General features: G+C 59.7%; 12 protein-coding genes, 1 long non-coding RNA gene and 1 pseudogene across 39 annotated transcripts in view; 8 read left to right on the top strand and 6 right to left on the bottom strand.

Moving 5' to 3' along the window:
- Positions 1–31,895: 31,895 nt before the first annotated feature.
- Positions 31,896–34,442, bottom strand: SIT1 (signaling threshold regulating transmembrane adaptor 1). Its single transcript, XM_090029294.1, has 6 exons — positions 34,306–34,442; positions 33,931–34,050; positions 33,623–33,659; positions 33,307–33,365; positions 32,876–32,934; positions 31,896–32,294 (listed from the first exon to the last, which is right to left on the bottom strand). The coding sequence occupies exons 1-6, from the start codon at positions 34,355–34,357 to the stop codon at positions 31,992–31,994; spliced, it is 630 nt and encodes a 209-aa protein (XP_089885420.1). The 5' UTR covers positions 34,358–34,442; the 3' UTR covers positions 31,896–31,991.
- A 167-nt stretch (positions 34,443–34,609) lies between these two features.
- Positions 34,610–39,793, bottom strand: LOC149852978 (uncharacterized). Of its 8 annotated transcripts, XM_090029291.1 has the most exons (8): positions 39,239–39,790; positions 38,945–39,161; positions 38,137–38,243; positions 37,655–37,798; positions 37,480–37,560; positions 37,003–37,215; positions 34,970–35,088; positions 34,610–34,816 (listed from the first exon to the last, which is right to left on the bottom strand). In XM_090029291.1, exons 1-8 carry the CDS (start codon positions 39,368–39,370, stop codon positions 34,615–34,617), a joined length of 1,215 nt encoding a protein of 404 aa, XP_089885417.1. In that variant the 5' UTR covers positions 39,371–39,790; the 3' UTR covers positions 34,610–34,614. The 8 variants fall into 8 exon arrangements, with proteins under 8 accessions (XP_089885417.1, XP_089885418.1, XP_089885410.1 ...); XM_090029292.1 differs by lacking the exon at positions 37,480–37,560 and having other exon boundaries at positions 39,239–39,793; XM_090029284.1 differs by having other exon boundaries at positions 37,003–37,560; positions 39,239–39,792.
- A 365-nt stretch (positions 39,794–40,158) lies between these two features.
- ZBTB9 (zinc finger and BTB domain containing 9) lies at positions 40,159–41,877 on the bottom strand. Its single transcript, XM_090029293.1, has one exon. The coding sequence runs from the start codon at positions 41,746–41,748 to the stop codon at positions 40,309–40,311; it is 1,440 nt and encodes a 479-aa protein (XP_089885419.1). The 5' UTR covers positions 41,749–41,877; the 3' UTR covers positions 40,159–40,308.
- Positions 41,878–44,490: 2,613 nt separating this feature from the next.
- SYNGAP1 (synaptic Ras GTPase activating protein 1) lies at positions 44,491–71,813 on the bottom strand. 10 transcript variants are annotated; one of them, XR_016439288.1, is made up of 21 exons: positions 71,663–71,813; positions 68,458–68,579; positions 68,153–68,258; positions 61,472–61,569; positions 60,797–60,918; positions 56,805–56,958; positions 56,419–56,517; positions 55,334–55,888; positions 54,650–54,794; positions 53,871–54,015; positions 52,905–53,141; positions 52,430–52,631; positions 51,960–52,138; positions 51,806–51,847; positions 50,235–51,108; positions 49,880–50,053; positions 49,208–49,419; positions 48,654–48,754; positions 47,183–47,265; positions 46,400–46,601; positions 44,513–44,650 (listed from the first exon to the last, which is right to left on the bottom strand). XR_016439288.1 is itself a non-coding variant. In XM_090028715.1 (20 exons), exons 1-20 carry the CDS (start codon positions 71,682–71,684, stop codon positions 44,492–44,494), a joined length of 3,831 nt encoding a protein of 1,276 aa, XP_089884841.1. In that variant the 5' UTR covers positions 71,685–71,813; the 3' UTR covers position 44,491. The 10 variants fall into 10 exon arrangements, 7 of the variants coding, with proteins under 7 accessions (XP_089884841.1, XP_089884842.1, XP_089884843.1 ...); XM_090028715.1 differs by lacking the exon at positions 46,400–46,601 and having other exon boundaries at positions 44,491–44,650; XM_090028716.1 differs by lacking the exon at positions 46,400–46,601 and having other exon boundaries at positions 44,491–44,650; positions 49,208–49,413.
- A 1,910-nt stretch (positions 71,814–73,723) lies between these two features.
- On the top strand, positions 73,724–75,117 carry CUTA (cutA divalent cation tolerance homolog). 2 transcript variants are annotated; one of them, XM_090028249.1, is made up of 7 exons: positions 73,737–73,761; positions 73,945–74,002; positions 74,116–74,264; positions 74,412–74,471; positions 74,586–74,631; positions 74,716–74,765; positions 74,931–75,117. In XM_090028249.1, the coding sequence occupies exons 2-7, from the start codon at positions 73,985–73,987 to the stop codon at positions 75,031–75,033; spliced, it is 426 nt and encodes a 141-aa protein (XP_089884375.1). In that variant the 5' UTR covers positions 73,737–73,761; positions 73,945–73,984; the 3' UTR covers positions 75,034–75,117. The 2 variants fall into 2 exon arrangements, with proteins under 2 accessions (XP_089884376.1, XP_089884375.1); XM_090028250.1 differs by lacking the exon at positions 73,945–74,002 and having other exon boundaries at positions 73,724–73,761.
- A 161-nt stretch (positions 75,118–75,278) lies between these two features.
- Positions 75,279–80,704, bottom strand: PHF1 (PHD finger protein 1). Of its 3 annotated transcripts, none has more exons than XM_090028247.1 (15): positions 80,454–80,704; positions 79,468–79,680; positions 79,310–79,391; positions 79,034–79,129; positions 78,848–78,957; positions 78,615–78,763; positions 78,054–78,149; positions 77,743–77,811; positions 77,542–77,665; positions 77,360–77,427; positions 77,034–77,180; positions 76,676–76,811; positions 76,506–76,600; positions 76,340–76,399; positions 75,279–76,176 (listed from the first exon to the last, which is right to left on the bottom strand). In XM_090028247.1, the coding sequence occupies exons 2-15, from the start codon at positions 79,660–79,662 to the stop codon at positions 75,855–75,857; spliced, it is 1,749 nt and encodes a 582-aa protein (XP_089884373.1). In that variant the 5' UTR covers positions 79,663–79,680; positions 80,454–80,704; the 3' UTR covers positions 75,279–75,854. The 3 variants fall into 3 exon arrangements, with proteins under 3 accessions (XP_089884373.1, XP_089884374.1, XP_089884370.1); XM_090028248.1 differs by having other exon boundaries at positions 79,468–79,677; XM_090028244.1 differs by lacking the exon at positions 80,454–80,704 and having other exon boundaries at positions 79,468–80,440.
- Positions 80,705–81,435: 731 nt separating this feature from the next.
- On the top strand, positions 81,436–86,142 carry LOC149852973 (carboxy-terminal kinesin 2-like). Its single transcript, XM_090028243.1, has 15 exons — positions 81,436–81,637; positions 81,706–81,853; positions 81,945–81,995; positions 82,296–82,488; positions 82,564–82,762; positions 83,356–83,502; positions 83,577–83,705; positions 84,099–84,215; positions 84,305–84,478; positions 84,565–84,732; positions 85,097–85,235; positions 85,327–85,463; positions 85,654–85,727; positions 85,869–85,944; positions 86,035–86,142. Exons 1-15 carry the CDS (start codon positions 81,560–81,562, stop codon positions 86,140–86,142), a joined length of 1,938 nt encoding a protein of 645 aa, XP_089884369.1. The 5' UTR covers positions 81,436–81,559.
- A 5,211-nt stretch (positions 86,143–91,353) lies between these two features.
- Positions 91,354–104,501, top strand: LOC149852971 (uncharacterized). The gene is made up of 2 exons (XR_016439240.1): positions 91,354–91,495; positions 103,497–104,501. It is a non-coding gene; the product is annotated as an uncharacterized LOC149852971 (long non-coding RNA).
- On the top strand, positions 91,785–104,501 carry LOC149852972 (uncharacterized). The gene is made up of 4 exons (XM_090029518.1): positions 91,785–91,903; positions 95,110–95,233; positions 95,625–95,771; positions 95,846–104,501. The coding sequence occupies exons 1-4, from the start codon at positions 91,785–91,787 to the stop codon at positions 96,110–96,112; spliced, it is 657 nt and encodes a 218-aa protein (XP_089885644.1). The 3' UTR covers positions 96,113–104,501.
- A 6,211-nt stretch (positions 104,502–110,712) lies between these two features.
- The window catches only part of LOC149852950 (DLA class II histocompatibility antigen, DR-1 beta chain-like), a 298,803-nt pseudogene continuing 277,617 nt past the window's right edge, over positions 110,713–131,898 (bottom strand). Inside the window, exons 5-6 of the transcript XR_016439268.1 lie at positions 111,489–111,750; positions 110,713–111,315 (exon numbers count right to left, since the gene is read on the bottom strand). The product of XR_016439268.1 is annotated as a DLA class II histocompatibility antigen, DR-1 beta chain-like (transcript). The remainder of the gene's footprint in view (positions 111,316–111,488; positions 111,751–131,898) is intronic.
- On the top strand, positions 113,793–119,671 carry DAXX (death domain associated protein). Of its 6 annotated transcripts, none has more exons than XM_090028997.1 (8): positions 113,793–115,158; positions 115,763–116,078; positions 116,498–117,356; positions 117,609–117,832; positions 118,013–118,196; positions 118,429–119,089; positions 119,255–119,462; positions 119,543–119,671. In XM_090028997.1, exons 1-8 carry the CDS (start codon positions 114,545–114,547, stop codon positions 119,600–119,602), a joined length of 3,126 nt encoding a protein of 1,041 aa, XP_089885123.1. In that variant the 5' UTR covers positions 113,793–114,544; the 3' UTR covers positions 119,603–119,671. The 6 variants fall into 6 exon arrangements, with proteins under 6 accessions (XP_089885123.1, XP_089885124.1, XP_089885122.1 ...); XM_090028998.1 differs by having other exon boundaries at positions 113,799–115,158; positions 117,609–117,763; positions 119,252–119,462; XM_090028996.1 differs by having other exon boundaries at positions 113,803–115,158; positions 119,252–119,462.
- ZBTB22 (zinc finger and BTB domain containing 22) lies at positions 119,968–122,028 on the top strand. 2 transcript variants are annotated; one of them, XM_090029012.1, is made up of 2 exons: positions 119,968–119,979; positions 120,454–122,028. In XM_090029012.1, exon 2 carries the CDS (start codon positions 120,459–120,461, stop codon positions 122,022–122,024), a length of 1,566 nt encoding a protein of 521 aa, XP_089885138.1. In that variant the 5' UTR covers positions 119,968–119,979; positions 120,454–120,458; the 3' UTR covers positions 122,025–122,028. The 2 variants fall into 2 exon arrangements, with proteins under 2 accessions (XP_089885138.1, XP_089885137.1); XM_090029011.1 differs by lacking the exon at positions 119,968–119,979 and adding an exon at positions 120,002–120,137.
- TAPBP (TAP binding protein) lies at positions 122,870–127,244 on the top strand. Its single transcript, XM_090029013.1, has 8 exons — positions 122,870–123,011; positions 123,120–123,308; positions 123,623–123,910; positions 124,076–124,420; positions 125,748–126,074; positions 126,175–126,264; positions 126,439–126,464; positions 126,825–127,244. Exons 1-8 carry the CDS (start codon positions 122,975–122,977, stop codon positions 126,834–126,836), a joined length of 1,314 nt encoding a protein of 437 aa, XP_089885139.1. The 5' UTR covers positions 122,870–122,974; the 3' UTR covers positions 126,837–127,244.
- RGL2 (ral guanine nucleotide dissociation stimulator like 2) overlaps positions 127,710–131,898 on the top strand; it is a 6,399-nt gene continuing 2,210 nt past the window's right edge. Inside the window, exons 1-14 of the mRNA XM_090029002.1 lie at positions 127,710–128,080; positions 128,351–128,416; positions 128,499–128,689; positions 128,766–128,828; positions 128,912–129,084; positions 129,195–129,307; positions 129,418–129,633; positions 130,342–130,445; positions 130,537–130,621; positions 131,133–131,210; positions 131,304–131,378; positions 131,534–131,566; positions 131,655–131,776; positions 131,859–131,898. The exon at positions 131,859–131,898 is cut by the window's right edge and continues 53 nt beyond it. Coding sequence (XP_089885128.1) covers positions 127,970–128,080; positions 128,351–128,416; positions 128,499–128,689; positions 128,766–128,828; positions 128,912–129,084; positions 129,195–129,307; positions 129,418–129,633; positions 130,342–130,445; positions 130,537–130,621; positions 131,133–131,210; positions 131,304–131,378; positions 131,534–131,566; positions 131,655–131,776; positions 131,859–131,898 — 1,470 coding nt within the window. The 5' untranslated portion in view covers positions 127,710–127,969. The remainder of the gene's footprint in view (positions 128,081–128,350; positions 128,417–128,498; positions 128,690–128,765; positions 128,829–128,911; positions 129,085–129,194; positions 129,308–129,417; positions 129,634–130,341; positions 130,446–130,536; positions 130,622–131,132; positions 131,211–131,303; positions 131,379–131,533; positions 131,567–131,654; positions 131,777–131,858) is intronic.

Raw genomic sequence — 131,898 nt, 5'->3', positions numbered from 1 at the left:
AGTCAGCCAAATCAATTCCAATTCCATAAGCCAGTCAAGAACCATAAGTGGCCATACTACCGTCAAACATCCTCCACCCCACCTGGGGTTTCAGATATTTCCAAATCCTTTGGCAGGCATCCTACGGGCAGGCCCAAGCCCAGAGACTTGGGATCTGCATGCCCTCGAGTTTCAGTTGCCCTCAGCCATAAGGCAGCAGGAACAAGCTAGGGAGGAGTCTCCCATTTCCATAAAGTGGGCATAAAGCCAAGATCTTCCCACTGGAAGTGAAAGTGGGAGGTTAAGTATAAGTTACCTCTGTGGGTACTACCCCGTGCCAGGACAGCGGTTTTCCCCGGGTACACCTAGGAAAACCACCTCGGACATCACAGTGACAGTCTCAGCAAGGAACAGGGAGGAATGGGCAGTAGGGGCCCATCATTTTGTTTCGATGTCCATTTCGCCTTTTTAAAGGGACAATGTTTCTTTTTGTCATTTCACCGCATTTCGTTTTGAAGCACTGTTCCATTTCATTTCCTGAAAACTGTTTCACTGTTTTGACATGTTTCACCTATAGGCTATAATGGGAAATCATGAAAATGCCTAAAACTTTGTCATTTCTTGCCTGATTCAGATGAGAATTGCAGGGATGGTAGTCCTTTTGGAGGGCATGAAACCTGCCATGTTTCAAGGACATAGGTGCAGAGATTTCTCAGAAACAGCACCTCAAACTGCAAAAAGCAAAACTCGTGACATTTTCCAGCAGTGGCAGCTAGGCCTGTGCAAGTTGGCAGTGATCCAATCTGGGTTCGGATCCAGCCACTTCGGATGGCTGTGATCCAGTCCAGAGCTCTGGACTGGGTTTCTGCCTCGATCCAGTTGAAGCGACTCTGAAGCGTCGGAGCCATCTCGAAAATCTGGCTATAGGGTGTAATGGGGGAATCAATTAAATATCTATAACTTTGTTAATTTGGATGACACTTTCAGAGATCGTAGCCTCTGCTGAGATCATAAAATCTGCCACGTTTCAAGAGTATTGGTGCAGGGGTTTGAGGGGAACTGTACCCCAAATTCTTGAATGCCAAACTCATGTCACAGCTGTATGTTACACCACAGGGGGGTGAAAACTGCAGAGGTGGTGGCCCCTGGTGAGGCCAAAGTCTACCAAGTTTCCAGGAGATGGGTGCAGGGATTTGGGGGAAACTGCCCCTCAAGCTGTGGATAAGCAAAACTCATGCCATGGGTGACACTGTGTGTTAAGATGCAACAGGTGACAGCTGCAGGGATAGTGGCTCCTGCTGTGGCCGCGACACCTGCCAGCTGTTGAAGAGATCGGTGCAGGGGGTCCTGGGGCCCTGCACCTTTAGCTATGGACAGACAAAACTCGTGCCATGGGCACTTGTGGGACTGACTATGTCCATCTTGAGGCAGTTGATTGTCTGTATTGATTATTTCCGCTCCTTAGTCTGGTTTTGTAGGTGCTAATTGATGGTAATTAACTGGCTACATTAACTAGGTCCTGTGTATTGAGCTGGTCCCTGAGTGAATCATGATTGATTGGTAACTGGTAACACCGTAGCTTAGCAGCCAGGCATGCAGTAGTGTCTCCCACCCCCAAGATAGGGGAATACTGTATGTTCAATAGAGGATGCCTCCAACAGTCATATTCTATGGCTGTTTCACAGGGCGCAGGGTCCTAGGGGTGGCCGTGAATTCCCCTAGCACTTCCTACCGTGTCAAGGTGGTATTAAAAGCACCCTCACAATCTCGCCTGCCACGTCTTTGATGTTAATAATGTTTAAGGGAAGCTGCCCTTAGTACTCTCTGACACGGTGCCCTGATGTCTCCCAGTCTGTGTTCTTATGCGCTATGCGTGGCTGCAACCACCCCTGTAGCACGCCCCAAGCCCCACAGATGTACCGAACGTTGTCTGGTCAACTCCACACTCCGCACACCATGGGCACTCTCTGGCTTGTCTCACAGCCTGCACCCACGGGTGCTCTCTGGCTTGTCTCGCAACTGCCTGCACTGGGGCTTCTCGCAACTGCCCGCATTGGGGCTGGGTTCAATGCACCCCAAATGCGGTGCCCTCTCTGGCACCGGGGCCCCCACGCTACCGTGGAGCCCTTATGAGGCTTTCTCCAACCCCTTATAGCCTCACCTGGTCCTCCAGTCTAACAACAACAACAACAAACAGTAACACAAGCCCCCGAGCTATAACATAAAACTAAACCGTCCAGTCAGAACAACATTCAATCCCTACCGGGAAATACTCCAACCCATGGCAGCGACCAGGGGATGCTCATGCAGTCAGGCATCTCCTCTCTCTCTACACTGGCCAAGCTCCCCCTTCCTTGGCCACCAGAGGGGAACTGCTCTCCTGGCCTCATGCCTGGGCTTAAGAAGGGCCAAGCCCTGCCCCTTCCTGTCAGCTAGTTTTCACTGGTTGTCCTAGCAACCAGCACCTGTGCCGCCCTGGTGACTGGCAGCTGAGCCTCCCCCTTCTCGCCACTAGGGGTCTCTCCTGAGCCGTTTCTGCTTTCAGGCGCAGGACACCTCAGTGCTCTGCGACAGGCTGCTAGAAAAAGGGGGCTATTGGGCACTGGGCTGTCCTAATAGTCCAGAGATGGATGGTGAAGTTCCAGCTTTACCCCTGGTTCAAAGCGAGCTAACTGTTATAATAACTCTACAGTATGCAGACCATCTATCTCTTCTCCTTTTCCATATTTAATAAGTTGGCACCAGATTTGCTCTCTCCGGGATTCTGACTTTCTGTTAACTTACTGAGAGCTTTCCTTTTTTTCTCCCTTTTTTTGTCCCCTTTGGGCCATAATTACTAGAGGTGATGGCTGAGACTTTTCTTTCCCTTTCTAATAAACTTCGTTACTGCACTGCATACGCAGCACTGCATTATGAATGGTCTCCCAGTCTGACCCTGAGTCATACAGCAGTGAGAGCTTGCTTTTCATTTCCCTGTTGAGTACTCCAAGCACAGGTTTGCTGCCGGTAGCTCTTGCTTGACCAATCTCATTTTCTTCTACGACCAGGTGACCTATCACCTGGACAAGGCAGAAGAGATAGATGTCATATATCTTGACTTCAAAAAAGCCTTCAGTCTGGTATCCCATGATCACCTCTTGGCCAAACTGGCTAATTGTGGCCTTGGATCCACCACAACCTGCCCCCTGGGAAATTGGCTCCATGGCCAGACCTGGAGGGTAGTAATTGATGGAAGTCAATCATCGTGGTGCCCTGTGACCAGTGGGATCCCCCAAGGCTCTGTCTTTGGACCCATATTGTTCAACCTCTTCATTAATGATGTGGACATTGGAGTCAGGAGCGGACTGGCCAAGCTCACCAATGATACCAAACTTGGGGCAAAGCATCCACGCCAGAAGACAGGTGGGTGATCCAGGCTGACCTGGACAGGCTCAGCAAATGGGTTGACAAGAACCTGATGGTGTTTAACACCGAAAAATGCAAGGCTCTCTTCCTTGGGAAGAAAAACCTGCAGCACCCTTATAGTCTCGGCAGTGCTATGCTGGCTAGCACCATGGAAGAAAGACACTAGAGGGTCATTATTGACCACAAGATGAACATGAGCCTGCAATGCGATGCTGCAGCTAGTAAAGTGACCAAAATGCTGGCTTGAATCCATAGATGCTTCTCGAGCAAATCCCGGGACATCATTCTCCCTTTGTACTCGGCTTTGGTGAGGCCACAGTTGGAGTACTGCATCCAGTTTTGGGCTCCACAATTCAAAAAGGATGTGGAGAAGCTTGAGAGAGTCCAGAGGAGAGCCACGTGCATGATCAGAGGTCAGGAGAACAGACCTTACGACGACAGGCTGAGAGCAATGGGGCTCTTTAGCCTGGAAAAGCGCAGGCTCAGGGGTGATCTGATGGCCACCTACAAGTTTATCGGGGTGACCACCAGGATCTGGGGGAACGTCTGTTCACCAGAGCGCCCCAAGGGATGACGAGGTCGAATGGTCACAAACTCCTGCAAAATCATTTCAGGCTGGACATAAGGAAGAATTTCTTTACTGTCCGAGCCCCCAAGGTCTGGAACAGCCTGCCATTGGAGGTGGTTCAAGCAGCTATATTGAACACCTTCAAGAGCAAATTGGATGCTTATCTTGCTGGGATCCTATGACCCCAGCTGGCTTCCTGCCCTTCGGGTGGGGGGCTGGACTCAATGATCTTCCGAGGTCCCCTCCAGCCCTAATGTCTGTGAATCTGTAAAGGTGTTTGAACAATGAGTTAGCATCCCTCATATCTTGTGCCTGATGGGATGTGGTTAAATTGACCCTCCAGCTGAAAGGCCAGCCACAACTTAGTTCTAAATATCACTGCATTTTCACCTGGATACTGCACATGCCTGACCACCATGGACAGCATCCCATCATTTCCCAGAAATATTCTTGTAACATCCCTCAGGATGGCTGTTACACTTTCTTTTCACCCTTAAAAACCTTTTCAGACAGTAAGGTATTATGTTCTCTTAAGGCCACCTTTATTATTTTTATCACATTTCTTGCTGTCAGATGATTTAGGGAATATAACCAGTTCCAAAAAGTATGCCCATTTAAGGGTCCCAATTTTTTAGAATTAACAATTGCCTCCTGTTCAGATATGAGTTAGGTAATAAGGGTGGACTTTGGACAAGAGGCCTTTTCAACAATAAGATCCTTGACAAACATCATTTAACACTTGCAAATCTCTTGTTAAGAAGGCATACAGGGAGGGGGAGTTTCACCCCAACAATCATTTTCATAATCATGATGGGGAGAATTTGAGCCTGGGCTGTTGTCATCCCACTCCTCCAGTTCATTCTCACTAGACATGCCCTTCTCTAGGCATCCTCTTTGTATTGCTGTCCCTATTCCTCCTGACACTTTCAAGCTAGCTTCTATCTGCCATATCTTCTGGCTACAACCTGGATACCTATCTTCTGGTGGCATTGATTATGATCAGACCCAAATCTATTTTGATAATCTTTTTAAACTGCCCGCACTGCACTTTGGGCATCCAGTGCTTTCTGTTTCCACAATGCCATTTTTGTTATTTGCTTCCTCCACTTGGTCTTTTAATTTTTTCACCTGCTTTTCTAATTTTGCCATCTCCACTGTATCCTTTAAAGATGTCCCATGCAAGCTTTTATTTGATCCTGGAGAGAACTGCATCCTATTGCAGCTTCTCAGATTCTCCTTTCAATATCATTAAATATCAGCTGATCATTAAATATCAGATTCTCGGATTCTCCTTTCAATATCTTTTATTTATCCAGAGTTTATGCCCAGAGAGGATATGACAGGACCACTGATCACAACATTTTACAAACCCATCTGGTCCACAGAATATATCCTCACTCCAAAAACCTGGAGCTATTGTTCTTATCACCCGCTTTTCCAGCTCTGATAGCGCTTCTCTCACGAAGCCTCTCATATCAAGTCAAGGCAAAAGTGGGAAAGCTCCTGAATTCCAATGAATTTGAAATTAATCTGTACTCCCTGCCTTGCAAAACCAGTTTAGCAAGTTTAAGAGACTGAGCCTCCAAACTCCTGGAACAGATTTCACCGTCCTCAAAAGCTCTACATTCAAGCAGCCTCCAAATTCTAAGTACACTATTCAACAACATTTCCAAGTGCTGTGCAAAATAGTCCCTTAGTCCAAGCAAATTCAATAGTCCCACCCAGGGATACCAAAATCTGTTACCACATTTAATATTATATTTTAGGCATTGGCACTGAATTCATAAATGTTTGAACAAGAATAGTCCATTGTCTGAAGAGAGAATTTATGGAGTACAACAATTCTCAACTTCAAGCTTACAACAAAGAACAACAGAAAACTTCACCTAAGCTAAGAGACAGTCCAGGAAGTCACAGTGACAATACACACACTTGCCTCCCCTTCTCAGAGGCATTTGTGCTGGTGCATGAATCCCAGCCCTGGAGCATTCACAGCAGCAGCTGCCAACAGCGCCCGGGGAGGGTCCGAGCCCAAAAGGTGACAGTCCCAACATGAATCAAAGGGGGCAAGAGTTCTCATAAGCCCCCCTGGCTCACCAAAGGCATTCAGGAATGTCTGAAAGCTAAAAAGGAGGTGTACATCCAGTGGAAAGAAGGAGCTATCACCAAGAAGAATTATACCTCCATTGTTTGGGACTGTAGTGGGGCTGTTAGGAAGGCCAAGGTGGAGACGGAACTAGGATTAGTGACCAAGATCAAAGATAACAAGAAATACTTTTTTAAATACATAGGGAGTAAAAAGAAGGCACTGGGTAATGTGAGGCGCCTGCAGGACATGCTTGGCAATCTGGTGGTTGCACCAGATGAGAAAGCAGACCTCTTTTACAAATTCTTTGCCTCCATTTCTCTGAGCAGGGACCAGGACATCCCCCCACTGGGATTCCAGATGGACTTGGGAGAGGCACCACCACGTCTAGGGTCAGGGAGGAACTAATTAGGGAACTTCTGGGGCTGGACGTGTTTAAATTAGCAGATCCTGATGATCTCCACCCCAGAGTGCTGAGGGAATTGGCAGGGGTCATTGCAGGACCCCTAGCATGCCTTTACAAGCACTTGTGGTGCTCTGGCCAGATGTCAGAGGACTGGAAAAAGGCCAATGTGGTCCCCATTTTCAAAAAAGGGAGGAAGGAGGACAAAGATAACTATAGGCCCATTAGTCTTACCTCAGTCCTGGGGAAGCTCTTTGAGAAAATTATCCAGGAGCACATCTGCAAGGGACCAGCAGTGGAGATTATTCTCAGGGGCAACCAACATGGGTTCATTAGGAGCAGATCCTGTCAAACCAACCTGGCTGCATTTTATGATCAGGTCACAAAATCCCTGGATGCAGGTGTCGCAGTGGACATAGTCTTTCTGGAACTTAGGAAGGCCTTTGACACTGTTTCTAACCCCATTCTCATTAAAAAATTAGGCAACTGTGGCACTGATACCTACACAGTCAGATGGGTCACAAATTGGCTAGAGGGCTGCACCCAGAGAGTGGTGGTGGATGGGTCTTTTTTGACCTGGAGGAATGTGGGTGGTGGAGTCCCCCAGGGTTCGGTCTTTGGGCCCATACTATTCAACATCTTTATCAGCGACGTGGACAAGGGGGTGAAAAGCACCTTGTTCAAATTCATGGATGACACTAAGGTGTGGGGAGAAGTGGGCACGCTAGAAGGGAGGGACAGGCTACAACTAGATCTGGACAGGTTACAGCGGTGGGCAGATGAGAATAAGATGGAATTCAATACTGACAAGTGCAAGGTACTTCACCTAGGGAGAAAACAGCAGCACCATGCCCTGCCCCAGACTGCCTGCCCCTGGTGGCACAGCTGTAGAGCAGGAGGGGCAAGAGAAGCAGGCTCCAAACCCATGACCTGGTGTCACAGGTCCTACTGGGAAGAGTGGGGTGAGGGAGGTCAGGCAATAAGGCTGGATGTGATGGGGCTGGAAGGTCTGGGGGCTGGGAAACAGCAAGGAAGCAGAGGGGCCCAAAGAGCAGGCTGCCCTAGGAGAAGGGGGGGCAGGGAAGAGCACAGAGGGCAGGGCCCAGGGGTCTCTGCTCTAGGATCTGGTTTGCTTGGTTTACTGCTAACAGCAGATTGGTGCCTTCACCCTCCCCATCCCAGGCTGGGCTGCTCTGCTCCCCAGACTTATGGAAACAGACCTGCAGCCAGGAAAGCCCCACAGCCAGCTCCTCCCTTCACAGAGCCCAGCCGAGGGAAGGGACGTGCATCAGGCCTCGGCTCACTGGGTGGGGGAGGGAAGGGGAAAGGGCAGTGGGGAGCACTGACAAGGAGAACTAAGCATGGGAGAACAGGGACCATTGCTAATGAATCTGAGGCCACTGATGGGGGAGGGGGCATTTTCCCACTCATTGCTATCTCCCTCCGGGCTCAGCTGCACCAAAGACGAGTCCCAGGTACACCCTGCTTTAGGGTCTGCACTAGAGAAACTGCATAGGGCTAACAACACCCTGTGCAGACAGGGCCTGGGACACTGCTAGGACTGGGGCCCTCTGCCCCACAGAGTACTGCATAATCCCATGCCCATGGGCCCCGGTTGCTGCACAGTCCAGTCTCCAATTTGCCAGATGCTGCACATATAGATGGGAGTTTTGAAACACATCTGAGTGATTTAGGAGCCCCAATGGCTTCCAATAGGATGTGAGCTCCTGAGCCACTTGGGGCCTTTTGAAACCCAGCCCTAGGAAACAGCAGGAAACTCCCCCCAGCACTTGTGGAAGAGCAGGCTGGGGAGGATGAGCAGCCTGGGAGGGCAGAGCTGTTCAGAGCACCAATGTGAACAAATCTTCCCCTCTGTTCTGTGCTCCAAACCTGCTGTGGCATTTGCCCACTAGAGGAAATCGGCTTCTGCTCCCACCCAACAACCAGGCTGAAAAACAGAGACAACTCCAGCCTGAGCTGTCTTCCCAGATTTGTCCCCTAATGTGAGCTGCACAGACCCCTACAGCAATGTGCAGACACCCCCAACATATACACTGGCTGACATTCCCAGGGAGGATGTATGATCTCCACCACTCCTGACTTTCAACAACCTGCCAAAGGCAGAACCAGATCAAGGCTGGGGTATCCCAGCAGGGTAAGAGATCTCAGTCTCCAATCTGCTACAGACTGGCCCAGGGCAGGCCCTCCCTATGGTGAGCCTGGATCCAGGCTCAACTGACCCACATGGGGTGGTGACAGCTCTGCTTGGCTGAGTGTGTGCATGCACGTAAGGACTGGGACATGCTAGGTTTCCCTGCAGGGCCTCTTCCATTCATGACAGTAACAGTCCTCCTCCATGCAACAGAGCTGACCTGGGCCACCAAAGTCCCTGTAAGATCTGTGGCACTGACCCTCCCAAACCTAGGCACATGTCTCTCAGTCCCAAGTGAAAGCAGCTGCTTGACCTCAGCTCTGCATGGGCCAGGATGGGACTGCACCATCCTAGGCACAGAACAGCTGCAGGGACCCAGTCATTCTGGGTCACATAGGTGACACATAGGGAGGGGCACAGGGGTCGCACATGCCCCCCTGAGATTGGCTACTGCTGCCACCGCCGACATCTACAGGCATTCCCTGCTTGCCATTCGCCACCCCCACCTCCACTGCTGCCACTGCCTCTGCCACTTGTAACAGGTCGCCCTTCCTAGTACTCTGCACCTTACATGGGCAACCTTGGATCCTCCTTTGGGGTGCTTATGTCCTGCCCTATACTTTCCTGCCACGTCTTGATGGAAATTAGGATGATGTTCTTGCGAGCGGGAGGCTGCCTATTGTATTGGATATGTTGGGGCCTTTCCCCAATGTGGGACTGACCCTGATTTTCTCTAGCTAGGCCTCCCCATCTAAACCCACTAAACAAGGTTTGACTTCAAGGCTTTAGCCTCTTCCACTGTCTTGAGGCCCAGGGCCCCTTTTCCTGCTCCAATCTGGAGCCTGGTCCAGAGGGCCCAGGTGCCAACCCCACAGCTGGAGGGTCGCAAGCCCAAAACCAGGGGATGACCCTGAGCCTGCCGCCTCCCAGGCCACAAAAAAACCCAAGACCAGAATAACGCTGCACCACAGGCAAACCGGAGCTCCCCGGCTTTTAAGATTGCACCTTGCTGGCACTGGCAGGTTTGCACCCCCTCTCTGGGGCTTCTCGCTGCCCCCTCTCCAGGGCTGGGGTTCCCACAATGCTGAGGGTCCCCTATGAGGCTTCCTTCTGTTAGAAATATTATTAAAAATGCATTATCAATAGTGTTGTTAGAACGAACAGCACAGCTGCCAGCTCTCCCTGGTGGAAGAAGGAGGGGGTTGGAGGAGTTGGAGGAGTTGCTACTAAGGGCTCTTTGTATTAAGATATCACTCTCTCTTTGTTCTGCAAATTTACTATCTCTTTGTTACACTAAATCACACTTCCTTTCATGCCCCCTACACTTCTCAGGCAAGATAAGAGTAATTGCCATCTTGTCCTTGGGTTTGAACTTTTTGTAACCTGAAGTACTTTCTGAGCAAGCGCAATTAGCTAATACATATAAGCCTATCTGCCCCGCATACTTAAGTAGTTAATTATAATGCACATACGATGGATGACGTGACGTCATTTCGTATATGTTTGTATGAACCGGAAATGAGTTGTAAGAGTTTCTGCTTCTGTACACGTGCTCAGGAGAGAGGGGATAAAAGCCTGCTGAGAAGTGTTCCCCGCGGGCAGAGAGTGTGGTCTTTTGTCTTCTCTCTCTGACCCTATTTGCAAATATATACCTTTTGTGTTACCAACAATGTGTGCCTAAAGGATTATTATTATTCATGAGCCTCCAAAGAAACGAACCGTGATTTTTACATCACTCCAACCCCTAATAGCCTCATCCAAGCCTCCGGTTTAACAGCAAACAAAACATCAGCCCCTGGGCTATAACATAACTTCAAACCGTCCAGCTAAAATCTCATTCACGCCCCCAGGGTTGCCCCATCCCTTACCAGCCTTCCCAGCTGCTCGTATAGTTTAGGCTTCTTCCTTTTACTCACTCTGGCAGAGCTCCTTCCCCCCTTGGCTGCCAGCAGCGAACTCCCTGCCTGGACTCAGTCCTGGGGTTTAAATGAGAGCCAGGCCCTGCCCCTTCTGGTCAGCTGACCGCTAGCAGGTGTGGGTCACTGACTCCCTCCGGTTGTCCTAGCAACTGGCATCTGAGCGGTAATTCCAGCTCTACAAATAGCGGGCACCTTCATGCCCTGCTACACACCTCCCCCCTTAAGATTCAGACTCACCAGGCCAGGTCTTGATCTTTCGCCACCACACGTCCTTTGTCTCCGTTCCCTCAGGTCCGGGCTCGTGTTCTTCGACCACTCAGATACGTAGAGGCAGAGGTTTTAAGGCTCCTCCTGTTCACCTTGTCCCCACAGTGCACCGTGTGGGATTTTATGGGATTTGCCCCACCACGGGCAGTCCCTCCACACTAGCCAACGTTGGTAAACAAAGCTGCCGTCTTTCCAGAGATTGTAGTTTCCACCTTTGGGCCACTCACCAGCTTCTCTGTGGAGCTCTCGGGGGCGCTCCTTCCCCTTCTGGCCCCTTTCTTATCCTGTCGTCTGACTAGTGGGTTGGGACCCGTCTTTAACCCCTTCCACCCAGTCCTCTGGGCCCAGAAAGTTCTTGCCCTAAAGGGGCGGGTCCGCTGTCTAGTGACAGGGCTAGGGTTCCCTGTTGTACCCCCACCCCTCTACTCTTTTGTCTGGGGTATTCCTTTCTCCTATGCACCCTCCTCCTCTCCGTACTGTCTTGACAAAAAATCTGCACTTACATTTGTTTTCCCAGGACAATGCTCCACCTCAGAGCTGTAGGGTTGAAGACTGAGGGCCCGTCTCATTAACCTCGTGTTATCAGTTTTCATATTCTGTAGCCATCCTAGCGGAGTGTGGTCTGTGATTAATGTAAACTTCCGACCTAATAGATAATATTGAAGCGTTTCTATGGCCCATTTGATAGCCAAACCTTCTTTTTCTATGGTAGCATAATTTCTTTCCGGAGGGTGTAGCTTCCTACTGATATATGCTATCAGACGTTCTTCTCCTTCCACCCTTTGGGCCAATACCACCCCGATAGCCCAGTTGGATGCATCGGTCAGCACCACAAATGGTTTAGTGAAGTCTGGCGTATATAGCAGTGGCTGTGTACACAGTAGCTCCCTCACTTTTTGAAATGCCACTTTCGCTTCTGGTGTCCATCTCACTTTGTTTGGGGCCACTGCCTTTACCATTTCAGTTTACGGTACCACTAACTCTGCGAGGTGAGGGATGAATTTCCTATAATAATTTGCCATTCCCACAAAGGCCCTCACTTGCCTCTTTGTTCGTGGTGTTTGGTATTCCCTTATGGCCTCCACCTTATTCACCAACTGTCTTACTTTCCCACTTCCTACCTGGAACCTCAGGCACTGTGTCTCTTCTTTTCCAGTTGTGCACTTCTTTGGGCTGGCGGTCAACCCCACCTGCCTTAAGTCCTGCAATACCGCCCACACTGCTGTTAAGTGCCCGGGCCAATCTGCGGTATACACAATAATATCATCTATATACGCCACAGCATATCCCCTATGCAGAGGCAGGACTCTGTCCATCAGCCACTGAAATGTTGCAGCAGGCCCATGTAATCCGAATGGCATATGTCTGAAATGAAATAGGCCCCATGGGGTGGCAAATGCGGTCTTTCCTTGGTCCTCGGGTGCTAAGGGGACCTGCCAGTAGCCTTTTGTTAGATCTAACCTGGAGATATAGCTGGCTTGCCCTACGTTCTCTACCATTTCGTCTACCCTCGGCATTGAGTACACATCGAACTTGGCTACCGCATTTACTTTTCAGAAGTCGATACAGAGCCTGATTTTTCCATCTGGCTTCAGCACGGCCACAATGGCTGCGCCACTCACTTCGGGACTCTTGTATTATGCCTCTCTCTAATATCATCCTGAGTTCCTCCTTTATCTGACCTTGGAGATGATGTGGGATTCACCTCCAGTTCTCATGAATCACCTGACCTGGAGGGGTCTTTTTCCAATGCATCACGCCTACAGCCTCCTCGGGGACCTCTTGGAACACATCTCCATATTCTCTCACTAATTCCCTTGCCTGCTGTCTCTGCTCTTCTGAGAGTCGGGGAGCCACTTCCACTTCGCTTCCCCCTTCCCTCTCCCTCCAAGATGATCGTAGGTCTGGTCCATCCGGTTGGAGGGCCACATACAGGCCCTCTCGTTCTTGCCATGGCTTCAGCATGTTAACATGGTATATCTGTTTTTTCTTCTGCTTGTTTGGCTAATATACCTCATAATTTACAGGCCCTGTTTGGCATGTTATTTCATAAGGGCCTTGCCATCACGCTAGTAATTTACTCTCCTGATCTGGCAAGAGAACCAATGCATGGTCTCCCAGTTTGAACTTCCTCTCACGAGCCCCTTGATTGTAATAGGTTGCTCGCCGCTCTTGGGCCTCCCTCAGATTTCCTAAGGCTTCCCTTCATGCTGAGTCCGGGTGTTCTCTCAGTTGTATCACATATTGAACTAGGTTCTGGTCTTTACTTTGTTGCTCTTCCCAGCTTTCTTTAACCAAATCAAGAATTCCTCTTGGTTGTCATCTGTATAATAGTTTGAAGGGGCAAAAGCCAGTTGAGGCCTGGGGCACCTCTCTTATTGCAAACAACAAGGGCGGTAGCATCTGGTCCCACTTCTACCACAAACTTTTTAGCATCTGTTTCAAGGTCCTGTTAAATTGCTCTAGTCCATCAGTTTGGGGGTGATATACCGTGGCCTTTAGATGTTTGATTCCCAGTGTTTTACTCACTCCCTCGAACACCCAAGATGTAAAGTTAGTCCTTTGGTCTGTCAGCAATTATTTAGGGAGCCCCCTCTGGTGAATATTTTCAATAATTCTTCTACCACCTTGGGTGTGGACACTGTCCACATAGATACAGCCTCTGGATACTTTGTCGCATAGTCCAGGAGGACCAAAATAAACTGGTGCCCGGCCCTGCTTTTTGGCAGTGGCCCCACAATATCCACAGCCACTCACTCAAAGGGGACTTCCACCAATGGTAGTGGTACTAATGGTGCTCTTGGAAGATGACTGGGGCTTACTTTTTGGCACACGGGACAGGACATGCAGTACTTGGCTACCTCCTGTATTAACCTGGGCCAAAGAAATCTTCCCCTAATGCAAGCCTCTGTCTTGCCTTGCCCCAGATGTCCACCCATAGGGACCTCATGTGCCACTTTCAGTAGGGCCTTTCAGTATTGCCAGGGCACCAGCAATTGTACCTCTTCCTCTTCCCCATGTTTGCCTCATTCAACTCTATATAGAAGATCATTCCTCACCTCAAATCCCGGGGTGGTCTGCATCAGCTCTGGTCTCAGCACTTCCCCATTCCACTGGGCTAGGAGTTCCTGGAAGGCAAATTGAAACCCTTCCTCTCTGCTCTGTTCCAGTCTGAAATGTTCATTCTCCCACAGATGTGCCACATCCACCTCCCGTTCTGGTTCTTCCTCTGATAGATGTAGCTCAGACTCCCCAGTGAATGCCTCTATTGTAGGCTCATCCCCAAGGACCACCTCGGCCCTTGCTATCTTGTACCATCTTTTCTCGGTTCCAAGTGGTCTCCAACTGGGGCCTTCTCCTGCCCTTGCATTTTCCTCGGAGGTTTCCCCCTAGTGGGTCTAGGGTAGCATTGCATGGTACCTCCATTCTTCCTCACCCCACTCAAACTATGTGCCTGAGCGATGACTGTCAGAAGCTCTGGCCAGTCACACCCCAGAATCACGGGATGCCCATGCCTGCTATGGGACAGGGAAATCTGGGTGAGGGGGATCCCCTACCCTCCATCAATGCTGACCTCGTGAAGAAACACCTTGAGAAGCTGGATACCTTCAAGTCAGCTGGCCCTGACAACCTGCACCCCAGGGTACTCAAGAAGCTGGCGAGCATCATAGCCCAGCCCCTGGCACGGGTCTTTGAAAACTCCTGGCGCTCTGGTGTAGTGCCCAAAGACTGGAAGAAGGCCAATGTGGTGCCGATCTTCAAGAAAGGGAGGAGAGTGGATCCGGCTAACTACAGGCCCATTAGCCTGACTTCTATCCTGGGGAAGATCTTAGAAAAGTTTATTAAGGAGGCCATCCTTGAGTGACTGGCCCAGGCTAACATTCTAAGGGACAGCCAGCATGGGTTTGTTGCGGGTAGGTCTTGTTTGACCAATCTCATTTCCTTCTATGACCAGGTGACCTATCACCTGGATGAAGGAGAAGAGATTGATGTCATATATCTTGACTTCAAAAAAGGTTTTGATCTGGTATCCCATGATCACCTCTTGGCCAAACTGCCCAGTTGTGGCCTTGGCTCCACCACGATCCGCTGGCTGGGAAATTGGCTTCGTGGTCGGACCCAGAGGGTTGTGATTGATGGCAGTCACTCATCGTGGTGCCCTGTGACCAGTGGGGTCCCTCAAGGCTCTGTTCTGGGACCCATACTGTTCAACATATTCATTAATGATGTGGACATTGGAGTCAGGAGTGGACTGGCCAAGTTCGCCGATGACACCAAACTTTGGGGCAAAGCATCCACGCCAGAAGATAGGCGGGTGATCCAGGCTGACCTGGACAAGCTCAGCAAATGGGCAGACGAGACCTTCATGGTGTTTAACACTGAAAAATGCAAGGTTCTCCACCTTGGGAGGAAAAACCTGCAGCACCCTTATAGGCTCGGCAGTGCTACGTTGGTTAGCACTACAGAAGAAAAAGACTTGGGGGTCATCATTGACCACAAGATGAACATGAGCCTCCAGTGCGATGCTGCGGCTAGTAAAGTGACCAAAATGCTGGCATGCATCCATAGATGCTTCTCAAGAAAATCTCAGGACGTCATTCTCCCCTTGTACTCGGCCTTGGTGAGGCCGCAGCTGGAGTACTGCGTCCAATTTTGGGCTCCACAATTCAAAAAGGATGTGGAGAAGCTTGAGAGAGTCCAGAGGAGAGCCATGCGCATGATCAGAGGTCAGGAAAACAGATCTTACGATGACAGGCTGAGAACCATGGGACTCTTTAGCCTGGAAAAGCGCAGGCTCAGGGGTGATCTGATGGCCACCTACAAGTTTATCAGGGGTGACCACCAGGATCTGGGGGAACGTCTGTTCACCAGAGCGCCCCAAGGGATGACGAGGTCGAACAGTCACAAACTCCTGCAAGACCGTTTCAGGCTGGACATAAGGAAGAATTTCTTTACTGTCCGAGCCCCCAAGGTCTGGAACAGTCTGCCAGCGGAGGTGGTTCAAGCGCCTACATTGAACACCTTCAAGAGTAAATTGGATGCTTATCTTGCTGAGATCCTATGACCCCAGCTGACTTCCTGCCCTTTGGGCAGGGGGCTGGACTCGATGATCTCCCGAGGTCCCTTCCAGCCCTAATGTCTATGAAATCTATGAAAAATGTCTATGAAATCATCGGCTAGGGTAAGTGTTCAACCACTCCAACCAGAATTCGGCGTACTTTCTCGCCTACTTGCAGAGTGACCCGCACTCAATCTTGTCTTTGTGCCACAAGCAACATTGGATAGTGAGCTTCCCCCTCTTCTCTTGGTAAGATGTCTCTCTGCACTATCATGTGTGATGAGCCAGAATCTAAAATTGCCCATATTGTCTGTCCCTCCAGCCTAATATCTACAGTCAGTGTGGGCCATTTCTCTTCTGGCTCTAGGTAAACCCTGACACAGTACCCACAAATGCCCAAGGAAGAAGCTTGTTTGTCAGTATGTCCCTTGCCATCTTCTGTAGCCATGCCTGTTGTCTTTCTGCTTGTTGCTGCAGACCCTGGACCACTTGGCACATGAGTTCCAACCCCAGTTGTTGTGTCTTTAAATCCAAGATGTGGGTCTATCCCATCTTTCCTGTCTTCTTCCTAGACCCAAGGGTTCTTTCTTGCATTTGGGTCACCCATCGTCTCAGGGTACACATTACCCTGAGAAACTTCCCGGCCAATACACCACCATAACAGATTGCCCTTCCCAGCACCATCTTCCTAGTACTCCATGACTTGTGTGGGAGTCCTTGGATCCTTCTTTGAGGTTCTTATGTCCCGCCCTATACTCACCTGCCACATCTTGATGGAAATTAGAATGATGTTCTTGCAAGCGGGAAGTTGCCTATTGCATTGGATATGTTGGGGCCTTTCCCCTTTGTGGGACTGACCCCTGTTCTCTAGCTAGACCTCCCCATCTAAACCTACTAAACAGGGTTTGACTTTGAGGCTCTAGCCTTTTCCACTGTCTCGAGGCCTGGGGCCCCTTTTCCTGCTCCAATCTGGAGCCTGGTCCAGAGGCCTGGGTGCCAACCCCACAGCTGGAGGGCAGCAAGCCCAAAACCAGGGGATGACCCCAAGCCTGCCACCTCCCAGGCCACAAAAAAACCCAAGACCAGAATAACGCTGCACCACAGGCACACCAGAGTTCCCCAGCTTTTAAGATCGCACCTGGCTGGCGCCAGCGGGTTTCTGCCTCTCTGGGGCTTCTCACTGCCCCTTCTCTGGGGTTGGGGTTCCCACAATGCTGAGGGTCCCCTATGAGGTGATGTCAAACTAGGAGGGTGTGGGCAGTGGAGTCCCCCAGGGCTCAGTCTTCTCTGTGATGGAGCCAGAACCCTGGGAGATGAGCAAGGGCATGTAGGACTTTGGGTCCTGAGAGTGGATCCAGCTCCTCTCTCCCTTGGACAGAATCTCACAGTTCTGGTGGACAAGGTTCAGAACCTTGTTCCTCACCACAATGACCCTAGAAAGTAACCAGCTGCCCCTTGCCCTCTTCCCCCTACCTGCCACTGTATTAGATAGAGAGGGAGGATGGTGCTAACACATCATTACCAGGAGGCTGAAGAGCCACCATCCAGGGCAGATGCACCAGGATCTGTTGGTCAGTGTTTCTCCAGAGCAAATTCTCTGGGGGCTCTGGGGAATGTCCTGTCTTCTGTATGCCCAGGCAGTGACATTGTGATTCTGCCTGTTAGTGCTTGTGAGAGTGTGTGTAACAGGGAACCCTAGCCCTGTTACTAAGAGGGCTGCCCCTTTAAGGCCCCTTTAAGGCCCAGGGCTACAGGAACCAGAAGCACCAGGAGGGTAGGAGTTAATAGCCCAACGACCCAGGCTGGTCAGCTGACCAGAAGAAGGCAGGGCCCTGAGCCCATATAAGCCCCAGGGCTGGGGCTAGGGAGTCAGTTCTCTGGCAGCAGCCAGGAGGGAAGGAGCTCTGACAGAAGAAGCTAACTGGAGATGCCTGACTGCCTGCTCTGCTTCTGGTAGGAGAGGGGCTATAGGAGCTCATAGGTACTGGTGGTGGGAGGAGGCCCAGTAAATTGAGAGAGAAGCTTGTCTTCTAAAAGAGGTTAGAGTGTGGCTTATAGGACTTTTATTATGTTATACCCCAGGGGCTCGTTCATGTTATTGTTTGTCCAGTGGACTGAGCTGAGGCTATCTGGGAGGAGGCCTCAGTGGGGCACACTATTGTGCAAAGCCCCAGTGCTGGGGGGGATGCAAAAACAGGGGTGATTAGACCCCAGCACCAGGGGGGCATAGGTCAACATTTATATCATCTGTGAGGCATGGGCCACCATGTAGGGAAGGTTTGGAGCAGTGGATAGTGACCCCTAGCATTGGGGTATTAAATGGGCAGCCTCCCACCTGAATAACATCATAATTATTATTCCATCAAGGCATGGCAGATGAGATAGGTGGGCAGGCAGCCCGGAGACAGAGGGTCAGGCCTCTGTTAGACAGGCACAGGGATGGACCCTTGTCAGTGTGTTGGGGCAGAGCAGGAAGCAAATGTACCTGAGAAGACAGGACCAGGAATCTCTGAGGAAGCATCAGCTGCATGTCACTGGGCTCTGGCAAGTCCTGAAATAACCGGAAACCAGAGGTCGCACAATCCACAGGGCACTTCAGTGAACAAAACATTGCATAACTTACCCTGTTCTGCCAAGGGTCCCGGGAAAAAAAGGTGGAGAGAGAAAATGAAGAGATGAATAAGAAGAGAGAAGTGGAACTGAGGACGGTGACAGCGACAGCAGCAGCGGGTCCTCCAGTGGGAGCTGGAGCAATAGTAACGTGGATGGGGGATGAACTATGTGACCCCGCAAGCAGGGTGGGGATGAAAGGGTTGCCTGGTCCACAAGACCAGAAATTGCTCGTGTGTGTAGCATGCAATGCGGATATTGTAATGGGTTCAGATGGCCGGCAGGCCTTCATGCGAGTGCGGTTTTTGTAATGGGTGAAGACTTTCTTTGTGGAGTGATACTTGGAGTGTGTGTACAAAAAAGAAATAAATCTACCAGCATCCCATAATATGGGGGGGAGGGGGGAACAGTCCATAAAACCTGTGAAACTTGAGTCCTCCACAAATAATTGAGCAACAATGAGCTTGATAGAGAGGCAGAGCACAGCAGTGTTGCAGAAGGCCACCTCTGTTTCTCCCCAAAAACTCTGCTGTGTGCCAATTTGGTTAGGATGGGCCCAGCTTTACCCGGTCTCTTTAGGTAACCTGAGCTGGATACATTCCTGAGGGAGAGGGGAAACCTGTTCCCTCTGCCTACGTGACTGGCATCACACCCCTGCGTGACGGGCTTGAGCTCCCTGGGGAGCTAGGATCTGCCAGTCTGCCCAGCAACCAGTGATGAATTTCAAATTGGTTGGCTGACAGCCAACAGGTGCTGGCCTCCATTGGACCAGGTAAATGAGGTCACAAGGGCTATAGAAGTTAAGGACCTCCCAGGAGGAGGGGGTAGCAGCCATGAGGAAGACTCGGAGAGAGAGAGAAGGGCTGGACCATCTGAAACTTGATCTCTCTCTCAAAACTCCTGATCAAGGAACGGCCTGCCTCCAGAGGGAATCCCCACCTCCCTCGGGATGATACTTGAGAGCAAGCTACCTGAGATCTAACTAGATATATAGCTGGCAGTAACTCAGATGCATGATCAAAGGCTACCCAGCCAGGGGAGTTTGCTCTATGGGATTCCTCTGATATTGCTCTACCCTGTACCCTACTCCAACCCTACCCCTTGCAACCAATAAAGTTTTCTTTTGTACCTAGCAGGGGAGACTTATTGGGAGTGGGTCTAGATTATGCCTTGGGGGTCTCCTTGTTTGGCTGACTAAGGGAGACCACTACTTGTGCTTCCGACTGAAGGAAGCATCCCAAGTTCTTGAAGTGAATCAAGTACCCTCAAGGGCTACTAGGCCTGTATTTCCCTGGGTGCACAGAGCCAGAATCAAGCCCATCCCTGGGTGGTGGCAGTTTTTACCCCAGGCTAGCAGGTGTGCTCCAGGAAGGGGGTTGGCCAGACGTGAGGCACCCCCTGGGAGGTACTCACAGCCTGGAAGGTGATTGGGTGCAGTGAGATGGGTGACTCAACACAGGAACACGCCCTACTGGCCTGCCACAAGCACCACCCCCTGGTGTCTGAGCAGGAGCAGAGAACCCCGCAGGGAGCTCTTGTCAATGTTCTGGGTTCTGGAAGCTGCCTAGACCTCTCCTCCCTCCTAGCCACGTGCTGCCACTGGGTCCCTTGGGCCTTCCCCTGCCTCTAACATCCCAAAGGTACAGGGAGGGAGATAGTGTGGGTGGGGAGGTCTGTGCCAGGATGGGGGAGCAGAGCTGGTGGGGTAATCCTAGGAGATGGGCTAGGGGGTGGAGGGTAGCACTGTCTGGGCTATGGTTAGGGATGTCAGAGTATGGTGGTGAGTAAGGACCCCCTGGGCTTGTAGTACCATATGGTAATACTACGGCTGCCATCAACCAGGGTTGCCAAACAGAGGACTTTTTTTAAGTGGGGGAAAAAGAAGTCTGTGAACTTTATATAGACACCAAACTCTTACGCAATGTTTTGTGTTAATCCCCTACACTTGAGCCCCACCTTTTTCACTGCCTTCCAAGGCCTCCAGAAATCATGTAAAACATCACGTAAAACAGGTCAGTAAAAATGTGTGTCAGTAAAAAAAAAAATAGTGTGGATGTCAGTAAAATGTTTATAAATGGTTGTCTACTTGAGCTGGCAACCCTGGTCAGTAGCCACGCTCCTTACTGAAAAAGTTGCCCCCACACTGGCTTCAATGAGAAATGTTGCCTGCGTTCAGACTGCAGGATTAGGACCCCTATCCCTAGCCAAGGTTACTGCCCTTGAGGGCATCACTCAGGTGCAAGAAGACAAAAAGGGACCATTAGCGGTAAAGGTCTGGACCCTTCCCCCCAATCCAGCCCCTTATGCAGAGATGGGGCAAATGTTAGAGCTGGCCCTGCCTAGACATCCAAACACCTCTGCAATCACATTGGCCAGCTCCCTCAGCACCCTTGGATGCATCCCATCCATCTCTATGGACTTATACATGTCCAGCTTTTCTAAATAGTCCCTAACCTGTTCTTTCATCACTGAGAGGTGCTCACCTCCTCCCCAAATTGTGCTGCTCAGTGCAGTAGCCTGGCAGCTGACCTTGCCTATGGAGACTGAGGTGAAAAAAGCATTGAGCACTTCAGCCTTTGCTGCACCTTCTGTCACAAGGTTGCCTCCTCCATTCAGTAAAGAACCCACACTTTCCGTGATCTTCTTCACATTGCTGACACACTTGTTGAAACGCTTCTTGTTACCCTTCACATCCCTTACTAGCTGCAACTCCAGTTGCACTTTGGCCTTCCTGACTTCAACGCTGTATGCACAATCAATGCTCTTATACTCCTCCCTAGTTGTTTGTCCAAGCTTCCACTTCTTGTAAGCTTCCTTTTTGTGTTTAAGCTCTCCAAAGAGTTCTCTGTTAAGTCAAGCTGGTCTTCTGCCATACTTGCTAGTCTTCCTGCACATCAGGAAGGTTCATCCCTGTGTACTCAGTAAGGTTTCTTTAAAGTACAGCCAGCTTTCCTGGACTCTTTTCCCCCTCAGTCCAGCTTCCCAGGGGATCCTGCCCTGAGTGAGTTGGGGTCGACTTTTCTGAAGTCCAGGGTCCTTATTGTGCTGCTCTCCATGCTTCAGTTCCTCAGGATCCTGAACTCAATCATCTCGTCATCACTGCTGCCCAGCTGCCACCCATTTTTACATCCCCCACCAATTCTTCCTTGTTTGTGAGCAGATCAAGAAGAGCACAGCCCCTAGTTGGCTGCTCCATCACTTGCACCAGGAAGTTTCATAGATGTAGGGTCAAAAGGGACCTATGTAGATCATCAAGCCCGACCCCCTGCCCCGGGCAGAAGAGAATACTGGGCTCGTATGAACCCAGCTAGGTAACTGTCAAGCCTCCTCTTAAAGATCCCCAAGGAAGGAGCCAGCACCACTTCCCTTGGAAACTGGTTCCAGATCCTAGCTGCCCTGACTGTGAAATAGTGTCTTCTAATGTCCAGCCTGAACCTACTCTCAAACAACTTATGGCCATTATTCCTTGTTACTCCAGGAGGTGCACAGGTAAACAGGGTCTCTCCCATTCCCTGCTGGTCCCCCCTGGTAAATTTGTAAACAGCCACCAGGTCCCCTCTCAGCCTTTTCTTGTGAAGGCTAAACAGGTTCAGGTCCCACAGCCTCTCCTCGTAGGGTCTTCCCTGGTGTTCCTGGAACATACGAGTGGCCTCCTCTGGACCCTCTCCATGTTGGCCACATCCCTCCTGAAGTGCAGCGCCCAGAACTGGACGCAGTACTCCAACTGCGGCCTGATCAGTATTGCATAGAGGGAGATGATCACCTCCTTGGCCCTGCTTGTGATGCATCTGTGGATGCATGACAAGGTGTGGTTGGCTCTACTGACCACGTCCTCACACTGGCAGCCCATGTTCATCTTGGAATTGATAATGACTCCAAGATCTCTTTCTGCCACCGTGCTTTCGAGAAAGGAGTTCCCCAGCCTGTAGGTATGGTGCTGGTTCTTCCTCCTCCAGGTGCAGCATCTTTCACTTGTCAGTATTGAATCCCAACCTGTTCTCATTTGCCCACCCCTGTAACCTGTCCAGGTCCAGCTGTATCCTGTCTCTCACCCACGCTGTATCCTAGTGTGCCCACCTCACCACAATTCTTGATGTCATCAGCGAATTTGAACAGGCTGCTTTTCACCCCCTCATCCAAGTCACTAATAAAGAAATTGAACAGTGTGGGCCTGAGGAATGAGCCCTGGGGGACCCCACTGCCCACATTCCTCCATGCTGAATATGACCTATCCACCACCACTCTCTGGGTGTGGCCCTCCACCCAATTTGTGACCCATTTGACTGTGTAGGCATCAACACCACAGTCACCTAGCTTTTTAATGAGAATGGGGTGGGAGACCAGTGTCAGAGGCCTTTCTAAAGTCCAGAAAGACTACATCCAACGCAACACCTGTGTCCAAGGATTTTGTGACCTGATCGTAGAAGGCCACCACGTTGGTCTGACAGGATTTGCCCCTAATGAGCCCATGCTGGTTGCCCCTGAGCATCATTCCCCCTGCTGGCCCTTCCCAGCTGTGCTCCTGGATAATCTTCTCAAAGAGCTTCCCCAGGATTGAAGTAAGACTAATGGGCCTATAGTTGCCCGGGTCCTCCCTCCTCCCTTTTTTGAAATTGGGGACCACAATGGCCTTTTTCCAGTCATCTGGCATTTGGCCAGAGCACCACGAGTGCTTGTAAAGCCATGCCAGGGGCCCCTCACTAACCCCTGCAATTCCCTCAGCACCCTGGGGTGGAGAGCATCTGGACCTGCTGATTTGAACACGTCCAGCCCCGCCAGAAGTTCTCTAACTCAGGTCTTCCCTGACCCTAGGCCGGTTGGAGTCTCTCCTGAGTCCATCCTGAATCTGTTGGGGAGTCCCAGTCCCTGCACAAAAAAATGGAGGCAAAGAAATTGTTTAAAAGGTCTGCCTTTTCCTCTGGTGCAACCACCAGATTGCCAAGCGTATCCCACAGGGGCCCCATGTTACCTGGTGCTCTCTCCATACTCCCTATGTATTTAAAAAGGGACTTTTTGTTGTCCTTGATGCTAGCCCTAGTTCTGTGTCTGCCTTAGGTTTCCTAACAGCCCCCCTTACAAACCTGAGCGATGGAGGTATACTCCTCTTTGGTGATAGCCCCCCTTCCACTGGGTGTACGCCTTTGATGAGCCAGGGGGCTTTTAAGCACTCTTTCCCCCTTTGATTCTCATTGGGACTGTCACCCCATTGGCTTGGAGGATCGTCTCCTTAAGGAACGATCACTCATCTTGGACACCCAGTTCCCCTACCCTCCAGAACCCCAGTGCCTCTCCTACCAACCTCAAGTCATTGAAGTTGGCCCTGTTGAAATCAAGGGCTACTGCCTTGCTGCAGGCCCTTGACACCCTGCATTGGATGGTGAATCCCAGCAGGCAATGATCACTGTTACCCAGGTGGTCATGAACCTGAAGTCCCCTCACCAGATCATTGCCTGCGGCCAGGACCAGGTCCAGAAGGGCATTCCCCCTGGTGGGACTGTGCACCTCCTGGGTTAGGTGGAGGTCCTGTATCTCAGCAAGGAACTTTCGTGAGCAGTTTGACCTGGCTGACTGCTCCTCCCAGCAGATGTCCGGGTAATTTAGATCACCCATGACAACTACATCCCTTGTCTTAAATGCCTCCACAAGCTGGCCCGAGAATTCACGGTCCAGCTCTTCCCCTTGGTTGTGAGGTCTGTAGTAGACCCCCACCATTAAGTCCCTTTCCCCATGACCCCCTGTATTCTGACCCAGAGCACTTCAGCCTGCCCCTCCTCTGACCCCATCCTGTTAGTTGAGGACGTGTATTGCTCTTTGACGTAGAGCGCCACACCCCCACCTTTCCTCCGCACTCTAGCCTGCCTGTATAGTCTATAGCCCCTAATGATGACCGCCCAGTCGTGGGATGAATCCCACCAGGTTTCTGTGAGCTCTACCATGTCTGGTTTTGTACTAGCTATCCAGAGGGTGAGCTCCTCCTGCTTATTTCCTATGCTATGAGCATTAGTGTAGAGGCATTTAAGGCCTTGTATTGGTGCCTGCACCACCCCCTGATTCTTAGGACTATCCGGACCCCCATCACTTACCTGGGTACTCCTTGTTGTCCCCAACACTCTCCAAAAACTTCCTAGATGTCCTATGCACTACCATATCGCCCTCCCAACAGATGTCAAGGTGATTAAAGAACCAAGACCTGTGTTCTGAAAACTTTCCTTAGCTGTTTGAAGAAAGTCTCATCCATCTAATCCTTCTGGTCTGGTGACTTATAGCTGACACCCACCATGACATCACCTCTATTCCTCTCCCCTCTTACCTTAACCCAGAGACTTCCAACAGGCCTATCTCCAGTTTCGTACCAGAGCTGTGAGGAATCATATAGCTCTTTTGCATACAGCAAAACTACTCCTCCTCTTCTTCCCTAACTGTCTTTCCTGAATACTTTAGACCCATGCACAACAGTGCTCCAGTCTTGTGAGCTATCTCACCAAATCTGTTATTCCAATCACATCATAGGTCTTTGCAAGGACTCCATTTCTTCCTGCTTGTTTCCCAGGCTCCATGTACAGGCACCTGAACTAATTAGCCATTTGCCCTCCTTTGTCGGGAAGAATGAAAACATTTCCCCTGCTGCCCCCTCCTGCTTGTGCTTTCTCCAGGTGAACCACTTCCCCACTTACTTCAGGGCTTTGGTCTCCATTCCCCAGCAAACCTAATTTAGAGCCTTCATCACTAGGTTAGTGAATCTGTCTACGAAGATGCTCTTCCCTCTCTTTGCCAGGTCGATCCTGTCTCGTCCGAGCAATCCTTCTTCTTGGAACACCCCATGGTCAACAAAGAATAATCTCTGAATATCTAAAACATGGATAACTGGTGCCTTCTGCAACTGGGGGAGGCACCATGGTGGCAAGCCAAGGGTGGGGACCACCCACAGCCACCGCCCACACTGACAGTGGCAGCGAGTGGTGAGCAGGGACTTTCCACAGCCACTGCTAGCATTGTTGGCAGTGTGGGGGGGTGGCAAGCAGCAGGCAGCGAGCAGGGACCACCCGCAGGCACTGCCTGCACTTTTGCTGGTGGCAGCTTCGGTGGTGGCCAATCTTGGGCGGGGGGCACATGTCCCCCTGTGCCCCCCTATGCATCACCTATGATCTAAAAAGCCTGTGGACTTATTGATACTTGCCACTGAGACGTGCCACAAGTTCTGGCAAGCTAAATGCACCTGTGTATCTGCACATTGCCCTACCATGACCAGAAGAATCAACTGCAGCACTAAGCATGGAAGAACAACTTTTGTCTCTTTTGGTCAGCTAGGCAACAGCTATACAGCAGCTCCACCTGTCTGGTTTCAGTAAGCACTACAGATAAGTGACTCCTTTCTGTGATTAACAGCAGAGCAGTATCTCTTAGTCTGTTGTTTGTAAGATGCTTTTAGAGGCTTATAAGATTGAGAGGCCTAATTGAGGAGGTATGGCAATACAGTACAGCGTATTCCTCTCCTCCCTTCTCCTTTCTTTCTAGAGTGCAGCCTTAACATGCTCTCCATGCCCTCTGGAACCAACCTGCAAAGATGCTGAGCTGTGGGGGTTTCTGTGACTGGGTGTAACTTCCCTGTGTGAAATAAAGTTGTAGCAGCACTCTCTGCATAATAGTCAGGTCATCCAGTCCTACTAAATCATTCTACCTGCAAGCTTTGGGACTCTATCTGAAGGGCCCAGAGAGGTGACCTAGGGTGACTCAGGTGCTGGGGTGAGGCACTGGGGCATGGATGGGTGAGCCATGTGAGAGGGCCAGTAACCTCTCTTGACACAGCAATGCGCTGCTTAGTGGGAGTGTTTTGTACCTCAGCACAGATATACTGATGGTAGCTACGACATGCCTCCTGCATGTCACAAGTGGTGTAGCAGGTCTTGTGAGATTAGGAGCAGTCTCACTGAGAGGGAAACCCTGGTTCTCCCCCATGAAAGGAAACCCTGTTTGTGGGTGCCCTTGGAAAGCAGATTTCAACACGCCTTTTGAAGAGACACAAGAGCATCAACCCAGAGGAGAGAGCAGCGAGTGGGATGGACTAGTTTGGAGGACCATGCTACTGTGCTGGACCAAAGCTAAATGGTAGCTCTTCTCCAGGCAACAGGAAGAACAAGTTTTGTTTGCTGGGGTTTTTTTATTTGTTGAACACAAAGCCTTGGGGATGCTATTTTTGTTTTTTAATATCTCATCACCCAAACTAATCTAAATTGCTCATTGGCTGACAATGCAATCAAACAGAATCCTCCCCCCGCTACCCCTGCCTTCAGTTTGTAGCAGCAGTTCCCTGCATCTTGTGAGCTGATTGCAAGAGACCCCATTGTTTCCCCAGTGCAGATAGAGGCTCTCATGAATGTATCTTTCTCAAAGGTGCAATTTGAGGTGCTCCTGCATCTGAGTGGCCTGCAATGTGTGTCAAGTCTGCAGTCTTATGTTCTGAATCATTCTGTGGAGTCACACATGACATCCCATTGCCATAATGGAAGAGGTATGGGTGCTCCAGGGTAAAATAGAGGCATCCTTGCAGCTACCTGGGTGAATAGAATGATCCCCCTAAACATGGGTACATAACCTAGGATTTGCAGGAGGTAAGACTGTCATAACTGTGGTGTTTATGACTCCTCAGGGTCAGTGGTGGGTGGGGATATGCACCTTCATGCATGTGTGCACGCATGCGCATGTGTATATGTGCATATGAGACGCTAAAGCAGTGATTCTCAACCAGAGTGCTGTGGCATACAGGAGTGCCTGCAGATCCTTTGGGGGGTGCTGTGAGGTATGAGGAGATAAGCAGATAAGACAGGCTTGAGCTTGTCTTTGCCTAGCTAGGCATCTCTCAAATGCTGGCAAAATCTCTCAAAGAAGGCCAACATTGATGGGGAGATCCAGTATAAGATCCATGTGACAGCTCTGCCTTTGGAAGACTGTATCATTGTGCGCTCAACAATCACAGCAGCAGGACTCAAATAAAGCTCCTACTATATAAGGTTGTGGTAATCCCAACTCCTCTCTATAGCTGCAGAGCTTGGGTGACCTACAAGGATGACCTGGAAAAGCCTGGAATGACTCCACCAGCGCTACCTCTGGAAGATCCTTGGCATAAAGTGGGAGGACCATTGCACAAATGCCAGTGTCCTCACTGGCACTAATACCACCGGTATGGAAGTGTTGGTTATTCAACATCATGGCACTGTGTGCACATGCCTGATGGACATTTACCAAAACAACTGCTATACTCACTCCCAACTCATCCAAGGACAAAGGCCACGTAGGGGACAGGAGAACTGCTTCAAGGACACCCTTAAAATGAACATTAAGAAGTTTGGCACCGACATCATAAATTGGGAAAAACTAGCCTGGGACCGGACTATATGGCAACACCTTGTGAGAGAAGGTACATTTTTCTTTGAGGAAAACCATTGCAGCCTGGAGGCAGAAATGCAACAGAAATGGAAGAAAAGGAAATGAGACCAAGAAATCTGTGGCTCAACCCTCCCTTTAACCACCACCTGTGGCACCTGCCAGAGAGCCTGTGGCTCTGGGATTGGCTTTCTTAGCCATCAATGGACTCCTGTACAACCCTTTACTTGACTCATAGGAATGATCATCCTCGACTGTGAGGGATCACCGACGATGGTGAGTCCCCACCCCTACTGCCTGGCCCCTCTGCAAGAAGATAAACACTATAACATACAGTTTTTGAAGTGGGGCGCCCTCAATTCACAAAAAAAGTCACAAAGAACTGCCTTGAGTTGAATGAAAGGTGCCTCGAGTCAAATGAGGAGTGCCTTGAGTCCAAAAATGTTGAGAATGACTGAGAGTATTTGATTGAAAAACCTTCAATAGAAAGGCCTTGAGGCTATCCCTGAAGAGCTTTCTCTGCCCTCCTCTTGAGCATACACCTTGGCTGAGCTGGGAGAATTAAACTTGCTTTGGGAGTCTGGAGTTGGACATCTGGATGACATGGCTGGCCCAACACAGTCATGTTAACAAAAGACTGAACTGAAGGCTTCCCAGCCTAACACCAGGAAACAAGAACAGATGGAATAGCACCACCACCTGTCAGGAATCATAACACATACGCATAACATGGTACATAATACCCCATCTGCCATTAGATAAATAGTCCTTCAAGAATAGTCCTTAGCTGGACAATCATTTGACCTAGACAACCTTGGCTCATTTTAGCAGCTGGGGACTGCAACAGCTCTGGAACAGCTGGTGGACCTGTAATAATCGGTCCTGCTGGCAGTAAACAGTCTTCTGGATCTTTAGGTGGCACATCATGTGGTACTCAACCTTTTGATTGGCATGTCTGTGAAGGGTCTTGCCATCTGGCATCATAGTTTGGTATGATACTAGTCCTACAGCTTCCAGAACAGTTGCGTGCACCCTCTCTGGTCCAGCTGCACGGGTTTTGGACGTACTGAGCACATCCATACAAGATGTTTACTGTTCAGTAGACTAATTAGCTGCACAGTAAATGTTTTGGCATCTACATGTGCGCTCCTATTAGGCTGCAGTAAATGAATAAACTCCACCGCAGAGTACTACTTGTAAATACGAATACCATGGAATCAGAAAATCACAGACCTGCTGCAGAGTTTTTTACTCCACAGCAGTGCATGTGTAGACACTGGCAGGGCTGGCTGGGAGATGAGGGCAAAGGCAACTCATAGGAGAGGCACTGGGGGGCACATGTCCCCCCTGACAGGGCCTTCCCCACTGCTGATGCCACCGCCAGCATCTGCGGGTGCTCAACATGCCCCCCCGACGGGACCATCCCCACCACTGACACTGCTGGCAGCATCTGCAGATGCTCACCAGCTCTGTCATTGTCGCCAACAGCTTCTCCAGGTGCCCCCTCCCCCCGACTCAGGAGGCACCAATCACCCATGCATAAGGGTGCTCCAGCACAGGGGCTGCCCTGCCAGCTAGCCCCATGCTGAAACACCCTTATGCCCCAGCCAGCCCCTCTTCAGCATGCTGAGCTGGGTAGGAGCAGCCCCGGGCTGGCAGACTGACCCCCACCCCTCCACTCCCCGCTCCAGGCCTCCTGCCAGCTGGGACTGCTCCAACCCAGTTCAACTTGCTATGGTCCTGGGCACATGTGTAAATGGTGCACCCAGAGCAATAAACTCTAGTGCGATCAGCACCGGAATTTAGTGCATCTTATTAATTGCACATATAGACACGCCCACAGAGTCACTTGGTTTTAAAAAGTTTACACAAGTGAAGTGACAGATTCCGTGGACAACAGTATTTCTTACTTTATTTCTCTCTCAGCCACCAGGTCTAGGTGAAGTGAGGCATGTTTAGAAAAATACGTTCCTAGCAAAACACCTTTATAGCGTAATTTTCCTCTCTGGGGATAAGAGAAGAGAGAAAACAAGCTGTGTCTGGCAAATGGTAATCAAGTTGCTTAACACACGCTAGATGTTTGGATACCATGGTGATGAGGGGACTGTGAAAATCTACATAGGGCACATCTACACGTGCTAGTAGCATACAGCAGTGAACTCCACTGCACATCACACCAGAGTTTGTTGTTCTCAGGTGTCACGTTTGAACATGCGCCCAGGACCACAGTACATTGAGCCAGGCTGGAGCAGTCCCAGCTGGCACAGGGCCCCGTGGTGAGCCTGCCACCCCGGGCTGCTCTGACCCAGCTTAACGTGCTGAGGAGGGACACAAAGCTGCTCCAGCACAGGGCTAGCTTAGCTGGCAGGCAGCACCCACACTGAAGCACCCTCATGCTCCAGCCAGCCAGGTCAGTAAAACATGTGGTAGCAGGATAGTTCTCGTATACACGTGTAGGCTTGCACATGTAAACACCAAGACATTTACTGCACATCTCATCAGGCAACTCTGTAATAAACATCTCATGTCGACACACCTGTAGAGCGGACGAGTAGGGCTTTGGTGGTGAGCAGAGGCAGAGCCAGCCGTGGCGCTGGAGTAAGGGTACAAATGAAAAAATAATCGGCGCCACCACAGCCCCATCTCCAGCACAGCAGCCAGAAGTCACTGCTGCCTCCCTGCAGCGCTGCTGCTTCAGGCCCCAGCTGCCCTGCCCCGCTCTGGCAAGCAGGCTCCACAAGGGCAGCAAAGCAGCGGGATGGACCCCGGGCTGTCCAGCCACAACGCGCTTTGTCTTGCAGCGGGCCGTCCTCACTTCCGAGGCCTGCTCCGAGCTCTCCCGTCTTCGGCTCTTGCTCTCCAGGAAAACAGTCCTCATCTCACCACAGGAACTAGGCTTTGCGCATCAACGAAGCGCAGCCTTTAGGCACCTGGGCGTTTGGCTTCTCTTCCTCCGCGAGGAAAACAACGTACCCCAGCCAGGCAGCACGAGGAAGGCGTGACGAATTCGAGGCGCGCTTCGATAACCGTTGGTGAGTAACAAAGGCAGGCGCGCTTAGACCAGGGGCGAGCATTTTCCTTGTACGGCTCTGGGCCGGGATCAGAACATCCCTGAGCTCCCACCTTTATTTCTGTCACTTGATTACACCACGCACTTATACCGGGCTGTCCCTGGTAAACCTTCCTTTGAGGACGCTGGTACACGTGTTACTGAAACCGCGGGAAATACTGGGGGCTCTTCACTTCTTACTTCCAAGATTTACCACCGCGGAGAATTACAATCGTCTTCTACCGGAGCAAATACGTCACGAGCCGTTCCCAAGCCCCACATCCGGGGCGCCCCGCAGCACCCCCGGGCCCGGCCCCACCCCCGGGAGAAGAGGCGTGGCGCTGCGGTGACGAAGCGGGGCCGGGCCGCCCCGACTTCGCAAGCCCGCTCCCGCCCGGCCGCCCACCTGCCGGGGACTGGAGGTGCACCAATCAGCGCGCAGAGACACGAAGGCTCCGGCCAATCCGAAGGTGGAGAAGGAGGAGACCCTGCTGGACCCGCCTCCTCAGCCAGGACAGGCCTGACTCCCGCCCACGCAGCCCTTCCAGCCAATCGGGGCTCGGCCGGAGGCGGCCAATGGAAGCGCGATCGCCCCCGCGCCACGTCCGGCGAAGGCGGGAGCGGGCCGGAGAGCCGGCCACGGTGGCCCCGCCCCCGCGCAGCGCAGCACCCCGCCCACACCCCCGCCAGCGCGCGGCTGCCCCGCCCCATCTCCGCCCCCGCCCGGCTGCCGCGGGCCACAGCCCGGCCAATCAGCGCGCTCGACGCCGAAAGGGGCTCGACGCCCCGACGGCCAACCAGAAGGCGGGGAAGGGCCGGAGCCCCTGCCGGCAGCCAGTCAGAGCGAAGACGGGCCGCCACCCCCCCCCGCAGCGGCAGTGCTGGCCTATCGCCGCTCCGCTCCAGGCGGCCAATCGCGGCGCGGGTCTTCACGCCCCCTCGCTCCGAGTGCGCCGCCCGCCCCGCCCCCCGGGCGCTGCCCCCCGGCCTCGCCCGCCCGCCCCCTTCCTCCCCGGCCCGCAGGACGTCCAGCGCCCGCGGTCGCCCCCCGAGGCCTGGGCTCCGCTGCGGCCCTGCCCTACCGCGGCTGCTGGCCCCGGCCCCGGCCCCGGCTCACGGCCACGCCGGGCCGGCGGCCGGGGCGCTGTCCGGCGCCGGCACGGCGTGGTTGTTGGCGTAGTCCTGGTTCTCAAACTTGGGCAGGAAGCGGTCGGTGTGGACGGAGGCATAGAGCTCGCCCGGCGCCTGGGCGGCCTCCCGGGCCGCGGTGCCCCCTTCGACCCAGACCTCCAGCTCCGGGCCCCGGGGCCCGGCCAGGACCACGTCCGTGTACTGGATTTCGGTGCTCCCCGCGGCCGCCTCAGGCAGCAGCCGGCCCGGGCTCTTCAGCTTGAGGTTTGCGTAGCAGCTCGGCTTCTAGGGCCGGAGGCAGACGCAGGGCTGGGGTCCAGGGCGCAGGCCCTGGCTCGGGCGCCTCGCCCCCTGGAAGGGCTGGGCTCAGGGAGAGGACCCCACCGCCCTCCCTCCACGTACCGCTCCGGGGGGGCCCATGCCTGCTCCCCAGGGCTGCAGCCGCAGCCACCCCAGCACTGGGGGCCAGACAGCCACCCAGGCGGCCCCACAGCTGCCGTGGGATGCCCTCTGCCAGCACGGGCAAGCCCAAGCAAGATGGCACCGGAGGAATGGGAAAGCAGCTGCGTCCTGCAGGCACCTGCGCCCCAGCGCTGGTGGCAGTGCTGCAGGGCACCGCAGCGGAGGCCGGAAGAGGGGGAGGGGAGGGAAAGGCTGGGTGCAGAGATGCTTGTGCTGATACCCCACCGCTTCCTGCCACTGCACGGTGCAGCTGCTGCTCAGGAGCCTGCACGCACAGCATCCGCACCCCCACCCACGCATCTGCTGCCACCCCTCCTTCTGGGCCCGCAGCCCCCCAGAGCCCTGCCCCTGCCCAGCACCAGAGAGCAGCCGGGGCCCCCAGCAGTTCAAGGCCGTCAGCTCACCTTCACCCTGGGCTCCCGCTCAGACTCGGTTTTCACTGTCTCCACCCCAGAGCCACGTCCTATCAGAAAGCAAAGAGCGGAGGGGCCAGCTGAGAGTGGGCGCGGGGTCCCAGGCCGGGCCCGCTCCGCTTTACAGGCCCGGCAGTGCCCAGCTGTATGCGTGGTGCGGGGCAGGGGCAGTAGCAAGCAGGGTGCCTGAGGCACAGGCTGCCACTGCACCACCTCACCAGCCAGCATCCACAGGGCAGCAGCACCCAGGCCAGGGCCCAGCTGGGGGCAGAGAGGTCTGTGGGCGCAGAGATCCCTGCCAGTTCACGCCACCGGGATGGAGCTCAGCGTGCCAGTGAACATCTGACGGGGCACACCTTCCCGCCCTGTGCTAGGGCCCTGGCATGTCCACCCCTCTTCCCCCAGCCCCTGCCACTGCTCACCTGACTGCAGGTAGCCGATGTTGCCATAGACGGGCACCTCCTCTGCCAGGTGTGCCGCACTGTGGAGGAAGAGACGGGGGGGTCGGAGGCACCAGGGGACCATGGTGGGATGGGGAGTGAGGCAGGGGAAGTGTGCCCCTTCTCCCGGTCACAGCCGCACGGAGCTGGGCCTACAGGCACCAGGACTCCTGGGTTCCACTCTCCCCGCCTGGAGGCAGAGTCCCTGCTCTCTGGTAGAGCAGCCCTGCCGCGTCGGGGAGGGGGTGCCAGGAAGGGCTGGCTCTGGCCCGGTTTGGATGGCTTCTGCTGGACTCACCTTCCCCTGAGTCGAGTCACATGCATCCGGAGTTTATCTGCAGGCAGGGAAAGGGGACAGAGCAGGGAGGTTAGCCTGGCAGCTGGGCGGTGCCCATGGGGGCAGTATGCAGCAGTGCCCAGGGCAGCAGGTCAGGCTGCCTGCAAGAAGGGAGTGCAAGGGAAGGAGACTTCCGGGGTGACTGGGAGCTTCCCCTGTAATTGGAGGGGTGGGGGGTACAGGTCACCCTTGCCCCAAGAACAGCTGGTGGCTCAAAGCACAGGGAGATGAGCAGGCTCCGGGGTGCCTCTGCCCCCAGCAATGCCTACCTCTGGCCTTCTTGTACTTGAGGCAGCACAGCACGTTGCACACCAGGGAGAGCAGGTAGAACAGGGCCAGCGCCCCCAGGAGCCCCCACAGGGCACAGGAGCCCTGCAGCTCCTCCAGGCCTGCAGGACAGAGAAAGTGCTGGGAGCCCGCACCTAGGGCTCTTCCCCTCAGTGCGGACACCGGCCTCCATGCCTGCGCTGCCACCCCCACCCCCACGGCCTGGAAAGGGCTGGGGCCTCTCCATCGGCAAGGCCAGTTTGAGGGCGTTTCCCTGGCACAAAGACCCCCCAGCACCCGGGGGAGGGCAAGGGGGGTCACACTGAATAACCTGAGGAGACAGTGGGCCCCCGTGTAACACGGCAGCCCCCACTCACCCAGGAAGCAGCTGCCGTTACAGGTGCCACAGGGCGCAGGCGTTCTGGACATGCCACTCCCTCCAGAGATTCAGGGCTGCAGACAGGAGTCACTCCAGATCCCAGACCAATGCTGGCGCTGAGGGGAGTCACTCTGGATCCAAGCAGATGCCAGAGCTGAGGGGAGTCGCTCCGGATCCACCCCAGGGGAGTCACTCCAGACGCCCACACCAGAGGTGTCGCTTCAGATCCTGGGTAGATGCCTACATCAACGGGAGTCGCTCTGGAGCACAGGGGCCTGCAGCCACCCTGATCCCAGCAGCACCAGTCTCACTCTGGTGCCTCCGTAGCCCCAGCAGGGTTCCCACCCCGGCCCTCCCCCTCCTGCCGATACTCAGCCTCTGTGCAGCTGGGGATTTCCGGAGCCACAGACACCTGCTCCACAGCTCTGGAGCTGCTGCTGCAGCAGCGGCTGCTGGACCCAGGTTGGAGCTCCCAGCCTGGCAGGACGAGGACGAGGCCTGGGAGGCATCTGTGGGGCACGGAGAAAGGGCAGGAGGTTCCCGCAGCCAGCAGGGAAGGGTCGCCAGCTCTCAGAGAGCCCAAAACACAAGGCCCAGCCAAACCCATGGCAGGTTTTGTGACAGTCCTGCCCTGCTTCTCAAGCCCCGCTCACTGCCCAGACCTGTGGCAGGTTCTGATGACCTGTGCGGAGGCGTCCCAGCCTCCAGGGCGGCTCCAGCGAAGCCAACTTTGCCCAGCGCGCACCAGCCTCACCACAGGAGCGCTTGCCAAACCCTGCACCTGCAGCAGATGACAGGTTGGGAGTCCCGCCTAGCCAGCACTGCTCCCCCAATCCCCATCTCAGCTGCTCAGGAGGAGGGAAGGGGGCTTCCGCCCCACCCCTGCCTGGAGGAGCCACGGGGGGGGACCCTGCCCCCTCCCCTGGGCTGGGCTGGCAGCGTGGGGGGAGCAGACAGCACTCTGCCTCTCCCCAGCCCCACCCAATCACTTCTGGGGAGGAGCGGGGGCCGATTGGCTGCTATACCCCAGGAGAGCAACACGGGCAAAGGCAGCCAGTCAGAAAGGCTAGAAGCCTGTCGGTCCTGGAAAGATTTCATAGACATCGGGGCTGGAAGGGACCTTGTAAGATCATCAGGTCCAGCCCCCTGTCCCAGGGGCAGGAACTCAGCTGGGGTCAAAGGACCCCAGCAAGATAAGCATCCAAATGTGTCTTAAAAGAGTCCAGAGTAGGTGCTTGCACCACCTCTGGGGGAGTCTACTCCAGGCCTTGGGGGCTCAGACAGTAAGGAAGTTTTTCCCTTCTGTCCAGCCTAAAATGGTCTTGGAGGAATTTGTGACCGTTGGTCCTTGTCATCCTCTAGTGAACAGACGTTCCCCCAGATCCTGATGCACACCCCGATGTACTTATAGGCAGCCACCAAGTCACCCCTGAGCCTTCACTTCTCCAAGCTGGAGTCCCATAGCTCACAGCCTCTCTTCATAAGGCCTGTTGACTTGCCCTCTGATCCTGTGCGTGGCTCTCCTCTGCACTCTTCCAAGCTTCTCCACATCCTTCTTGAATTGTGGCGCCCAGTATTCCAGCTGCAGCCTCACCGAAGTCGAGTGTGGCAGGAGGATGACATCCTGGGTCTTGCTCGAGATGCACCAGTGGATGCAAGCCAGAGTTTGATTGCTTTGCCAGCTGCTATCGCATTGGTGGCTCATATTAATCTTGTGGTCAGTCATGACCCCCAAGTCTCTTTTGGCCTCTTTTACTGAGTGTAGCACTGCCAAGCCTATAAGTGTGTGGGGGGTGGGGGTCCCCAAGGTGGAGCACTTTGCATTTCTCCGTATTGAACGCTATCAGGTTTTCATCTGCCCACCTTGCAAGTCTGCTGAGGTTGCCCTGGATCCTCAAGTGTGGACACCCTTCCCCAAAGTTTGTGCAGTCAGCAAACTCGGCTAGATTGTTTTTGATACCAGTGTCCTCTCTCAGTTAGTCTATAGGCGCCTTTCTACCCTGCCCCTACTCCACCACCCCCATCCCCACCCTGTGACGCCACTGAGTCCCACCCACCATGCCCACCCTCCCTTCCCCCTCCACGCACATTCGTTTTCCATCATCTCATCCTTCCTTCCCTGGTCCCGAGCCCTGGCCGTGTGCTGCCCTGCTCCCCCCCATCCCCAGCACGGATCCCTAAGCCACTTCGCCACATGCTGCCAAGTTAGAAGTTTATTATTATCAAGAATTTGAGCTTCAAGCTCCTGCAGCAGAGGGAGCCAGGACATGAGCTCCCCAATGCTGTGCACGGGGGTGCTTCAGATCCTCGGGGATCCACAGGCCTGATGAGCGCTCACTGGGGGCACGGCTGTACCTGGAGCAGCCTGCAAGGTAGGCGGCCCCCTCGCCCTCCTCCTCCCACCGGCAGGGGCTCAGCAGAGGTCTGCGATATGCAGGTTCCCTCCCACGCCGGCCACAGCCACCACACACCCGCCACACACCACTGCCACAGCCTGCACCGGCTTGTGTGGGAGCAGGATCTGACCGAGCACCTGGGAGCACAGAGCGGGTAGCCCCAGGTCAGGCAGGCCTGAGACCCAAGCCCCCAACACCAGCCCTGCTTCCCCAAGCCCATGGAGAGTCTCAGCACACTCTGCAGAGCCCCCCGAGCTCCACTGCTGCCTGCAGGGCAAGGAGGACCAGCCCTGTCTCACCTGGTGGGTGCTGATGCGAATGACGCCAGCCCCACAGGTGCCGCTGCCCCCCGCCAGCACCGTGTCTGGGTCGCAGAACCGGGCTGCGTACAGGAACTGGCCCTGCGTGCGGCCCCCGGGGAACGGCAGGTTCTGCTGCAGCTGGGACGTCCGTAGGTCCCAGAGCTGCAGCGCGTTGCGGGGCACCCAGGAGGCCGTGAGCACGCAGTGACCCTGGGAAAGAGGAGAGGGGGGCAGATGCAGCACATCAACCCCAACATGCACCCCGAGGCCAGTGAGCACAGGCTGCCAGTGGGGAGGGGGAGCCCGGCTCAGGTGTGGGGCGCTGCCCGGTACAAAGGATGTTTCCCTGAGGGGAGCAGGTGGAGGGACCATCAGGCAACTTCTGGTCAGATCACCACAGCCCAGGCCAGGAACAGGCATGTTGCTGGCCACGTGCCCTGTGATGTCCCTCCATGAGCCCCACATCCATCTCACCCAAATGTCAAGGCCTGGGCCACAGATGTGGGGCCCGTTGATCACACGCTGAGCCTCCTTCCTTATCCGCTTGTCCCAGACCTAACACGGGAGGCAAACCGGCAGCTCCAGCAGGCCCCAGCCCCTCTCCTCCAGCAGGCCCCAGCACCCTGAGCCCTGCCCCGCAGGGCCTCACCTTGACACTGTTGTCCCAGCCGCCCGTCAGGAAGATATGATTTTCCTGTGGGTGGAAGCGGAGAGCAAAGATGCGGCGGGAGTGCCCGCTGGTCACTGCCACATCCCCCGTCATGAAGTCCGGAGCCTCCAGTGTGTGGAACAGCTGGGGGAGAAGCAGGGACAGCGGGGCTGAAGTCCTAGGGAGCGGGGTGGGCCCAGGGGCTGGGGAGAGGAGCACAGGGAGCAGGGCGAGGGATGAATGGCAGTGGAGGGGGAAGCTGGCAGCACAGTGACCCTGGGGAAGGGGAGTCAGGGGCAGAGGTGGTGCATGGCCACGCTAGACAAAGGGGGCAGGAGAAGGGCAGGGGATGAGGATCTCAGCTGGGGGAGCCGGGACCCCCTGCTCAATCTGGCTCCACACGCCGCCTCCCCATGCTGGGGCACCAGCCCCTCTGCTCCGTGCCAGCACAGCACCCATGTCATGAACCTGGCGCCACCCACCTGCATGGTGCAGCTGTCGTAGAGCCGGATGTGGCGGTCTGTGCCGGCTGTGGCAAAGACACTGCCATCCAGGCAGAAGTCCATGGCGTTGATCTCATTCTCCTTCTCTGCCAGGGCACCAGGGAGGGGCTGTGGCCGTGCAGGTGGAGGCAGGGGCCCCCACCCACCCCAGTCACCGCTGGGGTCAGGGCGTGGAGGGGGAGCCCTGCTGCTAGGATTACCATACGTCTGGGTTTTCCTAGACACAGCCCATTAGTCTCTGTCTGGGAGGGTTTTTTAAATCTGCTGAAACGCCTGAGATTTGGCTTTCCTCCTCTGCTGGAGGCAACTCGCCCTGTCTGCTCCCGTGCAGGGGGGGGTGGTCGGAGGAGCACAGCTGTACCTGCCCGCAGTTGCGGAGGTGCAGGCCTGTGTGGTGCTCCCTGATGTCTTGGATGGGGCTGTGCTAGGGCAGGGGAAGCGGGATGGAGGGGATGCCTGCTCCACGGGCCTGGGCGGGGAGCCCTCCGAGGGCAGCACGGGCGCTGCCCAGGGAAAGGGGAGGAAGGAGCCGTGGCCAGGCTGCCGGGTCCAGTGCGGCAGCCGCACCCCAGGTGCCACAACCTCTCCTCCTCTGCCCTCCGGCGCCCCTGGGGCTGGACGCTGCCCCTCTGCCTGCCTGGGCCAGAGCCGCCGCGCTCGGGCGGGCAGGACGGGGCAGCTGGGCGGGGTTGTCCGTGCTGGGCACCGGCCCCGTGACCGGCTCTTCTTCGGACCTGCACACATGGCGGCCCGGCCCGGCCCCTGCCCAGCACCTCGGCCCCGCTACCTGCGAGCACGGCGAGCGGCGCGGCCGGGGCCGGGGCCGGGCCCGGGGCGGCGGCGGGGGCTTGCTCGGTGCGGTAGAGGCTGACGAGCCCGTCGGCCGAGGCGGCGAGCAGCAGGCCGGGCCGCGCGGGGGGGAAGCCGAGCGCCGTGACCGCGTGGCGCGAGCGGTGCCCGCCGGACAGCGCCGGCCCCGGCCGCCCGGACGCCGCGTCCAGCACCTGCGGGGCAGCGCGGGGTCAGCGCCCGGCCCCCCCCGCCCCCCGGCCCGGCCCGGCCCGGCCCGCCCCCCCCGCACCTGCACGGCGCCGTTGCCGAAGCCGGCGGCCAGGCGGGCGGCGGGGCCCGCGGCCAGGCTGTAGATGCCGTGCGCGTCGGGCCGCAGCGCCACGCGAGGCCGCACCCGCACGGGGCCGGGGCCCGCCGGCATCCCCCCACCCCGGCAGCGGCGGCGCCGGTTGTCACGGCAACGCGAGGCGATGCCGGGGCAGGACCCGAGGGGGAGGGGCCGCGGCGGCGGTTGCCGGGGCGACGCGACCCCGCCCCCAGCCCGAACGCGCGCCTGGTTCAAACCTCGCCCCCCCGTGCCACGTCACTGCCGCCTCCAGCCCATTGGCTGCGCGCCTGCCTCCGCTCGCGCCCCCCCCCACCGCTCGCCTGCGATTGGCCCGCGCTGGGCAACGCCCCCCGGCCGCGTTCTTTGCCCAGGCCCTGCCGCCGCGATTGGCAGGAAGGCCCGCTTCCGCTGCGCGGCGATTGGCCGGCACCCCTCTCCGCCCTCCGCGGCCAGTCCAATCAGCCTCGGTGTCGGCCAAAGAGGCAGGGGGCGTGGCCAGTGACCCACCTCCCACCCCCGGGCGGTCGCGCATGCCGAGGGCAGGGGCAGGGGCAGTGGTCACGTGGCAGGTCACAGCCATCGGGGCTGCGGCCGCCCCTCCCCGCCCCCAGGTCGGGGCAGCCCCTGGGGGGCCGCGAGGGCAACGCAGCCCCGGCCCTGCCCCCTCCCCCCGCGGGGGACAGACGAGGCCGACAGACAGACTCCCGGGCGGCCCCGCGGCCGCTGCAACTGTTTATACAAGAACGGGTTGGCACAAGGCTGCACACGTCCCGCCCCCCCACCCCCACCCCCAGCAACCCCCCTTAGTGTTTCCGAACCGCCCCTGCACCACCTCCTGCCCCGGCCCGCGCCCGGCTCAGCTGCCCAGCATCGCAGCCCTGAAGCCGCCCGGCCCGCGTCGCCAGCTCCCACGTGCCCCAGCGCAGCCCAGCGCCAGGGCGCCGGCCGCGGGGCGGAAGCCCGAGGGCACGGGGGCGAGCGTCCAGGCAGGGCCCGGCCCGGCGGGATGGGGCGCGGGGCCTGGCCCCAGCCTATTTGTAGGTCCAGCAGGCAGTGGCCCAGCCCTGCCCCTTGCAGAGCTCCTTGTGCTTGAGGAAGCAGTTCTGGACACGGAACTTGCGCCCGCAGTCCTCGCAGGAGTACAGGTTCCCATCGTGCGTCTTCATGTGCTCGGTGAGGTGGTGCTTGAGCTTGAACTTCTTGTTGCAGACAGAGCAGCCAAAGGGGCGCAGGCTGAAGGTCAGCATGATGTGCCGGTCCCGCTTGGGCTTCACGGCGAAGCGCTTCCCACACAGGCAGCCGAACTTCTTCCCGTCAGGCGCTGCCACAATCTTGACCGGCGCGTGCACCACCTGCCCGTGCACCGTGTGCGCGATGATCTCGTTGCCGTGCAGGTCCACCGGCTTCCAGGAGCTTTGGGGGAAGCCGACTTCGTCGGAGGGCAGGGGCTGGGCCTTGATGGTGAAGCCGGGGGCGGCCAGCGAGGAGGAGGAGGAGGCGATAGCGGTGGTGGCAGCGCTGCCGGCCGCCGGGATGATGTAGCTGACCTCGCTGCCGCTGCCCGGCTGCAGGCTGGCCTGGTAGAGGCCGTGCACCTCGGCGATGCCCAGCGCCCGGCCCTGCGCCAGCGACTTGAGGAAGCAGGCTTCGCCCACGGCCCCCGCCCCACTGCCCAGCGCCGCCACTGCTGCCTCCTCGGGGTCGAAGCGCTCCTGCTTGATGTAGTAGATTTTGGGGTGGTCTCGAGGGCTGGGGAAGGGGCCATCCGGCTCAGCGGAGGCCGGCCCCTTGGAGACGCCGAGCCCGACCTCCTCGTCATCCTTCAGCACGATTTTCATGGACTTGTCCAGGGACCCGCTGCAGATCCCCGCCGGGTGCTTGTCCTCCTCCTCCTCCTCCTCCTCCTCGTGGGAGACCCGGATCTTCATCACCTCGTCGTCGGGGCAGCCCGGGACCCCGCGGGCCGCGGCCACCATGCCGCGCTCCCCGCTGCCTCCCAGCTCCCCGTCCTCCTTCACCGCAAAGTAGTTGCTGCTGCTGGGGGACTGGTTCTCGCTGGCGCGGCTGGACCAGGGCCGGTAGGGGCCGCCTTCCAGCTCCTTGAGGATGGCGGAGCACTGGTCCACCACCTGCCACATCTGCAGCCCGCTGGCCACCAGGAGGTGGCTGGGCAGCGCCTCCACCAGCAGCTTGAGGCGGCCGGAGTAGATGAGCTGCAGCAGGTTCTCGAAGGTGTCGGGCTCGATGACGCTGGGCAGCGCCAGGCAGCTGGTGTCCTGCAGCAGCAGCTTGTCGTGGAAGTAGGGCGAGGCGGCGGCCAGCACGCTCTTGTGCGCGTGGAACACGCGGCCCTGCACGTGCACCGCGATGTCGCAGAACTTGCCCTCGAGCCGGTGCTTGTTGAGCGTCTCCAGCAGCGCGGCCGCGAAGTGCGGGAACTCGATCTGCACGCTGCGCGCCGCCGCCTCCATCGCGCCGCGCCGCGCCGGGCCGGGCACGGCACGCGGGGCAGCGCCGCCACCGGAGCCCGCGCCCGCACCCGCACCGCCGCCCAGCCCCTTCCCTGTGGGCCCGCTACAGCCCACCCCGGGAAACGCCCCGCCCCTTCCTTCCCCTGCGCCGGCCGACCGGCGCCCGCCCCCTGCGGGCGGGCCGACCCGCACTCAACCCCGGGCCCCGCCCCGCCGACCGACACTCAACGCCCGCGCGGGGCGAGCCCGGGAACCGCCGCGCGCAGGCCGCGTCCACCGCCCGTGCCGCCGCCGCCGCCGGGCTCACCCCCCAGCCCCCGCGCCGGCCTCCTCCCAGCAGCGCCGCCGCGTCCGCCCCCGCCGCTCCGCGGGCGGCCAACCAGAAACTAACCACCCCCGGCCTACCAGCGGGCGGCCATTTCCTTCCGCCGGCCAACCAGCGCCGCCGCGGGAGGGTGGGGCGCCAGCTCCCAGCACCTGAGGCCTGATTGGCTGGAAAGAGCCAATCGCAGAGCTGCTCGCCGAGCCGGGCCTGGTTGGCCACGCCCCCTCCCGCGCGGCCCCGCTGACACGTGCGTGCGTGCGGCGCCCCCGGCCCGGGACCCTCGCCCCCGGCCCGGCCCGGCCCGGCTTCGCCGCGAGCGCCCCGGGGCCGAGCCCCCCCCCCCCCCAGGGCCGAGGCGGCGTAAAAGAACAATCGCTTTTTATTAAACATTTTCATTTGTTTCCGATGTTGTCACCACACACTCCAGAAAAAAAAGGAAAGAAAGAAAGAGAAAGAAAGAAAGAAAAGGGCCGGGGGGGGGGCGGAATAATAAAAAGAAAAGAAGAGAGAGGCCCGGGGGCACCAGCGGGCGCCGGGCTCACCACCTGAGCTCCCTTCCCGGGGCGGCGGCGGGGCGGGGCGGGGCGGGGCGGGGGCAGGCGGGCTATGTACAGAGAGTGAGGTCCAGAGAGGTCTATGTACAGTACAAACCCGGTGGTAATTACAGCACCCAGCCCAGGGGCGGGCGGGGGAGAGGGGCAGCGCGGCCGGGGTGGAGGGGCGGGAGCCGAGAAAATTTCACATATGTACAAACTTTTATATAATAATAATAATAATCATTAATAATAATAATAATTAATACGTATAAATATCACGGCGCCGCCCTCGTCCGGGACTGGGGGGGGAGGGCAGTGGAGGGGGGGAGGGCGGGCGTGAGGCCTTACAAAAGAAATATGGACCACAGGGAGGGGGGGCTGGGGGCCGGTGAAGGGCGAGGGTGGCCCTAGCCGGGAGTCTGAAATAGAGACACAGAAACAGCAAAGAAACACCCAGTACAATCACTGCGCTGAACACATTCACCCAGCAGGTCGGACCATAGCACGACGGCGAACAGCCACAACAGGCCCCCTCCAGTTCTCCGTGCTCAGGCCAGGGGGGTAGGACCGGCGCCCCCCCACCCCCACCCCAGGGCCCGTGCCCGCGCTGGCGGGTGGGCAGAGAAATGGCTTCTTCAAGAATTTCCCGTTGGTTGGTCGGTGGTCGCGTTCCCCTCCCTGCCCCCACGTTCGCCCCGTGGGGCAGGGCCTGGGACGTCTCGAGACCGGGAGGAAACGGAGAAAGAAAAGAAAGAAAGAACGAGAAAGCCCCTCCCGTGGTGCCCCGTCTCCCCCAGGCAGCTACAGCCCAGTGTCCATGGCTGGGGGCCGGGGGGGCCGGGGGCGCTGGCCAGGCCACGGGCGGGTGGGCGCTGAGCAGGCAAAGCCCTTTGTCAGAGTAGAGAGCACAGAAAGCAGGGCTGGGGCAGGCGGCGGCGTGGGAGACCCTCCTCCCCCCACACCAACGCCGGGCGGGGCAGGGGCGGCAGGGCGAGCCGGGGGCAGAGCCCAGCACTGCCCCCAGCAAGAGGGGAGGCTCCCCAGGGACGGGGGTCACCCTGCCTTGCAGGGAAGGGGCAGGGGCAGGTTTGCAGGGGAATCTTGGGGCAGGGGCAGGGACAGGACCCAGGGCCTCAGTGCTAGGATCCTCGGTCCAGCCACGGGCACCTGTCCCCACACTCCCCATTGCTGGGGGGGCAGGGGCAGAATCAGGACCCTCTTCCCGCCCCGTGCCCAGGGGAGCTGGAGCCAGCCAGGCCCCCCTGGCAGGTCTCGCAACCCCCCAAAGCCCACGGCTTCACCCCAGGCAGGCTCCCTGGGGCTCGGCCTGGCGCTACACTCCCCCTTGCCCCAGCAATGAGGCAGCTCGGAGGCAGTGGGGTGGGTGGGGTGTTTCCTCCCCCGGCCGAGGCACAGACACCTGGGCCCACAGGGGACAACTCAATGGGCAGTCTGCCATGGGGTAGGGGGCACTCCTGAGATAGACGAGGTGGCGGGGGGGCAAGGGGCGAGCGTCGGGGCAGGTGGTGGGGAGGGGATGTAAGATTGTCATCTGTGTCCTGCTATAAAACACCCTGAAGTTGTGTTTGAAGAGTCGCACCGTTCCCCAAGGGACGGCGTGATCGGGGGCTGGGGCTGGGGCAGGGGCAGGGGCTGGTGCGCAAAGGGGGGCAGGAGTGGGGGGCCCCTCCCCCCAGAAGAGGGCAGGTTTATTTGCTTGCTTGCTTGGTTGCGATGCGGGGGACGAGGGGGAGGGCGCCATGTCCCGGCCAGGGTCTCTGCTGCGCCCCCAGGGCCGCGGGCGGGCGTGCGGGCGGGCAGCGGCGGGCAGGGAGGGTCCGCCCGGCGCGGGGCCCGGCGCCACGTCCCGCGGGGGCAGTGGCTAGTGCTCAGCAGCGGTGTTGCGGAACTCTCCATTTTCCGTGATCTGGAGTCGCGGGGGCGGAGGCGGGGGCTGGGCGGGCAGGATCCCGTTCCAGGGCGGCCCCAGGGCGCCGCTCACACGCGAGTCTGCTGCACCCACGGCGGAAAGCTGCCTCTCCTGCAACGCAGACATGCAGAGCACGGGCTTATTTATTAACGGCACACGGGACATGGCCACGCCGCCCCCACCCGCTCTGCACTGGGCCCCGGCCGTGCCGGAGGCCCCCATCACAGGCTGCCCTGGATGGCCGTGCTCCCCTTGCCTTGCAGGGACACTCCGCAGGCCAGCCCACAGCCCACGGGGAACACCGGGGCCCTGCTCCCCGGGGGGACGCAGCAAGGCGCGGCACCTGGCAGGACTCTTCAGCAGGAACTCACGCAAGCCCTGTGCCCCGAGGAAAAGGTGCCTCATGCCAGCAGTGGGAATAAGGACCGCAGGCTCTGGGCAGGGCTGAGGACCCAGGAGACGCAGGGTCTGTTCCCCACCTGGCCCCAGAGACGAGGGCAAAATGCACGCAGCTCAGCACATGCCGCCAGAGCCTACGGACTTGAGTGTTAGCGGCCAGTGGCAAGCACCAGGCGGTGGGCCTAACGGCTGGGAGGCCAACCTGCACTGCCCCTGGCCTTGCATGCCCCGTACAGGTCACAGACCCCAGCTCTCCCAGGAGTGGCCCCCGCAGCACACGGCCCGGGTGGCCTGGGAGCACCACACCATGTTGGGCAGCCCCAGACCCCTGCGAGGGAGATGCCACACGGTGCCAACGCCAGCTCGCCCGTCTGCACTGAGGTCCCAGGTTCCACCCCCGCCTTGCGGCGCCAGGTGTTGTCTGCCTGGGCAGGGTAGGGTAGGGGCACAGATGAGGTCGAGCCATGCTGTCCCCTTCCCCCACCCAGGGCCCCCAGCCATCTCTGACACTAAGAGCTGCCCCGGCCCCCCAGCCCTCGGCCCGTCCTGCCCAGCCTGGGCACTGACCTCTCACGCCAGTCATCCAGCACCAAGGGGCCCCCCAGGGGTGCCCTCTCCGGACAGGGGACTGTGTTGCCACCGCTGGAGCCGCACAGCCCGCCAACCCCCGCCCCGTCCCGTCCCCAACACAGTCAGTCACACACTGGACAAGGTCACGCACACACATCCCATGGCATGCACCCTGCACCCCCCCAGACAGACAGACAGACAGACACCCCTCCCCAGCAACCAAGCCCTAGGGAATCGGGAACCTCCAAAAGTCGGGGGGGCAGTGGCAGAGGCACAGGGATTTCCTCCCTCTGCCTTCCAGCTGCTGCCCTGGGGAGCAGACCCCTGGGCTGGCGGCACTGCTCCCTTCCCCAGCCCACCCTTGCAGCCCTGCCCTCTGCCCTCCCGACTGCGGAGAGTTCCAGGTCCCAGTGAGATGCGGTGTGAACAGACACAAGACAGGAGGAGGACAAGACACAGGGAATGCAGGGCAACCAGCACTGAGAGAGACAAGTGGAGGCACCAGCACGACACTAACTGCCCTTGTCTGGTGAGAGACAGCTCCCCCTACCCCCACCCCGCACTGCTGAAAACCCCAGCCAGCCCCACCCCGGCCCCATTTCTGCTGCAGACTGTACCTCCACCCAGACCAGCACATCACTGGGGCCCACCCTGCCATGATGCTCAGGAGGAGGGGAGCAGCATGTGGCACAACAGCCAGGGGCCCACTGCATAGCTGCTCTGCCCTAGAACAGGGGGCACTGGGTGGGACGCAGGCAGGGGTGCCCATGGGGTGCTGGGTGAGAGAGGGGCGGCAGCCGATGGGGGGCAGCTTCCTGCCCTGAGGAAAAGAAAAAGCAGCCCAGCCCCAGATCCTCAGCCCGGTGGAAGGCTAGAGTCGGTGCTGCTTACCCCCACACAGCAGTCAGAGGTCCAAAGTCAGAACGGGCCAGTGGCCAGGGGAGTGGCTCTCTTCTTGCTCCCAAGTTCTGGGGTGTCCCCGGCCCAGAGGCTGCTGCGCTCAGTGGAGAACTCAACCAGGACCCACTCTGCTTGGGACCAAGCCTCTGGCAGCTGTGGGCAGGCACAAGAGGCCCCACCACTGGGCAGCCTGCTGTGGAGGTGGGGGACAAGGGGCAAGTCGGAGAAGTAATGGGCTGGAACTGCTGGATGCACTTGTCTGTGCCTGAACCACGGGAGAGCAGGGTCTGGGGTCTGGGTGCCATGGGACCCAGCCCTCCTGCCTCTCAGGGGTCCCAGCCTGACTGCTCAGCTGCTCCACAGGGTCCCAGAGCCTGGGTCCTGAGGCGCTGCGGGCCCAGCCTCGGGCAAGCTGCTCTGCAGCCCATTTCCTCATTCGACCCAGCCAGCCTGGGACTCCCATGGAAAGTCCCTGGCATCCCTAGGGCCAGCAGGAGCCTCCAGTCAGACCCACGGCCCCAGAGGGCAGGGTGGGAAAAGCAGGCAGTGTGCAGCACCTGCTGAACGTCCAGAATAGGCTCGTCCCCTCAGGCGGCACCAATCCCGCGATGGGCTGCAGAAGCCCACGAACCAGACAATGGAGTTAGCTGGAGCAGGGAGGGGAGGGGAAGGGTGTAGGGGTCTCTAGTCTACGGGTAAAGGGCAGTGGACAGAGGTGGAGGGCGGGGGTCGGGTGCGTGTGCGGGGGAGGAGGGGGGAGTGGAGAGGACCCACCTGGTCTGTGACCGAGCGGCGAGAGACACCCCGATCCCTCCACGTGACAAAAGCAGAGTCAGAGAGAGTTACCTGATGAGCAGCTAGGACGAAGAGGAGAGAAACAAGACGGGGTCAGGGCCCCAGCATCGGCGCCCCCCTAGGGGGCAGGGGGAAATGGACAACTCCAGCGTAGCCTCCAGCGCCCCCCCCTGAAAATGGGGGGCCCAGGCAGGGCAGGGCAGGGGAGCAGGGGGACAGAAGGAAGGGCGAGGGCCTGGGGAGTCATGGACAGAAACTGCAGCACACACCCTCACCTGGTGCACAGCCGCTCCTGGCACCACAGAGCCCTGACACCTCAGGGAGCAGGACCCAAGGGCAGAGAGCAATGTGGGGTAGGGATCAGGTATCCCTATCATCACCAAGTGCCAGGTAGCTGGTCTGCAGACCTGCACAGCCACCCCCGAATCATCAAAGCCTCCATATCCCTGGCCCAGCCCCTACTTGCTGCATGAGCTCCCTTACCTGACCCAAGCCCCAACCCATCCCCACAGTGTACTGCATGCTTCAAAGCCATCCCACGGCATCCCGAGCCTGCCCTCTGAGCCCCCAAGACCCCTCCAGAGCTTACAGAGCCCCACCCTAGCCTCAAGCCCTGTAGGTTTGAGACAGTGCTCCTCGATGCCACCCTAAACATCTCCCCAAAGAGCAGCCCCCATGGCTGGATAAAGAGGAGCTGCAAGCCCTGCCCCCACCCCTACATGAAGCCCTGCCATCCCCAGAGACCCCAAGGCAGACTACTCCATCCACAACCACTACCCCCGCAAACCCAAGGAGAGGCCCCCAGCACCTTGCCCTGTCCCACAGCCTCCCTGGATCTGCAATACCCCTGTCCCACCTCACAACCTGTCACGCCTGATGGCACAGGTGCAAGCCCAGCTGTCTCCCTTGGCACTAACCTGTATTCACCTGTCCACCTCCCCAGGCATAAGCCCCAGCCTCACTCCATCTGCCTGTCCACCCACAACATTAGTACTGCCCCCAGCAGTACTGTTCATCTGTCCATCTACTCCCTAACCCAGCACTGACCCCATCCCCGGCCCAGATCCATCTATCTGTCCACCTACATCAGAACTGACCCCCACCCCTGGTCCGTCTGTCTGTCTGTCTACCCATCTCCCCAGCACTGACCTCCCTGCCCCGCCTGGTTTTCTCCATCTGTCTGTCCTTCTTCCAACGCTGATGCCCCACCACACCCTGCACCAGCCATCACACCACTCCCAGCAGAGACTGCCACCCGTCCAGTCCACCTGTGTCTGTCCAGCTCTCCAGCTTTTGTTCCCTGCCCCCAGTCAGTCTGGTCTCTCCCAGCGCTGCCCCGCCACCTGCCCATGGGAGGAGAGAGGAGGGGAGGTGGGGAAGGGACAGACAGCAGACGAGATGGGATGGGCCATGGACACACGGAAAAGAACAATGACATTGTAATTTCCACCTGAGCGTCGAGCAGGCGTTTCCGGGACTCGGAGACGTCGTGGACGGCCGAGTGATCCCTGCGCAGCTCCTCCTCCACCAGCATCAACCTGCAGGGACAGGCTTCACTGGAGTCAACCCGAGCCCCCGCGGGGGGAGGCCACGGGTCCCTGACAGCTACTGCGGGGCACAGGGGAGGGAGGGGTGTCTCTCCAGAGGGAGGGACAGCAGGGAAGCTCCTCATGGCAGAGACGGACCGAGTCTCCCAGGTCCAAGAAGTTTCAGAGAGTGGTGGAAGGGGAGGATGCCAAGCCAGCAATGCTGCAGATCCAGCAGGACAACAGGGTCTGGGACAGGGGAGGCCTCCCCTGCCCCGAGGGCCTGTGACCCACCCCCGTGACCCGCCTGCGTGTGCCAGGGACCCTGTGCCCTCCACCTCCCCGCACTCGTGCCTGCCGCGCTGGGGACGGCATGACTCCATTGGGAGCCATGCCCCCCCTGCCCCCCTCCAGCTGTGCAGGTGATACGGTGCCCCACCCTGCCATGCAGCCCCAGGCGCGCCGATCCGCCCCTCACCTGCCAATGATGCTCTTGATCTGGGAGTCCTTCTCGGCCTGCTGCTGGCGCAGGCGCTTCTCACTCTGCTCCAGGCGTTGCTGGTACTGCAGTAGGATCTTGCTGGTCTGCTCCTCCTGCGAGAGCAGGCGCCGCTCGTACTCCTCCAACTTGCGGTTCGACATGTGCAGCCGCTCCTTCAGTGAGTGGATCTCCTCCTCATACTCCTTCACCTGTGCAGGTGGCCAGAGCCAGTGGTGTGACAGGGGGCACCTGCTGCCAGCACACTTGGGTTCTTGTACAAGGAAGGGGGCTGGTGGGCTGCACCGGGAGGGACTGGGAGCCAGGACATTGGGCTCTCCTCCAGCTCTGGAGAGGAGTGGGGTCTCATGAGTTAGAGTAGGGGGGCTGGAAGCTCAGATGCCTGCAGTCTGTCACCAGCTCTGGGGAGGCAGGGGGTAGGAGGGAGCCAAGATGCCCAGGTTCTCCTGGCAGGGGGTCTGGTTGGTCAGAAGGACAGCAGGGAGCTGAAATACCTGGATTCTGTCCTCCAGCCTTGCGAAGGGAGAAGGAACCAGTGGGTTAAACTAGAGGTGAGAGTTGGGAGCCCAGAGGCCTAAGGAGTCAGGGGAGAGGAGGAGCACCATGATGCCAGGATTCTCTGTGGGTGGGGGAAGAGGGGGGCTCCCTTACCCGGTCCAGCCGGCTCTCATCCATGGACTTGGAGTACTCTTTTAGCTTGTACTCCTCGCGCTCAATGTGGGAGCTCTCGATGTCAGCCGACAGGTGCGGCATGTTGGACACCCAGGCCACCGTCCGCTCCGAGGCTGGCATCACAGGGTTCAGTGTCGAGGGTGTGTGCGATGGCTGCCACACCGAGGGAAGAGGGAACAGAGAGCCTTAGCACACAGGGAGCCATCAAAACACCCTCTCTCTGGCCTCCCCACCACAGTACTAGGCTCTCTACCTCCCCTTTCTGCACCAGTCATCAAGAGCCAATGCCCTAAGCCTCCTCTGCACCCAGCTCTCCATCCCACTGCCCCCACACCTGCTTGGTGATGGTCGGCTTGAGGGCGGAGGAGGACGTGTCCTTTGTGACCGACTGCTGGCGGGAGCGGGCAGGCCCATAGGTGGGCTCGGGGGACTGGAGCAGGTTCCCACTGGAAGGCCGGGGCTTCTGAGCAGCACTGACAGTGAGCTGCTGTGACTTGCCACGCTGGAGTTGGGCCTGGGGCTGAGGCGGGGGCCGAGGCGGGGGTTGGGGCTGGGGCCCGATGGTGATCTGAGGCGGGGTGAGCATGTTCTGCAGGTTCTCCTGCAGGGAGAGCTGGCGTTTAGTGAACTCAGAGCCCTGGCGAGTGAACTCGTCGCTGTAGCTGTGGCTGTGAATGATGTGCTTGCTGGCCGACAGGTCCTCGCTCTTGCTGTACCCATGGAAAGGCGCGAAGGTGTCGGGGTTGCCCTCGGAGGGGCGGTGCGGGGGTGGAGCAGCTGGCCCATCCGAGGCCATGTGGAAGAGGGGGTTCTGGAAGGAGAGGGGGACCCTGAGCTGCGGGGCTGGGGCCCCGTCGGTGGTGACCCCCATCTGGCTGAGACGCAGGCCAGCAGCGATGCTGGAGCCGCTGCCCTGGGAGAGGCGGCTGGGCCGGAGCCCCATGGCAGCGGTGATGGAGGCCTGGCTGCTGTTGAGCAGGTCACCAACGCTCTGCAGGTTCGAAACGCTGTTCATGCGGCTGTCCTGCAGGTCCAGCATCGAGACGCTCTTGTTCACGCTCAGCATCTTCTGGTCGGGTTCAGTGATGTCCGAGCTGCTGGTGCAGTAGGCTGGGGAGGAACGGGCCAGGGGCGGGCGCGTCACAAAGAACACGTCTTTCCCCGCTTTCTCCTTGGTGGGCGAAGGCAACCGGGTCATATCCATGGAGCTGTGGCAGAGGGGGGCAAGGGTGAGAGCGAGGCTGCTGCTCAGGGGTGCACCCCCAGCCTAGTTCCAACCCCCACCCCAAGAGAACGCAAGAGAACAGGAAACCCCCCTCCCCACTGGAGAGACGCTGGGCTGGGACAGTGGGCTCCACCTGCCAACTGGATCAGGGGATGGGGTGGGTGCAGTGGGAGAAGCTCTGGCCCAGTGGGGCTCTTGGATCAGTGCCCCTGAGCCAGTGAGGGAGTGCGGGAGGAGGTGCCCCCACCCCGTGCCCCCAAAGAAATAAGGCAGCTGGGGATGTGAGCTCTGGAGACTGGTGGATACTGGAGCAGCTAGTCATCCTTGACCGAGTGCTGCTGGGGAGGGAGAAGTAAGAAGGACAGGGTGGGGGCAGTCAAGGGGCAGCCCAGTGCTATCCCCCTCCAAGAGGATGAGGTGTCAAAGGACCCTGGCCCCCTTGTAGCTCCTTCCAACAGAGGGCATGTCCCTGCCATCAGCAGGGCCAAGAGTGGTTGTGACCCAGATGAAGGTGCCACCCTTTCCCTACCTCACACACCCACAGCTCCTCAGAGATTGGGCAGCTCCCCATTAGAAGGAGAGTTCACAGGGAGGACAGGCCAATGGTGAGGGGTCACTGCCACAGGATTCCTGCAGAGGTGCAGTTGGGGCTGGGACTGGGGCAGAAGGGACACACTCACCTGTTGAGGCCCCGCACCATGTAGGGCTGGAGATCGACAGAGCTGCGGAGAAGCAGAGGCAAGCGTTAGCACAACGGGAGGGGGCAGGAGGTACAGAAGGAGATGCACCCTACCCCACTTAGTGGCAGTGCTTCACCATCCCCTCCCCACTCACCTGTTGAGGTCGCGCACAACATAGGGCTGGACATCAGCCGAAGGGCCCCGCAGGACCAGGGGCTTAGGTTGCAGCCGCTCACCCTGGTGACTCGGCTGCCGCTGGATGTGTGGGTTCCTGAGGGCGACGCTGATGTCGTTCAGCAGACGGGGCAGGGGGCCCAGCTTGATGAGGGCTTCCTGGGGTGGGAGGGAAAAGAGTGAGGAGCCAAATCAGGCCTCCAGACCACCGAGAACCCAGACATCTCCACTCCCAGCCCACTCCCTACTGTAACCCCACAGACCAACTCCTTTCTCAGAGCTGGGATAGAACACAGGTATCTGGGCTCCCAGCCCCCGCTGCTGCAACCTACCTGACACACACTCCTCCCAGAGCCGAGACAGAATGCAGGTGCCTCCGTTCCCTGCCCCACAGCTCTAACATATCAGACCTCCCTGTGGACCTGCGCATGGGGCCCTGCATGCCAGTACCTTGCTGAGCTGGGGCAGGACCTCCCAGAGGAGGGCATGCAGCGTGGAGAGCTCGCGACCCAAGTCGATGTAGCCCTCGAAGCTGCTGCTGTTGGTGAGCGTGTCCAGATTGGAGATCTCATACAGGAATTGCTGCATGCTGGCCCACTCCAGCTCCAGGAACTCATTCATGAATGCCATGTATTCCTCCTTGCTGCCAAACCTGACAGAGCCAAGCAGGAGGGAGGGGAAATGGGGAGTGGGGAAGGGGGAGGAGGATCAGTGGGGTAGCAGGGATGAGTGAGGCAGGCCTTCCAGCCCCAGCACCGCCTTATGCTTTCCCTGAATCACTTCCCAAGCTTCCTGCCCTGTCCCAGGATCCCTCACCCCCCACCCCCGCCACTACTGAACTCCCCTCCATATTTTCAAATGCTCCCCTGTGTCCTGCCAGCCCTACAACAGCTCGATGTTCCCAGCCCAAGTGTGTGGCACTCACTTGGTGAAGTTGGCCAGGTTCTGGATGACCTTGGCAATGAGGGTGAGAGTGCGAGACGTCTGCTCGTCGGGGTACTCCTGCATGAGTCCAAAAAGGCTGGGCGACATGACAGCTGGGCACAGGAAGCGCAGGAAGAGTGAGGCGCTGATCAGCCGGTCAGCGATGTCCTCCCGGCCCCGCTCCGCACAGCGCAGACGCCAAGAAGCAAACACTTCCTTCAGCTCCCGGGGGAATACGCTACATGGTGAGGGCGAAGAGGGGAGGGCAAGCACTGTCAGAGACTCCCAGTGGTCCCCAGTGCTCCTTGCTCCTTCTAAGTGCCTCCCATGATCTCAGGGGTGCCCCCCCCCAGCAACAGCAACACCCCCCTCCAAACTCCACAGAGTCTGAGGGCCCACTCATCCCCTCTCTGGTGCTCGGCACCCAAATATTGCCCCCAGAGACCACCCTATATGCCCCTGGGTAGGGCTTCTTGCACCCATTCAGTCCCCAGGACTCCCCATACACCTTTCACAGCCCTGTACCCTCACCCAGTACTATGGCCCTGAACCCACCACACCCACCCATGGGGCCCTGACCTCCTGCATCTCCTGTGGAAACAGACTTATGACCCCCACAGAAACTCAGGACCTTGATATGCTCCCCCAGACCCTGTGCACTGTTCTAGACCCCATGCATCCCCACACAGACACCATACACCCCCTGGGCACCACAAAGATCCTGCACACACTCTAAACCCTGCCATAGCCCAGTCCCTCACAGACTCCACACATGTCCTGACCCTCCCCCACCACAGATCTCTGGCAAGAAAGCACTGGTGGAGGATATCAGAGGAGCTCCTAGGGGCCCTCACGCCCCTCAAGGGGCAGGAACTTCCATCGATTCCTACTCTGAGGTTTCACCCCACTGCAGGCTCCTGCCCATGCCTCAGGCAGCCACCCCTGCCCTTCCCTGCCCCACACTGACCAGTGGGAGTTGACGACCTTGCAGAGGGCTAGCTCACAGCACATGCGCAGGTTGGCCTGGTGGTCAGCCAGAGTGGAGGCTGAGCACTTCATGGGGTCGACCTCGCAGTTCTCCTCAGACTCGTACAGTGCCCTAATGAACTCGCCTGGGGGAAGAAATGGCTGGACATGAGGGCAGCGCCAGACCAGCATCTGCCCCCTGGGAACCCTCACCTGCCCCTACACCCACACCCCTCCCTGAGCCCACAGCCAGAAGGGAGGCACAGTACCAGCCTGGCTGGGCAGAGCAGAATGAGGAGTCAGGTTAGGGGCTGTCCTGTCAGGAGGCAGAAACTCACTGCCCAAATCAGTAAGCTCAGAGCAGAGGGAAGTGCTCAGACCCTGGGCACAGGACATGCCTGGAGCACACCCACAACAGCACGGTACATGTGAATGCAGACACAGATGCATACCCATATCCCTTAATGGCACCTGCACACACATGCATGTATGCTCATAGCACATGTGCAGACTGACAGGAGCATGTGCCAAGGAAAGGCATGTGAGGGCACACACGCCCAGAAATGGCACACCACCAGAGGTATGTCTGTACATGTGCATATGCCCTCATCAACAGCTTGCAAGCAGGAGCCTGCACCTCTAAAGACAACAGCACGCACATGTGCACATACATACACACAGCCCACAACATGCACAGACACAGAAGTAGGCAGGCAACAATGCACAGATGAATGCGCATTCACAAAGGGCACATGCACAAAGGAACATGAACACGCTCACCGATGGCATCCTTGAGGTATTTCTGGCCGATGAGTTTCAGATACTCCTCTATGGCTTTCGTGGCGAGGGTGTTTTCCCGGAATATCAGGTGCTCCCGATCCATGAACCGGTCCACTTCCGTCATGGCCATGTCCGAAAGAAAATCCTGCAGGGAGACGCAGGGCCGGGAGGGAGCAAGGGAGGGGTCAGCAAGGTGAACCTCACACCAAGACCTCCCCTCAGTTTGCATGGCAGAAGTGTTCCTCTCAGTCACAGCCCCTTTTGAAGCCCCCATTCCCACCCAGCCTCTTCTGACACCACAAGCCCTTTCCACAGCCAGGTTGAAACTGGATCCCCAGCTCCTCCACCCACCACCACATCCACGCTCCCAGCCCCCACCCCCAATGTTCCCCCAGTTCTCCCCTAATGCCTCAGCTTCCCTGACCACTACCCTGCCCTCCCAACCCTCCACCAACATGACCTGGTACCCTCAACTCCCCTCCCAAAACCTCCCCAGCCCTCTCCCAAAGCCCAGAGCTTCTCCTCCTAGCCTCCTCCACCTGCCCTCCAAAACACACCAGAATTCCTGTGCACCCAGTCCCCTTCTCAATGTCCCTCCAATCACTGCCTGACCCCTTCCAGGCCCCTCTGGTGGCCCCCTGCCCTGTAACCCCCTTTGCCCACCCCGTCCCCATCGCCCAGCACCTTAGCTTTGCCAGTGCTCTGGAGGATGTGGACGAGGGCACAGGCCACCTCCTCCTTGCTCTTGACGCTGAGGACAGGCTCAAGGACAGCACAGAGCATGCGGTAGTTGTTGGTGACATACTCCGCGAACTCCTTGTAAAGCTCCATGGGCAGGATGCTCATGGTCTGAAAGCGGCTCTTGACCCGCAGGGCTGGGCAGCCAGCCTTGGCCTTGCTGCCACTGGGCTGGCTGAGTGGGTACCACTGCTCAGCGAAGTGGCGCCCGGTGACACTGGCAATGGGGATGCTGACCATGCCCACATAGTTGCTCTTGTCCTTCTTGCGCTTCTTGTCGGTGTCCTTGTAGACATGCAGGCGAATGGTGCGCACGGCTGGCAGGTTGTTGAACTCAAAGTGTTCCCCCCAGAAGACATTGTCAGCCCGAGGCTTGCTAGTGGTGCGGGCATAGAGCATATCATCCAGGCACAGCTCGCAGTAGTACCGCTTCTTTGGGGGAAGGTCCCGCGCCTCGATGATCCACAGCTTCAGCACGTTGTCCACCCGCCGGCTATTGTCCTGGGGGGAAGCGGGGGTTAGCGTAGAGGCACAGGAGGGGCAGGGGAAGGAACTTAGATCATTGGGGAGCAGGAAGGGAGATGTGTTGGCTGTCAATGTGGGGACAGAGGGAGATGGGCAGGGCAGGGCAGAGCAGAGCAGTGGGTGTCCTGGCTGTTGCCCTGAGGCAAAGAAGGGGTTACAACAGGGGTACAGGACTTGGAGAGGGGCCAAAGCAGGGGAACAAGGCTGATCTCCTGGGGGGCTGGAACAGATACGCCAGCTGTTGCCCAGGGTGGGGCACAGGGATAAGGGTCAGGCAGAAGTCACTGCAGTGAGGTAGGGAGAGGGCCTGGGGCCACAGGAGGGGTAGTCAGCACCACAGGGCTGAAGCAAGAAGGGGGAACACCCACAGAGCAGCCAGCAAGTCCCCCCACTGGCAGGCAAGCATGTGGCCCCGGAGCATGATTTGACCATGGCCAGCCCTGCCACCAAAGCGGCTGAGAGCAGAGCCTGCAGCTCCCCCCCCCGGCCTCTCCAGCCAGCAGCACCTTGTTGGGCTTCACAGCACGCTGCAGGTTCTCAATCCACTTGTCGCGTTCTGCAGCTGAGCGGCAGGCGAAGCACTTGGTGCCAGAGGTGGTGGTGACCTGGGCCAAGAAGAACCAGCGGCGGCTGAGCAAGAACTCCCATCTCTCCATACCTGACCCCCCTTGCCCCCCACAGCCTGACCCAGGCCCCCATCCCCCTCCCAGGCCAGGGACAGAACCCAGGCATCCAGGCCCCCAGTCCCCACAGCTCTAACCTATCAAATCCCTCTGCTTTCTCAGGACAAGGGCAGAATGCAGGCATCTGTGCTCCCAGCCCCCACAGCAATAACCTGCTGGCCTCCAAGGCCCGCTCTCTGCAGGCCCCCAGACAGTTCCCTCTGCCATACCTCAAAACAGAACTCCTGGCCAAGGATGCTGCTGTGCACGGGCTTGATGATGGAGTCCTCATCCAGGTTCAGCTCCAGGGCCTCGGCTGCACTGCTGGGGCTCAGCAGGGACTCGTGAGAGTGCGACTCCTTGAAGCTCTGCATGAGGCGGGCTCTGCAGCAGGGAGAAGCCAGTGAGGTCCTGGGGCACTGGGGGGGGGGGGGCACAGGTGTGATGCTGAAGTGAGCGCAGGGTTGCGTGGAGGCGTGTGGGGGGCATAGGCACAGGCAGTGGCAGGGCTGAGGAAGGTGAGACCAGTGCCTGTCGCCAGAAGACAAGGGGGCGGAGCGTGAGTTGGGGGGTGGGATAGCCAAGCAGAGGTGAGTTGTGCACAGAACGTGCCACAGCTGGCACCAGGGCACAGGTGAGGCCACGTGGATGCCCAAGCCCAGGATGGGGATACCTGGGAGGGGTGGGGTGGGGCACCAGCCCAGAGGGAGGGCTCTGCACTGTGGGGGCCGCCCTGGCCTGGACCACAGCACCGGCGGGCGACCATCCAAGGGAGAGAAAAAGAGAGAGAGCGTCAGAGCCAGGCACCATGCCCCACCCCGGCCCTGACTGGCAGGGACAATGGGGGGGCTGTGAGGAAGGGGCTGCAAAAGTCCCCTGGGTAAGGGATACAGCAACTGCACCTCTGTGTTCACAGGGTGTCCGAGACCCTGGGCCTCATTCAAAGGGGGAGGGGCAGGGTAAGAGGGTTGAAGGTGGCCTGTCCCCTCACGTTACAGAAGGGAAATGAGGCAGAGAGATGGGACTTACTCCCTTCCCTTCCCCCCTGCCTCCAAAAAATGCAATCACACAGTGGATCGGCCAAGAATAAAGGAGAAAACCCAAGCATCCGGGGCTCCTAGCTCCCCGCAGCTCTCACACCAGACCCCACTCTTGTAAGAGAACCTGGGATGGAGCCCAAGCATCCGGGGCTCCCCCTCCCAAGGATGATTCCCCAGGAGCGGGCGGGCGGGCAGGCAAGGATACCCAGGGCTGCTGCCCCCCTCCCCCCCCCCCCCATGGCAGGCAGCTGGCGCAGGTGAGCACCCGCCCCCGGGCAGCTATTTTTAGCGGCAGGGCTGCGTCAGCAGAGGCCGCTGCGTCGACGGGAGGCCGGGCTCGGTGCTGGCGCGGCTCGGGGCTGCCGTCACCGGAGCCGGAGTCGAGCACGGCGGACGGGGGCGGGTGCCGCTAAAAATACCCGCCTGTCCCCCCCCCTACCCCCCACTGCCCAGCCAGGCGGGGACGCGCAAGGCTAGAAGTGGGGAGCAGGAAGGAGCAGGGCAGGGGGGGACAGGCTGAGACAGGGGTGCTCAAGTTGCCCCTGGAGCTGGGAGCAGCAGAGGTGGGATGGACCCCAGGTGGCTATGGAGTGCCTCATGCCACCCGCCACCCACAGCCCTGCTCTGCCTGCACAGCCCCCTGGACACAACAAATGCAGGGAGGCTTTGTGGTGGGATGCATGGGGGCTGTTTACACAGAGACCCAGCACTGAGATGCAGGGTGAAGCATGTCAGGGGCTGGTCATACACCCAATGTGGAGTTGCAGCTGCCTTTGGCGTGGGGCACAGCTGGGGCCTTGTTCCAGGAGACCCCTTGCCCAGAACTAAAATGCAGCCATCTCTGGGGTAGGGCATGTCAGGAGCTGGTAATGCAGGGGACACTGCACCTAGCCAAGACTCAGCCACCATTAGCACCTGAGCAGCAGCTCACAGCAGGCAGGTGGGGAGCTAGAAAGAAGCATTTGAGAGAGGGGGAAATGTTCAGGGGATTCCCAGAGCAGGGAGGGGGGACAGGACCGAGGAGCTTGGTCCCCATTATCTGCAGAAGCCACTCAGGAAACTCAGGGCACCTTCCTCCAGCACAGCACTCCCACCAGCCTCCCCAGTGCCGCCTGCAGTCTGGGGCCAGTCCTACCTGGCCTGGGTGAGCTACCCCACTGCTCCAGACACGGAAACTCCACACGCCCAAGTCACTGAGACACTTCACACAGCACCAGCCTAGCCGGCCGTCATCACAGAGTAACACCCCCCAACCATGTGCAGGCACACACCCATAGGGCACATCCTTCCATGCACACCTATAACATACTTATACACCTGCACCTGGGCACACAATCCACATGCAAATACACATTTCTATGCATGCCTGTGCATGTGCACACACACACACACGCATGCACGCTACCATGCATGCCCACTTACACGTGCATCCTGCATTCATGCGCCACACACAACCCCCTACCCCCATGGAAAGAAACCACACACACAACCCCACAAACACTCACTGCACACACAGGCATGAATATATGCATGGCACCTCATGACAGACACAGACTTGTACAAACATGCTACCAGCACACCCCCAAAGCACACACTGGTGTGCATGCACACATTCACAGAGCATACCATGGCATGGACACACAGAGAGACACTGTCATGCACCCAGCACATCCCCATAGCATATATAGCTATGCATACACTCACCGCACAAGCACACATGTATACACCCCCCCAGGAACCGAAAAAGCACACACACACAACTGCATGCATACACACATATATACATACAGTCAGGCACAGGTAAGCACATACAACACCGCACACCTGGGCCCACACAGCACACTCCTGAGCGCGCACATGGTGCATACCCAAAGGCACATGTTCATGCACATGCCTGTTTCCTGGCAGGCTCCCCTCCACACAGGGTGCTCACTGGCAGGTCAGGGAGGCCTAGGTGCAGTAGGGCCAGAGAGCTGCATTGAGCCAGGTGGGTGAGGCCAGCAGGGAGGCAGCAAGAGAAGCGCCAGGCCAAGGCTGGGATCCTGCCAAGCAGCCAGATCCGGCTCCTGGCTTCCACCCACTAGATCCAGCTATAAACAGCTCTCGCACTTGCCCGGGCAGTGCCAAGCCCACTGTGGCCCCACCCCTGCCTACCCAGATCGCCCTCTGCCCAGCCCTGTCCCCAAAGGCCTGACTCTCCAAGTTCCCCATCCCTTTCCCCTGCCTCGTTAGTAGCCCCAGAGCCAATCTCTGCCCCCTTACCTTCCCCCACTGCTGGCTACTGACCCTAATCAGCAGCACCCCAGTGCCCCTTCAGTGTAGCATCACCACTGCACACACCACCTACTCCACAACAAGGAGGGGGCAATCCCAACTTTGGGAGTGATACAAGACAGCTAAAGGAGATTGAAGGGGGACGGCACAGCTTGGAGGGGATGCCTGTACCCCCTACCTGCTTTCGCAAGGCTATAAGTAATCAGGCCCCAGCCCCACTTCTGCTACCAGGTTGTCATGCTACAGAGATACAGTTACCCCCTCCCACCCCAAAACTGGGCTGAGAAGCATCAGGGGCTGATCATACAGCAGCCACTTGTCCATCCTGAGATGCAGCTGATTCTGGAGTTGCAGGGAAGAAGTTGGGGCGGGCAGCTGTTTAGACAGAGACTCCTCACACAGCAGTGAAATAAACCAGCTTCTGGAGTCAGGAAACCATCAGGGACTGTTTAGACAGGGACCCCTCAATCGGCACTGAGATGGCAGCTCGCTTTGGGGTGAGCTCCAGTGTGCAGGGGGAGGGGTGCATTAGAAGCTGGTTATACAGCAACCCCTGGTACAGCACAGGGGCAGCTGGCTCTAGGGCAGGGCACACTACGGGCTGATTACACGAGGATCCTTTGCCCAGCACTGAGATGTGGCTAGCTCTACAGTGGGATGCATCAGGAATTGGGTATATAGGTTGCTAAGAAGCCGCTGGCTCCTGGATGGGTGTCTACAAGGGGGCCCCTTGCCCAGTGCCAAAATGCATTAATACTTTGCACTGGCCCATTACAGTCCCTGCCCAGGCTCTGAGGTAGCAGGCCAGGACAGCCTGGACTGAGCTGGTCTGGGGGAGGGGGGAACTACACTGCAGGCAAGAGCCCTGGGTGGGATGGGGAAGGGGCGAGAGTCCCTTTCTCTCTCACCGGTCATGGTCAGCACTGCGGAACCGGGGCAGGATCTGACGGAAGCTGCTGGTCCGGTCAAGCTTGGGCTGGCTCTTTGTCCGCTTGATGGAGCTCTTCAGGCGCCGGCTCAGGAAGCCTTGCTGCAGCCAGCAAAGGGAAAGAAAGGAATGCCAGTGAGTGGGGGTGCATCGCTGGAGCCCAGACAACCACTGGTGCCAGGAAAGTGGAGTCCAGTGCATGGAGTTGGGAGCCCAGACATCTGGGTTCCATCCCCAGTGTTGGGAGCAAAGCGAGGCCCACTAGGATAGAGCTGGGCGGGGGGGTGGAGATAGGTTGCTGGATGCATTCCCAACTCAGAGAAAGGAGCAAGATCTGGTGGGATAAGTGGGAGAAAGTTGGGGATCAAGACACCTGGTTTTACACCTCAGCTCTTGGAGTGAGCTGGGGCTGGGGCTGATGAGGCTCCTTTCTTCTCTCTGCTCTCACCCCCTCCTACGAGATGCCCCGCAGATGTCCAGGGAGTCTGGAAGCTCCCAGGCCCCTCTGCAACAGGATGCAGTGGAGCAGGGAGTCTGCAGCAGGATGTTTAGGGCAGGGAGTCTGCCCAGGGAGGGGACTGGAGGCACATGCAGGAGTGGGCAGGGGTGCTGAAAGGAAGCAAAGGAAGTGACAAGGTGGGAGGGGATCTCTCACCGAGGGCCTGAAGGGGGGAGCAGGGGGCGCATCCATGTTGATGCTGTATTGCTTCCCTCCAGGGACACTCTTCCTCCTGGAGCGGCTCACGTGATAATCTGAAAAAGAGAGGAATTGGGGAGAGGGAAGGAGGGGCTGGTTACTATTAGCAGTGCAGGGGAGGAGGACATGCTTGACCCAACACCCCAGCCCCTGGGGTCACGGCCTGGACCCCAAGCACACCCCAAACGTGCTGGAACCATAGGCCCTGGTGCAGGGCACGGGGTAAGAGGTGCTTCCCCTTCAGGGGAGGGGGAACCAGCCACAGCTCAGCTCCAGGGCAGGGGGCAGGGTGAGGGGCTGCCACACTGGGCTGAGGGGGGAGAGCATGGGAAGGCTGGGGCAGCACATCCTCCGAGGGCCCTGGAAGCAGAGATGCCACCCGTCTACCCACAACGGGTCCTGTGCCAATGTTGCCAGGTCCCCTTCCGTAGGGCCACAATCCTGCCCCCTCTCAGCCCGGGGCTTCACCTTGCCATGTGGGCCCCCGCAAGGTGGTCCGTTGACCCTGCCCCAGAGGCCATTGGCCCTACCCCTCGCGCTGCCAGGGACTGCTGGTGCCTCACCCTGCCTCCCCTCCCACTGCCCCTCCCTCACAGCCCCTCCCAAGACTACCCTGAAGCCAGTGATATCACGCTGGCTCCGCCCCTCCTAATTGTCTGCTCTGCCAGGAGGGGAAGAGGCAGGGGGTGGGGGGGAGGCTCTGCCCCCCCTTCACTCCCTCCCCCATTGACTCACTGGCTCTTTCCTGCCCTCCAGCTACCCCTCCCCTTACATCACCTGTGTGCACATGCACACTCACGCCACAGGAGCCAGGCCCACTTCCACTGCCACGCACACGACACCCACAGAGCCACAACTGGGCTGGAGCCCCCTCCCGCAGGGAGACATGTAGGCCCAGTAGGGACCTCAGCACCCGCTCCACAGGCCCTGGTGCCCTGCAGCACCAGCCACCGAGGGCCAGCCTGGAGGTGGCCCCCCTGGCAGCACTGGGGGGCTCCCAGCCCCGCTGCTGCTCTGCAAGAGGCTGGTGGGGCCTAGGGCCTCACCTGCCTGTGTGCCAGGTGAGCAGAGGGAGGATGGGGGGCCACACCCCCACCCTGAACAAGGAGCCCCAGTCCAGCATGCACGCAAGCACCCGCACGCCCTGCCCCTGCTGCAACCTGTCCCAGCCTCAGTACCAGGAAATGGGAGTGAGGGAAGCGGCAGGGGCACCCAGCCTGGGGAAGCACTGGGCAGAGGGAGGGGTAGCAACATGGGGAAGGCTTCCCCGGCAGACACTGCCTGGAGCAGACACCCCTGCTTGCCGGCACCCAGGGGCTCAGGGGACAGTCCGGCCTTGCAGTACCTGAAAAGCAGGGTCCAGCAGGGGGTGCTGCTTTCCCTGGCAGGCAGGGCTGGCTCCAATGCACTTGGGGGTGCCAGGCTACGAGAACCTGGGCCAGGGCCCAGGTACTCCCTGCAGCCAAGCCTTGCTGCTCCCCAGGGAGCTACATGAGCTGGGCAGGGGTGGGGCCCCATGTGCTGCTGGCAATGGGCCCCACGCTGGCTGCCAGGGGCTGGGAACGCACCCGCTGAGCTGCTTCAATGCAGCCTCCCCCACTCCTGGGGGGAACTCCGGGTCCCCCCCACCCCGCCCCGCTGCTGCTGTAGCTGTGACAAGCTCTAGTTAAAAAGAGCCCCCCTCCCCCAGGCACGTCTCCAGAAGAACCATGAATGGGAAACACCCCCCACTTCCCCTCTAATGACATCTCATTAGTGGGGAGCAGCAGCAGCACTGGCTGGAGGGGGTGGTGGGCGAAGCGCTCCCGCAGCCCCCAGCACGCAGCAGCCCCTTCCTTCAGGCGGGAATGCGGCTGCCGCTGGGGTGGGGTGCATGGGGGGGCAGGAGCTGAGAGCCAGCAGGCCCTGATCTGTGCAGACACAGCCGGAGGGAGGCAGGATCGAGGAGGAGTGAGGGAGGTTGCAGGAGGACAGCAAGGCCCAGGGGTGATTCCTGGTTCCAGGCAAGTCACAGGGCCTCAGCTGCCCCAGCCTCCTGTGGAGGACTCTGCTCGGCTGCAGGGGACCAGTGGGATGGGCAGGGCTGAGCTATCCCCGCAAAGTGCTGAACTACGTAGGACAGAGGCAGCCAAGGTCATGCAACGCAGCCGACGGCAGAACCCAGGTGTCCAAGCTGCCAACAACCCCCTGCCCTGGATGAGGCCCCTCATCCTTGCCTGACCTGGGGACCCCTCGGTGGGGGCGCTGGCTGAGTCCCTGGCTCCCCCTGCCCAGTGCTGCTCAGCAGTTGGGGGCCCATGTTACTGGGCAGGCAGGCAGGCAGGCAGGGGGAAGCAGGGCAAGGACTGCCACATCCCGCGGCCCGTGTGTGGAGACGTGACGGACCCTAGCGGAAGGCAGGGCATCACCCCCAACACTCTCCTGCTCCACCCCGGCCCCAGCCCAGAAGGGCCACAGCGGCCACCAAGGACCCCAGAGCCCTTGTATCTGCCCCTGAAGATAGACTGAAGGGGCCAGGCTAGGAGCATGCACACGTGTGCATGCATGTTTGTGAGCTGAGTGGTGGGGCTGGGCAGAGGCTGCAGTCAAGATGGATGGGGGGCGGGCACAGGGTTGCTTGTCCCAGCCAGGGACAGCCAGGCTGGCACTCACTCATTGCACCTGGCACACCCGGGTGCCCGTGCCCCTGACCTTGCGAGAGTCCCTGGGAGAGGGGGAGAGGTCTGTCACGAGCCCCTCCCCCTGCCCTCCCCTGCGCTGGCTGGGATGGCGCTCTGGGCAGGCCGAGGCCAACCAAGCGTGTCCGGAGGGGGGGGAAGGGGGTTGCAGCATGTGAGCAGAATAAAAACTGGATGAAACAATTAGACCCAGGAAGATGCCCTCCCCCCCACAACCCCACACTTCAGCAGTTAACCCTTCAGCTCCCCCTGTGCTGGCGCTGAGGAGCACCTGCCTCCCCGCCACAGCGCCCGTGGGCAGAGACAGCCCCTGGCCCTTGCCAGAGTCCCTTCTCCCAGCTGCTGCCCAAGCACTCTGCCAGGCCTCTCATCCACGCCCAGCACCAGACCCCTTTTCCCCGGCCCTCCCCACAAACACTGCCTGCCCATGCACCCCAAATGCCACCCCCCTCCACTCCTCACCTCATCTGCCCTCCACCCATAGCCACGAACACCCTCCACCCACCCCTCGTCAGGACCCATCCCTCCTTCCGATATACTCTCATCCATCCATCCATCACCAGGCACCCCGCTCCCTTTCTCCACATCTGCCAGGGGGCCAGACCCTGCTCCATGTGCACCCCTATCCCTGCCAGGTGTCACTCCTGGCCCAGCCACACCACAGGCCACTCGCACCCCAGCATGGGGCTGGCTGTGGGAGAGGGAAGGGCTTGGCCTCTCCAGAAAGCCAGGAGGGCCTTCCTCCCCACTGTCCCAGTAGCCCAAGACCCACCCCCTGCCCGGCGGCTCTCAGCCCTGCAGTGCACCAGCGGCCAAGGGAAACCCCAGCGCCTGGGGTGGTCTGTACACCTGCCCTGGTCCCCTTATTCTGACCCTCAGCTCCCAGTCCCACAGACCCTGGGCCACATCACACCCCAACCCCAGCCCATCCAGTAGGTGGCAAAACCCCAGCCTGCTGGGGGGCAGGAGAGGTAGGTGGGAAGGGGCCGGACATGGTAGCAACACCCTCCCCAAACTTCCCCCTGGGCCCCAAGGGCTGTGCAGGGAGCACCACCTCGGCAGGCCCCTGCCCCTACAAAACCAGAGCCAGCCCTTAGCCCAGGGCATTAACTCTGAAGCCTAAGGTCAGCAGCAGCAGCAGCAGCAGGGCAAATACCTCACTCCCAGCACTCGGAATGACAACGCAGGCCCAGACCCCCACCCTCACCCCCCGGCGGCGCGCAGGGTCGCAGGGCCACAGACCCAGCCCAGGGGCCGCCCGCGCCCGTTCCTGCACCGCCGTGCATCCCCCAGCAGCGCCCGAGGCAGCTAGGACGAGGCCTCCCCTGCTCCAGGCGGGGGTCCCCAGGGCGCGGGCTGGCCCAGGTCCCCAGTCCCATCCCTGCCCCCCCCGCTGCCCGCGTGTGTGCCTACCAGCGATGGCAGTCCTCGCACCCTCCTCCACGCTCATCCGGCTGCCTGGCACGGACAGGAACCCCGGGTCCCGGGCGCCGCGGGCCCCCCATCCCGCGGGCGGCAGCCCCCCGCCGCCTGGGGGCACGTGGGTTGCACCCACCCCGCCCCACATCGCCTGGGTCACACGCCTTGGACGCCGGTCCCCGCCTGGGCAGGCATGGGTACACGCTCACATGGCTCTATTCACACATGCACATGCATGCACACACACACACACACACACACAACACAACTGTATGCAGCCTCCGCCCCCCACCCCGCAACACACCCTGCACAGCTATAGCCGTACAGACACACTGCCTCAACCCCAGACACAGACGCTTACACAACCACACGTATGTCCCCCCCACCACATGCAATCCTGTGCATGCTGCACATGGGCACACACACGCACGCACACACCCCACCTTGCAGGCAGGCACACATAGGCATTCACGCGCCCCTACATACTCTGCTACACACATGGAGGCATAAGCGCACACACAGGCAACCCTGCATGCCACCCCCCATCCAGACACCCAGGCAGATGCACTCGCACCACCACAGGCGCCCACACACACACACCTACATACACGCACACACGGTTACACTACCCCGTGCACCAAGACGCATCCTAAGCACATGCACTGACACACGACCGCATGCATGCACACTCACACTGCTGCATGACAGCCCCCCCCAAGGTACGCTGCACACACACACATACACATACACCCAACTGTCTCGCACACCTGCGCACGCACTCACACCAAGCAGCTGCCACTTCAGCTGGGTAAAGAGCAGAGCGGAGCAGAGCGGCCAGGGGTGAGTGGGCCTGGCACACCCGGCAGCAGCACACAGCCGGCAGGCACCGCACCACACGCATGTGCGCTCACCCACACAGGGCTGGGGGGGGCAGAGGGGGAGGGGAACATACGCACACACACGGAGCCTCCCGACATGCGATCACATATGTGCGCCACGCGTGTGCACACACAGGTCCACCTGCCACCCACGCAAGCTGCACACAGACACACGCACACGCTATCCCAGCTCACACGCTTGTGTGCTCACACTCACGCACGTGCCCCGACGTGCACGCGCCTCTCCCCCCCCCCCCGCCCCCGGCGTGCAGACACACTCACCCTTGCACAGACGCGCACGCACGCGCGCCCCCACCCGCCTCCTCACGCACCGCCCCCGGCGCTGTCACACACGCGCCCCCCGCCCGCGGGCACGCGCTTGCACACCCGGCCGCGGCGGCGCGCCCCCTCCCCCGCCTCACCTCCGCCCCGCGCGCCCGGGGGGGCGGGGCCGGGGCCGCCGGGGCCATGCCGGGCCGGGCCGGGCCGGGCCGGGCGGTGCCGGGGCCGGGGCCGGTGCCGGTGGCGGCGCCGCGCCGCCCGCCCCCCGCGCGCCGCGGCGTTGCCAGGCGACCGCTGCCGTTGCCCGGCGTCGCCAACCAGCGCGCGCGGCGCCGCCGGGGCCGGGGCGGGACGAGCCGCGGGAGCGTGCGCCCCCCCCCTCCCCCCACGCGCGCGCGACACCCCCCTCCCCCGGGCTGCGGGCGGGGGCGCGGGTCCACGCGTGTCCGGGCGGAGCGGGGGGCACACGCGGGACGCTCGCGCACGGGGCGGGGGGGGGGTCGCAGGGGCGCGCTCGTCCCCGCGCCGCGTCACGTCTTCCCTGGGCTCCGCGTTGCCATGGAAACCTTTGAAGCGGCTTCACCGGGAGCGCGGCGCGGTTTGGGCGGGGGGCTGGGTCCCGGGCGCGGCCCCACGTCCCCCCCTGGCGGCCGGGAGCGGCGCTGCCGCGGGGCCGGGCGCGCTGCCAGCGGGGTTCCCCTAGCAACCGTTGCCGGGCACCCGTGCGCCGCTACCTCTCAATGGGGCCCTATTATGGGCTGGCGCCCCTTGGCCCGGCTCCAGCCCGCGGGGGAGGGGCGCCCCCACAGGCAGCAGGGGCGGGCGCGGGACCCCCAGAGCCCGCGCGTCCGGTGCCGGCACCGCCCGGAGACCCCCCCGCCCGCCCCCAGACCGGGGCTGCGGCCTCTTCGGGGGCCGCGCGGAGCCCCCCGGACGGGCCCGCGCAGCCCCCGCACCGCCGCACCCCGGGGCCCGGCCCGCAGGGACGTGGCAGTCAGCCCGGAGCCCCCCCGGCCCCCACTCACCCCCCACCCGCCCTCCCCAAGCAGCCAAGCCCCTGCCCCCCACCCCGCTCCCGGCCCCAGCCCCCGGGGCAGGACCCCTCCCCGCTCGACGCGCCCCAGCGCCAGCCCCCTGCCCGCCCGGGACCAGGCCTCGCGCACAGGGGGGCAGTTATGACCTCCGCTGCCCCACGGTCCATGCTGTGGCGGCCTTGCAGGGGTTTATCGGGGAAACTGAGGCACGGGCTGGCAAAAGGAGCCACCAGCTGAGACGGGATAGAGGCCATGGGGGGTGGCAAGATGGGGACCCTCCCCCCAGCTCCCACCCCGGTCCAGCCCAGCCACCCCCACATGCCCCCTGTGCCCCCCCCCACCCCATACCGTGCTCAGGGTGGGGGCGCCCCTCCACAGGGACGCTGACCGTGCGGCGCAGCAGCTTGGTCCGACAGGGCTCGCTCCGCCGTTCCCGGATCAGCAGCGGATGGATCTGGGGGGGGGCAGGGGAGAAAAGCGGGGGCAGTTAGTGCTGCCTCAGGGCACTGGGCAAGGGGCTCCTCTCGTGGGGGTCCCCTCCCTCCAGGGCCCTGCCTCCAGCCCCAGCCCGCCCAGTCTTGCTGAGGCAGTCATGGGGGTGGGAGGCAGCAGGCCTCAGGCCTTGAGGCTTCCCCCATCCCTGCCCCCCTCACCTCCTCCTCGTCCAGCATGAGAAGCTGGTTGCCGGAGATGATGCAGAACCGGGGGTTCCAGGCCGGGCGCTCGTAGGGCGAGTGGGCGTAGGGCATGCGGTGCATGGGGGCCGCTCGCACATCTGGAGGGGGGGAATGGCAGGGCCATGTGAGCTGGGGGCATCCCCCCCAGTCCCACTCAGCCCGGCCGTAACCCCCACCCCGCTCCAGCCTGTGCTCATCTGACCCCAAAGGTGGGGAGGGGGGATGCCCCAAGCAGGGGGGACTCCAGCTCCCACCACGGTCCCCAGGCAGCTGTCACAGGCAGAGACCTCTCCCCATCTCTACCCTGCTCAGGCCCCAGGACACATACCCCTCAGGCTCCCCTGGTTTTACACAGGAGCTTCTCAGGCCCCGGGGCCCAACCTGACCCAGGGGGAGGGAGATGCTGTTCCCCCTGCATCCCCACCTCCCCGCTGCCAGGGGCAGGTGGGTGGGGCGGCTCAGACATTCGCGGAGCAAGAAACATGCTAGCAGTCTGTGCCCCCCCTCTATTTACATACATGCCCCAGAGTATGTTCCCACCCCTCTCCCCTGCTGGGTGGGCACTTCCCCACTCCCCACAATGAGCAGAGCAGCCTATGTCCCCCCATGTTATGTGGCCCCAGGTTTGTCCTCCAAATCCATTTATTCCCATCCCCATTTATTAGCCCCACATGTCCATGCCTACAGCGCTAGCTAGGGCAGGGCAGAGGCAGCTGCGAGGCCTAGCTCCCAACCTCCACCAGAGCCCCTGCAAAAAATCATCAGATGGGAAGTAAAGCAAGCAAGGAAGCCTGGGGGCTCCATTAATGCCCCACCACTTCAGGCACTGGGGCTTTTGGGGAGACCCCCTCCCCACCAGCCAGACTGCCTTTCACCCACCGGCGTTGCACAGGGGCTCCCCTCCACCCTGCACCTACCCTGGTACAGACCAGGCCGTGCCAGGTCTGGCCTGCGGGGACATAGCTCTCCCACAGCGCCTGCTGCCACCCAATGGACACAGCATGTCGCCACAGGTAGCTGAGCTCCCGTTACCCCCACCCGTGACCCCGCTCAGGGACCCTGTGGTCTGGGGAGTCTCCCCTATAAGTTCAGGGGGAGCGGAGGGAAGGGCACCCAGACGCCTAGCCCCACTGCCCCAAACCCCTCCCCACAGGCACAGAGCCCCGGTATCTGCCCCCCCCAGCCATCACGGCCAGCCTTGCTGATGCCTGCCCCAGCTTCTGGGGAGGAGTGTACTCCCCCCAGCAGATGACAGCCAACTACTGCTGCCCAGGGGCCAGATCCTGCCCCAGGGGCCCTGCGAGCTATCCAGGGAAGGCAGGATGTCTCCCAACCTTGGGGGTGGGGGGGTGGGAAGGATGCAGAACACGTGGGTTCAGACATGTCAGTGCAGGGAGGGGGCACAAAATGGGGCCACACAGGCCTCTGCCTGGAGCGGGACACAGGGACCTGGACCCCAACACCCCCCAGCCAGTCCCCCCACACACACTCCCAGCACCGCAGCACCCCAGGGACCTGTGCCATGCGGAAGCCCCCCCATGGGGGGGAGGGAGCATCCTGAGCTCAGAGTAACCTAGCAACCGCATCCCGCCACCTCCACACACGCGGAGCCAGCTCTGGGAACAGAGGAGGGGGGGCTCTCATCCCCAGCCCAGGGGGGCACCCAGCCCCAGCCCCCCCAGCAAGGGGCATCCGCTGCAGCCCCGCCAGGGGGCACCATGTGGGGGGAGGGGGCAGCAGGGGTGCTGCGGGGACTGTGAGCAACTGTGCAGAGATGAAGGACACCCCCCCACCATCCTCCCTCCTCCTCCCCCAGTCTGGTGGCTCTGCACATGCCCAGCAGGGGTCGCCACACAGCGGGCGGGAGGCAGGCACCCCCAGAGCAGCAGTACTGGGAGCACTGGGGGTGGCCCAGGGCTGGACTCTGTCCCCGCACATGTCTGCAAACAGGCCCCGTCCTGGTTTCCATCCTGGGCTGGCACCAGGAAAGTGGGTCGCATGGGTCTCCCGGGGACTGGCACTCCCCACACCTGGGGCAGGGCCCCCACGCAGGGCCAAGCCCTGCCACCCCCAGCACCAGAGGAGGGGGCACACCCCACAGAGCCGCCTGGCACCGCTGGGATGCTAGGCTTCCAGCAGCCCCCTGCCCCATGTCCCCAAGGCCACAGGGGACCTTGTCCCCACAGCCCAAACAGGGCCCGGCTGCTCCCAGATGCCAGCCCCCAAGCCTCTGGCAATGCCCCCACGACACCCCCCAGCCTGGTGGGCCACAGATCTCCCCAGCACAGCCTCCCCCACCCCCCACCTGCCTCCTACCCTACAGGCCCCGCACACGGGAGACCCCACAGGACTGCAGGGGTGACTAGCACCACCCTCAGCTCATGCCCCACTCCCCCCGCCAGCATCTGGGATTCAGCTTCCCGCTGCCACAGAGACCTCGGTTCTCCCTGCCCACAGGCCCATACCCACCCCCTACCCCCCTGCCCTCCTAGCATTTCCCCTCACACAGGGCCTGCTGGCCACGGAAGAGCCCCCAGCGCCCCCAGCCCAAAGGCCTCAGGCCCTGCCCCGTCAGCCACCCCAGGCCCTGGGCACCCCCAGCCCCACACACTGCAGGGTCTCCCCTTGCCAGGGCCCTGACACACTCTCTCCTGCCCCGAGGGCCACGGCAGCCCCAAAATGCCCCCCCTTCCCCATGCTCTGGGGCCCACAGGGCCAGGCCTGTCCTACCCCCCCTCTGCACAGCCCAGCCAGGCCTGTCCTGCGCCCAGCCCCAAGACAGCCCCACAGAGGCGGCGGAGCCAAGCCTACCCCACAAGGAGTGGGACCAGGGCCCTGCCCCCCACGTCAGAGCCAAGCCAGACCTTACACCTCCTGCCCCACAGAGAGGGGCAGGCCTGTCACCCCCCCTCCCACCAGGGCCAGGCCAGGCCAGGCCAGGCCTGCCCCCACCCCTGGAGCGGACCCAAGCCAGGGCTCTGCCCGCCAGAGCCAGGCCAGGTCTTAGACCCCCTGCCCCACGGAGGAGCCAGGCCCTGCCCCCGCCCCCACACCTGCCCGCCCCGCCCCGCCCCACGGAGCCCCTCCACCCCCAGCAGAGCCGGGCCGGTGGGGCGGGGTGCGGGGCTGCAGCCCCGGGCCCGGCCCGCCCCCGCCGCCCCCGCCGGCCCGCGGGCCGCACCTCGGAAGGGGACATAGGACATGGTTTCCGCCGCCGCTCCGCGCCGCTACCCCCGGGCGCCGCGCGCGGGCCGGGCCGGGCGGGGGGCGCCGCGGCTGGGTCGGCGCTGCCTGGCCGGGCCCCGCGGGGCCGCCGGGCCGGAGGATGCTGCCGCCGCTGCCGCCGCCGCTGCCGGGGGAGGCTCCAGCGCCAGCATCGCACCCGGCCGGCTGCCCACTCTTAAAGGCGGCCGCGCGGCAGCTGCAGTGGGGGTGGGCGCCGCGCCGCGCGCCGCCGACAGAAAAGCCCGCCGCCGCCTCCCCTTTAACCAGCACCCCCCACCCGCCGTCCCCCCAACACCCCGCCGGAGCGCGGCCGGACAGGGCCTGGCCACTGCCCGCGCCGCCGCCGCCGCCGCCGCCGCCGCGCACCTGCCCCGAGCACCTTCCTCCGGCCCCACCCTGGGCCCCTGCCCCAGTGCCCCGTGCACCTGCCCCCGGCCCCGGTGCACTGTGCCCCTGCTCCCAACCTGGCACCTGCCGCGTGGGTCCCACGCACCTGTCTCCCAGCCGGGGCACCTGGTCCTCTAACTGCTCCAGCCCCTGCCCCAAGTGACCCATGCGCCTACCCCGGCACCTGCCCTGTGCACCTGCCCCCAGCCCCCAGCACCGGCCTCCAGTGCCCCGGTCTGCACCCTGCCCCGGTTTCCGTGGCAGTGCCACCAGCTGCCCCACACTGCTCTTGACCCCCAGAGCTCCCTGCTCTCTATGGAGCCAGCCCCTCTCCTTCCCTCCTACCGCAGCACCCCAAGCCCTACCCCTTCTCCACCCCTAGGCCTGAGCCCCTCCATGCATCCCCCACAGCTGGCCCCTGTCCTAGACAGAGGTCGAGGGGCAACAGGGTCACTGCAGGGGGCTGTCACTGCTAGCGTGACAGCAGGCGTGCATGCTGAGGGTTGTGCAGGGTTTGTGTGCACAGGGCCAGACCCAGCGGGCCCAGGGCAGCCTCTGTGCAGTGACTGGGAACAGGATCACTAGCTTGCACACGTGTGTGTGCACCATCCGAAGTGTACAGTTACATGTGTGCAACACCACAGCAGGGGTATACATCAAGCGTGCACACCGTCCTTTGAGCACCATCATGTGTGCACAAGTGTGGTGTGTGCACCACCCCAAATGTGAGCCATCACAACTGTGCGCCATCATGTGTGCACCACTGTGGGCATGCACTATCACATGTGTGCACCACCACAAGCACATGCCATCTCATGTTCCAACTGTGTGTGCACATCACCCCCGGCTTATACCATCACATGTGCACATCATCATGTGTGCACTAGTATGTGTGCGCCACCACATGTGTGCACCATCAGAAGCCATGGAACATCAGCCGTGGGCAAGAGCGCACGGGGAACAGAGGCACTCCGGGCGTGTGGACACGGACACATGCTGGGGGCGGGGGGGCATGTGTGATGCTCACATGCACACACGCGCAGTGTGCTCACAAGGCGGCGGTGAGGACCTGGGGCTGGGCCACCGGAGGGTGCCAGGGCTGCGAGGGGGTGAATGCCTCTCCCCCGGGCAAGGGGCCGGGCACCGAGGGCGAGAACGCGGAGGCCCCGGGCCAGCGAGCGCAGGCCCCCCGGCGGGCTGTGACCCCGCCGTGCGCGGTTGTGTAACGGCTCCCGTTAGTGGGTCAGGAGAGCCGGCTCGGGGGACCGCGACGGGCGTTTCTAGGCCACCGCCGAGCTCCAGCAGGCACAGGCGTGCCTGATGCAGCGTGCGGCACGCGTGTGCAAGGGGACTCGGGCGTGCAAGGCATGGAGGCGCAGGGTAGGGCAGGCGGGGGGCGCTGGGGGGCAACTGAGAGGCGGGGACACCTGGGAGAGGAGTGGGGCGGGGCTGGGAGCCGGACCTGGGGCCTGCCCCAAGGAGCTTCCCGGGGGCCCGCACGCCGGACCGCGGACCAGAGCCGGGCGGCACCAGCTGGAGGGCGGAGGGGGCGGGGCCTGCTGGGTGACGTAGAGGGCGGGCGGGGCCAGGCGGCCACGTGGAGGCGCTGGGGTCATATGGAGGGGGACGGGGCGGGGCCGAGCCAGACCGTGCTGGAGCCGCGAGCTGGTAGGAGCGGGGCCGGGCCGGGGTTCAGCCCCCCCCTCCGCCCCCGGGCGCGGCGGGGCGGGGCTGGGGCAGTGCGGGGCGGGGGGCAGCAGGGCGCGTCCCCCCCCCCCTCCCCTCCCCTCCCGGGGGCAGTGGGGGGCACGGCCGGGCCGAGTGACCAGGCTGCGCCTCGCTGCCCCGCAGGGCAGGGCCCGGCTGCTCCCGGAGGGGACGGCGCCCCGCCATGAAGGCCGCCTGCTGCGTGAGTACTGCCCCGGCGGCGCTGGCGCGGGCTCCCCCTGCCGGCGGGGGGCGAGCCGGCGGCGCGGGGCGCGGGACCGGCCCTGACCCCGCCCTCGCCCCGCCCCGCCGCAGGTGCTGGCCGTGTCCCTGCTGATGGTGCCGCTGCTCCGGACGGTGTCTCAGCGTCTCCTCTCCATGGCCGCGGAGCCCTACGCCCCCGGCAGCCTCTCGGCCGCCTTCGTCACCTGCCCCAACGAGACCGTGGCCAAGGAGATCGCCAGGTGCCCGCTCGGGCAGGCGGGAGCCCGGACCCCGGGGTTGTGCCCCGCTCGGGGGAGGGCAGGCAGGGTCGGGGGCCGGTGGGCAGAGCGGGAGCTGGGGTGGGGCACCCGGGGGTCGGGGGCTTGACTCGTGTCCGTGTGGAGCAGGGCGGTGGTGGAGAAGCACCTGGCAGCCTGCGTCAACATCGTGCCACACATCACATCCATGTGAGTATGGAGCGGGGCATGACTTATCCAGCCCTGTGCTAAGTGAGGGCCAGGGGGTGCTGGGGCATCTCAGAGGCTGATGCTCACTGGCCCCCGCTGCTCCTGGTTTTCCAGATACGAGTGGAAGGGGAAGATAGAAGAGGACAGCGAAGTGCTGCTGGTGAGTGCCCCGTGGGTGTGGAGCCCGGGCTAGGACCAGGGCCGGGGCCCCGAGGTGCCCTCTTACCCTCCTCTCTCTCCCCAGATGATTAAAACCCGGAGCTCCCGGATCCCAGCGCTCGCTGAATATGTCCGGTAAGTGCTTTTGCTGATTTGGCAAAAGCCTGGAGCAGGAGGAAGATGCAGCTGCCCCTAGGGGTGGAGCAGTGGGATCTGAGCACCCTGCCCCGCAGAGCTGGGACACCAGATAAGGTGAGGTGCTCAGCCCTGACCCCACTCTGACCTCCCATCCCCCTGCAGGTCCGTGCACCCGTATGAGGTGGCTGAAGTGATCGCCCTTCCCATCCAGCAAGGGAATGCCCCCTACCTGCAGTGGGTGCAGGAGACTGTGCCCTCCACGTAAGACCTGCCAGGGGGCAGGGGGCTGGTCCAGCCAGAGCCGTGTGTTATGGGCAACCACAGGCAATAAACCACATGCAGACACTCATATTGGCCAGGTCAGCCCCTCTTTCATATGTAGCCTTAGTGGGGACTGCCAGGGCCCCTGGGGTCTGCTGGCTTGGGGGTAGGTAAGAACAAGGAAGGGCCGGTGAGCCCGGATGCCTGGGTTCTCGTGCAGGAGCCCCTAGTGACGAGTGTGAGTCTGGCTGCAGCAAGCTCTTTATTCTAGGTGTCCGTTTGTACAGTCAGACAGCGGCGGCAGTGGCAGCACACGGGTGGGGTGGGAGCGGAGGTCCGGGTGGCGTCTTTACAGCATGGGGGTGCAGGTGGGGGCATAGCTGTGCTGAGGAGACCCTTCTTCCTACCCTCTTTGCCAGCCCCAACCCATCCTAGTGGTGTCCCCCCTGGCCCCCAGCTCTGCTCCACTGAACCCTCTGCTGTGCCCCCCACCCCCGGCATGCCTCCTTTTAAATAGAATCTTTACAAAATAATAATAAAAAAGCAACAAGAAAATAAACCCTTTAAGTACCAGAAAGCCTCTGGCTGGTGGAGGTGGGGCCCCCAGCCCCCACTCTGGGTCCACACCAAAAGAGGTAGGACCCTCTCCTCCTCCCTCCCTGGAACACTGCCCCTGCCCCCAGCCCCAGGATAGGCAGGGTCACGTGCTTGTCTGGGGAAAGCCACCCCCATGGGGACAGCCTGTCCCAGGCACCACCATGGTCTCAGGCCAGCAGGGCAAGTGCAGGGCCATCCCAACCTGGGGCTGGGGGCAGCTCTGTGCCCCTAGAACATACCCCCATTCCCCCACTCCACCAGATACTGTACTGTGCCATCCAGTGTGACCCTGCGGGCCAGGACCCGGACAGCCTCTCCCCGTGCCAGGCACCCCATGGCCCCAAAGTAGGTGCTGCTGGTTGGGGGGGCGGTGGTGGCAGGGCACAGGGTGCCAGAGGAGGTGGGGGTGGCAGCTGGGTGCTCAGGCCGGCGCTTGCTGCTGGGGGCTGGGCGGTCCGCATGGGGCAGCAGGGCGCAGGCAGGCGGGTGTTCAGGGCTGTCACGCTCTGGGGCAGAGACCTCACGGGTGTCTGGGCCAACGACCGTGCTCCTGTACCAAGAGGCAGGGGTCAGGGTGAGCCTCCCTTACCACCTGCAGCCAGGGCACCCATCACCCCAGCCTGTCGCCACCTCGTAGGACTACAGCCCAAGGCCCGTGCATGAGGCCACTGGCTGGCCCTGCCCTGAGCTCAGACCCCAGCCTGGCCCCTCACCTCAGGCTGCGGGCAGTGTTGGCCGATGGGTGGAAGGAGGCGAACATCCTGATGGGAGCGCTGTGGGAAACAATGAGACTGAGCACCAAGTTGCCAGTTTCCCCCTAGACCCCTGCAGTTCCTGCCCCCCTGCTGGACCCCTTTGCTGGTCCTTGCCCCATCTCACCTCTCCAGGCAGCGGGCGTCAGTTCGGCGGAAGTTGTAGGAGCTTGAGGAGCCGCCGTAGGCCTGGCTAGTGCTGGCCGGGGTCTCCACCACCTCCTGTATGAAGAAGGAGAGATCAGTGGGGCTGGAAGGAGGGGACGGGGCTGGTAGGACTGCCCGGGGGCTGGATACCTGCGTGAGGGCTTTGTCCAGCCGCCACCGCTCCTTGCTGCTGCGCAGCTCCATGGTGTCGGCAGGCTCCAGTGGGACCCTGCGCCGTGCCAGCCTCCGGCGTCCTGCCCCACTGCTGCCCTGCCCTGAAAGGAAGCTGTAAGAGACCCTCCTTATCTGCACAGCACGGAGGGGCCGCGCCCGTGCCCTGGGAGGGGTCCTGCCTAGCCCCCAAGCTCCCCCTGGGCCTGCTTGGCACCTGCTGCACCTTCTTCCCCAGTCCTTTGCCTGACCCCACTTCCCTCAGCTCTGCCCCGTTTCTGTCTCCCCTACCCCTGGAAAGGGTTAGTGCGTGTGTGGGATGGGGGGACTTGCTCACCTGCTGCCTGTGAGAGGGGGCTGCCCCAGAGGCTGCTGGGACATAGGGCCCCCATGCCCCAGGGGCAGCTGGGGTGCAGGAGGTGGCACGCGTGTGTGCAGCCCAAAGAGACCCTTCCGCTTCTTGATCTCCTTTCCGGAGATGAACCTATGGGAGGGGAAAGGCCAGTCAAACCCTGGGGGACAGGTGCATGCACAGGGACCGAGCTCCAGCTGAGGGCCCTGGACAAGCCCAGGTAAGTGCCAGGCCTGGGTGGCTCTGGCTGCAGGATGCTGGTGGCCCCATGTGATCACAGGTGCTGGGCTCAGTCTGGAGGCTCGTCCCACCTGTCCTTGTGGCTGCTCAGGGCACTCAGCAGCTGGCTGTAGCGGTCCCCCTTGGGTGTGTCGGCCAGCTGCAGGGTAAAGAGCAGGGCGAGTTAGAGCAGCCCAACCCAATCCAGCCTACAGCCCCTCCTCTCCTTCCCTGCCCACACGGCACCCTCTCCTGCCCCTGCCTCTCTGCCCACCTCTCCCAGCAGCAGGTTGTCCCAGTTCTCATTAGCAAAGGGCAGAATCTCCCGCTCAAAGTCAAAGTACTTCTTCTTGCAACAGATACTGAGGTGGTAGAGGATCAGGTGAGCCACGTCCACCCTATAAGAAGCCAGGATCAGGGTTGGAGTATGGGCAGGGGCCAGGTAAGACAGGACAGAGGGGCTGGGATCACTCACCATCTCAGAGGCAGTCTGCGCACGCTCTCTGGGCCACCCGTGCAGACACAGCACTCAAACACATAGAACCTGCAAAAGACCCGCATCAGGGACCAGCATGAGCATAGCCCAGCACCTCCTGTCATGGACACCCCCACTCCACGGCGAAGGAGCAGTGTTAGCCCAACAGCTGGGACCCCAACCTGAGGAATCCTAGATACTGCACCCTACCTGCACCATCAAGCAAGGAGGTGACTGCACGCACCCCCCCCTCCTATGCCACAGGACAGAGTGAGTACTTCCGCACTGGGGAAGCTCAGCACCCCCCTTACCTGTCACCATAGAGCAGCGGCTTGCTCAGGCACTGGGTGCAGGCCTCATGGAACCACTGGGCGCAGCGGCAGCACTGCAGCATCTTCAGGTTCCACCTGTGGGAGGAAGCAGGAGGGCAGCAGGCTAAGTGCACAGGTCAGCCCTGTCCCATCTGACAGGTGTGCACAATTGCTGCCAGGACCACTGGCTCCCCCACCCCTTGCTACGCCCCAGCACCCATGCAGGAAGTCCCCAGGGCTCCCCACAATGCGGATCCTGCTCCAACCCCAAGGCAGCCCTAATTCCAAACTCTCCAGCTTCACTGCCTGCTTCTGAGCCCCATGCCACAGGCTGAGCCCATCTGGAACCACGATGCCACTCAAGGTAAGAGCTCCCAGCTCTAATACCTGCTCCAGAGCTTCAAGCCCTGCCCCGGACTCCAGTTGGAGCTGGTCTAGACTGGTGCCTGCACCACGATGGAGGCTGACCTAGAGCCTCCGGAAACCCCCCACCACCCTAGAGCCAGCTCCAGGCCCTTCTAGATCTGGGAGACTCCAGGGAGGAAGGGGAAAGACACTCACTCTCCTGGTCCACCGCAGTAGCAGTAGCACTGCTGCCGATTGGTCAGATGCACCGGGTCCCACTCCAGAGCCTTCAGCTGATATGGCAACACCATCTTCATGCTCAGCATGGCCTTGGCATAGGGGCCTTTCTTGAGGGCACCACCCCTCTGCTCAGGAGAGAGGGAGGGTGTCAGGCCAGGAGTGGGTGCAAAGGGCACAGGGGTCAGGAAGGGGGTGGGGGTCCAGCTCACCTTGGTGGCCACAGCAAAGACGCACTGCCTGCACGTCCAGGAGCCAGGTGCTCCTGCCCCATTGCCACCAGCCTCCAGCACTGTGGGCAGGTGGCATGCCTGGTGGTAGGCTGTGGGGACAAAGCATGGATGAGATGGGTGGTAGGGTAAGGGAGCCGTGGGGCAGGAGCCAGGAGCCACACTCACCATGCCCACATTTTTCGCACCGCACCAGCTGGTTCTCTGGGCTCACAGCCTCCGTATAGCACACACAGCAGGTCTGCTCCTCACCAGGCACTGCCGCTGCAAGAGGTGACAGAACCAGCCCCATGACTGCCTGGGGGACCCAGGCAGGCAAGGGTTGGGGTGGGTATTGAGGCAGGGGTGAAGGGAGGGAGTGGAAACCTGTGATGAGGCCCAGGTACCGCATAGGGTGCTGCTAAGCCAGGCCCCTGGCTGCGGTCTTGGGAGCCAGCTGCTTACCTGGGTTGATGTCCTTCCAGAGAACGAGAAACTGGGAGTTGTCCTCAAACTGCACCAGACAAACCTGCCGCGAGCTGTCCACCTGTGTGGGGAGAGTGGTGTGAGGGGGGGTGGCAGTAGGGGTCTGGTGGAGGTGGGGGCCCAGGCCCTGCACTCACCTTCTTGATGGTGCCCAGGTAGAGCAAGCCATCGGTCCAGCGAGCCAGCACATCCTGGCCCTCCCAGAAGCGGGGCCGGCTGGGAGCGGGGAGTGGGGCTGTGGAGGCAGCTGCTGGGCGCTTCCAGGGGCCGGAGGCCAGGCGTGAAGTTGTGCGTGTCACCCGGGAAGACTGGGTGGGCAGCTCGCTCGCCATCACATTGTGACCAACCTGCTGCATGCAGCGAGGGTCAGCCCCAGCTGCCGAACCTAGGAGTCTGAGGCCCCCCCCCCACCAAATCCAGTTGCCTCCCTCTCTCCTTCCTGTGGTGTGGTTCACTCCACCCCACTCAAAGGCTGCCGACCACGTGAGGGAGGACGGGCCAGGAGCACAGCAAGAGGTCTGAGCCTCCAGGCCTGGTCCTGGAGAGCTCTTACTGTGGGACTGTCTCTCAAGTGCAGGAGCTTCGCACAACCTGGAGGTTTTGCAGGGCTCCCAAGAGGTGTCCGCCTGGGGCCTCTGGCAGGCATGGGGTTTTGGGGAGGTCTCAGCCTATGCCCCCTCGGGCAAGCGTGGGGTTTGGGAGGGGGAGAGGGTCTTAAGTTCAGGTCCCCTCTGACAGGTGTGAGACTCCCTAGACCCCACATCTAGGAGGCTGGATCTGCTATTTGGGGGAGGGTCTTCCTTATGTGAGCCCCTCTCTGGGGATCCATGGGGGCAGGACCCTGGGACGTGGGGCTGTCTCTGGGGCAGGGCTGGGATTTGGAGGTGCCTCAGAGGTGGGGTCCATGGGGGGCCCTGCATGGGAGGTGGGGGAGTGTTTCAGACCAGGGACCCCCATCAGGGTTGGGAGGCAGGGGTCTGGGCTGGGAGCATCTCGGGTGCAGGAACTCCCTGAGGTCTCTGACTGACTGGGGGTGGGTCACAACCGGAGAAGGGGCGCCCCTTGCCTCTCCTTCCAGGATGGGGGAGGGGAGCTTCCTGCCCCTGGCCGCTCCCGCCCTTACCAGGTCTCGGTGTCTCCTGCAGGGGTGGGGGCTGGCACTCCCCGGTCCCCGGCCCGGGAGGGGGTATCTGCGGGCCAAGCGGCCGCGGGGCCCTCAGGGGCTAAAGAGCAGGACCCGCTGAGGCTCCATCGCAGCAGCCCGAGCCCAGTGACGCAGCAGCCGCCGCCGCCGCGGCCGCCAGAGCAGGGAGGAACGAGGGGGGATGCGGAGAGACGCCCGCGGAGGGGACCCCCCCTAACGCCCCCCTCCTGGCGCTGCCTGGGACTAGGCCCTTGGCACCCCGACCCCTCCCCAGGCCAGGCCAGGCGTGGTCTGCAGGTGCCCCCCCCTGGCGCTGGGGGCAGCCCCTTCCCCACTGCTCCTGCCCGGGGCCGGGGCCGGGGCCTCAGCTCCGTGCTCGGGACACGGGAGCCGAGCAGTCCCCTCCCCCGCTGCCCCTGCCCCACTCGCCCACCCCAGCTCCCTCCCTGCTCACAGCCCCTGCCCCAGCGTCCCCCGCCGCCGCGGCCGCCCCTCGCTTCACCCAGCACCGCCTCCCCGGCGGCCCCGCTCCGGCCCCGGCTCCTCCGGCCAGGCCCCCGAGCCTGCCCCATCCCCTCCCACCTGCCCCGTCCCCGCCCACTTCCCCCCCACACTGCCCCATCCCCTCCCAGCTGCCCCCCAAACTCCCCCGTCCCGTCCCTCGCCCTCGATCCCCTCCCACCTGCCCCAGCCCCTCCCACTTCCGCCCACCTGCCCCTCATAACTGCTCCTGCTCCCACTCCGCCCCCTCCCCCCCACCGCCCCCTGCTTCCTGCACCTGCCCCGCCCCTCCCTCTCCTTTTCCCCGCCCCGCCCCCTCCCGCCCCGCGCAGCGGCGCGTGGCGCCGGGCGCGCGCCGGGCACTTGCCTCCCTCCCCGCCTCGACCGCGCAGGCGCGCGCAGGCCGCCACAGGCAGGGCGGGGCTGGGGGGCGGGGCGAGGGGGGAGCGAACTGGCGGCGGCGCGGCGGAGGGGGCGGGGCAGGCGGGCGCGCGGGATTGGCTGCGCGCCGTGGCGGAGGCGGGGCCCTATTTCAAACGCGGAAGGCGCGCGCGCGCCCCGTCAGCACCGCCGCCGCCGCCGCCATGGAGCCGCCGCCCGCCTCCCGCTTGCCCGTGCCCAAGCGCGCGCCCGCCGCCGAGGCTGCGCCCGGCCCCGAGCAGGTAGGGACGGGGATGGGGGCGCCCGGCCCCGCGGCCGCCGCCCCGCTCACGTCTCCGTCTCGCCGCAGAAACGCGCCCGCTTGGAGCCCCCCGCCCGCGCCCGCCCGCTCCGCCGCCTCGCCAGCGCCCTCCCGCAGCGCCCCGGATCGGCGGCCCCGCCCGGCCCCGCGGGCCGCCCGCCGCCGCGCCCCGCCGCGCGCGCCGCGCCTGCCGCAGGTACAGGCGGGGGGCGGGGGCAGAGCCCTTCCCCGCGCCGCGCCCGGCAGCCTGCTCCGGGCCTCCAGCCTGCTTTGCTCCCCTTCCCCAGGGGCCGCCCCCAGGCCAGCCGTGACCGCAGCCGCAGCCGCTGCCAAGACAGGTAACCCGCCTGCCGCAGCTTCCCGGCGCCGAGGGGCTGGCGGGATGCCGCCAGCCAGGGGGGCCTGGACCACCCCGGGGCGCCTGTTCCGGCCCCTCGGCGCTGGGCTTGTAAAGAAGCTTTTCCTTATGTCTAGTCTGAAGCCGTTGTCCGCCAGCTTGTGTCCGCTATTTGTTGTCCTCTCCTGGGGGGTTCCTCCAAGCCCTGACGTACCTGCAAGTCCCCCTGTGCTGGCCTGGCCGGCTGGGCTTCCCCACCGCAATCTGCACTCTGCCCCCCGCATCTCTCTCTCTGCCTCAGGCCGTGCCTCGGAGCTGGGGGGTGGCAAGAAGAAGCGGGCACCCTGGGACCTGAAGGGCCAAGTGAGCGACTTGCAGGCAGAGCTCAGAGCCTACAAAGAAGAGGTGCAGCAGCTGCGCAAGGAGAGCCAGGAGCTGCAGGGGCAGAGGCAGGCGTTGCTGGCCCGTAACGGGGACCTGGACCGCCAGCTCCGGTAAGAGGAGGGTGAGGCGGGGGCGGGAGCAGCCCGATGCAGACGGGGAGTGACCCTGGCCCCTTGCACTTGTAGGGCCGCGAAGTCCGAGCTGCACGTGTCCCAGGAGCAGGCCCAGCAGCGCCTCGAGGAAGTGAAGGAACTGTCGGACCTGAAGCACCAACTGGAGCAGCAGCTCGGTGACACCACTAGGAGCAACAAGGAGCTCGAGGGGACCAACAAGGACCTGGAGACAGCTAAGCGGGACCTGTCAGCCCTGCTGGAAGCCAGAGAGGTGGGTGTGGAAGATGAGGGGTCCATGGAGCAGCTTGGCTCTCCTTCTGGCCCCCGAGCCTCTGATGAGGAGCTCTGCTGTCCCGTGGCTTGTGATTGTGCTCATTGCCCCGTCTCCATTGGCACGCTGGTCCCTGCTGTGCATGTGGAGACAGACAGAGCTGCAGCTTGACACGCAAGCAGTTTCTTATGGCAACATCTCAGTTAGTGAGGTTGTGGGCACCAGCTGCGATGGCAGCAGGATCTGCTCCAGCATCACATCCCCAATGTGGCATTTGTCACAGTCCCCTGCCCCAGGGGCCAGGCCAGGCCAGTGACTCTGTGTGATGCTGCCTTGCCTGGCTTCTCTCATTGCAACTGTGGCACCTCTGCCAGAGCCGGAAGTGCCCTGCCCTCATAGGCAGCACTGCCCCCACCTGTCCCCAGTAGCCCGATTGGCCATGCTGATGGCCTCTCATATCCAGTGAGCCCATGTGTCAGCACCTGACACCAATTCATCAGGTCATGATGATGCCTCGAGCTCTGGCCTCCCATGCCTGCTGTTTCAGACGGTTCTGAGCCAGGGTTAAGTGACGCTCTGGGGCTCCCTGCTAGGGGGACCTGGCTCAGAGCACGCAGGAGAACAGGGAGCTGAGAGCCCAGGTGACGACCCTGCTGCAGGCTGCAACGCACCGAGAAGAGCAGCTGCACCAGCTGGAGATGGACCGGCGGCGGCTGCACAACCTGGTGCTGGAGCTCAAGGTGGGGCTGGGCCCAGGGCAGGTGGGTGGGAGGGCACTGGGGTCCTGGGCTGGACTGATGCATCTCTTCCGCAGGGCAACATCCGCGTGTTCTGCCGTGTGCGGCCCCTGCTGCCCTCTGAACAGGAGGCGGGGAAGGGGCTGGAGCACCTGCATTTCCCCCCACAGGACAACAGAGCACTTGTGCTCTCCCGGCCGGAGGAGGTGAGCCAGGCGGGGGGGTGGGGGACAGCAACGGGCCTAGGTCACTGGTAGCACCAGCCACAGGCTGTCTGCCCTCAGTTTGGACATGCCCCTGCTCCATGCAGTGGTGGAGCCCCCAGGGCTGCTGGCAAAGTTATAATCCATTCCCTATAAAGCTGACCTGTTCCCTTGTGGACCCCTGTGGGTTGCTGCCTGTGCTCAGAAATAACTTGTCTGCAACAGGTGAGGATAGCCATAAGCTGCAGAGTGATAGCAAAGCCCGAGGTGGGGAGTGTCATGGCCGGGTGCAGCAGTGCAGGCTTCCTGCCCCGTGGGTGCTCTCTGGAGTGGGGGGAAAGAATGAGGCCCCCTGGCTGATCCCTCTTGCTCTCCCCCACTCCATACAATCTTCAGTCCCACACCGGGCGCAGCTATAAAGGCAACACGAGGTACGACTTCAGCTTCGACCGCGTGTTCCCCCCAGCCTGCTCGCAGGCGGACGTGTTTGAGGAGATTGCACAGCTAGTGCAGGTATGAGTTGGGCTGGGCCAGGCTGTGGGAGGAGGGGGCTGTGTGGGGCTGTCCTCCTCATGACCCCTCTCCCCTGCTCCCCTCTGCAGTCAGCACTGGATGGTTACCACGTTTGCATCTTTGCCTATGGACAGACGGGCAGTGGGAAGACCTACACCATGGAGGGGCCGGACGACCTGGACCAGGACACCCTGGGTATGATTCCCCGAGCCGTGCGCCAGGTCTTCCAGGGCGCACGGGAGCTGGAGCCCAAAGGCTGGGAGGTGAGTTTTTCCGTGCCTATCTCTCCTGGCCTGCTGCTCCCACAGCCCCAGCACTGGCTGATTGTGCATGTCTGTGCCCCCTGCAGTATAGCTTCTCAGCAAGCTTCCTCGAGATCTACAATGAAGGCCTGCGTGACCTATTGGTGGGGCGCTCAGACCAGGCCCCCGATCTGGAGATCAGGCGTGTCAGTCAGGCTAGTGAGGATCTCCATGTTCCCAACCTGCGCTGTGTCCCTGTGGCTTCTGAGGAGGAGGTAAGTGCTTGGGGAGCCGCAGACTATGGTGTGCCTGTCTTGGCTTGGGGCTGTGCCTGCAGCCTGGTCAGGGGCAAAAGAATCATCCCCTGAGTGAGACTGGTAGGAGCTGAAGGTGGGGAAGTTACTTCATTCCCCTGCATTAATGTCCCTGTTGCAATACCACAGCCAGCACCTGGCCACAAAAGGGCTGCAGGTCTCAGTGTGCCCTTATCAGGCCTGCTCTTCACCTGTGGTGCTTTACAGAGTGGAAAAAGCAGTGTTAAGAGGGTGGGAGGGGAACCTGCTGCTGGGCTGGGCAGGAGGTCAGGCCTGATGGCCCTGGGTCTCTCTGGGCCTCACTTCTTCCTGGAACAAACCCCAGGTGCTGAAGCTCCTGCACACAGCCAAAGCCAACCGCTCTGTGGCGAAGACTATTCAGAATGACCGCTCATCCCGGAGCCACAGCGTCTTTCAGCTGTGCATCAAGGGCCACAACGCTGGGCGGGCCCTTCGCTGTGCCTGTGAGTGTTGGGTGAGGGGTGTACTGGGGGTGCTGCAGAAGTTTGGGGGTTCCTCTGGGCAGTCCTGTGTCAGCCTCTCCCTCTGCTGCAGCTGTGCTGAGCCTGGTCGACCTGGCCGGTAGCGAACGCCTAAAGCCACAGTCAAAGACCGAGCGGCTGCGGGAGACGCAGGCCATAAATGCCAGCCTGTCTACGTTGGGCCTGGTGATCCTGGCATTGTCCAAAAAGGTAAGAGACCCCCCCCCAGCCAGAACTACCCTGTCAGGCTGGAGCTTTGCAGCATCCTGTCTGGCACAGCATGGGGCAGGAGGGCAGACAGGCTTTGCTCAGACTGCCAGCCTGGCTCACGCCCCTACACAGATGTCATCTATCCATCCAGAATGGGGCCATAACCCTTGCTGCATCTCTCTCTTTCCAGGAGCCCCATGTGCCTTATCGCAATAGCAAATTGACCCACCTCCTCCAGAACTCGCTGGGCGGCAACTCTAAAATGTGAGTGGGGTACAGGTTGAGACCTGGGCAAGGGGTGGGGCTGGTTCATGGAGGACAGGATGTGGGGGCACCTGCCACGGGGAGGACTGTACCAACCCCATGTCCTGCAGTACCAACCCTCTGCCCCTGCCCTGCCCACAGGCTCATGTTTGTAAACATAGCGCCACTGGAGGAGAACATCGGTGAGTCGCTGAACAGCCTGCGCTTTGCCAGCACGGTGAGTGCTGGGGGAGCAGGGAGGGGGCTAACCCTCCCCCCACCTGACCCTCCACTGCTGCCACCTCATCCCCTGCCTTTCCACTTCCAGGTTAATCAGTGTCACATCGGCACGGCACCAGCACACAAGAAAGGAGGAGGGGGTCTGCCACGGACTTCCGATATTGGGGTGGGTGGGAAGGGACCTGGTCCCAGCTGAGGGGTGGGGTGGGGTGGGAAGGAACAAAACACTCTTTACTCTTTTATTTCTTTTAAAAATCTTTTATATCCAATAAAGCGTCGGTGTTACTGCTTCCTGGGATCTTTCCTTGGGAGGAGGTAGCAAGCTGGACATGGAGCCAGGCCTCACTGGAAGCAATGGGAGCTGTTGGCCTTTTCTGCACTTTGCTGGTTCATATTGGCTTTATATTAGCCCTGGGTGGTGGGGAAATGGTAGTGGGTCCCATACTAGCTTGAAAAAGGCCAGAGCCTGGGTGGGGGGGCAGTGCTGCAGAAGAGGGGTTGGGGCTGGCGTGGGTATAGCAGGAGTGTTGGGGCATAACCTGACTCGTGACTAGGCCACAGCCCTGGACACTCCTTGGCCAGCCAGAGTACCCCTTGTGGGGGAACCACCCGTGACCCAGGGCCCTGAAGCACTGTAAGCAGAGCCAGGGGCTGACTGGGGCCAGAGGAGCTGAAGGGTACCCAGACTACTGGTGAAGTCGGTCCCGGCCCAGCAGAGTGGGATGGCACAGGCACTACAAAGAGGTGGACAGAGCAGCAAACCCCAGTAGCTCTGGAAAAGGCCTCAGCCTCCCACTGCTGCCAGATGGCAAAGCCCCCAGGTGCCAGCCCTGAATGAGTCTCCCTCCCCATGCCGCTGGGCTGGGCAGTAGCTTCTTGAGGTTGGCTTGCTGGTGGGTGACATGACCTGCTTCGGGTTTCTATTAATGCTTCCCATAGTTCATTGGGGGGGTTGTTTCCTTGGGGGGGTGGATTTAATGGGCCCCTACCCCATTACCAGGACGACAACAAGCATTCGATGCCTTCCCTCATTCTCCCTCTCCCCATCTCTGGGTGGTGTTAGGCAAAGCCCCTGCCTTGTTCCTGTATCAGCACCTCCATGTCTGACCTCACTGTTCACTCCCTTTTGCTCTAGCATACACAAGCATGCCCCGCCACAGCCTTGACCCTGGGCTGCAGGGAAAAGGTGTCAGAGCTCAGCCGGGAAGAGCCTACCGAGATGGATTAACAGCAACACTGCTTGGCTTTTCAGCTGTGAGCCATGCTGCACCTGAAGCCCATTGTCCTGAATCGTGGGCCCAGAGCCACTAGGCACATCTAGAGTAACAGTGGGCTGTCCAAACAAGGAGCAAATATCCGGGAGCCTGTTACGCTGGGGTGACTATCTGTAATCGATATATCCCATCAAGTCAGGGCAGGCGAGTCCAGTGACAGTGACAAGTCAGGGTTTGGAGTGAGACCAGTGTAGGAAGGCCAGAGGGTTAGCCCACAAGCCTTTGTGCTTAGGCAAGGGTGGGGTGTGTGTGAATGTGTGCACCCTTCTCCCCCTGCAGTGAACCCTATTTCAGTGGGATTTTGCTTGGTAGCTAGGTGCTCTCATGTGCCTGCTTCCCCATGTCTCTAGGTGGAGGGTTGAGCCAGACTTGAGAAGTTGGTGTGAAGTGCCTGGATTTGCAGGCAGTGGGGGCAGAGACCAGGCTGGGCTGCGCAAGGGCTGGCATCGGTCCTCTGGTTTCACAGCACAGGAGAACTGACGCAGAGACTCGCAGCCTAGCTAACAGGCTGCCCGGGAAGAAGGTGGAGACCGATGCCAGTGGCCATGATCTGTCCATGCCTGACCCCTGCCTCGGACTACCCTGCCATCATGGGTGACTCTGCCCTTGCTGAGCTGTTACACACACTCGCGCTGAACCATTAGCTTCCTGGTTAATGGAGTTTATCTGTATAGCAGGGAATGCTCTGCTCCCACCATGCATTTCCTCCTGATGGATGCAGCCAGACTCAACCAGAGCGAGGGGTTGGTTGTCCCTGTCTAGGCTTGAGGGAGGAGGAACAGCAGTGACTGACAGCCTGACAGGGAGGTGAAAGAGTCCTGGTCTTTGGCCTCTAGTGGGGGTGTGAGCCCCCTATTAGGTTACACTGGCCCTTTGGCTGTGAGGTCCTGCCTGTTGAGAGCAGCGGCAGAGCAAATGTTGGCACAGAAGGAGTTGACAGAACAGGAAGTGGGGTCCCTGGCACTGGCAACATGAATCTGCAAGGGCCCCAATGCCTTTCAGTGGGGCAGGGGGGACACCCCAAAGCCTGCAGTGCACAGCTGCACTGCAAGACTTGCTGAGGGTAGGGCAGCACAAGAACAGCAGCAGAGCCAAACTGGGTCAGACCCATGGTCCTAGCCCAGTGTCCTATCCCCAGCAATGACGAGTAGATGCTATAGAGGGGAGAGCACTGAATAGGATCTTTCGAGTGCCCTCGCCAGGCCTGCCCTCTGCCTGTGGCACTTTGTAGGGTGGAAACGTGACAGGTCCGGGCTGGATGGAAAGGGAACCTGTGACTGGGTTGGGCAGGAGTTCAGGCCTTATGGCCCTGGCTCCCTCTGGGCCTCATTCCCTCCCAGAATGAGCCCTAGTTTCTGAAGCTGCTGCGCACGGCCAAAGCCGACCGCTCGGTACTGAAGGCAGCATAGAGTGACCGCTTGTCCCGGAGCCACAGCCTCTTCCAGCTGCACATCAGGGGCTGCAAGACTAGGTGGGCCCTGCGCTGGCCCCGTGAATGTGGGGCTGGGGCAGTGCTTGGGGGGTCCTCTCTGGCAGGTCCTGTGTCAGCCCCTCCCTCTGCCGCAGCTCTGCTGAGCCTGGTAGACCCGGTGGGTAGTGGGCAAGATGCAGCCAAAGGGCAAGCATCTCAGAGACACTGGCCATCAACGCCAGCCTTTCCATGCTGGGCCTGGTAATCCTGGTGCTGTTCAAGAAGGGAAGGGAACCTCCAAGCCAGAACCACCCCGTCAGGCTGGGGCCTTGCTGTGTCCTGCCTCGTGGCAGGGGTGGGGGGCAGGGCAGGCTTGGCACAGATTGCCAGCCTGATCCATTCCTTTTAACAGATGCTGTCTGTATCTGGGGTGGTGCTAGGACCCTTGCTCCATCTCCCTCTTGCAGGAGCCCCACATGCCTTAAAAACAGCTGTTTGACCCATTTCCTCCAGAACTTGCTGGGCTGCCATTCCAACATGCATGGTAACAACGTCACTGGAGAAGAGCATCACCACGCCACTCAACAGCCTGCGTGTCACCACCGCACTGTGTGCTGGGGGAGAGCTGCCCCTATCCTACCCTCGCTTCCTGCTGCTGCCTCCTCCTCCCCTGTCTCTCACCTTTTCAGGTGAATCAGGAGTGACCTCCTAGTCAATCCCCTGCCTAGCATCCACCATGATTGAGTGAGAGATGCCAGATGAAACATGTCCTGCTGTTTTGTTCAGTAGGCATTAACAGATTGATCATGCACAAATTTATCCAGTCCCCTGTTTACCCTGACTCCTCTCTCTGCTTCCACCAACCCGTGGCAATGAATTTCACATGTTAACAGTCCTGTGTAAAAATCAATGCACTTTAAAGTCCTTCTTGTTGGTTTAAAACCCATCACCTCCTCATTGCAGCAGGCGCCCCCTGGTTCTAGTCTTCTGGGGTGTGGGTTGCTTGGTCTGCCCACTTCATGATGTTATATACCTCCATCCTCAACCTTCTTTCCAAAGGGAAGAGTCTGAGCCTTTTTTTTTGGTCTTTCCTAGCTTTGGAACAATTTGGGTGGCTCCAAGATGCCCAATGGGTATGACATGGGCTTGGCCAGCTGGAGACTTGGAGCTGGAAGACCTGTGAAGTAGAGTAGAGGCAGCTGTGGGCTGGCGCTTGGGTCCAGCACCTGCCTGGTGCACAGGACGGGGAGTCAGTGGGAGACATTGCTGATGTGATGAGTGAGATTGTCCGCTGAGTTAATCTAAAGTTACGTGGAAGGCAAGCTAAGCTCGCACCTTGTAGACTAACCAAAGTGTATATGTGTAGTTCTTCTTCACATTTAATAGAGACGTTTAGTCACATCGTGTAGATACTCACAGTTATTTACATAATATAGATATATACACACACACAGTGTGGTGTGCATGTGTGTATGGCCACACGTATAGAGACAGAGAGCACAAGCTTCTGTGAGCTGACACGTCATCCACCCCTGAGGAAGTGAGTTGAGTGTGCATGTGCGTGTGTCTGTCTTCTCTTGTTATCCTGCAAGGGGCAGATCTGCCCTGCTTTCCTTCTCCTGTGGAGAGGGCCCAGGCCCGGGGGCTTTGCTGTGATGTTCCTAAATTTAGGACCTAGACATGGGCAGGGAAGAGGGGGAAAATCCACCGGCAAGGCTCAGAGAAGGCAAGCAAACTCGCATGAAAATGCCCGTGTGGTCTGCACGTGGGCCTGGCCACTGGACTGCCATCGTCACCCCCCAGCGATCTGAAGGCTGTGACCTAATCCCCCCTCCAGACTCTGTCACGCTCGCTGTCTCTGCCTGTCCCTGCAGCTCGCGCTCCTCAGACTTTTAATCTGTTGTGTCACTGCGCGAGACTGTTTCAAATCGATCCGAAGGGCTCAAGTGTGGATCCCCGGGGTGGGCCCAGGAATCCAGGGGAGGCCGCCCCAGTGCTGGGGGGAAGCGCTGGAAGGACCCTCCGGTTCATACAGCCCTGGGGCGCTTTTCCTTCCAGCTTCTGCTCGGTGTCTGCACCCCCGCCCTGCAGCGCAGCCCCGCCAGGCCCCGCGCACCCGGGGCTCGCCTTGTGCAGCCCCAGCCCCAGCCCCTGCCCCTGCCCTCCTCCCTGCTGGAGCTCATCTCGGTGACCGAGGCCCGTTTCTCCCAGCCGGTCCAGGGCGCTCGGGATCTGCCTCGATCCTCCAGCTCGGCCGCTCTTCCGGGCGGGACCCTCCGGAAACACCGGGGGCCCCTCACCCCCGCCCCAGTGTGCGGGGCGGGGGCGGGCGTGTGGGGCAGGGCGGCCAAGCAGCCCCCGAGGTTGGAGCTCTGCCAGGCCTTTGCCCTCCTGCTCCTTCGGGGAAGGATCCAGGCCTCAAGTTTCCTCCCCGCCGCCACCCGCTCTGGGGACCCGCCAACCGCCGCCACCCCGGGCCGAGCAACGCGCCGCCGGAGCGCGCACGCGCGCCGCCCCCAGCGCCAGGCGGGGGCGGGGCGAGCTGGGGGCGGGCACGCGGATTGGCCGCGGGGTGGAGCTGGGCGAGGCAGGATTGGCTAAGTGCGCGGGAGCGGGGCGCGGCCCGGCTTTAAACGCGGGAGCGGCAGGGTTGCTGGGCTGGGAGCCCTGCCCCCTCTCCAGGTGGCGCGGGCCGTTGCCTTGGTGCCCGGCTGCGCCCTGCCCCTGCCCCTGCCCCTGCCCCTGCCCCTGCCCCTGCCCCTGCCCCTGCCCCGCAGCCGGGAGGCGGAAGCGGCGCCCGCCGGGGGGAGCCGCGGCAGGAGCTGCTGGCCCCTGGCGGGGCCCTGCACGGCCGGCCGGCTCCGGTAAGCGCAGCAGCCTGGCGCGGGCGGGGGTGGCGCTGCCTCTCGCCCGCAGGGCCGGAGCCGCACGTCTCCCCGGGTCGGCGGCGGCTCGCGAGGTCCCGGAGCCGGCGAAGCGGGCCCGGGGGCCCTGCCGGGGCCGGGGGCGGGCCCGGGAGCGGCCGGGCCCAGCGCCGTCCCGCTGCCTCGGCTCCCCTCCGCCTCCTGCGCCTTCCTCCCGGGGCGGGCGGGGCCGCGCAGGCTGCGGCGCGCTGGCTCGGAGGGAGGGCCGGGGCCCGGCGGTTACAGCGGTATGGGGCGGGTGGGCCGCGTCCCGAGCGCCGGGAGGCGCCTGCTGCCAGGAGGAGGCGGCACGCTTCAGACTCCTGAGGGAGGACTCGCTTTTGACTACTTCTTGTACCCAAGGCGCTGGTAACGTGTAGGACTCACTGCCGCAGGAGGTGATGGAGGCAGAGCAGAGCTGGGCTCGACAAGGGGCGGGAGAAACAAATGGCCACCAGCAGATCCATCGCCATTGAACAGAGCAGCTGGACATGCCGTCCCTGGCGCATCGCGCCCAGTAATGGTGGATGCTGGGGGGAGGGTTGAACAGGGGGGAGACTGTTCCTGGCTTGGTAGGGGAGGGGCCGTTCCCCCTCTGCTAGTGTTCGCTGTACTGGTGAGCAGCTCACCAATGTCCTTCTCCAGTGGCGCTGTGTCTACGAACATGAGCCTGTGGAGCAGGTGGGGGCAGGTACCCCTATGTGCTGTGCTTCATGAGCCAGCCTCTCCCTCCTGTTGAGGACCTGCCCCGTCCCCCAACTCCTGCCCCCACTTGCATGTTGGAGCTGCCCCCTAGCGTGTTCAGGAGGGGGTGGGTCAGTCTGCTGTTTTGGTAAAGCACATGGGGCTCCTGCAGAGGGAGATGAGGTGGGGGGGGTCAGGGCCCCATCCCAGACATCCATGGGCAGAAGAACAGGGTCTTTCGTTTGGGCATGGGCCAGGCTGGCAGTCTGGGCCAGGCCTCCCCCTTCCCCCACCCCATGCCGGGTAGGATGCAGCAAGGCTCCAGCCTGATGGGGTGGTTCTGCCGTGGGGGTTCCCTTGCCTTTGTGGTCACCACCAGGATGACCAGGCCTGGCATAGACAGGCTGGTGTTGATGGCCTGCCTGTCTGCTGTAACCACTTCCCCTTCAGCTGTGATATGTTCAGGTGCTTGCTGCCAGGCGAGCTGGGCTCAGTGTGGCTGTGGCAGAGGGAGGGGCTGACAGTCTCTTCCCCCCAACCAAGCTTGCCTGGCACTCCCAGCACTGCCCGAGTCCCGTGGGTTGCAGTTCTACCCTGGCTCCAGATCACGTTGCTGCCACAAGATCCTGATCCTAAAAGAGCTCCCTGCCTGGCCACACACCCTACCAGCGCTGCTGGAGCTGGTCTCCTATGCAAACCCTGGCTCCCTGCTGACACAGCCACCGCTTTTGGGGTCTTCACTGAGACCAGCTGCAGCGTACAGGGGGGGTGCTGGGAAAAGGAGTCCACCACAGGCCCAGTCTAGTACACGGGCCACACTTTGCCTGTGCCTGCTCTACGAGATCTGAGTAGCTTGTTGGCTTGGCTCCTTTGACTATTTCCCCCTTGGCTATTCAGGAAGCCATGGCAGTAACCCTTTCCTGAAGCATATGTAGTTTCTCCTATTTTTTTTGCTTTGCTTTGTCAAAATGAGCCATTCCAGCTCTCTTGGGTGCAGAAGCTGAAAGAGGTGAACACCTTGGCTCCTGAGTTTGCTGTTCTTATCCCCCTCACTGCAGGACTTGTTTCAAAGAGGGTGCTGTTGTCTTAGCGAGGTGCTAATGTGAGAGGGCCATCTCAACCTCCCACTGGAAACTTCTGTCCTCGGTCTCATCTTCTCAGAAAACAAGTGTCAATCTAATAACTGGCACTTTTTTTAAGCTCCTCTTTTGGTGTCAGATTTTTTGCCATGGTTTAAACTTGACTGAAAGCATGACCCACTTGCTTTTTTTAAGTCTCTGCCCCTCCCCTCCCTGCTAGGCTGGGGTTCTCCTTATTTGCCTGGCCCAGGCCTTCCTCTGCTCTCATTTAGCCCAAGGGTCCTTCTTATTCTTCTGGAAAATGAGTCCTTTCTTTGCACGGCTGTCCCTATCAATGCAGGCTCGTGTTCCTGGGGTGGCCACGATGCCCCCAGTGACCACCCAGCCCCTGCCCTGCTCCAGGTGTGGGGTACCCTCCCCTTCTTGCTGGGCCCCCATGCCTTGATGGGTTTCTCTTAATGGAAAAGGAGGTGACCTAAGGGTCCTAAAGCAAGCCCCAGTCCTAGCTGCCAGCAGCCTCCTCCCAGACCCTGCTGTAGTCTCAGTTCTGCCCCTCTTAGGCTAAGTGGGTCCTCCTGACTTGCTTGGGACACTTAGTCTTAAGTGGCTCTATCCACCCCTTGCACCACACCCATGCCTTGCAGAATTACTGTCAGATCAGTAATCAGTTAGTTCTTGGTCTTCTCTGGCCTCTGCCTCTTTCCTCGGGCTGCAAACTTCCAGTCCTGGCCCACGGTTTCAGGTCTGGCTTCATCCCTGTCGGTTGCTAGTACAGGCAGTCCTCTGATTTAGAACATGATCAGTTCCTGAAAATGGCTTAAGTCAAAACATAACCCCAAAACCCATTTTCTCATTAGAAACAATATTATAAATGGGGGATTGGTTCCTGAACCAAGGCCCAGTTTATCCTATTTTCACAAAGAATACCGCAGAATTTTGTGCTCAGTCAATTATAGATAAGTAATATAGCTACATTAATGTACTTGCACTGTAAATGGCAATCATTAATTTGGAAGGAGTTCTTTGAGGTGACTTAGCTGGATTTTTGTGAAGGGCTTTTGGCTGGAGTCTTCTCAGGAGTCTTTTCTGCTTTCGTAAAGAAAGTGTCCGAGGAAGCTTGGACAGATGTTCTCCAGGGAGACGAGTGACATGGCAGGCTTGCTTGCTGGCATGGCATCACATTGGATCAAGCATGGTGAAGTCAAGACTGACATCAGAAACTTGAAATGGTGTCAATTTATAAATGTTGTTGTAAGTGCAAAATGTTGTAACTCGACATGGTAAGTTGAGGACTATCTGCATTTCTCGGCCCCTGTGTCCCTTCAGGCTAGCACACTCCCTTCTTTGGGTACCTGAGCCCCAGGCCTTTTATTCTGCCTTTCTTGGGCTACAGGTCCTCTGACCCCCTTGGTCTCTGGCAGAGGTCCCTGATCTTTGGTCTTACTAGACCCTGCCCCTGCTTCTAGCTTAGTTAAGACCATGGGCCCCCTTGCCCTGCCTTGGCTCTGCTCTGGGATCTGAGCTTGTTTTGCCTCTGTTTTCTCCAAGCCCTCTAGCCTGATCTGGCTTAGACTGCAGCCAAATGCAACTCTTCCCTAAGCTGCCACCCTACAGGCTTGAGCCCCCAGCCCTTGGCAAGGCTGCAAACTCTTGTGCGTCCGGCGCAGCTGGGACCCCCATACACCCCTGCTAGTCCCAACCACGCTGCCAGTTGTAAGCCATAACAAAGTGAACCTGCTCTAGGTGTAGCCAGCAAGAGCAATAGTTCGCTGTTGCAGCAAGGCTTCTCCTGCAGTCGTGTTTCCTTGGCAGGCACCAGTGTTGTGCTGACAGCTCTGAGGTCAGCCTGGCAGCCTCCTGCAGTCTTCCTGGCTCGGAGCTGCTCATTCAGTGGCTTGTGGAGCTAGCACAAGCAGTTTCCTATGGCAACATCTCAGTTAGTGAGGTTGTGGGCACCAGCTGCGATGGCAGCAGGATCTGCTCCAGCATCACATCCCCAATGTGGCATTTGTCACAGTCCCCTGCCCCAGGGGCCAGGCCAGGCCAGTGACTCTGTGTGATGCTGCCTTGCCTGGCTTCTCTCATTGCAACTGTGGCACCTCTGCCAGAGCCGGAAGTGCCCTGCCCTCATAGGCAGCACTGCCCCCACCTGTCCCCAGTAGCCCGATTGGCCATGCTGATGGCCTCTCATATCCAGTGAGCCCATGTGTCAGCACCTGACACCAATTCATCAGGTCATGATGATGCCTCGAGCTCTGGCCTCCCATGCCTGCTGTTTCAGACGGTTCTGAGCCAGGGTTAAGTGACGCTCTGGGGCTCCCTGCTAGGGGGACCTGGCTCAGAGCACGCAGGAGAACAGGGAGCTGAGAGCCCAGGTGACGACCCTGCTGCAGGCTGCAACGCACCGAGAAGAGCAGCTGCACCAGCTGGAGATGGACCGGCGGCGGCTGCACAACCTGGTGCTGGAGCTCAAGGTGGGGCTGGGCCCAGGGCAGGTGGGTGGGAGGGCACTGGGGTCCTGGGCTGGACTGATGCATCTCTTCCGCAGGGCAACATCCGCGTGTTCTGCCGTGTGCGGCCCCTGCTGCCCTCTGAACAGGAGGCAGGGAAGGGGCTGGAGCACCTGCATTTCCCCCCACAGGACATGAGGAGGACAGCCCCCTCCTCCACAGCCTGGCCCAGCCCAACTCATACCTGCACTAGCTGTGCAATCTCCTCAAACACGTCCGCCTGGGAGCAGGCTGGGGGGGACACGCGGTCGAAGCTGAAGTCGTACCTCGTGCTGCACTTGTGCTCTCCCGGCCGGAGGAGGTGAGCCAGGGGGCCGTGTGGGGCTGTCCTCCCCATGACTCCTCTCCCCTGCTCCCCTCTGCAGTCAGCACTGGATGGTTACCACGTTTGCATCTAACTGCCCCCGCCTGGCTCTTCACCACTGCCATCTGTCCTATACTGGCTGTTGAGGGGTGTCAGCTCCCTGTTTGGTTCTCCGGTCTTTTTATGGGCTGTCCCCTCTAGTCCTCCAAGCTTTTGGTCGAGGTGGTCTCTCTTTAGCCTGCCTCATCTCTGTCTGTTCAGTCAGTGCCTCAGGCTCTCTAAGCTCCCTATGCGAGTGTCCTGGATGCCCTCGGATCCCTTTTTAGTCTATCATGTTGCTGCTTTTGCAGCCTCTAGCTCTGCTCTGGATTTGCCTCAGAATTGCCTCCACTTCCAGTGAAGAGAGATTGGTGCCAAATGCCAGAACTCTCTGCGCTTTTCTAGTTGTGCTTCTAGCGGAGATGTGCTCCCTCATCCTGGCTGTCTTGTGTAACTGTGCTCAAGCTCTCCACAGTCTCGTCTTGCAAAGACTGTGCTTTTGCTTGAGACCTTCAAAACTCCTCCTTCAGCTCCTGTTGGCTTTGTTCTCTGTGCTCTCTTCCTCTTCCACTTTCTCCTACAGTGATTTTCTTGTTTTGTTTTGTTTGTGTGTTCTTGTTTTTGGAGCCTTGCGTCCATTTTGACAAGAGGATTTTTCTGTTTGCATTGTGTTTGCAAGCAGTCCTGCACCTCTTTGGCCTCTGGCCGTTCAAGTGCTGCACCAAACGCTTCTCTGCCATCTTGTGCTTTGCCCATTGCCACATTTCCTTGCATTCTCGTAGCTGCCCCGCATAGGTTAGCTGAGAGAAGACGGTGATCCCTGGGAAAGCAGAACACGGTGCTTGTCATGTGAAGGTCTGGATTGTGCTAAGCCACTATTTTTCCTTTTTTTCTGCCTCCCTTGTCCAATGTCCTCCCAGTGGTGGTGTATGTACATACATCTATGGACTGGGCCAGGGCAGGGGGTCAGCATGGTCCATGCCCCCCACTCAAATTTTGGAGCTACTTCTCAGTAAGGTCGGGAGGAGGTGGGTCAACTGCCTGTTCCTGTAGGGCACGTGGGGCTCCTGCAGAGGGAGAGATGGAGCAGGTTAGGGCCCACCCCAGACCTGGATGGACAGAAGGACAGTGTCTGCAGGGGCACAGGCTAAGCTGACAGTCTGTGCCAAGCCTGCCCCTCTCACCCCCTGTGCCGGGCGAGATGCAACCTGATGGGGTGGTTCTGGCCTAGGGTTCCCTTACCTTCTCCGACAGCAGCAGGATCACCAGGCTGAACATGAACAGGCTGGAGCTGATGGCCTGTGTCCAGGGGAAGCCTCTCTCCAGTGCTCAGTGGAGGGGAAGAATCACTTCTCTGAATTGCAAGTGCCCCTCCTGCCACGCTTGGGAATGATGGAAGAATAAGAAGTTAATTCCCCAAAGAGAGAGTGTAGTAGATCACCCCAGAAGCAGGATAAAAGAAAACTGGTTTACCAGTAACTTCCCCACAGATTGTGGAGCACCCTGCCTGTGCTCCAGCTCATGGTCTCCCTTTTCTCCACGGCTGTGCATCCCTCTCTCACAAGCCAGTCGGCTCCACTCTGGTCCCACTCTTTCCTGCCGTACCAGTGGATCCTTTCTCTGTGGGACCTTCTCTCAGCCAGTAAGTTTCTCCTCTTTCTCACCCCCTTACTTCACTCGTCACTGTGGTTACCTGCACCCAGTCAGCCGGTCTTCTCTGCAACCTGCTCCAGCGCTGGGTCTGCTGCATCCCTGCTTAATCTCTCTGTGCTGTGCCCCAGGGGGCAAAGGAAAACCCCTTGCTGTAGGCTTAAGTAGCTGCTGGCTCCTAATCTGTTAACCTTCACCCCAGGTGCAATCCCCTTCCCAACTCTGTTTATTAAGTAATTAACTTTGCCCTGTCCCTGACCTGACTACTTGCAACTTGGTGACATCAAAGGAACAGGGTTGTCTTTGCCCTGTTACACTGTCCCTTGGCCGGTCACTTCTTGCTCTCTCTTTGTGCACATGGCTATTCCTTCCCAGGTGCACGCCTCTGCCCTTGTCCTTGCTGAATCTCATCTGAGTGATTAATTGTGGACCGTCTCTTTTTCCAGTCTATCCAGGTTATTCTGGATCTCAGCCCTGCCCTGCAGAGTGCTCACAACTCCACCCAGCTTGTCATCCACAGTTTTGTGAAGCAGGCACTTTAATACCTCCTCCCAACTAGACACTGAGCCACTGAGGACAATGATTCAACCAGTTACTATCCACCTGACAGGACTTTGAGTCTTGTCTGTAATTCCATAGCTTGGGAATGAGACTAGGAAGGCTTTGACACCCATCTCCCACTGCAAAGTCAAAGGTGCATCACATCCGCTGCTCTCCCCCATTTGCAGAGCCTGTCACCACCTGAGAAATTGGGTTGGTCAGGCATGACCTGATCTTGGTGAACGATGGCTTTCCTTGAAAATGTCTTCTCCCGGTGAGAAGACCTGCTCCACGATCATCCCAGGTCCTGAGGTCAGGCCAAATAGTTGGCAATTCCCTGGATCCTTCTCCTTCCCCCTTTTTACAGATAGGCCCTATATTAGATGACAGCTCTGACTTTACCTCAACCAATTCCTTCAACACCCTCAGGTACATCCCTTCCCCCCTCCCCCCCCAAATTGAAAGCATCCAGTGTCTCTGCATGATCCTTAAGGTGTCCTGCCATTGCTCTGGGCTGACTGCTTCTTTTCCCCATCTCTGCTGCCAGCTGCACTCATCTCCTGGTAGCTGCCCTTATTCATGAAGGGCATTAAATACATTCTTCAGCCTTTTCCACATCATCTGTAACTAGGTTGCCTGCCTTGGTCATCCTCTCCCTCTAGAATCCTCTTTATTGCCTCTCTGTTCCTTCCCAGCTGCATCTTGAGCCATGCCTTGGCCTCTCTAATGCTCTCCCTGCATGCCCGTGCAGCTCTCTTCTGACCAAACTTCTACTTCTCTGGGACTCCTTTCAGAGTTCAACTCTTTGCAGTCTGGCCAGGATAGTTTGCTCTTCCACCCTTGAAAGAGCCTCCTTTAAAGTGCAGCCAGCTCTCCTGTACCCTGTTTGCCCTCAGACCTGTCTCCTAAGGGATCTTCCCCACCAGGTTCCTGAGTTTAACTTTTTTTTGGGGGGGGGGAGGTGTTTGCTTTTCTGGTCCTTGTTTTACTCCTCTTCCTTCTGGATCCTGAACTCCTGTTATTTGGGGGTTGCTGTCACACATTTACCTTCTACCTTTTGCCTTCCCAACCAATTTCTGCCTGTATTTGAGCAGTAAAATGTCAAAGAGGGGAAAAGCTTTTCCCCATCATCTGTATTGAAAATTATCCCCAGCATGCTCTAGGAATTGGCTAGACTGCCTGGGCACTGCTCTGTTTCCTTCCCAACAAGTGTCCTGATCATGTAGACCCCCTTCCCCCCCCCCCCCCCCCCCAAGAACAGAGTCCTGTGGTTTGGAGGCTTCTGTCATGTGTTTTAAAGGAGACCACATCTGCCACCTCCTCCTAATATAAAGGCCTGTAGCAGGTGCCCACCATGAAATCCACCCCCTCCCAGTCTGTTGTCCCTGACCTCTTCCCCAGAAGCTGTCAAGAGGCCTCCCTCCTACTTCATGCTGCACCCCTAAACCTGGGGACATTGCCTTTGTATAGAGGGTGAGACCTCTCCTTTACCCTGTCCATCCTTCCTGAACAAGCTACACCTGTCTATGCATTTTATGCCATGTAACCTATCCCATAGTGTCTCTTTGTCATTCCCCAAACATCCTAAATCTGTGTTTGTCCTGAGCCACCCCCCTGCAATTCTTCCTGTTTTGTGTGCCCACTCCTCACTTCCAGTATACAGGAGACCCTCGCCTTTCGCAGGGGATACGTTCTAGAGATGCCGTCTTTTTTTTTTTTCCCCCCTCCCCCCGAGTCAACTCTTACATTTACATAGGCTGTGCCTCTTTTAATTTCTTGAATCACCCCTTCCTTGTGGAGTGCGGTACCAAAGTGTCATCACACAGCATAGGGAGAGTGTGGGTTGGCGCAGCACACCACGAATTTTCAAAACCATGAATCGCAAATCCGGGAAGGTTTTCTGTATAGAAATTTCGGAGGCCTAATGGACTGTCCTGTCCTCTTCCTGAGACCATTGCTAAGGCTTCTGCCGCTGCTTTCTTCCAAGCTTTTCACTTGGGTCCCCTGGTCGGTTATCTTCCTCGACTTTTGTCTCTAGGGTCCAACTTCAAGGGGTTGGGGGCTGCACGCCATACTGGTTCCAGGCCCTAGCCTACATGTCACGGATCCTGGGATCCCCACATGAGTCCCTGTAGAAATTTTCTAACAAGATCATAGATAACACTGTAGAAATCAACTACAAAGCAAGACTCAGCATTTCACGAACACAGCCTGATAAGACTCTGGAATGACTAAACCTTAGTCGTCTTAAAGTCTGAAGCAATCAAGGATTACTTAGCGTTTCAAAAACAAGCACGTAGCCAAAAACCAGTTTGAACCAATTAAGGATCTCTCAAACTGACCTGATATCTTGTTTTCTTTCACAGTGGAAAATTCCCACTTGCGCGCGCATCTTGTCTGTAAACTATAGATCGCCACTAACAGTTTTTTATTCGGGGCCTCTGAGTTTGCTCAGGGTGCCCAGCATGCTGAATAAATTTTGAGACAGACAGCGACTCTGTGTCTCTGGGAATAGCTCCACAAGGGGTCACAAACTCCTCAACAATTTTGGTGACCACGAAGGGACCCCTTGTGTGCTGACCCGGCTGCTCGTTGTCCGGACCAGCCTTCCCAGCTGGTATAGGTGAGTTTGTCACCATTCGGAGGGCTTGGTCTGGGCATCGGGTAAGTGGGGCCTGCCATGAGGGGTAGCTGTTCCCAGGAACTTTATAGACCAGAGTGCTTAAGTCTCGGGAGGATGGGACAATCGGCTTCAAACGCCCCACCGGGATCTCCTTTAGGGAGGCTTCTCCAGGTTTGGGGAGAAGGGAATCTGCCGGTGCAGTCTGGCCTGGGCAGGAAGCGCACTTGTATTTTGTGTACACAGGAGTGGCCTGTCTTAACTCAACAAGGTGCTCCAGATAAACGGTGGCCAGAATTTGGCTCATTTGATCAGTCTCGTTTGGCATTCCTTCGAATGGAATTGGTAGCTTTAAAACCTCAACAAATGGATTCTTGGTACCTGTGGGCTGAATTGGCTGAAAAAGCCCCAAAACCAGTTCTTTACTCTACCATTCCACCTCCTTATGATCCTCCGATTTCAGCCTCCGAGGAGTGTGAAGACGGACCTGATCCTCTCTACCCTGCTCTCCCTGTCCCCAGTCAACCCCTGCCCCCTGACGAGAGCGCTGCAGCTCCTGTGGCGTCAGTGCCGGCTCCGGGCTCCCTGCCTCCAGAGGCTTTTCTTCGGTCTGGAGCCGGGGTCCTGTGGGGGAGGCATTTCCCCCCAGCCAGGGGAAGGAGCACCCGAATGCGGTGGTTCAGGCTCCTTTGCGAACCTACCCGGTCCTGTTTGTGGATGGCAGGGACAGCTTCCAGGTTTGCCCTACTCTAATTCGTGTGCCTTTCACCCGAGGGGACCTCCTCGTTTTTGCAACAACAAACCCCCTCTTTTCGGGGGGGGAAAAAACCTGATTAAGTAGGATGGACTATTTGGTGCATAGTCCATACTTATGACCCTTCTCGGTCAGACATGCAGGAATTCATGGATACCCTGCTGACCCCAGACGAGCGGGCTAAAGTTTTAGACTGTGCCAGGGCTGTTGCCTCAGCAGCAAACAGAGATCCTTGGCCTTCTAACAAACCTAATTGGGATTACAACCCCCCACCCCCCCGGGGAAGGGCATCCCTGAGGGAAGCCCGGAATGACTTACTAGCAGGCTTTGATGAAGCGACTAAAAAGCCCGTGAACTGGAGGAAATCCCATGCATGCAAACAGGGACCCGAGGAGCATCCGGATGCCTTCTTTACCCGTTTGTGTGAGGCAGCCAAGACTTGCGTTCATCTTGATGGAGATAAACCAGAGCATGTGCCTTCGCTGGTGTCAGCCTTTGTAAACCAGAGTGCTCCTGATATCAAGGAGCATTTCTGCAGGTATACTTCAGGGTGGGAAGAAAAGAGTATGTTAGAGATAAGAAATATAGCAAGCTATGTGTTTGGGAGAAAGGAGAGGGAGGAAGATTTTAAGCTAGTAGCTGCAATGGTAGAGGGAGCGATGCACAGCGTGTCAGGAAGAGGATGGAACGGGAAGGGGCCAGGGAGGGTTTCAATGAAGGGGATTAGGTCAGAGAAACCAGGGCGAGGGGTGGTCCACAGTTCAGAGGGCCAGTGAAGCATGTTACCAGTGTAAACAACCTGGACACTTCAAACGAAAATGTCCCCAGAGGAAGGGGATGAACATCGAAGCCATCTCAGAATGGGGGGCCCCCTCCGGACCAGTGACTCCAGGAGCCGGTGTCAAAAACTACTCGCAGGAAAGAAGGACTCAGTGACCCGACTGACCACCCTCACCCAGTCTGCCCTGCGGTAACTATAAATTGCAATAAGAGCAACCCTGTTGCCTCCTTTCGGGTAGGAAAGCAACGATATGATTGTTTAATTGACACCAGCGCTACTATGTCTATGTTATCTACAACTCCTGAGCGTGCAGGTCTAATTGAGGAAGGAACGGAGAATGTGATGGGAGTGGGGGGGAATTGTTCAAAACTAGCAGAAGTGCCCCTACTGGAGTCCAAGTGGGACCCTTGTCGTGTGAACACTCCTTGTTGTTTTTTGCCCGTGCTCCTATGAATTTATTAGGATGGGACTTACTGTGTAAGCTGAGGGCCACTCTACGCTGTAGTCCGGAGGGAATAACTGTAGAATTGCCAATTGACAAACTGCCTTATTTCGCCAGGGCCTTGGCCTCGTGGGGGGGAAGAACTTTCCCGGTGGAACTACAACAATTGCCGGCCACGTTGTGGGGCTGGGAGTCCACTGATGGAGGACTGCTGAAGTCTGCCACTCCGGTTGTTATTCAAACCAAGGGGGGAGTCCTGCCTTGCATGCCTCAGTACCCACTGAATAAAGAAGCAGAAGAAAGTTTGCAGCCCCTTTATAGATGAATACATCAGGAAAGGGATCTTAGTGGAGTCTCCTTGCAATACCCCTGTGTTACCAGTCAGGAAAGGATGGCAAGCCTATTTATCATTTTGTGCGAGACTTAGGTGCTATAAATGATTATGTGATTCCCAGAGCTGCTATAGTTCCTAACCCTGCCACTACTGTTACCTCCATCCTGTGGTGGGCCACTCGATTCACAGTAATTGATTTGTGTGCTGCCTTCTTTTCAATCCCAGTTGCAGCCCAGTGTCAATACCTTTTTGCCTTCACTTGGAAGAGAAAACAACATTTAACCTGGACACAACTTCCCCAAGGATACACCGAGAGTCCTACTATCTTCAGCCAAATCCTGACGAGAGACTTACAAGGTATCACACTTACCTCGGATACAGTGCTTGTACAGTATGTAGATGACCTGCTACTAACATCACGGACTCAGGGAAGCTGCCGGACAGACACTTTTTAAGACTATTAGAAGGATTAGCTGAAAGAGGACATAAAGTATCCCCAGGAAAATTACAATATTGCCAAAAGGTTACATACCTGGGGCATGTGATCTCAGAGGGACTGCGGGAATTGTCTGATGAAAGGATAAAGGCTATAAAAGGCTTGGCAAAGCCCACCACTAAGAGGCATATGCGAGCCTTTTTAGGATGCGGCTGCCAAATCTGCTGCTCAGCAACCCCTAAGTCGCAACGCCCTTGCTCCTGTGTGGGAGACACCCAGAGCCTTGGAAGGATATGAGCAAGCCTGCAAAAGAGAAGAAGACTGGAAACGTCTCTATGGGGCTTATTCAAAAGATGGACTGTGGTACACTAGCGATGACCACCCCATCTTGCCTAAAACATTACAGCGGCCCCTGTGCCAAATAGTCCATGGGCAAGGTTGTTATGGGGCAACTGCCAGAGCTGAAACCATTCTCCGAGTTTGGTTTGCCCCTGGGATCCATGCAGTGGCTAAACAAGTGACCAGCGTCTGCCCCACTTCCCCGGGGTTCAGCTCTGGCCCAGAGAGAAAAGCCCCACTTGGGGGCCGACCTTGGGCATATCAACCATTTTGAGAGACTGCAAATAGACTTCATCGAACTTCCCTAGTGCTGAGGATACAGATATGCCTTGGTGCGAGATCAGCTCACCCACTGGGTGGAGGCGTTTCCTGCCACCCATGCCTCTCGTCAGCAAGTCGCTTGTGCACTTCTAAAGGACGTTATTCTGCGGTTTGGCATACCTCAAGTCAAATGACTCAGATCAAGGAGGTCACTTCACCTCCCAGGTCTTACAAACAATTTACACAGGTTGGGAATCACTAGGCAGCTTCACACCCCTTATTGCCCTCAGTCATCTGGAGGGGTGGAAAGGGCAAATCGGACTCTAAAAACCCTTCTAGGCAAAGTGTGTTCGGAAACTCAGCTTAAGTGGCCTGAGGCATTGCCCCTTGCACTGTTTGCTATGCGAAACGCGCCTAGAACTGATGTTAAGATATCTCCCTATGAGCTTTTGTTTGGTCATCCACCCCGCATTACCTGTGGTTTCCTTCCTCCAGCTACAGGATTGCTAGCGGGGGATGAGAATTTAACCCATTATGTGACTTCTTTGCAGAAGCAGCTTCCTTCTCTACAGTGCCGTGCTGCCGTTCAGCAACCTGTACCCTTTGATTGTGAGAGACACTCCTTCAGTCCCGGTGACTACGTGTGGGTCCGTGTTCTGTGTCAGAAAAGTTCTCTAGAGCCAATGGGGGAAGGGCCATAGCAAGTCCTACTAACCACCCACTCCGCAATCAAAATCGCCTAGCGTTAGACCTACTTCTTGCTAATCAAGGAGGGGTATGTACTTTAGTCAATGATACCTGCTGCACCTATGTAGATGAATCGGGAAAGGTATTGGAGGATATTCATAAGATCTAGAACATGGCTAGTCAATTCCATGCCATAACCACAGATAACACCTCTTGGGGTATACAAGATGCATGGGCTCTCCTAACATCCTGGTTGAACCAATTAAGGGTCTCTCAAACTGACCTGATATCTTGTTTTCTTTCACAGTGGAAAATTCCCACTTGCGCGTGCATCTTGTCTGTGAACTATAAATCGCCTCTAACAGTTTTATTTGGGGCCTCTGAGTTCACTCAGGGTGCCCAGCATGCTGAATAAATTTTGAGACAGCGATTTCTGTCTTTGGGAATAGCTCTGCAAGGGGTCATGAACTCCTCAACATCCCCAGTCCGTCTTCACACAAGGAAGCTTGAGAATAGCTAGAGCAGGGCTGTCAAACTGGTGGCCTATAATCACATAGTTAACCCATCGAGAGGCTTTTTATAGGAACAGGAGAGGGAACACAAGACCAATGGAAAGGATGGTATTGCAGCCTTGGCTTTCAGAAGGGAAGGGATATGTTTACTTGTCCTCATTTGTTAATATGCTCATGGTATATAAGCATGTAGCTGAGCCCCAGATTTATGGATGGAGCAAACGCCATGTGGCATCTTGTCCAGCTCTGCCCCGGTACTCAATTCTGCCCCTAGAAAGCGGTTTGCCAGGACCCTAAAGAACTTGTAGCAGAATACTGCAGTCGAATGACCGAGGTTAATGCTAGGTATGAAACTACTTAGACCGGGGAAAAGGGTAATTGTACTGTGCTAAGAACAGACCCAAATCCCAGCCATAGACTATCTAAAAAAGGAATGGAAAATAGAGGTCTGTGTTCTGGATTGGCCAGGTACCTTTACTGAAGTGTGCTGTCCCTGTTAACCGGGGTGGGGCTACAGCTGCCAGCTGTGTTGCAGCTAATGTCATTGGGGTAGGGATAGCAGATAAACATGAATGGTATAGGAGTGGGGAATGGTAATAGGAAAGCTAACCCTGAAGAAACAAACACCTAATAGAAGTACAGGATGGAAAATGATAATACATAGAGCAGTCAATGGTTGTAAACTGCAACTCCTTGAAGTGCCACATCTTGCACTCAAACTTTCTCAGGAAAACACTTGCCTTGATGCATGACTGTCATAAGCTAATGAAGCCTTACCTTGCCTCCTTCCATCTTCAGACATGACATGACATTACATCACATCGCAACTCCTTGTGTAACACAGTGCAAGTGCAACACTACACGGAAGGGAATGTGGCTGGGGAATTTAACATGAGTTAAGAGAGGCAAGTGTTTGTAGGATATACCTTTTTATTGGACCAGCTATATGGTGGACACGTACCCAAAATCTTGCTTATGTGCAGCATAGTGGGCCCTACATTGGTTGCAACTTCACCTGCTGCCTCTTGTGGTCACCATGCAACAAGCCAGAAGCTGTACCAATGGGACTGTTTCTGTTGGAGGCCCCTCAGGGATGCAGCTACATTACTATTGACCAGAGTTCAGTTTAAACTGGTGATTTGGAAGTTAAAAACACACAGTTTCTTTGTCAACAGTGAATATAGCAATACCAGCAAGTCTAGCTGAATTTTGGAAAAATCGCTGGAATGACTGGGTTAAAATAATGAACCAGGAGTCAAAGCCTGAAAGGAAGGATGAAGAGCAGAAGCACCAGCCAAGCATTGCGAGCAGTTGAGTACAGGTCCTGGAGCTTTAAGGGCCATGGACGTATGGGAAGTGACTCTCAGCCTCTCTAGAATTGAGGCAACTTTTATCATAGTCGCAAGCTACTTACTGGAAAGTGCCGGCACTTAGTTTTCACTCTTTCAGCTACTGAAGAATAACAGGAAGTTTACACCTGCAAAGAACTCGGACCACAACAGGGCAAAATCTTTGCGTTTACCCTGTGAATGATGTTTGTACACCTAACATTGCCCACATTGTGAAACCTTGAAAGGATCTCAAGGCACCCCAGGGAGCTGTGGCAGCTGGGTTGAGAATTGCTGACCTGGGGATCGTAAGGAAGAAGCCAAGTTGCATGGCAGTTCACAGAGCTCCAGAGTTAGCATGTTAGTAATAACATCCAAGCTAAAATGCACCATCATTGACTGACAATCCCTTGCAGTCCAGGATGATCATCTTCCATACTGGTCTTGTATGACTGGCAAGGCTTATCTGGGATCGACAGATGCTGCTGCAGCTAGGGCACATGCTTTCTTGTGGGGTGGTTGAATCTGGATTTTCAATTTGGCCCTCAACACTTTTTCTATCTCCTGTTGTTGTGGCAAGATTTCAGAGTACTGAGATCCATCCAGTGACCTCTCCCTCCCTCTGGGGCGGTCCTGGGCAATAGTCTCCCACTATGTTGCATGTTTTTTTCCAGATCAGCCTTGAGGACCTCCGTGAAGCACTCTCTCTGCCCTTCTCTTGGTCTATGCTTTGACTGAACTGGGAAAATAAAGCTGGTTTGGGGAATCTGGAGGTGGACCTCTAGAGGATAATGGCCAGTGTTCCGGTTAAAAGCAGGATTTTAAACCTAGTGCAGTTAAGGACTAACACGACACTTTGTTCGATTAACAGCAGGCAGGTGTTAATAACAATACCACAAACCAGCTATAAAACTAAATGACAGAAAAGACTCCTTCTCGATATCCAATAAATAAGCTATTACCAAAATCCAAGTAGATTTTTTTTTAGCTGCAAGAGTGTTTTCTTACCAATACAGGCCCAAAAGCAGTTTCCTTACAGCTTTGGTGTGATGTCTTGCTTTCCTTCCATTTCTCTGAATGAAACCGTCTGGTGGTGGGGCCAGTTCCTTCTGCGTTGCGAAGGGCCCTTCAGTGAGTTGATGTAGCTCTGTCGCGCTGCCGGGGGTGCCGATCTCTGCCCCTGCCTGGGTGGTGGTCAGCTACCAGCTCCTGCCCTGGACTCCCACCCCCACTCCCCACAACTACTGCCGGTGGAAGAGCCCTGGCTCTGCACCGCCTGGCCTTGGCTCTAGCCAGGTTTCCTGCATTCCCCCTCCCCTATCCAGGGGACCCAAGGGAAGGACAGCCCCGCTCCCCCCAGCCCAGGTGGCTTGAACCGTAAATAACTTTTTCTGACCTCATCACAGGGCCCCAGTCAAAAAGCCACCTCCCTGGGACACTGCTCATGCAGACCAAGGAGTGCAAAGGGGGTCACACGCCAGGATTTGGCCAGTCTCTCAACTGGTTTTGCAGCTTCTGTTGAGGAGTCTTAAGGTAACAGAGATGGGAGGTGGCCCTTCCAGTCCTCCAAGAGGCACGATGTACAACAATCCCATAGAAAACATGATCATGCTTTACAGCCAAACGGCATACACAGTGACACGAAACACACTTTCTAGTACAAAATGACTTGGACATTTTCAGTGTGCTACATTTCAAAGTACTTCTCCTCGATCATTGGTCCATTTAAAGTCCGAACATAGTAGGGAGGAATGGACAATCACATTACAATTGCCAACTGCTTGGATCTTGTTTTGGATTGGGATTGCCCAGGTGTGAGTTTGTTTTTGCAAGTTTTTGATTGGCCAAGTGGTTACACTGTAATCAAAGTAGGATGGGTCTCAATTGACTGAAAATAGGTCTTCATTGACTGAGCAGAGTACCTTGGGGCACTGATGACAGGGCAGGGTACTTTGGGTAGCTGTTTTAACAATGGGGCAGAATTTACATTTACAATAATTCACATGGTGACAATCTATGGAGGCATTTACAAAGCCACAGACAGCTATTGGATACTTGCTGTGATAAATATGCTTTAATCAAGCAGGGGAATGTGTTAACCAGGATACATTTACAGTAGCACATAGCACGCTCATGTTTGCCAGGCCCTGTCTTCAGTGCATGCCGTCTTTTACCTCTTACAGGTTGTCACTGGCCAGGGTCCCCAGGGGAAGTCATGATGCCCCTGGTAGCTCTGTGCCATGCCAGCTCCACCCCATGAGCACCGTCTGGTCTCGCCTTCCCCATCTTGATGGTGAAATAATAAATTGGGAGGCTGCGCACGGACCTTCACGTGGCCCTGCTCTGCTGAGCCTCCCAAGCACTCTGGTTCTTGGGCCGTTCGCCATACCTTGCACCAATACTGTGCCGCACAGGGCAACTGAAGCCTTATGGGCTAATTGTGTGGCTGCAAAGCCTTCCCTATACCATGCCCCATGCCTTGCAGGTGTTACACAACTGTTGTCACCTCTGGGCCCTCAGCTTACTCTGGCCCCTTGTGTGCTCTGTGCTTTGCACACACCCTCCCTTTCCAGGCTCTGTAACTACTCAAGCTGTTGTGACCTGGCCCAATGCAATTGCTTGCCCCACTGGGCACTAATGAGGCCTCTACCTCTCCTCAGAATCATCCCAAACCACCAGTTCAAACAGGAATGCAAACATCAGCCCCTGGGCTATAACATAACCATAATGATGGGGTCATGCTCTGCCCCTTTAGGAAGGCAAACTTCTCCCATAGTCTAGGATGCTACTCAGCTCAGGGTATGTTAGGAGTCCTGCAGGCAGGGAACCAGACATCTCAGGGTGGGTCTTTCATGCTGGATCTCCTTCCCCTGGCAGTTACCAGAGAACGAACCCCTGCCAGCCCCAGCCCTGGGGCTTGTATGTGCCCAGGGCCCTGCCTCCTGGTCAGCTGACTGTGTGCAGGGCCTGCCGCTCAGGAAGCTCTGCTTAGCCTGCAGGGCTCTCTGGCTGAGCTGCTTCTGCCCTGAAAGGAGCAGGCAGTCTAAGTGCCCTGCAACACAGGCTTTGCTTGTAGTCCTTTGTTTTCTTCAGTCATACTAGTTCAATTGAAATGGATCTGTAGTTTCCTGCTTTCTCTAGTTACACCAGCTTAGGCAGTCTGGGCCCCTGTTTTGCTCTTTTAGCTTTGTTATGCACATGTGATGCGTCAGGTCTCTGCCAACAACTTTCCTTTTAGAGGAACCATTGCTTTTATTGTTAGGCTTGGGTGTGGTAGAGGGTTGAGGCTTATCTAACTCAACATCTGGTGGATGGCAAGCACTAGTGGAGCAACTGTTTGTTCTTCTTGATAGTGCTCTCAACATCCCCATCCACTCTTGCCCCAGCCATTATTATGACTGTTATCAAGCTCCATTTTCTCTATGCTTAATGGGTTGCTACCATTAGCGGAGATTCGTGGTCTTAGTAGCAGTCTTGTTACCACAGTCCAGTTTTGCTCCAGCCACTGTCATTTGTGCAGAAGGTTCTCTTTCCTAGCTATTACAGCTTTCAGGTAATTCCAAACACTATGATGCTTTGGCATAATAAAACATTGGATATGTTTGCAACTAACACAGGAGATGAAATCATTTGGGATTGCATTATTTTGCATGGTTTCAGCCACTATCTTGCATTTTTGTGCAAGATGCACTGTTATTTTAATGTGGTTGTTTTGATTTTGTAACCCTTCCCCAGCACCAAGGCCAGGCGCTATACCAGATTCAGGATCCTCAGGGTGTCAGTAGTTTTGGGCTCTCATTCAGGCAGCTCGGCTGACTGAGGTGTCCCGCCAAACCGGTGTGTTCCTCACTCCCACCTTCCCAAGAATCCGCTCCAGCCTAAGTAACAGATTGGGTTCTTTATTTTAGCTATAGCGATTTACAGAAAAGAAGAATAAAGATTAATAACAAATATAATACAATTATATACATACATGCATGACATAGGTTCAACAACTTCCATTCAAACCCATAACCAAAATGTTATCCATAAACCCAACATGAGTGAACAGTCCATACTACAAGTGATCCCATGTACAACCGCCCTATTGATGTGTTTCACAGATTATAGACTTTAACCCTCAGTTGCACTAGGAATTCAGTTCACTCCAATAGAAATAAATGGCTATGAGTGGTCATCAGATAGCAGCGTGCAGGACAGGGGGATCCATCCCCAGCCCCAGGAGGTGAGAAGCCAGGAGGCACCTGCCAGACTCCACGGCAGCTCGTGCTGGGGGCTGAGAGGGAGGGGAGCCTGCAGCCAGGCCCAAAGGTCCAGCATTAAGCCCTAAGGAAGGCCCAAATCCACTGCCCTGCCCATGCCCCACTCACCTTTCTTGTTCCTCAGGTAGACGAGGAGTCCCAGCGCCAGGAAGATCAGCCCCAGCACAAAGCCCCCGACCCCCGTCAGCATCTTGCTCCTGCCTGAGTCTGACTGCGCCTCTGTGGAGACAAGAGCCGGAGGTGAAGGGCTCAGTCCGGGCTCCCACCCCCTGCTCACACCCCTGCCCCTGTGGCAAAGGGGCCTGACCCTGGACAGCCCGTGTGGGGCTGCACAAAGGGAAACCCCTCCCCTCCAAGACCTCAGGGGCTGCCCCGGGCTCCCCGTTCCTTACCCCAGAGCACGGCGACGGGGCCCGGCAGGCTGCTGTGCTCCACCTGGCAGGTGTAGACGTCCCCGCTCCGGGGGGTCATTTCCAGCATCACCAGGATCTGGAAGGTCCAGTCTCCGTTCCGCATCAGCTCCGTGGACACCACTCCGGCCGTCTGCTCCTGCCCGTTCCTCAACCATTTCACCTCGATCCCGCCGGGGTAAGACCCTGTCACGGAACAAACCAGTGTGTCTGGGTGGGCCTGCGCCCGATTTTGTTGGGGAGACTTTCACCTTGGGTTTTCCTGTGCGGGCAGGGATGGACAAAAAGCAGAGGGAGTGAGCTGGGAAAGATTGATCCCTCCCTTGAGGAAAGGCCCTATTTCCCCACCCCCAAGTCTTCTCCACCTCTAACCATTGTCACCCTAGGCAGGATCTCATCAGAAAGGTCTCAAATTGGTGTCAGGTTCTGATCATTCACAGCAAGAACAGAGACAAGGACCGTTCAACCCCCTGAGCCCAGGGAGCAGTTTTAGCCTCGGGGCAAGAAGATTATGTCTCTTTATTTGTTTTTAAATTTAAATCTGCTATTTTGACTCTAGTTTCCAATGGTCGAATATTTGCTTTCTGAAAACCAATCTTCATATTTTTTTAATTCAAAATCCATCAGGACTGATGCTTCCTAGGACTCTGAAGTTCAAAGACCAGGATCCTTTGAAGCGCTTAAATATGGAAGAGGGGCACTGAACCCAGGTGTCTGCACCTCCCAATGTGTGTGCCTTGCCCCTGCCATCTTTGTCAGTGAAGGCAGGTGTGTCTGGGCACAGGCCAGAACAATGGTGAGCAGGGGGCTGTGGTGAGTGTCAGCCTCAGTCATTGCCTGTGCCTCCCAATCTCTGTGCACACAACAAAGGTCCCAGGACTCCGGGGACTCACCACTGGGGCCAAACACATGGGCTTGCTAAGACACGCCATAGTCTTGTTGGCAGACCCTGTCCACTGCACCCTGGCTGGGAGTCCTTCAGCCCCAAACCCCTGTCTTCTGCTTCCTGTCTGATCAATGAGAACAAGTTGAGATAGGCTGAAGGAGCCAGCTCTTCAGTCCCAAGTGCCTTGGCTCCACCTGGCTCTCTCAGGTCCTTCCAGCTCTTAGCAGGAGAATTTTTGCCAGCTTAGGGAATCACACCCTTTATCTCATTTTTCCTAGAAGGGACAGATCCCCCTTTTCAAGAACAGAGGAAGCCAGATTTTTTTGCTTCAGGCAGGGGTAGAAAATGGCCTGAGTTAGCACTTGAGGGGGTGCACACTCTGAGGACATTTTTGAGGGGCTCAGGGGCTGCCCCAGGCTCACAGTCTCTTACCCAACAAGAGGGTCCAGCAACCTGATGTGCTCTGCTCAGCAGCTGATGTTCCTGCTAGGGGGGTTTGTTTCCAGCATCACCGGGACCTGGAAGGTCCCCGAGTACTTGGACCATGGTTGGCTCTGGTGGCACTGAAGAAATCATGCGTATTGTGGACATCAGGAAGATGGTGAATCCCTTTGCTCTGCTGTCCCACCATCTGTTCTTCATACCACGGGTCCTGCTTTGGGCTTCTGTCTCAGCTTGTTGGTGATTCAGTTCCGTTATTTGGAGTTGATTATGCTCTGCCAAGCACAAAAAGCCTCGCGCTTGTGGTCGATCAACTCTTGGACCTCCTGGTCATTCTCATCAATCCAGTCTTGATGTTTCCTGCTAGTGAAGCCAAACGTCTCCACACAGGTGCAGATGGCAGTGGACCTGAAGGCACCCGAAGTGTTGCTGATGTCCTCCCCATGCTGGTGATTGGAATTCTCCTGTTTTTCACGTGGGCGCAGGGGGAAGAGATCGTGCTTGACCGGGTCCTTACTGATCTGTCAGCATTGCCTCTGCTGCAGCCGTCATTTCAGAGCCAGTTTGAATGTTATAACCAAGCAGATGTGTTGATGATCAGTCCAGCAATTGTCAGGTCCTAGCATAGTTCAGGTGATGCAGACATCTTTGCAAGTCTGGAGTCTGTTGAAGGAGCCTTGAGTCTGAGATGGTTGAGAGCCACCAACCTGGAAAAAATGAAGCAGCTGTGACTCTAGCCTTCAAAAGAAGCTCAATTTTAAATTTACCATGGAATGTAGCTTTGTCAGGGGCCTAAACTCGGCATGCTGTTGCTTTGTTAATTGATTGTATAGCATGAAAACGTAAATGGACCAGGGGTGACAAAATGATACCAATGGATAGGACTCTTAAAACTCACAACAGGAAGTTCTTTTTCACGCCGCGTGCAATTCAAGTACGGACCTCCCTCCTTCTGTTCAAGGATGTGGTGAAAGCTGAGAGTTCAGCCAGGCTCGCAAAGGGACTGGACACATCCTTGGAGGAAAGGGGCATCAGTCACTATGGAGCACAAGAGCGAGGGGCACGGCTTCTGAATCAGAGCCGACTTTCTAGCCCTGAAGAGCTGGAGGCTGCAAGCGGGAGAGGAGCAGGGGGAAAGCCGCCCCCCCTCAGGACTCGTTCTCCCCCCGAGACTGGGCAGGACGGGCCTGGTCTCACCCAGGGCACGGGGGCTGTGACTCAGCTGCATGGCCCGACTAGGGCAAGAGACTGGGGACCTGCGTTGGCCCGGGCGCCTGTCCCTGTGGTGTCTGCAGGCCAAGGTCACGCTTGCCGGTGCGTGGGGGCTGAGGGAGTTGTGTAACGGGCTGGACGAGGGACCTGACAGTACGGGCCTCGGCTCTGCCACCAGGACCTGGCTTCGCTACCGAGCCTCAGGGAGCGGAGGGGCGTCCAGCCAGCGCGTCCCAAACCGGGGTAGCCGGCCGGTGCCACCATTGCCGCTGGGGTTTGACGGGCATCTTGGCACACCAGCTCTGCTGGAAACGCCTGCTGCTTTGCAGTGGGCCCGAGGCCCGAGGCAGCATCTGCTCCGGGGTTCACGTGGCGGCTGCGGGACACGTGGGGCAGTGGACAGCTCCATGCTGAAAGAGGCGGCACGGACTGCCCACCTCGGAGCCGCGGCTGCGCTTCATCCGCCCTCCGACAGCAGAGCCCCCGCAGCACCATTCAGATGCATCGTGTAACCGTAAAGCCCGACCCCAGGCAAAAGCCTCTGGGCCGCTTCCCTCCGCTGCAAACCGTGCAGCTTGACAAAGCCCCCAAAAGGGCCCTTGAGCCGCCTCTTGGACGCAATGGGGTTTTCTGGCCTTCCGCAGCCGCCGTCTCCACCCTCCTGACTGAAACTGCAGCTGCCCTGGGCGCCGCCATGTTGTTGTACGGACAGGGACAACGCATGCGCAGGACGAGCGGGCCGCCAACGGAGCTGCCCGGAGGTGCGGGTGCGCACATGCGCGCTGGGTCGCTGTCAATCCGAGGCCATCTTAGCAGCCCGCGGCGGAGCGGCGCGCGGACGGTGCTATTAATGGCTTGTCTCGTGGAGGCCGCCATCTTCTGCGGAAGCGGAGCAGGCGCAGAGCACGTGCCCCCCGCCCTGCGGGAATGGTATCGGCCAGACCCCCGCAGTGGCGCGCGCCCCCTCCTCCTACAACGGAGCGGAACGCCCCCCACCGCCCTCTCGCGGGAAGGTGGTTCGGTCCAGGTCATGCCCCGCCCGCGCCTCTTAAATGATGGGAGGGGGAAGCTGGAGTGCGGCGTGTTGATTGCTCGGGTGGTGTCACGTGAGCAGTAAGGTCACGTGGTTAGCGACACCGGGAAGTACTCTCCGCGCGGGAAAATGGCGGCGCCCCGGGGGTCGGCCGGTTTGCACCTCCCGCTGTCCCGGGGCGAAGGGGGCGGGAGGCCGGATGGGCGGGAGCCACCCGGGGGCCGCGGGGGCGGGGTTGGTGGGAGGCGCACCGCGCCGGGGCGCCGCCGCTGGCCGTGCGGCAAGATGGCGGCGCCGCGGGCCCGGCCAGGACCCGGATGCGAACGCGGGCCCTGATTGGCCCGGCGCGGCCGTACGGCGGCATGGCGGCGCCCGCACCTGACAGTGGGGCCCGCTTCCGGTCCTGCGCGTGGCCGCGGAGGGAACTCGGTGGCTCGGGCCCCGCGGAAGCGCCGGCGGCGGCGGGTGAGGGCGCGCGGGGGGCGGGCCCGGGGGGCGCGCGGGGGGCGGGCCCCGCCTGCCCCCGGCCCGGCCCGGCCCCACCCCTCCTCCCCCCTCCCGCGGGCCCGTGCTGCTGCCCCGCCCCCGCCGGGCTCCGCGGGCCCGGGGCCCGGGCCCCGCGGGGGTGGGGCTACGGGGAGGTGGGTGGGGGCCCCTGGCCGTGCTAACGCCCCTCCCCCGCAGGTCCATCCCCGCAGAGGTGCCCCCCACTCACCTGGGATGCGCCGGGCCCTCCTGCTGTGAGCCTGCGCCCATGGCGGCCGCGCCCCACGGCAGCATCATTGTCCTGGACGACGACGACTACGACTACGACGGGCATGAGGCGCCGCCCACTGCCTCCCCCCTGCCCACCAGCTGCGCCCCCCAGGATGGCCGCTTGGCCAACGCCGGCTCCCCCCCGCCCACCAGCCAGGCCCCCCTGGATGGTCCTACAACTACAGCCACGGACCCCCAGGACGGGGGCGCTTTCCAGGCTGAGAACAAGCAGTTGTTTGCCGACGTGAGTCCCCCTCGCGTGCCAGCCCTGGTTCCCTAGTTCTCTGTATCCCGTGCCCGGGACAGGTTGCACTGCACTCTGCCCAGGGCGCTGTGCCCAGTTCCCCAGGCTGCCCAGTGGGTGGAGGGGGGGCTCCCCTGTGACAGTGGGGGGAGGTGGAACAGGGCCCAGACCCCGGCTGCTCACTGCCACCCCCTCCAGCCTGCCCCTCTGCCCGCAGGCTTGGGAGTGTGTCTGGCTGACCCATGACCCCTTCCCCACCTGCCTGCTTTCTTCCCCCATAGTCTGTGGAGCACTGATACTTGCTTCTGCCTCCCTCTTCCCTTCCCCACCCCCACCCTGACCCCATTCAATTCCTGGAGCACCATGCCTGGCCGACCCCAGCCCCACCTGCCTCTCTTCTGTGCATCTGTCACCAACAGTTCCTAGCCTGCTGTGCCCAGCTGACGGAGGAGCACCCCGAGGTGGTCCCCTACCTGATGGGCCGGCACCAGAAGGCAAGTCCCGCGTTCCTGGCCTCAGCTGAGTTCCGCAACGTGCTGAGCCGCTGCCTGACGCGCGTGCAGGCCCGGCACCACAAGGTGTATGTCTACATTAATGAAGTATGCACTGTGCTCAAGGCCAACACCCAGCGCCGTAAGCTGGCCCTCAGTTCTGTCTCCGCTCCTTGCCCACCCCCTGCCACGAATCAGGAGCAGAACAACACTGGGGAGCATGAGACAGTGGACACTGAGGCGGGCAGGAGCGAGCTGGCAGCCATAGAGGCAGAGGTTGGGGCAGGGCGGCATGGGACGGGCTCTAAGCGGCAGATCCAGTACCTGGAGAACCTGCTGCACATCTACATGGGGGAGATCCGCCGGCTACAGGAGCGGGAGCTGGACCTGTCGGAGATGGACAGCGAGGACTCGACCTACCTGCAGGAGAGCCGGCTCAAGCGCCGCATGATGCGTATCTTTGAGCGCCTGTGCGAGCTGAAGCAGTGCAGCAGTCTGACGGGGCGCGTCATTGAGCAACGCATCCCCTACCGTGGCACCCGCTACCCAGAGGTCAACCGTCGCATCGAGCGCTTCATCAACCGTCCTGACATCTTTCCTGACTATTCTGACATCCTCAAGGTCATTCAGAAGGCCAGTGCCCGCCACGGCCTAGCCCTGAAGAAGCGTCAAATAGAGAGCATGGCCCAGGATGCCTTTCGGGATGTCGGCAACCGGCTCCAGGAGCGCCGCCACCTCGACCTCATCTACAACTTTGGCAGCCATCTCACCGATGATTACCGCCCTGGTGAGTGCAGGGTGTGTGGGGCTGGCATGGTCCAAGGGGCCTCTGCCTACTGCTGCTCCAGGGAGAGCTAAGCCTCTCTCCTGCTAACACAGGGTGGTAGACAGAGGACCTTGCTGATGAGCACTGAGCCTCTTCTTTACGTGCTGCGGGGTCTATGGGCTAGTCTGGTTGCGGGGATGCTAGTGCTTTTTGAGCAGGAGGTTGGGCTGGGGATGCTTAGTTTATTCCTCCCTCTCCCTTATGTGGTTGTAGGCACAGATCCTGCGCTGACGGACCCAATGCTGGCCCGGCGTCTGCGGGAGAACCAGACCACAGCCCTGAATCGGCTGGAGAGCGTCATCTCGCATTATGCGCAGCTGCAGGATGAGAGCGAGGAGGAAGAAAGGAGCCGCAGACGGGCAGGGCAGGTCCGGGGCACCCCTGGCCCTTGCCCCCCAGCACAGCCTGACCTGGGGGACAGGGACCCCAATGCAGAGGTGAAAGCGGAGGGTTGGGCCACAGGAGAACGTGACGAGCACAGAGTGGCTGGAGCCTTGGAGGCCACCTTTTTCCAAGTGGGGAGGAGCAGGGAGGGCCTGGGAGTGAGGGTGTTTTGTGAGGTGGTGGGGTTCCTGCAGGCACAGCAAGTGACCTGCCCTGTCTTGTCACCCCCCCAGGCCACCAGGAGTCCAGTGGCTGCGAGCAGTGTGGCATCACGAGCAGAGGAGGCAGAGGAAGAAGAAGAGGAGGAGGAAGACTCTGAGGAAGAAGAGGCCTTCCTGAGCACAGACACAGAGGGGGAACTGCAGCAGAGCCTGGCTGGGGAGGAAGCGGAAGGGGTAGCAGATGCTCTAGTGCAGGGTACGTGACCCCTGAGAGAGGACTGGGGTCTGAGGGGTTCTGTTGCTGCTCGGGAGCAGTGGGGAGAGCGCAGGAGCCTGGACGAGTGGGTCTTGTTCCTGCCCTGGGAAGGGAGTGGAGTCTGAGGGGTTTTGTCCTTGGATGCCTGGGATCTTGTTCCTGCTCTGGGAGGCACATGGGAAACCTGGGAGCCTGCAGGCCTGGGTTCTGATTTCTTTGGTGCCTCCCCCAGAGGATGCTGCAGTTGGCAAGGCCACAGAGGATGACCAGTGCATGGAGCTGAGTGCAGAGCTGCTGCCGTCCTTGTCAGGCATGGAAGACAGCATATCTCAGGAGACAGAACATGAAGAGGAGGAAGAGAAGCTTGCGGCCCCTACAATGAGCAAGGGACCCCTCCAGCCATGCAAGGACCCAGAGCCTGAGCCAGGTGGCACTGAGGAAGCAGAAGCAGAGGGCTCTAGCCCCAGCCCTGCGCACGAGATGTTTGTACTGGAGATTGAGGCACTGCCCCTGGAGTCCAGCGAGACGCCGCCCCCCTCTCCACAAGGCACGGGGGGCTCTGAAGCCACCCCCAAGGCTGTCCCCTCTTCCCCTGTGCCCTCCGAGGCCACTGCCATGAGCCCTCTCTCCCCCGAGGCAGTCTCCTCTCGGACTGAGCTGAGCATCTGCCCCATGGAGCCAGCCACAGTGGCCAAGGAGCTGGAAGGGGCAGATCATGAGCTCCGGACTCAGCTGCCTGCTAAGAGGCAGCAGCCACCCACCCCTGAGTGGCCCCGGGCCCCCTGGCCCCTGGAGAATGGGGCAGGAAGCCCCATCAGTTCCACCAGCTCCAATGGCAGCACTGGGCCCCCGGCCCACAAGCGGGGGCGCCACAAGCTGCCTCGCAGTAGCAGGTGAGAGGGGCTGGGTGGGGGGCACTGGGGGCAGCCCCTGCACCCCCAGCAGCATGGAGCAGGGGGAGGCTGGGGGTCAGGACAGGCCCCAAGGTGGGCAGGGGAGTCTTGCGGCTTCACCCCACCTACCTGACCCCCTCTGTCCTGCACCTTCCCTGGCAGCAGCTGCATTGAGGTTCACGGCGTGGGCTCAGAGGAGGAAGATGAGGGCTCGGGGCTGTGCCCAACCCGCCAGAGCCCCCTGCCTGACTCAACGCGCTGTGACTCCCCCTTCCAGAGCCTGGTCAGCAGCTCCCAGAGCAGCCCCCACCTGTGGGGGCACCGGCGCCGGCCCTCCCTCCTACCCCAGCGCCTCCTGGCCAAGGCCTGCAAGGTGACGGGTCGGGGTTGGTGTGGGGCGGTGCAAGGCTACCCTTGATCCCTGGCCTTTGACCCTTGCCCTCTCCCCCACAGACCAGCGTGGCGACCCAGTGTGATCCCGAGGAGATCATCGTTCTGTCCGACTCAGACTAGACCGGGGGGAGGGGAGGGGAGGGGAGGGGGGGGCAACTGGCCCCTCCCCCCAATTGGTGTTTGTACAAAAAAGAATAATAAAAAGGTTACAAAAAAAAAGCAATGGGCTGCGTCGTCATTGGGGGAGGGGGGGTGGGGCTGCCTGGGACCTGTCCCTTTAACGCGCAGCAGCCCCAGCGGAAGGGGCGCGGCACCTGGAGGGGGCGGTGCTTTAAAGGGGAAGCGTTGCTGTCGGCCCACCGCGGACCTGAGCCGGCACCATGCGGCCCGGGCTGCCCTTTTAAGGGTCGCTGCTGGCCCTGCCCCTTTCCTCCTGGCTGGAGGGTGGGGCCCCTTTAAAGGCAAGGGGCGGGGTTGGCCGACACCCGGCCTGCGGGGTGTGGGTGTGTGTGTGTGGGGGGGGGTGATCCGTGGTCCCTGCCCCTTTAAGGCGGCTGAGGGGAGGGGCCGGCGGGGAGGAGGAGGGCGAATAACAAGATGGCGGTGGCGGCGGCCTAGGGCCCGGGGGCGCGAGCGGGGCCGGGGCCGGAGCGCGGTGAGCGCGGGGCGGTGGGGCCGGGGCCGCGCGGGGCAGGGGTGGGGTCACCGGGGAGGGGGCGGGGCCTGCGTGGGCGGGGTCGAGTTAAAGGTTCGTGGGGGCGGGGCCTCCGGGGGCGGGGCGCGGCAGAGCCCCCCCCCCCCCCGCCGGGCGCTGCGGGGATCCGAGGGGGCGGGGCCCATGGGGGGTGCGGCCGGGGGCGGGGCCAGCGGGTGTGGGCGTGGCGGCGTGCAGGGCGTAGCTGGCCGGGTCCCCAGAGAAGGGTGCGGTGCTGGGGCTCATGTGCCAGCCCTGACCCCTCGTGTGCCCGCAGGAGCCATGGACGGCGGGGGCGGCGCCATCGTGCACGTGGACTTCCCCGAGGTGGCGAGCGCCCTGCTGGAGAACCTGAACCAGCAGCGGGTGGAGGGGAAGCTGTGCGACATCTCCATCCAGGTGCAGGGGCGCATCTTCCGTGCCCACCGGGCCGTGCTGGCCGCCTCCTCGCCCTACTTCCATGACCAGGTGCTGCTGAAGAACATGACGTCCGTGGTGCTGCCCAGCGTCATGGACCCTGGCGCCTTCGAGACGGTGCTCGGCGCCGCCTACACAGGCCGGCTCAGCATGGCGGCCGACGAGATCGTCAACTTCCTCACCGTGGGCAGCGTCCTGCAGATGTGGCACATTGTGGACAAGTGCACGGAGCTGCTCAAGGAGGGCCGGGCAGGCAGTGGGGGCGGCGCGGGACCATCCTCCTCCTTAGCCTCCTCCTCTTCCTCTTTCCGTGCCCACTCCAGCCGCACCAGTGAGAACCAGTCGCCCAGCAGCAGCAATTACTTCAGCCCCCGCGAGACAGGTGACGCGCCTGAGCACGGCGCCCCCAAGTACGCGGCCCGTGGCGGCAGCGCCGGGACGCTGGAGCGGGAGGGCTCGGATGGCCCCGACGAGGAGGTCATCTTCCAGGCCGAGAAGGGCCCGTCGCGCTGCCCCGAGCCCTTCTCCGGGGGCAGCAAGTTCATCCTGGAGACGGACGATGACGTGAGCGACAGCGGTGGGGACGGCGGTGGCGGCGGGGGCCGGCGCCCGGCCTACGTGCAGCCAAGCATCATGCCGCAGAAGCAGTGGGTGTACGTGAAGAAGGAGCGTTTGCAGGAAGACTTGGTGCTCACGTGCGAGGAGGACGAGGACCCCGTGGACGTGGGGCCGGCCCGCGGCGAGCCCCCACTCAGCATCAGCGATGTGCGCACGCTGACGGAGCCGCCTGGCTCCAAGCTGGAGGAGCAGGTCAACTTCTGCGAGTCCTCGGACGATTTCCCCTCGCCCTACGAGGGCCTGGAGGAGTCGCCGGGCGGGGCCGGTTTCACCCAGCGCTCCCTCCTGCCCCTGGACATGCAGGGCAACCAGATCCTGGTGTTCCCGCCCCAGGCGCCCGTGGAGCACGGGGCTGTGCAGCTGGCGGCTGGTGCCGGCGACGGCAACAAGATCTTCATGTGCCACTGCGGCAAGGCCTTCTCGCACAAGAGCATGCGCGACCGGCACGTCAACATGCACCTCAACCTGCGCCCCTTTGACTGCCCCGTCTGCAACAAGAAGTTCAAGATGAAGCACCACCTCACCGAGCACATGAAGACACACACCGGCCTCAAGCCCTACGAGTGCGATGTCTGCGCCAAGAAGTTCATGTGGCGAGACAGCTTCATGCGCCACAAGGGCCACTGCGAGCGCCGCCACCGCCTGTCGGGGGGGGCTGCCAGCCTTCCTGGGGGCCCGCCAGGGGTTACCCCCAAAAAAGAGCTTCCCACGGCTGGTGGGGCGGAGGGCGACTGGGGGGCCCTGCGGGAGGCGGCCTCTGGGCGGTCGCCTCGCAGTGAACTGGGCTTTGGCGCCAGCGGGGGCAAGATGTGAGGGGGCTTCTGCCCCCCTACCCCGTGGCACCTCTCTGCCCCCCCCATCCCAGATGCTGCCTACAGGGCTGGGGGCGCGGAGGAGCTGGGTACAGCAGTGACAATTGTACCCCCCGGGGAAGCCTCAGCTGGGGGCGGGGCTGGACAGCTAATGCCCCCCCAACCCGCGTCCCACTGCCAAGGAGGGGCCCGGACTCCGGGGTCCCCACATCTCTTAATACTAACCCCGCCTGCTGCTCTCCATGGAGCGGGGGGGGAGGGGGCGGCTGAGTCCCCCCTCCCCACAACCCTGTGCCGGGGGCCGTGTCTGTCTGTCCCTGTCCGGCTGTCTGTGACGCGCTTCTGTTTTCTCGTGCGTGTGCGTGCGTGTGTCAAGGACTGGTGCTGAGCTGGGAACCTGACGCCTCTCCCCCTCCTGCTGCCCCGTTGCCCGCCCCCCACTCTGGTGCTGCCCCGTCGCCCTGTACACGGTGCTGCTGCCCGCCCCCGCGCACGGCGCTGAGTGAGCCCGCGTCGGTACGATCCCCCGTCTCCGCAGCCCCGGGGCCGGGCAGGCTGCGGGCGGGGGTGCTCCCTGCCCCTTCTCTGCCGCCTGGGAGGCGGGCGCTGAGGGGGGGCCGGGACCCTGTCCCCTCCTCCCCGCCGCGCATGCCCCGTCCCTGCCCGCGGGGTGGGTCCTGTCCCCCTCCGGTCCCCCAGGCCCCGCTGTTGCCCCGCCGGGTTCCCGCTTGTTTGACTCTTTTGTAACTCGATTCCATTCGTGGGTTTTTTAACCGTCTCGATAAAATATTTATTGGTCTGGTCAGTGCTGGCTCCGCTCCTCTGTGCCCCGGGCCCCGCGTGCCCGTGTCCCCGGGGGTCCCCGCCCCGCCCCGCGGCGCGCCCCGCCCCGCCCCGCCCTTTCCCAGAAAATGAAAGGGAAAGCACCGCCATCCTCCTCCCGCCCTCGCCATGGCCGCCGCCGCCGTCGCCGTCCTGCTGCTGGCCGGTGAGTGCGCCCGGCCCCGGCCCCGGCCCGCCCCGCCCCGCCCCGCCCCGGCCCCGGCCCCGGCCCCGGCCCCGGCCCCGCGCTGAGCCCTCCCCCTTGCCCCCCCAGGGCTGTGCGGGGCCGGGGCCGCGGGGCCCGCCCGCCTGCGCTGCTGGTTCGTGGAGGAGGCGGGCGGCCGCGCCGGCATGATGCCCAGCGCCGTGTCGCAGCGCCCGGCCCTGCTGGCGCTGGGCCCGGCCGAGCCCGGCCTGGCGCTGCCCGCCGACGTGGAGCCCGGCCTGGCCTTCGCCGTCCTCGGTACGCGGGCGCGGGGCGGCGGGCGATGGGAGGGATCCCCAGGGGTCTCCACTCCCTCTAGTGCCGTCTTTCTCTCCCCCAGACCCGCCTCCCAGCATGGGGGGGACTTTCTTCCCTCTAGTACCATGAATCCTGCCCCCCTGACCCCATCAGGGCCCTATGGTGGGGGCTGCTCCTGGGGTGGGCGGTGGGTTGAGCCAGAATTGGGGGGGGGGTCTCTATTCCCCCCTAATGCCATGAACCCAGGCCCCATGGGGCCCCTGTGGCAGGGGTGGGGGGTCTCTGTGCCCCCTAATGCCATGTCTCCCCGCCAGACTCAGCGGGGGCTCTGCGGTCGGCGCTGCTCCTGGCTGAGGACCCCTCTGCAGCCGGAGCAAAGGCGACAGTGTCACCCTCGGCCTGCGAGGTGACCAGCTACACGCCCCAGGATGCCCACGTGCCCTGGGCTGCGGGGCTGATGCCCTGGGAGCTCTGCCCCACTGGCTTCCAAGGCCCCTGGTTCATGGCCAGCGTCCAGGCATCTGCCCACTATGGCGTCAGCAGCGTCCTGCAGGCTCAGCCACCGCTGCCCCAGCAGCCAGAGGGGGTGACTCTGGCAACCGGTAACCAGGGGATCCCCATCTCTCCTTGGCAGGGCTGATGTGGGAGGTGGGGGCCGCAGCCTCATGTCCCTCCTTGGTGGGGCTAATGTAGGGGGTGGGGGGGACCACAGCTGTGTCTCCGTGGTGTTCATAGCTTGGAGCCATGTCTATCCCGTGTCCCTGCAGCAGCGCTGTCCGTGTTCACCCGTACTCCCAAAACCTACGCTCGCCTGGGCACGGATGTGCTGCTGGACTGCGGGTTCACCGCGCCGCTGGGGCCCTCCTTCTCTGTGGAGTGGCGCTATCAGCACCGGGGCAGCGGGCGCGTGCTGCTGGCCTACGACGGGGCAGCTGCCCGCACCCACGTGGCTGAGCCAGGGGCCGAGCTCTTCCTAGGCGACACTGCTGCAGGCATGTACAATGCCTCCCTGCGGCTGCGCAACGTGGGCACCCAGCACGATGGCACCTACATCTGCACCGTCTACCAGCCGCACCTGCACGCCCAGCAGGCCATGCAGCTCAACGTCGCTGGTGAGTCGGGACCTGTGCCCCAGGGTCCCCAAGTAGTCTTTGTCCCCCCCGGGGGTGTGGAGGAGGCACTGGGCTTCACAGGGCCATATGGGACTGGGCTCCAAGCCACCTGCTCCCGAGGGTCCTCTGGGTTGTGTTGTCCCCTGACACACTTCCCTGGGGTGGGAGAGGCGGGTGCAGCTGTGTTGGACTGATTGCTGAGGCCCCCGTGCCCACCCTAGCTGCTGGAGAGGTTGCCGTGCTCCAACCCCCTTTGGCTTGGCTCTGGAGGAAGGGGGAGGTGAGCTGGGCCCTATAAGGGCTGTATTGGACTGGGGCTGACCTCTGTCTGGAGTGCCCCAGGGGTGGATCCTGGCGCTGGTTTTGTTCAGTATCTTCATCAGCAACCCGGAAGATGGGATGGCGTGCACCCTCAGCAAGCCTGCAGGTGACACCAAGCTGGTGGGAGTAGTAGATACGCTGGAGGGTAGAGCTAGGATTCAGAGTGACCTGGACAGATTGGAGGGTTGGGCCAAAGGGAATCCCCTGAGGTTCAGTAAGGACAAGTCCAAAGTCCTGCACTTCGGAGGGAACAATCCCCTGCACCGGTGCAGGCTGCGGCTGACTGGCTAAGCAGCAGCTCTGCAGAAAAGGGCCAGGGTTTCACTGAATCAGTAGTGTGTGACTGTTGTCAAGAAAGCTAACGGCATCCTGCACTGCATTAGCAGGAGTGTTGCCAGAGATGAAGAAAAGTGATTCTTCCTCTCTGTTCTGCACTGGGGAGGCCACATCTGGAGTCCTGTGTTCAGCGTTGGGGCCCCCACTACAGAAAGGATGTGGACACGTTGGAAAGAGTCTAGTGAAGAATGGTTTGGAGGCTGCGACTTATGAGGAGAGCTTATTTAGTCTGGAGAAGAGACTAAGAGGGGATTTGGCAGCAGCCTTCAGCTCCCTAGAGGGTGACTCCAAAGAGGATGGAGTTGAACTGTTTGCGGTGGTGGCAAATGACAGAGCAAGTGCAGCAAGGGAGGTTTAGGTTGGATATTGAGAGAAACTCTCACTAGGAGGGTGGTGAAGCACTGAAACAGGTAAACCAGAGAGGTTGTGGAGTCTCCATCCTTAGAGGTCTTTAAGCCCCAGCTTGATAAAGCCCTGGCTGCTCCTACTTGGAGCAGGGATTGCACTAGATGTGACCTCCTGAGGTCCCTTCAACCCTCATTTTCTCTGATGTTATGACTGCCGCTGTATGCTGCCCCCCCCCCGGTACTGTCCCTGTCCCTGTCCCTGGGGGATGGGGAAGGGGAGCTGAGCCATATGGGACCAGTCTCTAACCCCTGTTCTCCTGCAGAGCCTCCCAAGGTGGTGCTTTACCCTGACCCAGTGGTGGTGGCTCCAGGGGCGCGGGTAGAAGTGGCCTGTGAGATCTCGGGCTACTTCCCGCTGGACGTGACTGTGACGTGGGAGCGCCGGGAGCCTGGTGGGGCAGGAGCCACAGCCGTGACTGAGACATGGCAGACAGGGCACCGGCGTGTCCCCAATGGCACCTACGCGCTAACCAGCTTCGCCCATCTGCTGCCTGCTCAAGCTGGCGATCACGGCGCCACCATCACCTGCTCTGTGGCCCATGTGAGCCTGAGCACCCCCCTGCACCGCCGCACCCAGCTCCACGTGGCAGGTAGGTGCCAGCTGGGCTGAGGGCCCATAGAGATGTGGGGACTGGGGTGGGGGTCCAGGGCACTGTCTGGTAGCTTCACACTGTCCCTCCCTCCCGCCAGGCTCTTCAGGTCCCTCCCTGGAGGACGCTGTGGGACTGTTCCTGCTTGCCTTCCTGCTGTATGGCGCTGCACGTGCCGTGGGGGGACTGGGTGCGTAACCTCCCCCTCCCCCAGTACACCCACCCTGGGATCCAGCCTCCCTGCACCTTGCCACAGCTGCTGGGGAAGGGGCATATATTCTCCTCCTTGGGGCATGTGCCCCCCAGCCCGTTGTAGCCCCTCCCCAGCACAGGTCTCACACCTCTCCCCTGCTTCCTTTCCCAGGCTCCCACACTGAAGAGGAAAACAAGGTAAATCCTCCCCATAACCAGCCCCATATCCCCCTACCCTGCCCCGTGTCGTGCTGGAGCAACCAGATCTACCCTTCAGCCAAGCTCCCCCCCCGGGGGTGTGGGGATCTCCCAGTGCCCTCCCTGCAGGCAGGAGGACAGGGTGCATCTTTGAGACTAACTCAGCCGTGGCCAGGTCGGGGGTCCAGAAGCTGGAGAAAAGGGGGATGGGGTGGTATTGGGGTCTACAGAGATCAGCCCAGTGCTCCAGGTACTTCGTGCACCCCTGAGTGAGGTAATCAGTCTGCAAGGTGCACCCAGCCCGGCCCTGCTGGACTGTAGCTGACCTGCAAATATTTTGACCACTCTTTCTCCCCCTAGAAGTCAGAGTGAAGCCGGAGTGGAGCCGCACAAGGAGACTGAGGATGGGGGGGTGTGGTGCTGAGCCCCCCGGGGATGCAACTGTGAACCCAAAGAGGAAGGCGGGGAGTGGGGCTGGCAAAGTTGAGGGCTGATTGGCCAGATGGCCCTGGTACACCCCTCGGCACACTCCAGACCCCTACCAGGACCCTCCTGTGCCCCCTGCCATTATCTCTGCACTCCCATGCCCCTGCCCCTCTGCAGCTGGAAACCCCCTCCTCCTTTCTGAGACCCGATCCCCTAGCTCCCCCCAGCCAGCCTACAGTCCCCCTGCTCCCCCTCACTTTGCCCCTGGCAGGAGGGGGCCTTTGTACTACTGTATGGGAGCAGGAGCCTGAGGCCTTCCAGCGTGTAAATAAAGGCGTTTGCAGTGATGTCCCCAACCCGGTGTCTTCTTCATTTTCCAAGTCCGCATGGAGTCGCCCACACCCCCAACCTCCTGGGCTGAGGAGCAAGGGGCCTGGAGACACACGGGTAGGCTGCTGCATGCACATGCACATGCATATACAGGTGTGTGCATATATGTGTATGCACATGCATGCATGGATAGACAGGTGCTTGTATCCAGGTTTGTATGTGAGCACGTAGGTAGATGCCTGTGCAGATGAGTGCATCCAGGTGCGAGCATGTGGGTAAAAACGTATGCATGCAGGCATGTATGGGCACATGCATGCGCGAGCATAGCGGCGTGCAGGTGCAAGGCTGTAGGCACACACCTGCGCGTGCAGGTACATGCTGGGGCAGGCGGGTGCATGCAAGTGCTGAGTATGCGCGTGCAGGTGCGTGCACCGATGTACGCACACGTGGCGATGAGTGCGTGCCTGCAGGCGCCCGAGTGCGCCTCTGCGTGCGCGCGCGCCGCGCGGGGGAGGGGGGCGGAAGCGCCGCGCGGGGCCGGAAGCCGGGCCATTGTGCAGCTTCCTGCCCCGAGGCGGCGGGGCCGGGCCGGGCCGGGCGGGGCCGCGGGAAGCCCCGGCGCTGGAGCCCGCGGACTGGCCGAGGCCGCTCCGCTCCGGCCCCGCCGCCCGCGCAGCGCCGAGCCGAGCCGAGCCGAGCCGGTGCCCGAGGGGCCGGGGCGGCGCGGTGGCCGCCGGGGCGGCCCGCCCATGCTCCCGCGCTCGCGGCGCCTCCTGCTGGACGGGGCGGGCGGCGGCCGCGCGCCGGGCGTGGTGCTCAGCGCCTACCGGAGCTGCGCCGAGCCCTGCCGCCTGCCGCAGGTGAGGGGCGGGGCGGGGCGGGGCGGGGCGGGGCCGAAGGCGGAAGCACCGGGCCGAGGGGAGCCGGGGCGCGCGGGCGCTCCCGGGGGGGCCGCTTGGGCCGTGGGGCGCCATGAAGCTGTTCCTGCGGCTGGGCGGCTGCCTGGGCCCGGGGAGGCGGGAGGGGCCCCCGCTGTCCCGCACCCGCTGGTACTGCCTGCCCGCCAAGGTGAGCCGGGGGGGCTGGGGGGAGCTGGGAGACGGGCCCCGCGTGACCCCTTGCCCCCGCAGGCCCCGGTGACGCTGAGCGAGGCGGCGGAGGATGGTGCCATCTACACGGTGGCCGCGCGCCCGGCGGTGAGTGCCAGCGGACCCGCCGCGGGGGCGCCCGGGCTTGCGGGGGCGGCTTCGAGGCCGGTTCTGACCCTGTCCCCCCCAGGCCCCGGCCGCAGCGGGGAGCCCCGGCGGGGGGCAGCCGGCCCGCTCCCTGAAAGCAGGGACCCTGCCCCGGCTGGCGCGGCACCTGCTGGAGGCGCAGGCCCTGGGCGACACTGCCTACGTCCCAGCCTTCCTGGCCACCCACCGTGCCTTCGCCCGCCCCCCCGACGTCTGGCGGCTGCTGCTCGACAGGTACCAGAGGGAGCTGGTGGAGCAGGGGCGCCTGGGGAGCCGCCCCCACCTTCACTGACCCCTCCTTCTCCCCCAGGCTGGAGGAGGTCAGGGCACTGGAGCCAGGACCCCCCACGCCAGATGTAACCGAGGTGCGGCGGTGAGTGACACCCCCCCAAACGCCTGGCTGTGGGTCCCTCTGCCCCCACCCTCCCCTGCCTGATGTCTGTGCTGCCCCACCAGGGCCTTCGCCTCAGTGCTGTGCTCCTGGCTGGAGGGCTACCCCGAGGACTTCAGGGGGGTGCTGGAGCCTGGCCTGGGGGAGCGGCTGACCCGGAGCCTGCAGCTGGCCGCGGGCAAGGGCTCAGAGACAGAGCGGCGATTACAGGAGCTGCTGGGGGGTCCTGCCCACACAGGTGAGAGGGACTGGGGGGAGGCAGTACTTGAGAAGTGGAGTTAGGCTTGTGGGGGGAGGCGGGGATGAGGGTATGTTCACTATAATGCTGGATTCCCACCCCCCACACAGAGCCAGAGGCCGACAGGGAGGATGAGGAAGGGCCAGAAGAGGACGCCAATCCCTTGGACTTCCTGGGCTTCCAAGCAGAGCAGGTGGCGGCCCAGCTGACCCTTCTGGAGGCGGTGAGCGAGAGGGTGGGGATACCAGCCGCAGACCCCAACTTACCCCTGTCCTGTTTGGGAGCAGGGCAGGGGGTACAGATCCCTCTGATCTCCTTCGCTCGCCCCCGCAGGACCTGTTTGTGCGCGTGGTGCCCTACGAGTGCCTGGGTTCCCTGTGGTCGCGCCGGGGCCGCCGAGGGCAAGAGGGTGCCTGCCCCAGCGTCCGTGCCACTGTGCGCCAGTTCAACCGCGTGGCAGGCGCTGTTGTCCGCTCCTGCCTGGGGCCTGCCGACCTGCGCCCACTACAGCGTGCCCGCCTGCTGGAGAAATGGATCCGCGTAGCTGAGGTCAGCCCCTGACTCCGCTGCCAGCCCCGTAACCCCTACCCCCTACCATGACAGTGTGCCCGCCTGCTCCAGAAGTGAATCTGCATTGCCAAGTTCAGCCCGTAACCCTGGAGCCAGGCCTGTAATTCTGACTCCAGTCCTGTAACACTGCACCCACCTGCTTAATAAGTGGATCCCGGTTGCTGAGTTCATCCCCTGACCCTGCTGCCAGGTCCATGACCCCTGACCCCCATGCCATAGCACTGCACGCACCTGCTTGAGAAGTGGATTTGCACCACCAAGGTGAGCCCTCTGACACCCCAACCCCAAATCTCATGGCCAGCTTCCTGACCCCTGATCCCCCCCTATCATAGCAGTGCACCCATCCCTTTGAGAAATGGATCTGCATTGCTGAGGTCAGACCCTGACCCTGCTGCCAGCCCCTTTTCTTTTGGCCTCCAACCCCCCATAGCAGCATGTACGTCCAAGGAAGTGGGTCCTTGTGGCTGAGGTGAGCACAAGCCCATGACCCTTGACCCCTGACCCTGGAGCCAGAACTTAGCAACACCTGCGTCCCAGATTGGCAGTTCTGCGAAACTAAGTTGAGTGAGACCCTAACCCTAGTACCTGCCCTTGCTGCCAGCCCATGACCCCTGAACTCTGACCCTTACTCAACCCCCAGGAGGTGGGGTGAAAGGTCGTGACCTTGGGAACCCTCTGCCCCCCCAGGAGTGCCGAGCCCTGAGGAACTTCTCCTCGTTGTATGCCATCATCTCCGCGCTGCAGTCCAGCCCCGTGCACCGTCTCAAGCGTACTTGGGATGAGATCTCCAGGTGCAGAGAAGTGGGGTTTGGAGAAGGGGCCAGGTCCTGCCACTGAGTGGGGGGGTTCACTCACTGCCTCTCTTGTCCCCGCCCTCCACAGGGACGCTCAGCGCAGCTATGAGGAGCTCAGCACCATCTGCTCCGAGCAGGACAACTACAGCCTCAGCCGCCAGCTCCTCTTCCAGGTGAGCAACTCCAACTCAGCCCCATCTCCACCATGCCCAGCGCTGCCCCAGGGGGTGTCAGGATGTCCAGGGTGGGAGGGGTAGAGGGTTTATTGCACGACAGAGCCCCTGCTGCAAACCTCCAATCTTGAGTGAGGGTAAAATTTTGCCCTGACCCCAAATGCAGCATTGGGCTGACCCTGAGCAGAGGAGCAAGATGCTCCAGCCAGAGCCACCCAGGGTTGAGTCCCAGCAGGAGCATTGGCCCAGCCCAGTCACTACCCCCAGCCTGGCCTGCAACCAACACCCAGCTGCTGAAGAAGGTGGGAAAGCCCTGGACCCCTGTAGCATCCAGAGGGGGGCAAAGCCTGGGAAACCCCAGCCCCTTCCGCTGTGCCTTGCAACCCGAGACTGCAACCACACACTTCCCAGCTGGATGGCCAGAGCTCCCCACTGTCATCCCAGCCCCTCCATCATCTGGTCCCTTGTTCCCCCATGTGACTCAGTAGTCTCCCCTGACTTCTACCCCCAGGAGGGCACCTCCAAGCCACCTGGTGCTGACCCTATCCCCCGGAGGCAGCAGCGAAGACCCCAGGAGCAGCGCCCTGTGGTGAGAGGGGGAAGATGCATGATGCTGGGCAGGAGTCTGGGTAAGGGTGGGAGCTGTTTCTGAACCTCCCCCCATGTATTACCCTCCCCCCAGGGTGTGGTCCCCTACCTGGGCACCTTCCTGCGGGACCTGGTGATGCTGGATGCGGCTGTGAAGGATGAACTGGAGGTGAGACAAGCAGACAGACACACACACATATATGCAGAGACAGATGCATGCCTGGGCACGGGGTTCACATAGCAGGTCCAGCAAAGAGGGCTGCAGGCCACGGGGCTGGGGGGAATGTCTCTGGGGCTCACAGTGCCTTCTCCCCTCTCTTGCAGAATGGATACATCAACTTTGAGAAGCGACGCAAGGTGACACAGCACCTCATTCCCCCTGCTGCCCCTCTGCCTCCCCCCCCCCCCCAGCTGGTTCTTACCCCCTCCCATCCCATCCCCGCAGGAGTTTGAGGTCCTGGCCCAGCTACGCCTGTTGCAGTCCATCTGCCGCAACTACAGCCTCCAGCCCGACCCTGCCTTCCAGCACTGGCTGCGCACCCTCCAGCCCCTCCCCGAGGCACAGAGGTACAAGGGGGCCATGCATGTGCATGCTCGTATACACAAAGCATGTGCTCCGCCATCTCTAACCCCCCACCCCCACCCACAGCCACACGCTGTCATGCGAGATCGAGCCCCCGGGGGAGGCA

This window comes from Crocodylus siamensis, chromosome 15, assembly GCF_052110815.1.
Source record: "Crocodylus siamensis isolate JL-2025a chromosome 15, ASM5211081v1, whole genome shotgun sequence".
In the NCBI taxonomy this organism is placed as follows: Eukaryota; Metazoa; Chordata; order Crocodylia; family Crocodylidae; genus Crocodylus; species Crocodylus siamensis.
Note: the sequence above shows the minus strand (reverse complement) of the source record. Positions and strands in the feature narration are given on the sequence as shown.

What these genes read in the sequence shown, in the direction of transcription:
- SIT1 (XM_090029294.1), bottom strand. Translation starts at nt 34,357, where the DNA reads ATGTCCAGAACGCCTGCGCCCTGTGGCACCTGTAACGGCAGCTGCTTC. An exon ending in GTGACTCGACTCAGGGGAAG is followed by an intron (nt 33,366 to 33,622) that starts GTGAGTCCAGCA and finishes CTTCCTCCACAG; the next exon opens with TGCGGCACACCTGGCAGAGG. An exon ending in AGCGGGAGCCCAGGGTGAAG is followed by an intron (nt 32,295 to 32,875) that starts GTGAGCTGACGG and finishes CTCCGGCCCTAG; the next exon opens with AAGCCGAGCTGCTACGCAAA.
- LOC149852978 (XM_090029284.1), bottom strand. Translation starts at nt 39,370, where the DNA reads ATGCCGGCGGGCCCCGGCCCCGTGCGGGTGCGGCCTCGCGTGGCGCTG. An exon ending in GCCGCTCGCCGTGCTCGCAG is followed by an intron (nt 38,244 to 38,944) that starts GTAGCGGGGCCG and finishes GTGCCCTGGCAG; the next exon opens with AGAAGGAGAATGAGATCAAC. An exon ending in GCTGGGACAACAGTGTCAAG is followed by an intron (nt 37,561 to 37,654) that starts GTGAGGCCCTGC and finishes CTCCCGTGTTAG; the next exon opens with GTCTGGGACAAGCGGATAAG.
- ZBTB9 (XM_090029293.1), bottom strand. Translation starts at nt 41,748, where the DNA reads ATGGAGGCGGCGGCGCGCAGCGTGCAGATCGAGTTCCCGCACTTCGCG.
- SYNGAP1 (XM_090028715.1), bottom strand. Translation starts at nt 71,684, where the DNA reads ATGTCCTATGTCCCCTTCCGAG. An exon ending in GTGCTGTGAAGCCCAACAAG is followed by an intron (nt 55,889 to 56,418) that starts GTGCTGCTGGCT and finishes GCTTCCCCCCAG; the next exon opens with GACAATAGCCGGCGGGTGGA. An exon ending in ATACCTCAAGGATGCCATCG is followed by an intron (nt 54,016 to 54,649) that starts GTGAGCGTGTTC and finishes TTCTTCCCCCAG; the next exon opens with GCGAGTTCATTAGGGCACTG.
- CUTA (XM_090028249.1), top strand. An exon ending in GTGCCACACATCACATCCAT is followed by an intron (nt 74,472 to 74,585) that starts GTGAGTATGGAG and finishes CTGGTTTTCCAG; the next exon opens with ATACGAGTGGAAGGGGAAGA. An exon ending in AGGACAGCGAAGTGCTGCTG is followed by an intron (nt 74,632 to 74,715) that starts GTGAGTGCCCCG and finishes CTCTCTCCCCAG; the next exon opens with ATGATTAAAACCCGGAGCTC.
- PHF1 (XM_090028244.1), bottom strand. Translation starts at nt 79,686, where the DNA reads ATGCAGCAGGTTGGTCACAATGTGATGGCGAGCGAGCTGCCCACCCAG. An exon ending in ACCTGGGCACCATCAAGAAG is followed by an intron (nt 79,392 to 79,467) that starts GTGAGTGCAGGG and finishes CTCCCCACACAG; the next exon opens with GTGGACAGCTCGCGGCAGGT. An exon ending in TCTTTGCTGTGGCCACCAAG is followed by an intron (nt 78,764 to 78,847) that starts GTGAGCTGGACC and finishes TCTCCTGAGCAG; the next exon opens with AGGGGTGGTGCCCTCAAGAA.
- LOC149852973 (XM_090028243.1), top strand. Translation starts at nt 81,560, where the DNA reads ATGGAGCCGCCGCCCGCCTCCCGCTTGCCCGTGCCCAAGCGCGCGCCC. An exon ending in GCGCGCCGCGCCTGCCGCAG is followed by an intron (nt 81,854 to 81,944) that starts GTACAGGCGGGG and finishes CCCCTTCCCCAG; the next exon opens with GGGCCGCCCCCAGGCCAGCC. An exon ending in AGATTGCACAGCTAGTGCAG is followed by an intron (nt 84,216 to 84,304) that starts GTATGAGTTGGG and finishes TCCCCTCTGCAG; the next exon opens with TCAGCACTGGATGGTTACCA.
- LOC149852972 (XM_090029518.1), top strand. Translation starts at nt 91,785, where the DNA reads ATGGGGCGGGTGGGCCGCGTCCCGAGCGCCGGGAGGCGCCTGCTGCCA. An exon ending in TTTCCTATGGCAACATCTCA is followed by an intron (nt 95,234 to 95,624) that starts GTTAGTGAGGTT and finishes GCTCCCTGCTAG; the next exon opens with GGGGACCTGGCTCAGAGCAC. An exon ending in ACCTGGTGCTGGAGCTCAAG is followed by an intron (nt 95,772 to 95,845) that starts GTGGGGCTGGGC and finishes TCTCTTCCGCAG; the next exon opens with GGCAACATCCGCGTGTTCTG.
- DAXX (XM_090028996.1), top strand. Translation starts at nt 114,545, where the DNA reads ATGCATCGTGTAACCGTAAAGCCCGACCCCAGGCAAAAGCCTCTGGGC. An exon ending in CACCGATGATTACCGCCCTG is followed by an intron (nt 117,357 to 117,608) that starts GTGAGTGCAGGG and finishes ATGTGGTTGTAG; the next exon opens with GCACAGATCCTGCGCTGACG. An exon ending in TCCTGGCCAAGGCCTGCAAG is followed by an intron (nt 119,463 to 119,542) that starts GTGACGGGTCGG and finishes TCTCCCCCACAG; the next exon opens with ACCAGCGTGGCGACCCAGTG.
- ZBTB22 (XM_090029012.1), top strand. Translation starts at nt 120,459, where the DNA reads ATGGACGGCGGGGGCGGCGCCATCGTGCACGTGGACTTCCCCGAGGTG.
- TAPBP (XM_090029013.1), top strand. Translation starts at nt 122,975, where the DNA reads ATGGCCGCCGCCGCCGTCGCCGTCCTGCTGCTGGCCG. An exon ending in CGCCGTCCTGCTGCTGGCCG is followed by an intron (nt 123,012 to 123,119) that starts GTGAGTGCGCCC and finishes TTGCCCCCCCAG; the next exon opens with GGCTGTGCGGGGCCGGGGCC. An exon ending in GGGGGTGACTCTGGCAACCG is followed by an intron (nt 123,911 to 124,075) that starts GTAACCAGGGGA and finishes GTGTCCCTGCAG; the next exon opens with CAGCGCTGTCCGTGTTCACC.